Here is a 121896-nt window from a genome sequence, read left to right as displayed (position 1 = left end):
TTGAAGGGTCCGGGGGCGGCCTGTTGGGGTGGGGGCCTCTGTAGTGGCCTGGCCTGCGACTGGGGCCCACTGAGCGGCGGGCCAGACTCTGTTCCCTGGCTTCCTTTCTTACGCGCCGGCTCCTGTAGCCCTGCGCCATTTGGCGTTGGGGCCGGCGCGGGGAAGGCCACTGTGCATGCACTAGTTGGCGCCGGCCCAACTGCGCATGTGCGGACTCCGCGGTGCTGGGATCAGCAGCTGGAGCGGGGTGGGCCGCTCCAGCATCGTGCTAGCCACCTGTGGGCCGCAGAATAGGGGTCTACGCCGGAGTAAAACACTCCCGTTTTTACGCCGGTATCGGCACTTAGCTGCCCGATGGGAGAATCCCGCCCTATGTTTCTAATTACATTGAAGGCAGAGAATATGCTTTCTTCTGGTCAGCAAACTTCTAGAGCCCCCGAGGAAAGGACTAACTGAACAATACGAAGGATGATTTTATTTTCACAACTTATATTTCTTTAGCTCTTGCATCCTGTTACACAATAGCTTGTAATTTCTATCAGCAGCAATTAGTTATACAATTTCAGTCATTTCAACAATTAGTTAATAAACAGTCAATATCCAGAAAATGAGACACGGGATTACGGCAGATCATTTCAAAACATTTATTTGACTGGTCGTTGTACAATCCAATATTTTTTTTTAAAATAAACACGGGAATGATCCAGTTCCACAGTCTTTGACTATTAATCACAACTTATGTATCAAAAGGTCAACATTTTGGCAAAAATATTTTGTATTCTGAAATAACAAGGCAAGTATTAAAGTACTCAGTGGTTTCTGAAAACAAACTGCATTTTAGTTAGGTAGATATTAAACTATTTTAAGATTAAAAAATGCTACAGCTCATCATGCTGAAAAACATTGTACTCTCTGGTAGAAATGTAACCATCTCCATCATGATCATTTTTTCGGAGTATATCCTCGAGGACACGATCTTTGTAACTAGGATCTTGCTTCCTAGAATCTTTCTTAAACTCCTCCTGTAAATATATCTTCAGCTGAAATGAATAAAGGAGAGTCCATTTCAAATCTGCTTTGAAGTAAAGAAATGATAGGTCTTCTAAAAACATGACTAAAAATAAATAAATCATGTGATCAAATTTTCAATGAAGTAACAGAGAAGGTTCAGGGGCCAAGCGTAGAGCAAAATTAATGCATATCAGATTAAATGAGGTTGTCTTCTGGTAGAGTGGGTAACATCCCTGCCTCTCCAGACAAGTCCTGCGCCAAGTCTTAACAGCCAAGGAAGGTGCATTCCTAATTTGGTCAAATAGATTTAAGTATCAATCTGCAAATCTTTCCAACACACACCAATGGCAGGCGATAAAAGCAGGACAGATTTATTGTAAGTTCTCTACCATCACTATCTATAGCTTCAGAGTACAACACATGTAAAAGTGCTTGTTAGCAGAGCAATTTGGACTTCCTGAGTGAACTATAACACACACACATACACATACATCAGTGTGAATATGAAATTGGCTAAAGGACAGAAGAGAGATTAATGGTGTATTTCAGACTAGAGAGGATGTACACATATCCCATGAACGAATAAAAGAAATAGATTGGTAAAATAAGCAGATGAAATTTAATGCAGAGCAGTGTAAAGTGAAAACATTTTTGTAGGAAGACGGAGGGCACTTAATGACAATTTTAAAGGGAGTGCAGCAAACGAGGAAGCTGGGGTCTAAATATACACACACCAATCTTTGACGGTGGCATGACAAGGGGAAAGCTGTTAAAATGAAAAATAATATGAATCCTTGACTTCATTAAGCGAGAGTACAAAAGTTAGGAAGTTATGCTCAAACTTTATAACCCTGGCTAGTCTTCAGCTCAAGTAGTGAGATCAATTCTGGGCACCACACTATTCGGAAGAATGCCAAGGCCTTGGAGAGGGTGCAGAAACGTTTTACTAGATTGGCTGCAGGGCACAGACTTGACAAGGTGATTGGCAAAAGAACCAGAGGAAGCATTTTTTGTTTTAAAAGTCGTTGTGGTTTGAAAAGCATTGCTGTAAAGTTGTTGGAAGCAGATTCAATAACACACTAAACTGAAGGGAAGTGGATAAATACATGAACGGAAAGCATTTACTTTTTATTTTTTTTTAAAAGGGAAAGCATTTACAGGGCTATGGGAAGAGAGGATGGGGTGGGACTAATTAAGTAGCTTTATCAAAGAGCTGGAGAAGGCACCGCAGGCTGAAAGGATTTTAGTTGAAATTGTTTACGTGCATCAAAGAGATAATGTCAGTGCTTGAAATGGAACATTATCCACTTTTGGCTTGCAGTAGCCCGGTAGCACAAGTGGATAGCACTGTGGCTTCACAGCACCAGGGTACCAGATTTGATTTCCGGCTGGGTCACTGTCTGTGCGGAGTCTACACGTTCTCCCCGTGTCTGCGTGGGTTTCCTCCGGGTGCTCCGGTTTCCTCCCACAGTCCAAAAACGTGCAGGTTAGGTGGATTGGCCATGCTAAATTGCCCTTAGTGACCAAAAAGGTTAAGAGGAGTTATTGGGTTACGGGGATAGGGTGGAAGTGAGGGCTTAAGTGGGTTGGTGCAGACTCGATGAATGGCCTCCTTCTGCACTGTATGTTCTATGTAGCAATGCAAAGCATTTGCCTACAGATAGACTTTCACATCAGCACCACCGTGATATAGTTTCTTACGTGCTTCAGTTCAAAAGTGGCAATGTTTTTCTTTCAAAAATTTTAACACACCATTTTTCCTAAGAAGAATATACTTCAAATCATTTTAGGTTTGACATAACTAATCCTTCCAAAAAAATGTATATTTGCATACCTCATCACGGGAAAGTTTACTATCACTGTCCAAATCAATGAGCTTGAAAGATTCCACACTCCGAGGTCCTCGTCTCACTGTATAGAGTTCAATTTCGAAAATCAGGGTTGAATTGGGCGGTATGTTTTCTGCGTAAAGAACCAAACATTATTTCTCTTTAATGCAAAGGTTTACATCTGGCCTTCATTTCCCCAAGAGTATTAACATTTCTACTGTTTCTTCCTTATCCAAATAGATAGGGCACTTGATACCATTTCTCCTTGACAATTAAAGGCATGTGCTAATTCACTGACAAGAGCCACATGCCTAATGCTTTTCGATTTCTTGAATTGTTGTTGTATAAAGTAACCTAACAGACAAAAGGCAATCCTGACCTATTGAGGAAACCATATGCTACTTAGGAATGGCATACAAATTTGTGGGCCAGTCCTCAGCTGTAACCAATTGTGGATTATCATTCCCATATTAAAGACAGACATTCAAATCATGATGCTCAGCTAGTAATTAAAGTTTTAACAACGTTCTTTAACGTAACAAGACTAAAAAGATGTTTCCTGATTCAAACAGGAGTGTGCCTTTTAATTCCTCACCACAGTCATGTCCCATAACATCAGTTAATCCTCAGTCCAAAGATGTGCAGGTTAGGTGGATTGGCCACGCAAATTTGCCCACGCAAATTTGCCCCTCAGTGTCCAAAAGGATAGGTCGGGTTACTTGTATAGCGACACCCAGTGCTCCTTCCCACTCCATCAACTCCTTGTATATCTCCAAAACCCTCCCCTCTCCAACCCCTGTTTTTGACATCACCTTATCCTGTAGTCCCTTCAGGGGAGGCGAGGAAAGCTTGGAACTTGCCTCCATATAAAATCCCGCACCTGAAGGTACCAAAACCCGTTCCCACCCGGCAGCTCGAACTCCTCCTCCAGTGCCTCCAAGGTCGGAAAGCCCTCCTGGACGAATAGGTCCCCAAATCTCTCAATCCCTGCCCGCTGCCATCTCTTAAAGCCCCCATCATGCCCCCTGGGTTAAACCGGTGGTTGTCACAGATCGGTGATCACACTGACGCCCCCTCCAGTCCCATGTGCTGCCTCCATTGCCCCCACACCTTAGGGCTGCCACCACCACAGGGCTTGTAGAGTACCGAACCGGCGAGAACGGTAGAGGCGCCGTTAGTAAAGCCTCCAAACTCGTACCTTTGCATGATGCTGCTTCTACTCACTCCCAAAGCGACCCCTCCCCCACTGCCCACTTCCTGACCATCGATATGTTGGCCGCCCAATTATCATTAATGAAGCTCGGAGGGCCAAGCCCCCGTTCTCCGTGACCCCATTCCTGGAGTGCCTTCTTTACTCTCGGGGTTTTGTCTGCCCATACAAATCCCGATATTGCCTCGTTCATTTTCCTGAAAAAAGCATGGGACAAAAATCGGTAGACATTGAAAAAAAGAGCAGTCTCGGAAGGACCGTCATCTCCACCATATGGACCCGCCCCGCCAGCGGGAGCATGTCCCATCTGCGGAAGTCCCTTTTCATTTGATCGACCGCTTTGCCCAGATTTAACTTGTGAAGCTGCCCCAATCCTTAGCCACTTGAATCCCCAGATATCTAAAACTCCTCATAACCACTTTAAAAAGGTAACTCCTTCAGTCTCCTTTCCTGCCCCCGTGCCCTGGATCATGAACATCTCTCTCTTTTCCATATTAACTTGTAGCCTGAAAATCGCCCAAATTCTCCTAGTACCTCCATGATTTCGGCCATCCCCACACCGGGTCTGTGACAGAGCAGCAGCAAATCGTCCACATAGAGAGATACTCCGTGCTCTATCTAACTAACTACCCCCCCATCCCCCATCCCCTGCCAGGCATTTGATGATCTAAGGGCCATCGGTAAGGGCTCTATGGCCAGGGAAAACAGTAATGGGGAGAGCGGGCATCCCTGCCTTGTCCCCCTACAGAGACCGAAGTATTCTGACTCCGGACTCAGTTGGTTCTTACACTTGCCACCGGTGCCTGATATAACAGCCGGACCCAATCCACAAATCTCAGCCGGAATCCAAACCTGCCTAAAATATCCCAAAGTACTTCCACTCCACCCGGTCAAAAACCTTCTCCGCGTCCATGGCTACTACCACCTCAACCTCGTGCTCCTCCGCTGGCATCATTATAACATTAAGAAGCTGTCTAATATTGGACATCTGGGGCGAAATTCACCGACCCCACGCAGGGTCGGAGAATCGGCTGGCGGCGGTGTTATTCCCGCTCCCGCCGGGTTTTGAATTTTCCGAGCGGCCAAAAACCGGCGTAGTGCAAATCCCGCCGGCAGCCTCTGAGAACAGCTGGCGCTGGCGGGAAGTCATTTCATTTTTACTGTCAACAAATCTCCGGCCCGGATGGGCCGAAGTCCCGCCGACGTGGCCATGGGTCACGTCGGCGAAAATCACAGTAGGTTTATAACGGCGTCAACCATTAATGATGGTTGACGCTGTTCAGTTACCTACATCGAGTGTGGGGGGGGGGGAGGAGGAGAGTACCGCCGTTTGTGTGGGGGGGGGGGGGGGGGGGGGAGGGGAGAGAGTACCGGCGTTTGTGTGGGGGGGGGGGGGGGGGAAGAGTACCCGCCGTTTGTGGGGTGGTGGGGGGGGAGAGAGTACCGGCGTTTGTGGGGTGGTGGTGGTGGGGGGAGAGTACCGGCGTTTGTGGGGTGGTGGGGGGGGGGGGAGAGAGTACCGGCGTTTGTGGGGTGGTGGGGGGGGGGGGGGGGGGGGGGGGGGGGAAGAGTACCGGCGTTTGTGGGGTGGTGGGGGAAGAGAGTACCGGCGTTTGTGGGGTGGTGTGGGGGGGGAGGAGAGAGAGAGAGAGTACCGGCGTTTGTGGGGTGGTGGTGGGGGGAGAGTACCGGCGTTTGTGGAGTGGTGGTGGTGGTGGGGGGGGGCGGTAGTAGGGGTGGGGGGGGGGGGGGAGGGGGGTGGGGTAGGGGGCAGAGGCGTGCGGGGGGGGGGGCGATGGTGCGTTGGCCCCGGGCATCCATTGGATGGGGGCATCAGCAGATCTTCCTCAAGGCTCCCCTTCCTCCCAGCTGCCTTGTCTTTGTTTGAGAGAGAAATGAAATGAAATGAAATGAAAATCGCTTATTGTCACGAGTAGGCTTCAATGAAGTTACTGTGAAAAGCCCCTAGTCGCCACATTCCGGCGCGTGTCCGAAGCCAGCAATTTAGCCTTGTGAGCTAAACGAGAGAGAGAGAGAGAGAGAGAGAGAGAGAGGAGTATATTCCTGCCTAAACCCAGGAATATTGCCTGGTTAGAATGCAGAGGGAAATGCTGGGATTCCGGGGTGGGAGATGTTGGGGCAGCAGGGTAGCATGGTGGTTAGCATAAATGCTTCACAGCTCCAGGGTCCCAGGTTTGATTCCCGGCTGGGTCACTGTCTGTGTGGAGTCTGCACGTCCTCCCCCTGTGTGCGTGGGTTTCCTCCGGGTGCTCCGGTTTCCTCCCACAGTCCAAAGATGTGCGGGTTAGGTGGATTGGCCATGCTAAATTGCCCGTAGTGTCCTAATAAAAGTAAGGCTAAGGGGGGGGGTTGTTGGGTTACGGGTATAGGGTGGATACGTGGGTTTGAGTAGGGTGATCATGGCTCGGCACAACATTGAGGGCCGAAGGGCCTGTTCTGTGCTGTACTGTTCTATGTTCTATGTGTCTGGATTTGTCTATTTCAGCTTTAGCCTCTGCGATTTCAGGTCAGTTTCACAACAACAGGAAAAACACGCAGAGAGAGAGGGAAAAACTTTTGGCAAAGTTTCTGGGTTCTGCCTTTATAATTCACAGCGCAGAAAGGGTTCTGCGCTGTGAATTATCAAGGCACCTTTTCTAATCCTGGGGAGAAACAACCTTTTGAAGAGTCTGAGGAAATAGCAAGAATTCAGGATTAATTCTGCCTCTCCACCCCCTGGGTCCTCTTTCTCTCCTCCTCCCACTTTCTCCTCCCTCCCCCTTTCTCCTCTCTCTCTCTCTCACATGCTCCTTCTCCTTGCCCTTTGTTCCAGAGCTATTTGATCCCCCTGTGCACTGGCACAGATTTACAGTGCGGTTTAGGTTTTTGTTTACCCCAGGTGTGGGGGCGGGGAAAAGAGGGATGGATGAGGTTAGATGGAGGATGATTTGGGAGGGGGGGGTGGGGGTGGTTCAATGCAGTGCCCCTGAGGAATGCCGAACCCCACACCCACCCCTACCCCCCTCCCCCCCACCCACCCCTACCCTCCCTCCCCCCCACCCCTACCCCTACCCCCCCTCCACCCCCCACCCTACCCTCCCTCCCCCCCACCCCTCCCCCCTCCCCCCCACCCCTACCCCCCTCCCCACCCACCCTACCCCCCCCCCCCCCTCCCCCCACCCCTACCCTCCCTCCCCCCCACCCTACCCCCCTCCCCCCACCCCACCCCCTCCCCACCCACCCATACCCCCCGCCCCCCCACCCCTACCCCCCTCCCCACCCACCCCTACCCCCCTCCCCACCCACCCCTACCCCCCTCCCCACCCACCCCTACCCCCCCTCCCCACCCCCCCTACCCCCCCTCCCACCCACCCTCCCCCCCTCCCACCCACCCCTCCCCCCCCCTCCCCCACCCACCCCCTACCCCCCTCCCACCCCCCCTCCCCCCCCTCCCCACCCACCCCTACCCCCCCTCCCCACCCACCCCTCCCCCCCCTCCCCACCCACCCCTCCCCACCCACCCCACCCACCCCTCCCCTCTCCCCACCCCCCCTCCCCACATACCCCTCCCCCCCCCCTCCCCACCCACCCCTCCCCCCCCTCCCCAACCCCCCTCACCCCACAAACGCCGGTACTCTCTCTCTATCTCTCCCTTCCCCCCCCCCAACGCCGGTACTCTCTCCCTTCCCCCCCCCCAAACGCCGTACTCTCTCCCCCCCCCACCCCCCCCAAACGCCGGTACTCTTACTCTCTCCCCCCCCCCAAACCACCCCCCCCAAACGCCGGTACTCTCTCCCCCCCCCCACCACCCCCAAACGCCGGTACTCTCGCCCCCCCCGCCACCCCACAACACCGGTACTCTCTCCCCCCCGCCCCCAAACGCCGGTACTCTCTCCCCCCCCCACCACCCCACAAACGCCGGTACTCTCTCCCCCCCGCCCCCAAACGCCGGTACTCTCTCCCCCCCCCACCACCCCCCCACAAACGCCGGTACTCTCTCCCCCCCCACCACCCCACAAACGCCGGTACTCTCTCCCCCCCCCCGGCCCCCAAACGCCGGTACTCTCTCCCCCCCCCCACCACCCCACAAACGGCGGTACTCTTCCCCCCCCCCCCCCCCCACCACCCCACAAACGGCGGTACTCTCCCCCCCCACTCCCCCACACACACACGCCGGTACTCTCCCTCCCCCCCCCACACAAACGCCGGGACGCGCCACTTCCGCAGCGGGTGAAACTGACGCGTATAGCGTCAGTCCGCTGCTGGCCCTTTCGGAAATGGAGATTTAGGGCCTAAAAGCAGGCCGCGACGTCGGAGTCACCGGCGCCGCTTTTGCCCGCCGGAAATGGGCGTCACGTAGGTCCGCGGTGAAATTCGCCCCAGGTGCCTGCCTTTCACAAACCCCGCCTGATCCTCCCCGATAACCTTCAGGACACAATCCTCTATTCGAGTGGCCAAAATCTTTGCCAGCAATTTAGCATCTACATTAAAAAGGGAAATTGGCCTGTACGATCCACAGCTCTCCGGGTCCTTGTCTCACTTCAGAATGAGAGAAATTGATGCCTGTGACAGTGTTGGGGGAAGCACTTCCAGCTCCTTGGACTTATTAAAAGCCTTAAGCAGCCCTAGCAACCCGGAAAACGTTTTATAAAATTCCACTGGGAATCCGTCAGGTCCCGGGACCTGACCCGATTGCATCGCCCCCAATCGTCTATACCCTCCCCGATCCAGCATCCTGCTAGCTTTCTCCCCATATTCTTATATTGCCCCTTTTACCCTCCTCAGCTGTCCCTCCGCCTTACATGTGGAACCATCATAGAATTTACAGTGCAGAAGGAGGCCATTCGGCCCATAGAGTCTGCACCAGCTCTTTGAAAGAGCACACCCCACCCCATCCCCACAACCCAGTCACCCCACCCAACACTAAGGGCTGTGGGAGGAAACCGGAGCACCCGGAGGAAACCACGCACATATGGGGAGAACGTGCAGACTCCACACAGTGACCCAAGCCGCAAATCGAACCTGGGACCCTGGAGCTGTGAAGCAATTGTGCTAACCATCATGCTACCATGCTGCCCTAAGGAAAGGAGCCCAAATTCCATTTGGAGTCTCTAACGGTCCTTCAGGAGCTCCTCATCCGGAGATTCTGAATATCTCCTGTCCAACTGTAAGATTTCTCCAACTAACCTGTTCAGCTCCGTCCATTCGGTCTTCTCGCTATGGGCCCCGAATCAAAATATAACCGCTTTGCCTCCCACACCACCCCAGCCACTGTCTCTCCCATGTCGTTGTTCTTTATATACCCCCGAATGGCCTCTCTCACAGATCTCGTCATCCACTAACAACCCTGCATCTAAACTGCACTGCGGGCGCTGGGACTTTCCTGTGCTTACCTGTAGGTCAATCCAATGTGGCGCGTCGTCTGACACCACAATTGCTGAGTACTCAGTGTCCTCCACCCCTGCTAACAGGTGTTTTATCCCAGTTCAAAAAAAATCTATCCTGGAGTATACCTTGTGCACATGGGGGTAGAAGGAATAGTCCTTTCTCTTTGGCTTCCTGAATCTCCACGGATCAACCCCTCCATGCGTTCCGTAAACCCCCTTAGTTCTTTCGCCATTGCTGATACCTTCCCTGGCCGAGAACTCGACCGGTCCATTCTTGGATCCAGAACCGTGTTGAAGTCACCCCCCATAACCAACCGGTGCGAGTCAAGCTCCGGGATCTTTCCCAGCACCTTCCTGACAAACGCAACATCATCCCAGTTGGGGGCATATATATTTACCAACACCACAGCCATTCCCTCCAGTTTCCCGCGAACCATAATAAATCTGTCTCCCGGGTCTGCCTCTATCTTCCCCAGCTCAAATGCCACCCTTTTGTTAATCAGGACGGCCACATCCCTTGTTTTAAAGTCCAGTTCCGAATGGAATACCTGTCCGACCCATCCCTTCTTCAGTCTAACCTGGTCTCCCAGCTTCAAGTGCGTCTCCGGTAACATGGCCACGTCCGCTTTTAGCTGTCTCAAGTGTGAGAACACACGGTTCCTTTTGATCAGCCCATTTAGTCCACGAACATTCCACATAACCAGTCTGGTTGCCGGGGGGAGGGGCTCTTGCTTCTCTCTCCTATCGATTAGCCATGACCTTTCCTAGGCTAGCCCCTAGCCCATGTCCTGCACCTCACCTAGCCCGCCCCTCGGCAGCCACCGCCATCTGGTCTCCATCTCCGACCTCCTGAAGTCCCTTAGTCGTCAGCAGACCCCCCCCCTTCCTTTTGGAAAATTGCCTACTCTAGACTCATCCTTCCAATCGCGGGTATTATACTTACATTGATAAGCTCTATTATCACAAAAGTTCTATTACAAAAGCATTCTTATCCGTCATCTTGTTTTTATTATTATTAGTGCTTACTACTTTGACAATGCTGAGGTTTATTTGCTGCCCAAGTTACTGAAGCACTGATGTACTTGCCTTTTGACCCATACAACTTGTGATCATTCATTTATTATAGTCAAAAATCTATTACTTTTTATTAACATTAGTAAAGTTAGTAAACCTGGGACCAATTTTGAGTGTACGTACCGTGTAGAAATAAATGCATGCGTTCTACTCTAGCAACACCAGATGTTCATCTTTCTCAGCATGCATAATTGCTCAAAGGTATTAATGGATTATGTGGATGGACAAGCATCTCCTGAGGAACTGCACAAAATTTTAAACAGTTGAAAAAGTGAGGCATCACCAATTAGTCAAGTCAATACAGATGTTTAAGTATGCAATACATGTAAAAAAGTAGCAATAATGTTAGGTTTGTGCATAATCAGATCTATGTCTAAAACATTCCAAACATTTGTTTAATAAATAATGGGATAAAAATGCAGGAAATGCCATGCTGCCATTTGTTCAAAGATAATCTGAAAATTTATAAAATAATGTTCATGCTTTTGGCCAAAATCTTCCAGACTGTTAAGTAGCATGCATTAAATCACTGCTGCTTCACAGATGAAGTTTATAGAGCACAGCATGTATGTTAGTGACCATGTCAAACCGGGAGAACTTGTATTACATTAACGAGGTGCCAAAAAAAAGTAAACAGGAAAACTTGTTAAATTGCAGTTAGATATTACCTTTGCCAATGACTCCATATCCGAGAGAAGGTGGTATTATTAACTTCCTTTTTTCTCCTTCACACATGCCAGTCATACCAATGTCTAATCCTTTTATCACTTGCCCAACACCAAGTATAAACCACTTAGGGTGGCCTTCATTGTCTGTACGACTGTAAGAATAAATACAAAATGTTTTATTCAATTAGCTAGCTTATAATTTTTTCAATAAATCAAAACACAAAATTATAATATTTTAAGAAAGCTGTTTTCCAGAGAAGCTGGACCACCTAATCAAAATATAAAGTAAAAGAACAACAATTTTCCCCCCAACACAGAATCCAAATATAACACCCTTAGGGCATAAAGCAAGCTGAAAATGTATTCAAGACATCCGTTCATTTTAATTTGTTATGTTGAAATGCAATTTAGAAATTAATATACATTGGAGACACTGCTGTCCCTAAATCCATAAACTACATTAAAGGGTCAATAAACTAAGTTACATGATCCCTGACTACAGTCATGTCTCATAACTTTATTCAATCTTCCTTTCCAACCCAGTATCCTGATTGTGCAGAGAAAGCCCATTTTGGATTTGCTTTCCTACAAATCTAAGATATTGTGAAGATTTATTTCTGTTTAGTTCATGATAGTTATCAGGAGGTCAATAATCCACGAGCAGCTTGTGCACATCCTTAATTTGCAGTATGCCAGCAAATCAGTATTTGGCTTTCATGTTGAAGATTCTACAGGGCCTTGTAAAGGATGGACATATTCCAGAGGATGTAGGGATTTGCCCCACCTATGTTGTTTCATACAGTGACCCAAAGAACATCATGCAATCTTGACCCATTGAGGAAACCATATGCTACTTAGAAATGACATAGGTTTGGGGGCCAATGCTCAGTTGAATCACAGAATAATACAGTAGAGTAGAGGCCCTTTGGCCCATCGAGTCTACACTGACACATAAAAGACCCTGACCTGTCCACCTAATCCCTCTCGCCAGCACTTGGCCCATAGTCTTGAATCTTATGGAGTGTCAAGTATTAATCCAGGTACTTTTTAAAGGATAGGAGGCATCCCACCTCTACCACCCTCCCACACAGTGCATTCCAGACCGTCACCACTCTCTGGGTAGAAACGTTTTTCCTCAAATCCCTCCTAAACCTTCCACCCCTCACTTTGAACTTGTGTCCACTCTTAACAGACCCTTCAACTCGGGGAAACAGCTGCTCCCTATCCATCCTGTCCATGCCCCTCATAAACCTGTACACCTCAATCAGGTCACCCCTCTGTCTTCTCTGCGCCAGAGAAAACAACCCAGGCCTATCCAACCTTTCTTTATAACTTAAATGTTCCATCCTAGCCAACTTTCTGGTGAATCCTCTCTACATCCCCTCCAGTGCAATTACATCCTTCCTATTATGTGGCGGGCAGAATTGCACATAATACTCCAGCTGTGGTCTCACTAAAGTTCTATACAGCTCATCATGACTCCCTGCTTTTGTAATCTGTGCCTCGATTGATAAAAACGAGGGTCCCATATGCCTTTTTCACCACTGCCCTTCTGTCTTCAGAGATCTATGGACAAATATGCCAAGGTCCTTTTATTCTTCAGAACTTCCCAGTGCCAGACCTTTCATAGTATACTTCCTTGTCAAATTACTCCTTCGAAAGTATATATCATACTTTTCAGGGTTAAATTCCATCTGCCACTATCCGCCCATTTGACCATCCTGTTTATCTTCCTGTAACCCAAGGCACTCAACCAATTGTGACCAGTTTGGACTACCATTCCCATATTAAAGTTAGAGGTACAAATCTTGCCACATCTCAATCTTAAATAGAACTATGACTTCAAAACAAGTAGATATTTAATTATAATTTATACTGATCTTGCCTCTGGTAACTGCATCAAATTGAGAGTACATCTGATTCTTAAACTCTGTTGCTGGTATGATGAGAAATGTCTCCATTCAGAGCAAAAAAAAACTTTATCTGAATCCAAGCATCACTATAAGGAATTCAGAAACCATTCCCAATTACTACACATGTTACACGGTACACATGACCTGGAAGCTTTTTCGGTTATGTTACTTCATGTTTCAATAATAATAAACTACAGAATTTTTCCATTTAGTTTCCAAAATTGAACATTGTTTTTCATATCAGGACTTGCCTGCATGCTGAAAGCTTCTTACGGTAACTGAACAATTCATGCCAATCTATTCAAAATGGTCAATCAGGAGACAACACAAAACGGAAATGCATCGGCATTCCTTTGTGAGTGAATTATAGAACTTTCAGAAAAATATTCAATACATTGTATAACACACATCAGAGACTGACATAATTTCATGTCTGGGTTATCATTGGTTTCAAATGAACAATATTGAAAAATAAACTTTTAAAGTTTAAAGCAAAGGAAAAAATGCACATAAAAATAATAAAGTAAACCAGAATAATAGGAGAAAGGGATGACAGTGATTACAGATTAAAATGTTCACATTTATCTTCAGTTTACTAACCCATTAACACAAGAACTAGGAGCAGGAGTAGGCCATCTGGCCGCTCGAGCCTGCCCCACCATTCAATGAGATCTTGGCTGATCTTTTGTGGACTCAACTCCACTTTCCGGCCCGAACACCATAACCCTAAATCCCTTTATTCTTCAAAAAACTATCTACCTTTACCTTAAAAAACATTTAATGAAGGAGCCTCAACTGCTTCACTGGGCAAGGAATTCCATAGATTCACAACCCTTTAGGTGAACAAGTTCCTCCTAACTCAGTCCTAAATCTACTTCCCCTTATTGTGAGGCTATGCCCCCTAGTTCTGCTTTCACCTGCCAGTGGAAATAACCTGCCCGCATCCATCCTATCTATTCCCTTCATAATTTTATATGTTTCTATAAGATCCCCCCTCATCCTTCTAAATTCCAACGAGTACAGTCCCAGTCTACTCAACCTCTCCTCGTAATCCAACCCCTTCAGCTCTGGGATTAACCTAATGAATCTCCTCTGCACACCCTCCAGTGCCAGTACGTCCTTTCTCAAGTAAGGAGACCAAAACTGAACACAATACTCCAGGTGTGGCCTCACTAACACCTTATACAATTGTAGCATAACCTCCCTAGTCTTAAACTCCATCCCTCTAGCAATGAAGAACAAAATTCAATTTGCCTTCTTAATCACCTGTTACACCTGTAAACCAACTTTCTGTGACTCATGCACGAGCACACCCAGGTCTCTCTGCACAGCAGCATGCTTTAATATTTTATCATTTAAGTAATAATTCCGTTTGCAGTTATTCCTACCAAAATGGATGACCTCACATTTGTCAACATTGTATTCCATCTGCCAGACCCTAGCCCATTTACTTAACCTATCCAAATCCCTCTGCAGACTTCCAGTATCCTCTGCACTTTTCGCTTTACCACTCATCTTAGTGTCATCTGCAAACTTGGACACATTCCCTTGGTCCCCAACTCCAAATCATCCATGTAAATTGTGAACAATTGTGGGCCCAACACGGATCCCTGAGGGACACCACTAGCTACTGATTGCCAACCAGAGAAACCCCCATTAATCCCCACTCTTTACTTTCTATTAATTAACCAATCCCCTATCCATGCTACTACTTTACCCTTAATGCCATGCATCTTTATCTTATGCAGCAACCTTTTGTGCGACATCTTGTCAAAGGCTTTCTGGAAATCCAGATATACCACATCCACTGGCTCCCCGTTATCTACTGCACTGGTAATGTCCTCAAAAAATTACACTAAATTAGTTAGGCATGACCTGCCCTTTATGAACCCATGCTTCGTCTGCCCAATGGGACAATTTCTATCCAGATGCCTCGCTATTTCTTCCTCGATGATAGATTCCAGCATCTTCCCGACTACCGAAGTTAAGCTCATTGGCCTAAAATTACCCGCTCTCTGCCTACCTCCTTTTTTCAACAGTGGTGTCACGTTTGCTAATTTCCAATCCACCCCAGAATCTAGTGAATTTTGGTAAATTATCACTAGTGCATTTGCAATTTCCCTAGCCATCTCTTTCAGCACTCTGGGATGCATTCGATCAGAGCCAGGAAACTTGTCTACTTTAGCCCCATTAGCTTGCCCATCACTTCCTCCTTAGTGATAACAATCCTCTCAAGGTCCTCACCTGTCATAGCCTCATTTCTATCAGTCACTGGCATGTTATTTGTGTCTTCCACTGTGAAGACCGACCCAAAAGACCTGTTCAGTTCCTCAGCCATTTCCTCATCTCCCATTATTAAAACTCCCTTCTCATCCTCTAAAGGACCAATATTTACCTTAGCCACTCTTTTTTGTTTTATATATTTGTAGAAATGTTCACTGTCTGTTTTTATATTCTGAGCAAGTTTACTCTCATAATCTATCTTACTCTTCTTTATAGCTTTTTTAGTAGCTTTCTGTTGCACCCTAAAGATTTCCCAGTCCTCTAGTCTCCCACAAATCTTTGCCACTTTGTATGCTTTTTCCTTCAATTTGATACTCTCCCTTATTTCCTTAGATATCCACGGTCGATTTTCCCTCTTTCTTCTGTCCTTCCTTTTTGTTGGTATAAACTTTTGCTGAGCACTGTGAAAAATCGCTTGGAAGGTTCTCCACTGTTCCACCATAAAGTCTTAGCTCCCAGTCTACCTTAGCTAGTTCTTCTCTCATCCCATTGTAATCTCCTTTTGTTTAAGCACAAAACACTAGTATTTGATTTTACCTTCTCAACCTCCATCTGTATTTTAAATTCCATCATATTGTGATCGCTCCTTCCGAGAGGATCCCTATGAGATCATGAATCAATCCTGTCTCATTACACAGGACAAGATCTAGGACCGCTTGTTCCCTCGTAAATTCCATTACATACTGTTCTAGGAAACTATCGCGGGTACATTCTATAAACTCCTCCTCAAGGTTGCCTTGACCGACCTGGTTAAACCAATTGACATGTAGATTAAAATCCCCCATGATAACTGCTGTACCATTTCCACATGCATCGGTTATTTCTTTGTTTATTGCCTGCCCCACCATAACGTTACTATTTGGTGGCCGATAGACTACTCCTATCAGTGACTTTTTCACCTTACTTTTTCTGATTTCCCCCCAAATGGATTCAACTTTATCCTCCATAGCACCGATGTCATCCCTTACTATTGCCCAATTGTCATCCTTAAATAACAGAGCTACACTACCTCCTTTACCATCCACTCTGTCCTTCCGAATAGTTTGATACCCTCGGATATTTAACTCCCAGTCGTGACCATCCTTTAACCATGTTTCAGTAATGACCACTAAATCATAGTCATTCACGATGATTTGCGCCATCAACTCATTTATTTTATTCCGAATACTACAAGCATTCAGGTAAAATACACTTATGTTGATTTTTTTTACCTCTGTTTTGAATCTTAACATCTCCAGTTTTATTCCTTTTAGTATTACTGGGCCTATTCACTGAGCTCCCCTCAGTCACTGTACCTTGTACTGTCGCCTATTTTGATTTTTGACTCTGGCTTCTCTGCCTTACACTTTCCCCCTTACTTCCTTTTGCTTCTGTCCCTGTTTTACTACCTTCCAACTTCCTGCATCGGTTCCCACAACCCTGCCACATTAGTTTAAACCCTCCCCAACAGCTCTAGCAAACACATCGGTTCCAGTCCTGCCCATGAATATTATAAAAATAAAGCTATTGATGTTTAGTTTCGTTACCGAGATGAAATACTAACTTGTATTATGCTCAGTATCAAAAATGTCAGCTGAAAAATACAGGTCAGCTGAGGACGGCCAAATTTCCCTCAACTTGAAAGTAGATTATAGGTTAAAAGAAACTACCATCACAGCTAAAATTTGAATCACACTGACAAAATAGGCTAGAGCTATGCAAGAACATGAAATTGACTGCGCTTGAGCAGTTTAATTTTGTTTTCCAAAGGATAGCTTACGGAAATATTCTTAAAACACAAAAATACACTATTATAATATTTGGCAGATTAGCAACTTCATTTAAGATTTTTCACGCAGCAGCCTTTCTCCAACTGAGAAAATACAGTCAAGTGGCGCAGATCTGTATCTCTCTGATACAGTATTTTTATTAAACATTTTTCGATAAATACAGAATAACACAAGAAAAATAAACCACAACACCACCCCCGCAACAGCTGATGGTGACTAGCTCTTAAAAGTGTAGAATGAACGGCTGCCATATTTTGTAGAACCCCTCAATTGCACCCTTATGGTGTACTTAATTTTTCTCAAGGTGAATAAACTCCATAAGTTCCCTAGCCATAGAGGCATTGGGTGGAGAAACTGACTTCCACGCCAACAGAAATATTCTCTCTGATTAATAAAGAGAAGAATTTTGTTTTCCTCTAGGAGGGGTAACTCCTTACAAAGAGGTTACTGCATCGTTTTTGTCCGCAAGCGAGTTGAGATTATTTGAAGTACTGGTCTGTTCAAAGATAGCTTCATTACTTAGTACAAGGAAGCAAAATCTAGAATGTTAAATATACTCATTACTCCCAAGGAGAGAAAAATATATCTGGCATACTGGGGACCAAAGCATTAATTTGAAATCAAATGGGACCAAGTGATTTATTTGAAAGGTGAAACAACAGTTTTAGATTTAAAAATTCAGATTCAAAACCAAGATATTCTGCATCAACATACTCAAAATCTGCCAGTTATCTTTGAACTAAATGCACACATTTACTGGGAAAGCTCAGAGGTACATGCAGCGCAAGTACATTAAAACACAGACAACCAACAGCAGAGAATGGAGGCCTTCGGTAGACTTGCAGTAAATTTTGACAAATAACAGCTAATTTGAGCAAATTAATCAGATCTGTTGTAGAATAAAAAACATTAAAATACTAGAAATGCCCTTCAAATGCACGAGTGTCTGTAAAAACAGAAGGCAGGTTAACCTTTAAGGAACATCCCCTTTTCTTCAAAACTGAACACTTTAAGCAACCCCTTCAATAAGAATAAACAAAAAGGAGGGCAAGAAAATAGACAACTACTGCAACCAGATAGAAAGCTATTGGAGTTGAATGCCCTTGTTAATTCACGTAAACGTTGTCCTGAATTTTACAGCAAACATCGTCAGCATTCACATTGGATTTGTTTATTGTCACGTGTATCAAGGTACAGTGAAAAGTATTTTTCTGCATACAGTTCAGATAGATAATTCCGTACATGCAACTTTTGACATCTGCACATGCAGAAATCTAAAAGCCACTGTCAGTAATTCCCTGTTTCTCGAAATTGTGTTGTTTCCATGCCCCACAGATGAAAGTGGTTTAAGATCTCTTAAATTGATGTGAACTTCAATTTACGCAGCACTAGTTTCGCTGGAAAAACACAAAAACAATGCCTTGTTGAATGAGATAACTGGGCAGACCAAGTTCAGAATTACTGAACAACCTCTCCAAGTCTGAAAAATTAAATGTTACACTTCTGAAATGTCAAATTTCTCCTTTAAAATTTTATAGGTTTTGAATATAATATTTCAATTTTATGATATTTCAGTTTCATAATCCCATGTGGATGTCCTAATCGTTTTGCACTCTGTAAAATGATTAAAATAAAGTGAAGATTAATCAGTGCATTTTACTCCCTGCGTTGCTATCTGTAACAATTCTCGAATGTGGTTAGCCTGCTTGATGAAATCACAACTGTTGGATACCAGGAAGGGCGATTTTGAACTCTGGTTAGCTGTCAGCATAAAGGCAATGTGGGCCCAAATTCTCATGAGGGTCAGAAATTTTTGCTGGCGAGATTTCATTCTCCAATTTTCCATGCCCCTTGCCAGTGGCAATGAGATTCCTGCCCTTTCTTTCTTAAATGTTGTAAAATGTAAATATAATTAAAGATCTTCCAAAAAGATGTCTTCCTCTCACTAAATATTCACACATAGCCTCCCGCAAGATGCCCTCCCTCTCACTAAATATTCACTCATATCCTGTTGATGTGATGTCACAGCGGCAAGGTCTACAACAGGTTTTTAAAAGCTTGAACTGAATCAGGCAAGGGGAATCCGCGGGGTGGGAAGAGAAAATGAGTGAGAGAGAGAGAGAGAGAGAGAGAGAGGAGTGATATGCCAGGGTAGTGATCCAGCGGTCACACAATCCTTCTGTGTCTATGTATGTGCCTTGATCTCTGTGGCTCTCAGGTCCCACCTTGCCAGAATGCCAATGGAAACCATGCTGGTATTCTCACTGAAATCATCAGAAGATTCTGTCCCCAGGTGTCACTATCAAAATAGCATCAGGCACAGTAAAAACCATGTCAGCAGGATCGCGAGATCTGTTTCAAAAAATCTTTTCATTCGCCTCATTTCATCAAATACACAAGTGAAATCCAACAGTAACAAGTACATTACCAATCCCCCAAAGAGCGTCCCCTCCGATATACAAACCCCAACCAAAAGTAAAAAAACAAAAAAAAATTAACAGTCACCCTGTAAACAATGTGCTCAACACCACCACTAACCCCCTCCCTCTAATGTTCAATGGCAATCAATTCTTGAAAGTGCATGATAAACAATCCCCATGAATTGTAGAAACCTACCATCCTCCCACTCAACTCCAACTTCACCTTCTCGTGAGTCACAAATTCCAGCAGGTACCCCCGCCACACTGAGGCACAGGCTGGAGAAGATGACCGCCCCAATAGGACCCGCCTTCGGGCAATCAGCAAGGTGAAGCACAAAATGTCTGGCCCCCCCACTCACCTACAGCCTGGGCCGGTCCGACACCCCAAAAATGGCCTCTTGGGGCCCTGGCTCTAAGCTCATATGTACTATCACCGAGATGATCTTACAAACCTCCCTCCAATACTTGGCCAACTTCAGGCAGGACCAGAACAAGTGAACATGGTTTGGAGGGCTCCTCCCACAGCACTCACATACATCCTCCAGCCCCTCAAAGAGTTGGCTCATCCTCGCCCTCGTGAGGTGCGCCCTATACACGACCTTCAGCTCTATAAGCCCCAACCTCGTGCATGAGGTTGAGGCGTTCACCTTCTGGAGCACCTCACACAGACCGTCTTCCATAACCTCCCCTAACCCCTTCTCCCATTTGGTTTTGACCCCCTCCAAGAATACCCCGTCCTCCCCCAAAATCCCCCCGTAGATCGCCGACACCCCCTTCTCAATTCCCCCTGCCGTCAATACCTTTTCTAACAACCGGGGAGCTGGTGCTTTTGGGAAGCTCTAAACCTCCTTCTGAGCAAAGTCCCAGAGCTGTCAGTTTCTAAACCCTTCCCCCTGGCCCAGTCCATATTTCTCCCCCAACACCTCAAGCCTCGCAAAACGACCTCCCAGGAACAGGTCTTCTCTCCCTACCCCCTCCAAACCTTCAGCACTGCCACTACCACCAGATTCCCAGAGTATTTACCCAGGGCCATTGGGAACAGGGCTGTTGCCAACGCCCTCAGTCCAGACACCCTGCACAGACTCTCCTCTATTCTCACACATTGGGATATCCCCCCCCCCCCAACCCAATTCCGCACCGTTTCGGCATTTGCCGCCCAATAATAGTATAATAAATTTGGGAGGCCCAACCCCTCCCTGCCTGCTGCCCTCTCTGCAGAACTACCTTCCTAACCCTAGTTACCTCTCCCCTCCCTCCCCCCTCACCGCCAACCCCCCCCCCCCCCCCCCAATAAAACAAGGTGATCAACTTATCCATCTCCTTGAACAACACCTTCGGCAAAAAGACCAAGATCATTAGATCTTTTAAGGGTAGCTTTCTTTGAGGTTAATGGCAAGTACAGTTACTTTGCTACAGCCTGCAAAATCTGGACCATTAACCTAGTGAGGCCATACAAATCCATTAGTTTTCAGCCTCCTTCAGTCTTGAAAGGATTTATATTTGTATTGCTGTATGTTAGAAATAAGGTATAGATTCAAGCGGGTTCAATTTAGTGTTTTACGTAGGAGAGTGTACAACTCTAGTTGGATTCATGTTAGAGAAAGGTGTTTGCATGTATGGGGTTTTTGGTTTCAGTTCAAACTGTTTCTCTATTGCGTTGAGAGTATACAAGCTTAGAGAAAGAATGAGGCTTTGCTGAGCAACAAGGGGCACCTTGAAGGGAAAAAGACTTTTAAAGTTTGTTTTCAACTGAACCTATAGGCAGTAAAAGCTATAAAAGGTAGAGTGAACAGCTCTCAGCTCTGCTAGAAGCAGGCAAGCGCCAGGGGAGCCACAGGGACAGTTAGTTCTAGAAACTAGAAAATGAACAGAAGTTTCAAGTTAAAAGAACAAAGAAGAACTGGAATTGGAACACGGTACTGTTTACTGAAGTTAAAGGCTGACATGGAAAGGCAGACTGCGCGAGATTGGCTAGACAAAAGTCAGAGATCAGATGCAATCATATGGTTTGGTGTCCCAGTTTCCAGCCTTTGGAAACAATAGTAATCCATTGGGGACTAAGAAACTGAGTTTTTGTACAGTGGTTTGGATGGAAGTGCCAATTCAAGGCAAGGGAATACCGAAAGTACAGTTAGAAAACCTGGAGGCAGATCCATGCTAAAACAGCAGAGAGAAAGCCTTGTTGAGAGGATAGTTGGAAAAGACCAATACAGCACAGGAACAGGTCCTTCGGCCCGCCAAACCTATACCAGTCATGATACCAACCTTTGCCAAAACATTCAACACTTCCTTGTGCCGTATTCCTCTATACCTTGTGCCGTATCCTTCTATACCCATCCTATCGTTTTGTAAAGATGCCTTTTATAGAACAGTACAGCACAGAACAGGTCCCTCGGCCCTCAATGTTGTGCCGAGCAATGATCACCCTACTCAAACCCACGTATCCACCATATACCTGTAACCCAACAACCCCCCCCTTTAACCTTACTTTTTAGGACACTATAGGCAATTTAGCATGGTTAATCCACATCTTTGGACTGTGGGAGGAAACCGGAGCACCCGGAGGAAACCCACGCACACACGGGGACAATGTGCAGACTCCGCACAGACAGTGACCCAGCCGGGAATCGAACCTGGGACCCTGGAGCTGTGAAGCATTTATGCTAACCACCATGCTACTGTGCTGCTCACAATTTTGAATGCCATAAATGTATCTGCTTGCACAACCTCCCCTGGCAACGTGCTACAGACACTCACCACCCTCTTGTGTGAAAAACCTGCCTTGCACATCTCCTCAAGATTTTTCCCCATACCTGCAGTAAATCTGGGACCCGTCTTTTGCTAGGTAACCATCATAATGTGCATTAAGCGCATCTCCGCGTTTGCTCTTCGCAGGACAGTTTTCTGGCTTGTACAGAACTTCGATCTTGACTTCTTCCGCGCAAATACAAATAAAGACGACCGTGGAAACCAGCGAGTAGAACAGCAAAGCACTACGTCGGTACATATTGGATATACGGTTGGTTAACGAACAGCAATAACCGTCAACAGGCTGCTCGAGCTCCGCTGCCACGTCGCAGCGGGCTACGTAACCCCGACAACCACGTAACCCTTTCTTGCCATTGGTTACTCCATCTGTCAATCGGCGCCCGCTCCGCCAACCCCCACCCCACCCCATTCACGCTCTTCGGGTTGACAGGCGCTTCTGCGGCTGCGTCTTCTGATCGACGTTTCCAGAGGCCGCGCGCCTCGCCGTTGTTGCGGATCGACGCTTCCGGTGCCGAGGGTGCGAGGTCAAAGGTCCACGAAGGTTGTTGCCTGGCTGCCGGGATGGTGCCGAGCGAGGGATTTGTATCCGAGGCTGGGGCCACGGGCGAACCGAGGCCCGCGCAGCAATGAAAGCGAGAGCGCGGGCTGGGCTGGACTGGACTGGGCCACTCGGGGTTTGGTGCGGCCGCGGCCTGAATGTGAAGGCGAGCTGATGCAGAAGTGACGCCGAATCGAAAGATGTGAAAATGGAAGGGATCCTGTACAAATGGACCAATTACCTGACGGGTGAGCCAGGCAGGGTTGGGTTTGAAGGTATCCGTCTCCGCTGTGGTGGTAATGATACCTAGTCAATAAATTATGGTCCAAAGCAAAATACTGCGGGTGCTGGAAATCTGAACGAACGGGAAATACTGGATACACTCAGCAGGTCTGACAGCGTCTGTGGTGAGAGGAAGTTAATGTTTAAAGGTGATGAACTTGAATCAGAACTGGGAAAAGTTAGGGATGTCGTACCCTCAAGATGGACAAAAAGGTTGTTGCTGGTTCTGGGTGAGTGTGCTTTACACTCAATTGGCTCTGTTTATTACTTAGCTCTAGAGTCGCCAGGTATAGTTATGATACCGCCACAAGATTCAAGTTCAAGTTCAGACCAATGACTCAATACACCAGTTAGTAAGTTCAATACAAGACACGTTTATTATAACACAGTTATTTACTACTCATGCATAACACTAAAAGACTAGGCTATTCCTACCACTAACAGGCCAATACTTACCTGGAATAAGGGAACTGCCGGATCAGGAAACAATGGCCTCTTGCTTTGTCCTGGATCCGCAGGCTTCCAGTTGGTGTGGACTAAAGGGGTCAGGAGTGTCTACTCTCGTAGCGTGCGTTGTATGACACTTACGTGATGGCGGCTGCTGACCAGGCCTCTCCTTCTCAAGGTCTTCTGCTGCAAAGGTGTTCTGCTGGGAGGGCCGGCTGGTCAAGAAGAAAGAATCAGTCCTGGGACCTGACTTTTATAGGTCCCAGGGGCTTCACACCCTTCTGGGCGGACCCTCCCTAAACCTGCAATCGATTGGGTCTCTTCCCAATCGATTGATTTGAATTTCCCCAATAACGGGGCTGTTCCTCGATCACTGGGCGGTTCTTTCCACCTTATTTGTGTCCTTTGTTTCAGACTCCACTGGCGCCAGGATGTCTGACCTTCTATAGAATGTTTCAATCTCTTCTAATTGTTGTGTCCATTGTGCCTGGGAATCGCTCACTTAATATGCGCAGCTCGTTAGTTACAATTTTGTCTGGTTTCTTTAGCAGCTAGAATACACGGGGGATTCTGCAAACTGCTTGTCTCTTTGCAACTGTCCATTTTTCCCTGTAACCTTTGCGTTCTTCCATTTTGTGTGAGGAAGTGGCCAACCCAGGTGGCTCCAAGGTCTATAATAGTGTGGAAGACGGAAAAGTTTAAATCACAAATAAGTGCGAGTGTAAAGGTAATAGTGAAAGTAAAGAAACAAAAGGTGCGTCCAGAGGAATTAAGAATAGTAGGATGATCAACAGCTCCCTCCTTAATGCAAAAACGAGAAAACAAACAAAATTTAACCCAATCCCTACATAGAAAATGGAAACAAATAGGAGCAGATATTATGACCTGAAGTTGTTAAACTTAGGGTTGAGTTGCGAGGACTGTGAAATGCCTCATTGAAAGATTAGTTCTTGTTCCACGATCTTTTGTTGAAGATGAATACATCAGCAGGCCAAGGATAGAAGAGATCAGCATGAGAGCATGTGGAGAACTAAAATGACAGGTGATGGAGGCGCTCTGCAAAGCAGTAAATCTAACCATATTTGGTCTCCAAAGAAGAACTGATTGCATTTTAAGCAGCGACTGTCATAATTGAAAGAAGTGTGTAGGGGACTTTTGATGGAGATGAAAGCAGAAGTGCGGGCAATTGGATAGACAAGGCCGAGGGCAGTGTTAACCAATGTAGATGGGGAGGGTGTGCAGGTGATCCTTGGCTGCAGAAAAATGAAAATATATCAGAATTTATCGATTTTGCTTCCAATTTCCACCCCACTCTCACCTTCACATGGTCCATCTCCAACACTTTTCTTCTTTTATTTCTCTCTCCTTTTCTGGTGCGAGACTGACCACCAATACTTATGACAAGCCCTCTGACTCCCACAGCTACCTCGACTACAGTTCCTCACACTCTGCTTACTGGAAGGAGACCATCCCATTTTCACAGTTCCCCTGACTCTGCTGCATTTGTTTTGATGATGCTCCCTTACCAAATGGCACTTCTGGCAAGTCTTGCTTTTTCCTGAGCCGAGGTTCCTTTCACACTGTGGTTGATCGGGCACTCAACTATGTCCAAGCCATCTCCCACATCTCAAAACGTAAACTCTGTTTCTCTCTCCACAGATGCTGCCAGACTTGCTGAGATTTTTCAAAACTTCCTGTTTTAATTTCAGAAATCCAGAATTCACAGCATTTTGCTACTAAGAACCAGGTTATTTTAGACCTGGTAATGAGATAGTAAAGGATCCTCTTGACAAAAGTGACCATAACATGATAGAATTTCACATGCAATTTGAGAGTGAGAAATGTGGGCCCATAACTAATATCTTAAACTTAAAAATAAAGGCAATTATAAGGGTATGAAGACAGAATTGGCAAAATTGGACTGGGTAAATAGGTAAAAAGATAGAGAAACAAGGGCAGACGTTTACATAGAGCATAGAACATTACAGTGCAGTACAGGTCCTTCGGCCCTCGATGTTGCGCCGACCTGTGAAACCCCTCTAAAGTCCCTCTACACTATTCCCTTATAGTCCATATGCCTATCCAATGACCATTTGAATGTGTTTAGTGTTGGCGAGTCCGCTACTGTTGCAGGCAGGGCATTCCACGCCCTTACTACTCTCTGAGTAAAGAATCTACCTCTTACATCTGTCCTATATCTATCTCCCCTCAATTTAAAGCTATGTCCCCTCGTGCTGGACATCACCATCCGAGGAAAAAGGCTCTCAATGTCCACCCTATCTAATCCTCTGATCATCTTGTATGCCTCAATTAAGTCACCTCTTAACCTCCTTCTCTCTTATGAAAACAGCCTCAAGTCCCTCAGCCTTTCCTCGTAAGATCTTCATTCCATACCAGGCAACATCCTTGTAAATCTCCTCTGTACCCTTTCCAATACTTCCACATCCTTCCTATAATGCGGCGACAAGAACTGCACACAATACTCCAAATGCAGCCGCACCAGAGTTTTGTACAACTGCAACATGACCTCACGGCTCCGAAACTCAATTCCTCTACCAATAAAAGCTAACAAACCGTACGCCTTCTTAACAACCCTCTCAACCTGGGTGGCAACTTTCAGGGATCTATGGACATGGACACCAAGATCTCTCTGCTCATCCACACTACCAAGAATCTTACCATTAGACCAGTACTCTGTCTTCCTGTTATTCCTTCCAAAATGAATCACCTCTCACTTTTCTGCATTAAAATCCATTTGCCACATGTCAGCCCAGCTCTGCAGCTTATCTATGTCCCTCTGTAACTTGTAACATCCTTCTGCACTGTCCACAGCTCCACTGACTTTAGTGTCATCTGCACATTTACTCACTCATCCTTCTACGCCCTCCTCCAGGTCATTTATAAAAATGACAAACAGCAGCGGCCCCAAAACAGATCCTTGTGGTACACCACTAGTAACTGGACACCAATCTGAACATTTCCCTTCAACCACCACCCTTTGCCTTCTATTAGCTAGCCAATTTCTGATCCAAACTGCTAAATCACCCTGAATCCCATGCCTCTGTATTTTTTGCAATAGTCTACCGTGGGGAACCTTATGAAACGCTTTACTGAAATCCATATACACCAGGATGATTAAGGAGATATTTCACAATTCTCAACAAAGATATATTCCTTTTGAGGAAGAAATATTGTACCAGAAGGGTGCACATTCCATGACTAGCCAAGGAAGTTAAGGGTGGTAATGAATTGAAAGCAATGGCATACAATTCTGCGAATATTGATGCAAAGAAGTAGGTCAGAGGATTGGGCAAGTTTGAAACCAGCAAAGGATACCTTAAAAAAAAAAGAAAGAAATTGGATTTGGGGTCTCATACAGTGCACTTCTAAAGCATGATAACAGTATGAAAAATAAAGACTAAAAGGCTTTTATTTTGTTTTATTATTTTATTATTTTACTCTTTATTTTCATAAATTCCATCTTAACCAAAGAAGAGTCAGCTGCTGTACAGATATAGGCTGCAGAAGTTGAAATTATTATAAATGGGGGGCACGGTGGTTAGCACTGTTGCTTCACAGCACTAGACCTGGGTTCGATTCCTGGCTTGGTGACTGTGCGGAGTCTGCACATTCTCCCCGTGTCTCCGTGTGTTTCCCCCAGGTGCACTGGTTTCCTCCCACAAGTCCCGAAAATGTGCTTGTTGGGTGAATTGGACATTCTGAATTCTCTCTCCGTGTCCCCGAACAGGTGCCGGAGTGTGGTGACTATGGGATTTTCACAGTGACTTCATTGCAGTGTTAATGTAAGCCTACATATGACACTAATAAAGATTATTATTATATCCACTGCAGCTTAAGTTGTTTCAAATAGATGAGCCTTTCTTTCAGAAACAGCTCTTGGATTTTGTAGAGCCACATAATATGCTGCTCCGTAATAAAGCTCTTCTGCTCCATCCCATAAATTAATTCCTTTCTAATGCTCATCCACCATTTTCATCATCTTCATTATCACTCTTGTTCTGTTTATTCTTTTCATAACCATGTCACGTATTTTGCTATCAGTGAGGAAGGAGGTGAACTAGAGCACCGTTGTCAATATTCAGACAATCCTCAACCGCTTCTTCATCCAATAACTTGGCTTCAGCACATGACACAATCCTTTGCATATGCCAATGAATCTTTAACTTTTTTTTCAGACACACGAAAACCATTAAAATAAGGTGCAATTTCACCGTCGCCATTTAAAAACACGATAAATGGCCACAAGTTGTGCCATCCATTTATCAAAATATCTTTGGGTACTTTGGCCTATGCCTTCCCTGCAAAACAGAGTGCATCTTTTGCATTGAATTATTTTGGAACACCTTAAATCCAAAGTCTCTGCTGCGTGCAGTGAGCATTTGTGCATGAATTCAGCCTTGTATTTAAATGCCTTTTTCCATAGGCTGGCAAGTGACCAATAAACTCCAAACAAATTGTCCCTCATGATGTGTTCAGCATTGGGATATGCAGCACGATTATCACAAAATAACATAATGTTACAGTCCCGGCAAGAACCACAGACTGACAATGAGCCCGGGCTTTAGGGCCAAAATGGTTATCGTACCAATCAAGATAAATTAGTCATCCGTAAGCCCTTATTGGACTTGTAAATATCAGGAAAATCCTTGACCCCCCCTTGAAAGAGCTAGAATTCTGACTTTTACCAATAACAAGCAATTTATATTTGTAGGTACTTGCTGCATTTGAACATCCCAGTACAGTAAGCCGTTCGTTCCTTCGAATCCTGTGGTGCTATCTCATCCGCAGTTACATTGGTATTCTTGGGAACATCTCTCTAATGTAAAGGTCTCATCAGCATTGTACATGATCTGCTCTGTTGTGAGACCTTCCAATATTATTGTGGAAAATTCATCCTATTATGCCATTGCAGCCTCATGGGCACCTGAAGCCTTTTGGCCGCATACCTTTAGCAGATGTACACCATAGCGTTTTTGAGCATTTGTTACACCATCTTGATGAGAATTTACATGAAATTGTTAAACCTAGCTTTTCATGGACCACTTTCACTTGGCCATGGTAATGAAGTGATCAATTGGAGTTTTCTAGCGCTGATGCTGCCGGATTCACTCTAGTAACACATTGTCTACATTGACGGTCTTGATTGATGGAGTTTTTTCTATTATCCATTAACTAAGACAAACAAATAAAGGAGGAGGTATTGGGTACTTAAAAAACATTATGGTAGCCAAGTCCCCAGGGCCTGATGGGATATACCCCAGAATACTGAACGAGGCTAGGGAGGAAATTGCCGGGGTTTTGAGAGAAATCTTTATATCCTCACTGGCTACATGGAGGGCCCAGAGGATTGGAGAATAACCGAAGTTGTTCCTTTGTTTGAGAAGGGTAGCAAGGATAATCCAGGTAATTACAGGCTGGTGAGCTTTGCGTCAGTGGTAGGGAAATTATTGGGGAGGATTCTTCGAGACAGGATTTACTCCCACTTGGAAATCAGTGGGCGTATCAGCGAGAAGCAACATGGTTTTGTGAAGGGGAGGTCGTGTCTCATTAACTTGATTACGTTTTTCGAGGAAGTGACAAAGATCATGACGAGGGCAGGGCAGTGGAAATTGTCTACATGGACTTCAGTCAGGCCTTTGACAAGGTCCCTCATGGCAGACTGGTACAGAAGGTGAAGTCGCTTGGGACCAGAGGTGAGCTGGCAAAAATGGATACAAACTAGCTCGGTCATAGAAGACAGAGGGTAGCAATTGAAGAATGTGTTTCTGAATGGAGGGCTGTGACTAGTGGCTTTCCTCAGCATCTGTGCTGGGGCCCTTGCTGTTTGTAATATATGAAAATGAATTGGAAGAAAAGGGTAACTGATTTGGTTAGTAAGTTTGCAGACGACTCAAAGGTTGGTGGAATTCGGATAGCGATGAGGGCTGTCAGAGGAGACAGCAGGATATAGATCGGTTGGAGACTTAGGCGGAAAGATGGCAGATGGAATTTAATCCGGACAAATGTGAGCTAATGTATTTTGAAGGTCTAATACAGATGGAAAATATACAGTAAATGGCAGAAACCTTAGTAGTATTGATAGTCCGTGGGATCTGGATCTGCAGGTACAGGTCACTGAAAGTGGCAACGCAAGTGGAGAAGGTAGTCAAGAAGGTATGCGGCATGCTTGCCGTCATTGGCTGGGACATTGAGTTTTAAAATTTGGCAAGTCATGCTGCAGCTTTATAGAACCTTAGTTAGGCCACGCTTGGAATATATATATATCTGGCTGCCACACTATGAACAGATTACTGTACTGGGATGTTCAAATGCAGCACAATAGCACAGTGGTTAGCACAGTTGGTTCACAGCTCCAGGTCCCAGGTTCGATTCCCGGCTTGGGTCACTGTTTGTGCGGAGTCGCCTCGTTCTCCCCCTGTGTGCGTGGGCTTCCTCCGGGTGTTCCGGTTTCTTCCTGCAGTCCAAAAATGTGCAGGTTAGGTGGATTGGCCATGCTAAATTACCCTTAGTGTCCAAACAGGTTGGGTGGGGTTACGGGGATAGGGTGGAGGTGTGGGCTTGGGTAGGGTGCTCTTTCCAAGGGCCGGTGTAGACACGATAGGCTGAATGGCCTCCTTCTGCACTATAAATTCTATGATTCTGTGGAAGATATGGAGAGAGTACAGAAAAGATTTACCAGAATGTTGCCTGGTATGGAGGATATTAGCTATAAGGAGAGGTTGGAGAAACCTGGTTTGTTCTCACTGTCACGGCGGAGGTTGAGGGGAAACCTGATAGAAGTCTACAAGGTTAAGAGGGGCATGGACAGAATGAAGCTTTTTCCCAGGATGGAAGAATCAATTACTGAGGGGCATAGGTTTAATGTGTGAGGGGCAAGGTTTTAAGGAGATGTACGAGGCAAGTTTTTTTACACAGAGGGTGGTGGAAACCTGGAACCCACTGCCCGGGGAGGTAATGGAAGCAGATACGATAGTGACTTTTAAGGGGCGTCTTGACAAATACATGAATAAAGGGATATGGTATCTGGAAGTGCAGGGGGTTTAGTTCAGACAGGGAGTATGTTCGGTGCAGGCTTGGAGGGCTGAAGGTCCTTCTCCTGTGCTGTAAAATTCTTTCTTCTTTGTTCACCCTTTTCTCCCCAATTAGTAACTTCACTTTCAGCTTAATTCTCAGCGATAAATGTTTCCTCTTGGTGCTCCTGCCAGACACGGGACTTCCTGCTGGCCTTTTTGACATGAAACTAAGGATAATATAGGTTCGAACTTTAGAACTACAGAGAGACAATTATGATCTGCACATCTAGGTAATTGGTGCAGCAATCAGTGGTGCCACCAAATATAGTGAGAGCTTGACCAAGTAATCTGCACACCAATTTCAAATTGCTACATATGGCACCATCATTGAGTGTAGCTACTTTTTGGGATGCCAGATAAGGGGTCCGGTCCCTGTATAAAAAGGAAAAGAATAGCTAAAGTGAGCATTAGTCCCTCAGATGATGAGACAGGAGAATTAATAATGGGATACAGGAAATTGCGAAGGATTTGAGCAAGTATGTATCCATCTTATTGTTGAAGACACAAAATGCATCCCAAGAACAATAGAAAATCAAGAGGCAAAGGGAGGGTGGGATTTAAGACAATCACTATACTAGAGAAAAAGTAATGGAATACTAATAGGACTTGATTTTCACAAGACCTGTGGACCTGATGGCTGGCATCCTAGGGTCTTAATGAAGTGGCTGCCAGGATAGTGGATGTATTGGTTGTAATTTTCAAAAATTCCCTAGATTCTGGAAAGATCCCAGCAGATTGGAAAACTGCAAATGTAACACCTCTGTTCAACAAACAAGGGAGACAGAAAGCAAGAATCTATAGGCAGTTAACAAAAAGTCTGTCATTGGGGAAAATGCTGGAATCCAATATTAAAGAGGTAGTAGTGGGCAGTTAGAAAATCATAATAAAATCAAACAGAGTCAACATGGTTTTGTGAAAGAAATCATGTTTCACAAATGTATTAGTGTACTTTGAGATATACTAAATAGGGTGAATCAAGGGGAACCAAGAGATATTGTGTATCTGGATTTTGAAAAGGGCAGTAAGGTGCCACATTAAAGGTTACCGCACAAGATGAGAACTATAATGTTGGGGCTGATACGTAAGCATGGATAGAGGACAGGTTAACTAGCGGGAAACAAAATCTAGGGATAAATGATTCATTTTCAAGATGGCAAACTTAACATAACCTTTATTTCTGTCACAAGTAGGCTTACATTAATACTGCGATGAAGTTATTGTGAAAATCCCCTCGTCGCCACACTCCGCGCCTGTTCGGGTACACTGAGGGAGAATTCAGAATGTCTAATTCACCTAACAAGCATGTCTTTCAGGACTTGTGGGAGGAAACCGGAGCACCCGGAGGAAACTCACACAGACACAGGGAGAACGTGCAGACTCCGCACACACGGTGACCCAAGTCGGGAATCGAACCCGGGTTCCTGGCGCTGTGAAGCAACAGTGCTCACCACTGTGCTACCGTGTGGCCACAGGGAGGATCAGTGCTGGGGCCTGAGCTATTTACGGTCTGTATTAATTACTTAAATGAAGGGACTGGTTGCATTGTAGCCAAATTTGCTAACCATATGAAGATAGATAGGAGGATACTAAGAATCTGCAAAAGAATATAGTTAGGTTAAGTGGGTGGACAAGAATTTAGCAGGTGGAGTATAATGTACAAAAATGTGAGGTTTCCTCTTTGGCAGTAAGAATAGAAAATCTAAATATTTGAATAGGAAGAGGCTGCAGAATGCTGCGGCACAGAGGGACCTGTGTGTACTAGCACATGAAATGTCAACATGCCGGCCCAGAATGTGATTAGGGAGGCAAACGGAATGTTGGCCTTTCTTGCAAAGAGGATGGAGTATAAAAGTAGGAAAGTCTTGCTACAACTGCAAAGGCATTGAGGAGGCTGCACTAGAAGTGCTGTCTCGTTTTGGTCTCCTTACTTGCATTAGAAGCAGTTCAGAACTTGAATTAGAAGCAGTTCAGAACAAGTTTACTTGGTTGATTCCTAAGATGAGGGGTTGGCCTTAGGAGAAGAGGTTGAGCAGGTTAATCTATACTCCTAGAAGTTTAGAAGAATAAATTATGATCTTGTTGAAACATATAAAATTCTGAGGGGGTTTTACGGTAGGTTGATGCTGAGATAATGTTTCCCTCATGGGGGAATTGTGAACTAGGGGACACAGTTTTAAAATAAGTGCTCTCTCATTTAAGATGGAGATAAGGAGGATTTTCTTCTCTGAGGCTGAATTCTCCTCTCCAGCAAGGCTGAGTTAGCCAGATTTTTGATCTACAAAGGAATCAAGGGTTATGGAGGGGCAGGCAAGTAAGTAGGCCACAATCAGATCAGTCATGATTTTATTGAATGGCAGAGCCGGCTCAACGGGCTGAATGGTCTACGACTCCTAATATATCATAGAATTTCCAGTGCAGAAGGAGGCATTCAGCCCATCGAGTCTGCACCGGCACTTGGAAAGAGCACCCCACCCAAGCCCACACCACCCCTTCCCTGTAACCCAGCAACCCCACCTACCCTTTTCTGGACACTTAAGGGCAATTTAGCATGACCAAGCCACCTCACCCGCACATGTTTGGATTGGGAGAGGAAACCGGAGTACCCGGTGGAAACCCGCACAGACACGGGGAGAACATGCAGACTTCGCACAGACAGTATCCCAAGCTGGAATCGAACCTGGGACCCTGGAGCTGTGAAGCAACTGTGTTAACCACTGTGCTACCATGCTGCCCCTTCATATAAGAATATGTTCCTATATATACCTCGCTGACCAGATTAACTGCTCCGTTACCTCTGTTTCTATTACCTTGATGTGTACAAATTGACAGCTTACATTTCATGTTTTAAAACAAACAATTGTTACATTTCAAAAGTAGTTCATAGGCTGTGAAGCACTTTAGGACCTGCCGAGGATGTGAAAGTTGCTATATAATGGAAATACATTTTTCTTTAACACAGTTTTTGAATTCATATTTACTTTTATCAAATGGAGAGTGGAATTTTAAATTTAAAAATATTTTTTCCTTAGCTGCATATTCCTAAGCAATCTTGAGCAAGATAATGGTCAGGGATGCTACTACTAAACCACTGACAATGGTATACTTGAGGTACCAACAGTTGAGTTTTTCTCATTATTTTCCAAACTAGACCACATTAGCTTCAGCCAATGTGACCTCTGAACTTGCTTTCACTGAAAGTATTTTTTTTAAATGTTCTAAGCAAGGTGAGGTATATTTGTCCTGGGAACTCAGTACTTTTCTATTTCAGATTGTAGAGCTGTTATCAGATACTTTCGGGTCTGGAGCGTAACACAGCCAGTTCCAAATTGATGTTTATTTTCCAAAACGATATTTAGCTTGATTTGAATTGAAATGTACATGTGTAGCGTTTCCATTTTGGAGTTTAGAGTTGTGTTTCCATTTTGGAGTTTGGAGTTGTGTGCGTAGGAACTGGGTTCGACCTGACCTACAACTGGCAAAATACTTTTAATTCACCTTTCCCTAGATTTGAGCCAGGTTCCAGAACGTTTTGCTAACCTTTTGCAGCATCTAATCTGTGCTTCTCTACGCAAGGAGAAACTCCGTGACTCTTAATATTTAAGATTTTCTATTACTTTTAACGTACAGAATTGGGATCAAAATAGTCATTTTGGCCAGACCAAAATTAATTGGGTAGGATCAGTTCCAAAGGCAGTAAAAGTTAACTAGTTTCTGTCCTGGGAACTTTAAAGCTTCAAAACATAAGGATTTCCAATTGCTATTTCTCTCTCCTAGGTTGGCAGCCTCGTTGGTTCATACTGGATAATGGCATACTTTCCTATTATGATTCTCAGGATGATGTTAACAAAGGCAGCAAAGGAAGTATCAAAATGGCTGTATGTGAAATTAAAGGTAAAGAATAACCTATTTCCTAAGTCAAAAGATCATCAGTGAAATTAGTTTATCGTATGCATTTTTTTCCATGATCTGTGTGACATAATGCTACTGTGGGATCTTCATTTTAGAGTTCTTTAAATTTTGCGTTTTAGAATTTTGGGTGGACTGTCCTAAGCACCAGTTTCATTCACACATACTAGAGGTTCATCCAGAGGATCAAATGTTGATAATTTATCAGATAGCATGTAGATTGTTGTAGATTGCTAACTTTTTTTATGGAAATCAGAGTACCAATAGTAGTTTATAAATACACATATCCAAAAATGTTTATTGCACTTGACATACCACAAGAGCATTTCATAAGTTATTTTTATTTAAAATCAGTGCATCCAACAGACAGCACACGAATGGAGCTGATTATTCCTGGAGAGCAGCATTTCTATGTGAAATCAGTTAATGCTGCTGAAAGGCAGAGATGGTTGGTGGCACTAGGAAGTTCAAAAGCATGTCTGACAGACACCAGGACTAAAAAGGAAAAAGGTAACATTAACTGCAAATAGACGTGTAACACAAATAAAGGCAACTATAAGCCCTCTGTGTAACTTGTTTTCCTGATAATTGATGTTTTCTGGTCATCCTCGCACTATTTCTTATACCCATTTTAGTGAATGTAACTAGATCTTGAAGCCATTAAGAGATGATCATATGAAAATGTCCAAAGTAAACAAGTAATTGACAGCGCCCTCTAACCTCATGCTGATTAGGAAAATAACAGTAAATATAACAATTATAACCCTTTAGATATATGTTGAAAAACATTAGTTGCACTTTTAAGTTACTGATGTTTATTTTGTAAATTACACTAAGTTGCAAAAAAACCTAACTGACGGTACTGCAGTGACTTTCCTGATCAGTCTATTCTAATCGTATATTTGCTCTTGCTGAACAAACTGATACTGACCTTGTTTTTGTAATTGTGGCAAATTAATCCTTCTGCTCATCTGTAAATTGTGTATTTTTATTTGAATTCTTTAGAAATCAGTGAAACCAATGACTCTCTCAAAACTAAGATGTCAGAACTTCGATTGTACTGCGACTTATTGATGCAGCAAGTTCAGACAATACAAGAGTCTGTCAAACAAGACCAGCCAAGTTTCTCATCCTCTGCCGAGGTATGATGTATCAGAAGATATACGGATAGGTAGTTTAGATTTGGTAGATATGAAATTAAATGTCCAACTCTCTGGGATATCCAGTGGACTGTTGGGCCATAATTAGAAGCTCCTGAAGTCAAACTCTTCTAGTTTTATAGTCAGTCCATCTGATTGTCTTTCGTTTTTTGCTTTGTGTAGATCATTCTCCCAGGTCATAGAAATACATAAGAATTCAATATAAATGGGTCATAAGCCCCAAGAAGTTCACATTGGTGCTCATCATCCATCTGACCAAAAAGGTCTATTTACATTTGGGAACTTGTACCAATATTCCTATATCCACCAATTAATTATAATCTTGAATGTTTGTGCCCTGACTACCATCTCTGGAAATGAATTCAATAGCTTCACTATTTCTATGAATATTATAAAAAAGAGTAGATGCTCTCTTCTATTTTTCTGTTTTCTTCATTATCGGGTTAAGGTAAGTGTTTGTCTATATTTCTGCTAGAACTTTATGAATTAATGAACAGTTGCCAGCTCAATCTCTAAAGTAAACAAAGCTGAGTTATTCAAATAATACGAGTCCGGTGAAGTGCTGCTCCATATTACATAACTTATTTAAAAACATTTTGTATGGAATCTATAAATTATGTAAAGCTTTTGGGTTCTTCTAGTTTAGTATTTTGCAGTCTACATTTAAAGTATATTGTAAAATCTGTATATTTAAATACCATTTTTGTTTGTTTTATAGAACATGAATGAAGCCTCATCCTTGCTCAGTGCCACTTGCAATACCTTCATTACAACTCTTGATGAGTGTATGAAAATAGCCAATGCCAAGTTTAAGCCTGAAATGTTCCAACTTTCTCACACTGATCCACTTGTCTCTCCTGTATCACCAACACCTGTTCAGATGGTTCGGGTATGATACTGTTGAAAAAAGTACATTAAGTAATGCTTTTGCAATTTGTCTACTGCTATTTCTTGTCAAACTTTGTCTTTTTCATGATTTGCTCTTGATATGAATTAAGCTATGATGCAAGCCTAATTTAAATGATTTTCAAAATGGTAACTTCCTTTTCGATATTGCAGATGAAACGATCCATTAGTCATCCTGGCACCATTCTTTATGATGGGTAAGGGAAAAGAATTACATTATCAGTTATAGATACAAATTATATTTGGGTATTGGTAATTGTGATCATTTGGTCAACATGGTAGCACAGTAGTTGGCACTGTTGCTTCACAGCGCCTAAGTTCGATTCCCGCTTGGGGTCACTGTCTGTGCGGAGTCTGTATGCCCTCCCCGTGTCTGTGTGGGTTTCTGCCAGTGCTCCAGTTTCCTCCCCACAAGTCCTGAAAGACGTGCTCGTTAGGTGAATTGGACATTCTGAATTCTCCCTCAGTGTACCCGAACAGGCACTGGCGTGTGGTGACTGGGGGATTTTCACAGTAACATTATTGCAGTATTAATGTCAGCCTACTTGTGACAATAATAAAGATTATTATTATTATTATTATTATGATGATGAGACCTTTTTAATATAGCATTTTCTAGCCCAGCATTTCTGACGGTACTGTCACTGGCCCAATATAAATATTATTGTTGTAAAATGTGCTGGTAATCAACATTTGCAGTAATGATAAAAGTTCTTAATTCTTCAGCATAACTACACCCCTACATACACCTGGTTATTGCCAGCACAAAACTGGTTGCAATTCATTTGAATGCAAGCAAGGAAGGAACAGGATATCAACACTGTAATGATGTTCAACATCTTAATTTTTAGCTACTAAACATTTTTATCTTATTGTAGTTATGGGTTTGGACCATATATTATTCTGGTTGCCATTGCAGCACGATTCAGTACTTTGTAGTTTGAAGTTGGATGATTACATTCCTGAACAATTTTTGTGTTGAAATTAAATGTTGTTTTCAGCAGGAAACTGAACACTAATCACCAAAAGGAAGCAATTATTGTGACACCACATGGCGAAGAACACAGAATATGGGAGTATTCAGGTGCTGAATCATACAGAGATAGTGCTCTTGAACATGCAGAAAGTAAGCAAACAAATAGATCCCTTCTTTGAGAAATCTTAGATGTAGTTTTTTTTTAATAATCTGTTGGTAAAGCATGTCCTTTTTATATTTCCAATCAAACATCAATTACTTGTTTAGAAATGTCTCTGACATTGATGCATTATCAATCCTCTCTGCAGTTTTGACACAGTTGATAATGCCAGCTTCTACCAACGCCATTCCTCCATTATCTAGCTCTAGGTGAAACTGCCTTGGTTGGTTCCACTCTCCAAATGTCAATAGAGTGTATCGAACAATGGCATTATTTTCTCAGCAATGCACCATCATGCCCTTGTCAATTCTATTCATGTGCTGCCACTTGCTGACATCCCCCGCAGGTGCGATGTCAGCTTCCACATGCATGCTGATAGCATTCTGCTTTACTGCTACACTGCTTCTAATATTTAGAAATCTATCCAACAACAAAGACATCAAGACCTGTGGGGGTAGAGCAGGAAAGTAGCATGAGGTAGAAGGTCAGACATGATCTAGGTGAATGGCAAAGCAGGCTTGAGGGGCCAAATGGCTGAATCATCCTATTTCTATGTTCCTATATAAGGACCCATGTTTTGACAAACCTATTGCTAGGTCATTGTTGCAGTGTCATGACAGAAGTTTACATTCACTTTAAATTGAATAGAAGCAGAACTATTTTGCTTGCAGGGCAATAGGTGAAGTGAACATTTGCGGTGCATTGGGGCGGCTTTAAAAAATGTTGCCTGGATCATCAATTCGCTGAGTTGATGGCGGGGCAAGTGAATCAGAGAATGCCCATCAACGATGTGATGTGGAACCCCCCCCCCCCGCCTGCCTTTTTATTCAAAGCCCTATACCAAACTGGGCCACAGATGTAAGTTCTAAATTAGGGCAAGGTGAATTTTGATGGAATTCTATAGGAGCTTGCAAGGGTTGATTCGAGTAGCTTGTTTGAGGGCAAAGGGCCCTCCGGCAAGTGGAAGGCCTTTAAAAGTGAAATAGCTAGAGTTCAGGGTCTATATGTTCCGGTTAGGGTAAGGGCAAGGCTGGCAGGAGTGGGGACCCCGGGCTGACAAAATAAATTGAGGTTGTGGCTCGGAAAAAGGGGGCATGGCTCAAGGACAAGCAGTTGGAATCGAGGGATTCCTGGAGGTGTACAGGGGATACAGGAATATATTCAAGAAGGAAATTAGGAGGGAGAATTGGGGGCATGAGGAAGCTTTGGCTGAGAGGATTATGGTGAATCCACTATAGAGAGACTAGGAACCCTCAAGGACCAAAGTGGACCTGTGTGGAACCGCATGAAATGGGCAAAATTCTCAATGAATATTTCTCTGTGCTTACTCTGGAGAAAGACAAGAAGACTTGGAAACTTGGGACGGTTATGGCGATATATTGGGGACAGTTCACATTACAGTAGAGGGTGATGGACGTATTAAAATGTATTGTAGCCATCTGGGATGGCCACTTGTAAAGGACCCGGGAAATATGGCCACCTGCAAGGGACCATGGGAAATATGGTCAACACAGGACTCGTGCTCAGAGCTTATGTATATTGGCAACTCAGATAACTAGACGCTATCGAAATCCCCAGCTACTTTGCATTCTAATGGCCCATTTCCCCAGAACAAAAGACCTGTACTCAGGTAACAGATACAGAAACAAACTCATTGGCACCACTCCCTTTGCTCAGGGAGCCCAAAAAGCCATGGTCAATGACCGCTCAGGACATGCCCCGCCATCAAGGCACCCGCCCCTTTATTGGCCAAAATCGAAGGCAGTAATCAAAGCCTGCTGAATTATTGGGTCCAATGCTAAGGATTGCCCAAAAGAGCGCAAAACTCCAGAAGGATAAAGAGACACACTGCCATGTGTTCAGTCTCTCTTGGCCCGGGTGCTCGGTCTCTCTTGGCCCTGACCTACGCCTAAAACTACGACCAGAAGACAAGTTCAAGACCAACGATTGCTACCAGACAGATGAGCCCAGCAGAAACTAAGTCACTTCTCCAGACCCAGCCACGCAAGATCCGAACAAAGGCCTTGTTCCTCTGCATAAAACCGGGTGCCTGAAGGTAAGTACAGATTGTTGTAGTGTTAGGTGTAATTTAGCTTGTAGTGTTTTATGTTGCATGTCGAAGTAATTCTTGTGTGTAAATAAACTATAATTGAACTTGAACTAACTGGTTGTTTGGTCTTTGATCGATATCCAGTAAAACCTTGTGGTGGTATAATTTGATACCTGGTGACTCTGAAAAGCAATATCATCATTAATGGGACTCGACCTAGAAGTGATTTTGGCACTCCGAGAAAACCCACAAAACTTTGCATTAGAAACCCAGTTGAGAAAAGTGAAAGAAACCACAAGTGTAAGGCCCTTATCGATCAAATCTCCAAGATTCGGAAGTGTGTATTAACTTGCATGCGTACTAACGGATATAAGATAAACCCGTTAGATTTTGTTGCGTAAAACTATCGGGAGTATTGTGAACCGGAAAATAGCCTGGCCATACCTGCTGTTCGAATCGCCGCCTTATTCCCCCTATCCCAAATTAATGGTAGGAAAAGAGATAATAGAAGCAATGGCAGCAAAGGCAATGGAACACCTAATTAACCCGCAGGAACCCGAGGTCGCAGCGACCAGTAGAGCAGAGCAGTGCCCCATATGGGAACAGGAATTGAGAAAGTATTTGAAGGGGAAAGATACCAAGATACACAGCGTGCAATTTTTGTACGAGAAGAGACGGAACAGCAGGTAGAACAGCTAAACAAACAATGCGCAGATTTGAAGGAAGCTTTACGAGCGCTCCATAGTTCCACAACGGAACAAAGACAGATTACACCAAATGTAGGCAACAAATAGCAACGTTACAGTCACTGCTTTCAGTGCAAAACGGTTTCAGAGATACCTTTGGACCGAATTTAGATCAGGAGAATGGCCCCAGTTGGCAAGAACTAAATTAAACCGCCCATAGATCTGTGGAGGACACAGAAAATCAGAATAGAGGCCCCCCCCCAGGCCCGGAAAAGAAAAGCACCCACACCACCGACTGCACAGGCAGCACACACCCCCATGAATCCAGTCACCACACAGCGCACGTCACAGGATCGCGACGAGCCCGATTGCGTTTACACCACCCCACTAACCATCACCCAAGTGAGAGATGTCTGCGCCAAAATTGAACCATTTGATCCCACAGCAGACCCGCATAATTTCTTTGAGAGAATACGACAGCAAACAGGTATGTACGGTCTGGACGAACGTAGGAAGTTAAGCTTATAGTAATGAGCCTTGACCAGTTTGTTAGCTCAACTTTACCAGAACCCCAGAATGTAGGAGGAGGAAGTCGCCAGGAGATGAAGGCAGCTATTTTAGACCCGATTGGATACAGCAGAGAAGATCCCGTATAAGGTTTAAACCGGTGTAGACAAAAGAAGGGAGAGCATCCGCACCTGCATACGCAGGTCGCCTTTGGATCCATTTTAAAGTGATATTTGAGGAATTGAACCGCACAAACGTAGATAAAGACAACACAACTAAATGGGCTTGTACTTTAGTCTCCCACGCCACAGAAACAGGCCTGTGTAAATTACGACCCCGCAGATGCCACACATAATGAAGTTTGGGTTTTAAATAGACTCTCCAGAGCTTGGGAACAATCCCTACATAGAAAGGCAGATCAGAAGGCAGAAGCGAATATGAATCCAGTCAGGACTACTCAGGACCCAGCATGGGTAAATGAGGGCAGAATTGAAGGTCAGCACCCCAGAGCACAGGCACCACAAGATTGCTATAATTGTGGACAAAAGGGACATAACGCCCACGAATGCAACACCCCCCTGAACCAGCAACGGAACCGACAATCGAATGCCCCACCTAGGAACAATGTTAGGCTCATACATAGCATTAGTCATTTCGGAGACATGGCTAGAGCAGGGACAGGAATGGTTGTTGCAGGTTCCGGGGTTTAGATATTTCAGTAAGCTCAGGGAAGGTGGTAAAAGAGGGGGAGGGGTGGCATTGTTAGTCAAGGACAGTATCACGGTGGCAGAAAGGACATTTGATGAGGACTCCTCTACTGAGGTGGTATGGGCTGAGGTTAGAAACAGGAAAGGAGAGGTCACCCTGTTGGGAGTTTTCTATAGGCCTCCGAAAAGTTCCAGCGATGTAGAAAAGATTGCAAAGATGATTCTGGATAGAAGCGAAAGTAACAGGGTAGTTATGGTAGTTGTTATGGGGGACTTTGACTTTCCAACTATTGACTGGAAACGCTATAGATCGAGTACTTTAGATGAGTCCGTTTTTGTCCAATGTGTGCAGGAGGGTTTCCTGACACTCTTATGTAGATAGGCCAATGAGAGGCGAGGCCATATTGGATTTGGTACTGGGTAATGAACCAGGACAGGTGCTAGATTTGGAGGTAGGTGAGCACTTTGGTGACAGTGACCACAATTCAGTTACGTTTACTTTAGCGATGGAAAGGGCTAGGTATATACCGCAGGCACGAGTTATAGCTGGGGGAAAGGCAATTATGATGCAATGAGGCAAGACTTAGGATGCAGAGGATGGGGAAGGAAACTGCAGGGGATGGGCACAATTGAAATGTGGAGCTCGTTCAAGGAACAGCTACTGTGTGTCCTTGATAAGTATGTACCTGTCGGGCAGGGAGGAAGTGGTCGAGCGAGGGAACCGTGGTTTACTAAAGTAGTTGAATCACTTGTCACGAGGAAGAAGGAGGCTTATGTAAAGATGAGACGTGAAGGTTCAGTTAGGGCCTCGAGAGTTACATGTTAACTGGGAAGGATCTAAAGAGAGAGCTAAGAAGAGCCAGGAGGGGACATGAGAAGTAGGATCAAGGATAACCCTAAAGCTTTCTATAGGTATGTCAGGAATAAAAGAATTACTAGGGTAAGAGTAGGGCCAGTCAAGGACAGTAGTGGGAAGTTGTGCGTGGAGTCCGAGGAGATAGGAGAGGTGCTAAATGAATATTTTTCGTCAGTATTCACGCAGGAAAAAAACAATGTTGTCGAGGAGAATACTGAGATACAGGCTACTAGACTAGTAGGGCTTGAGGTTCATAAGGAGGAGGTGTTAGCAATTCTGGGAAGTGTGAAAATAGATAAGTCCCCTGGGCCAGATGGGATTTATCCCAGGATTCTCTGGGAAGCCAGGAAGGAGATTGCTGAGCCTTTGGCTTTGATCTTTATGTCATCATTGTCTACAGGAATAGTACCAGAAGACTGGAGGATAGCAAATGTTGTCCCCTTGTTCAAGAAGGGGAGTAGAGACAACCCTGGTAACTATAAACAAGTGAGCCTTACTTCTGTTGTGGGCAAAGTCTTGGAAAGGTTTATAAGAGATACAATTTATAATCATCTAGAAAGGAATAATTTGATTAGAGATAGTCAACATGGTTTTGTGAAGGGTAGGTTGTGCTTCACAAACCTTATTGAGTTCTTTGAGAAAGTGACCAAACAGGTGGACGAGGGTAAAGCAGTTGATGTGGTGTATCTGGATTTCAGTAAAGCGTTTGATAAGGTTTCCCACGGTAGGCTATTGCAGAAACTACGGAGGCATGGGATTCGGGGTGATTTAGCAGATTGGGTCAGAAATTGGCTTGCTGTAAGAAGACAGAGGGGGTGGTTGATGGGAAATGTTCAGCCTGGAGTTCAGTTACTAGTGGTGTACCACAAGGATCTGTTTTGGGGCCACTGCTGTTTGTCATTTTTATAAATGACCTGGAGGAGGGCGTAAAAGGATGGGTGAGTAAATTTGCAGATGACACTAAAGTCGGTGGAGTTGTGGACAGTGCGGAAGGATGTTGCAGGTTACAGAGGGACATAGATAAGCTGCAGAGCTGGGCTGAGAGGTGGCAAATGGAGTTTAATGCAGAAAAGTGTGAGGTGATTCATTTTGGAAGGAATAACAGGAAGACAGAGTACTGGGCTAATGGTAAGATTCTTGGTAGTGTGGATGAGCAGAGAGATCTCGGTGTCCATGTACATAGATCCCTGAAAGTTGCCACCCAGGTTGATAGGGTTGTTAAGAAGGCGTACGGTGTGTTAGCTTTTATTGACAGAGGGATTGAGTTTCGGAGCCATGAGGTCATGTTGCAGTTGTACAAAACTCTGGTGCGGCCGCATTTGGAGTATTGCGTGCAGTTCTTGTCGCCGCATTATAGGAAGGATGTGGAAATATTGGAAAGGGTACAGAGGAGATTAACAAGGATGTTGCCTGGTATGGAGGGAAGATCTTATGAGGAAAGGCTGAGGAACTTGTGGCTGTTTTCGTTAGAGAGAAGAAGGTTAAGTGGTGACTTAATTGAGGCATACAAGATGATCAGAGGATTAGATAGAGTGGACAGTGAGAGCCTTTTTCCCCGGATGGTGATGGCTAGCACGAGGGGGCATAGCTTTAAATTGAGTGGAGATAGATATAGGACAGATGTCAGAGGTACGTTCTTTACTCCGAGAGTAGTCATGCCCTGCCTGCAACAGTAGCGGACTCGCCAACATTAAGGGCATTTAAATGGTCATTGGATATACATGGATGATAAGGGAATAGTGTAGATGGGCTTTAGAGTGGTTTCACAGGTCGGTGCAACATCGAGGGCCGAAGGGCCTGTACTGTGCTGTAATGTTCTATGTTCTATAGCACAGATTGACGGTGTTCAGACTCCCCAACTTGGGTCTGTGACACGCTCTGGGACAAATCAGGCAGACCAGTAGTCACAGGCACAATCCGGGGACATCCAGTAGAGTTCCTTTGGGACACAGGAGGGTCCCGCACCACTTTAAACTCCTCCACAATGTTTCAGCGCGACAAAAGGCCCAGCACAGACACCATCAATCTGAGTCGATTTACAGGACATGTACAGCAGGGATACATTACGGCCCCTGTAGATATTCAAATCGGCAACATAAACACCAAGCACCCCGTTGTTTTAGTGGACTTGCCCCAAACAGCAGAGCACATTTTAGGAATCGACTTCATGAGCTCACACAACCTTTCCTTTGACCCTGTGAATAAGTGTGTATGGAAAATGGCCAGAACAGCAAGAGCCCCTGCCACGCTCACAGTAAGAGACTACAAACATAGAATCTGCTCAGTAGGTGACTATTGGTTTGATCCGCAAGCCATTAGCACAGATAAGACGATTAGAGAGGTCCTAAGAAAACACAAAGCATCCTTCGCCCAGCACAAGCACAGTTGTGTACAAAATCCAGGAACAGTCACAATTACAGGTCCCGATCACAAGCCCCAGAAGCAATACGGTTTCCCACAGCAAGCCGAGGGTGAGATTGCAAAAGTTATCAATAGTTTACTAGATCAGCCTCCCCGAACAGGCGCCGGAATGTGGCGACTAGGGGCTTTTCACAGTATTTAATTGAAGCCTACTCGTGACAATAAACGATTTAAATTTTTTTTTCAATTCAGCCCGTAGCCTCAACAAACAATGTCCCAATTTGGCCCGTAAAGAAACCCGACGGTTCATGGAGATTAACCATTGACTACCGAAAGCTCAACAAGGTCACGCCATTAGCAGCCCCCACTGTTGCCACGAGTCCCAAAACCATGCTCAAGCAGGGGTACAAGCAAAGTCCATTACAGTGCTTGACATTAGCAATGGCTTCTGCTCCATCGCCTTAGATAAGGCCTGTCAATACAAGTTCGCGCTCACATTTCAAGGGCAGCAGTATACATGGACATGCCTCCCGCAAGGTTGCCACAACTCCCCCTCCATTTTTCACGGACAATTGGCCAATGAACTTTCCAAATTTTCCCGCCCCCGAATGCCTTATTCAGTATGTGGACGACTTACTCCTACAGACAGACACAAAGGAAGAGCATGTTAAGCTTCTTTCAGAATTGCCAAGTCCCTTGCAATCAATTGGATGCAAGGTTAACCCGAAAAAAGCCCAGATCCTAAAAGAAAAAGTCCTTTACTAACACACCGTTATCGCCCATGGGAAGAGAGAGATCGAACACAAATGAATTGTCAAGAGTCGATAGTTAAATTGCCCCTGCCCCACAATGTCACTGCACTCCGGTCATTCTTAGGATTAGTTGGATATTGTAGGAACCATAGACTTGGTTTTGCCACAAAAGCAGGCCCACTCTCAGAGCTCCTAAAAAAGAATGCCCCATGGGAATGGCTTCCTCAGCACACAGACGCCATAGATGAATTATAATGCACCCGAGGCACAGCCCACGCTTTGCAAGTTCCAGACCCACACTCTCCCTATGCCATAGAAGTAGCGACCACCAACCGAACCCTATCAGCAGTACTCCTACAGGAAAGACATGACCGATTAGGACCTGTTGCCTATTCCTCACGAATTTTGGATCTCATAGAGCAAGGATTTTCAGCCTGCGAATGGCACTTGCAGTCTTTTGGGCTGTGCGGTATTTTGCATATATCACAGGCCTTAACCCTGTAACGATTTTAACTGAGCAAACCCCAACACAGCTATTGTTAGATGATAGGTTAAAGGACGGTTCAGTCAGCCAGATCAGAGCAGCTCACTGGACACTGTTGTTACAAGGAAAGGACATCACGGTTAAATGGACAAAGACCCACACATTTTTAGCGGACAACCTGCAGTATGAAGGAACCCCACATGAGTGCCAGATCATTGCAGCCAAACACCACACAGGACCCTTTATTCCAAAATCACTACCTACACGAGCAGGCATCAGAACACAGAATCCCCCGACCACGGATAACTCTTAAAAAATTTATGTAGCTGGTTCCTCCATCATTGACAATGGAAAAAGAATAACAGGATGCGGTATTTATGTGGAATATGAGCAGGGACGCGCATTAGAGGAAATATCTTTAAAATTGCCAGGCCACTTAGGATCACAAGCAGCCGAATTAGCAGCAACAGCATATGCAGTGCAACACTCAGATTCTTTCCCGACTACCGCAGATATATATTCGGACAGTTTATATGACTGCAATAGTTTGACAGAATTCCCTCCCCTGTGGGAATCTAGAGGAATCCTATCCGCTGATGGTAAACCCCTACCCTCAGCCCCATTATTGCAGCATATTCTTGAGACAGCAAAGGACCGCACATATGACATAATCAAAGTCCGAAGCCATCGTCGTTCCTCCCCACCCAGTAACGTAAAGGCAGATGCCTTAGCCAAGTCAGGATCACAACACGGTCACTTTTGGAAACCCCCCCGAGAGTGAACCGATACACGCAGTTCAGGTTTCACAGACCAATATTGAAGATTTTAACCCAGGCCCAAAAGGCAGACGACACTCTTAAGCAAGTTTTAGACGGAAACTACCCAGCTTCCTATGACAAATTCAATGACTCACTAACGGTACAGGACAATATAATTCTAAAGAATGGAATTGATGTGGTCCCCACCCAGGACAGAAACCAGATAATTTGCCAGTTCATGACATGGACATCAGGGGATAGAAACTACCATTGCCCACTTAAGACCTTTGTGCTGGTGGCCCGATTTAAAAGCAGACGTCACGCATTATGTTGAGAATTATTTAATCAGGGCAGCACGGTGGCCTAGTGGTTAGCACAGCTGCCTCACGGCGCTCAGGTCCTAGGTTCGATCCCGGCTCTGGGTCACTGTCCGTGTGGAGTTTGCACATTCTCCCCGTGTCTGCGTGGGTTTCGCCCCCACAACCCTAAAATGTGCAGAGTAGGTGGATTGGCTACACTAAATTACCCCTTAATTGGAAAAAATAATTGGGTAATCTAAATTTAAAAAAAAAAGAATTGTTTAATCTGCGCACAGAATAATCCTGAAAGTTACTCCAGGAAAGGACAATTAAGACACACCTAACCTGTTAATGGCCCACGGACGAATTTGCAGCTCAATTACATTGGTCACCCCCCCCCCCCCCCCCCACCCTCCCAATCCTGCAGAAATGGTTTTAAATATGTGTTGGTATTAATTGACACCATCACAAAATGGGTGAAAGCATTTCCCTCCAGGACAAACACAGTTTATCACCCCAATCCAGCGGTATTGTGGAACGTATGAATCGGACCCTAAAAGTGAATATTAGGAAAATGGTGCAACAGCATAACACCACATGGGACACAGTTCTCCCATTCACACTTATGTTTATTAGAAACACAGTATCACGTTCCACAGGATTCACCCCCCCACACCCTCATGACAGAACGACCCATGAAAGGAGCTGAATATTTATTAGGACTTGATTTGGCCAGCCCCACAGTCACCGCCCTCACCCACGAAAAAGCAGTCCAACAAGTCACAGAATATATTAAAGCAGCACAGCTCGCTGCAGCTGTCCGACAAGGCGCTAAGAAAATGCAGAGTGAGGCCTGCTTTGATAAAACAGTCCACCCAGTAGAGTATACAGTCGGTCAGCAAGTGATGGTTTCCCTGTATAATCCCAGTTCGTTCCTCACCCCTAAATTTGCAGGACCCTACTCCATTTCGGATAAAGTGAGCCACTCTGTGTACAAAATAACATATCCCAATGGAAAAACAGGTTGGTTCCATATCGACCAGCTTAAAGTTTATGGACTCCAATATAGCCACTCCCACCATGTTCCCCTGGCAAAGGCAGATGATTCCGCCCCGCCCATCGACAACTTAGACCAGACACCCCCCCCCAAGCCAGGACAGCACATCCATGCCCACAGACCCGACCTTGTCTCTGCCCACAGGTATGCCTTTCTACCTTGAGCTTGATTTGGACGACAGCGACAGACCCTGGAACCATGACCAGGACATGTTTGGCCCCCTGTACCCCTTTTGACTGCCAGAGCTACTGCCACCGCCCGACAATGGAATTTTGCCCGTTGCAGCTACCGTCCCTTATGACAAATAAACCCGCCCATTGGCACCGCGATAACTCTTGTCGATTTGTAAGGAATGACGATTCTGATCCCACGACGGCCCATGCGGCCACGGCACAGGAACGACAGACACGGGTATGGCAACCGGGAGATGGTGATGACTCAGAGTCTGACTCCTGTTACAAAGAACAAAGAAAAATTACAGCACAGAAACAGGTCCTTCGGCCCTTCAAGCCTGCGCCGATCCAGATCCTTTATCTAAAGCTGTCACCTGTTTTCTAAGGATCTGTATCCCTCTGCTCCCTGCCCATTCATCTATCTGTTTAGATACATCTTAAATGACGCTATTGTGCCCGCCTCTACCACCTCCGCTGGCAATGCGTTCCAGGCACCCATGCATAAAGAACTTTCCACGCATATCTCCCCTAAACATTTCCCCTCTCACCTTGAACTTGTGACCCCTAGTAATTGAGTCCCCCACTCTGGGGGAAAATGCTTCTTGCTATCCACCCTGTCTATACCTCTCATGATTTTGTAGACCCCAATGAGGTTACCCCCTCAACCTCCGTCTTTCTAATGAAAATAATCCTAATCTACTCAACCTCTCTTCATAGCTAGCACCCTCCATACCAGGCAACATCCTGGTGAACCTCCTCTGCACCTTCTTCAAAGCATCCACATCCTTTTGGTAATGTGGCAACCAGAACTGTACACAGTATTCCAAATGAGGCCGAACCAAAGTCTTATACAACTGTAACATGAGCTGCCAACTCTTGTACTCAATACCCCTTCCGATGAAGGAAAGCATGCCATATGCCTTCTTGACCACTCTATCGACCTGCGCAGCCACCTTCAGGGTACAATGGACCTGAACACCCAGATCTCTCTGTACATCAATTTTCCCCAGGGCTTTTTCATTTACCGTATAGTTCGCTCTTGAATTGGATCTTCCAAAATACATCACCTCGCATTTGTCCGGATTGAACTCCATCTGCCATTTCTCCGCCCAACTCTCCAATCTATCTATAGTCTGCTATATTCTCTGACAGTCCCCTTAACTATCTGCTACTCAATCTTAGTGTCATCTGCAAACTTGCTAATCAGACCACCTATACATAAGAACATAAGAACTAGGAGCAGGAGTAGGCCATCTGGCCCCTCGAGCCTGCTCCGCCACTCAATTAGATCATGGCTGATCTTTTGTGGACTCAGCTCCACTTTCCGGCCCGAACACCATAACCCTTAATCCCTTTATTCTTCAAAAAACTATCTATCTTTACCTTAAAAACATGTAATGAAAGAGCCTCAACTGCTTCACTGGGCAAGGAATTCCATAGATTCACAACCCTTTGGGTGAAGAAGTTCCTCCTAAACTCAGTCCTAAATCTACTTCCCCTTATTTTGAGGCTATGTCCCCTAGTTCCGCTGTCACCCGCCAGTGGAAAAATCCTGCCCGCATCTATCTATCTATTCCCTTCATAATTTTAAATGTTTCTATAAGATCCCCCCTCATCCTTCTAAATTCCAACGAGTACAGTCCCAGTCTACTCAACCTCTCCTCATAATCCAACCCTTTCAGCTCTGGGATTAACCTAGTGAATCTCCTCTGCACACCCTCCAGCGCCAGTACGTCCTTTCTCAAGTAAGGAGACCAAAACTGAACACAATACTCCAGGTGTGGCCGCACTAACACCTTATACAATTGCAACATAACCTCCCTAGTCTTAAACTCCATCCCTCTAGCAATGAAGGACAAAATTCCATTTGCCTTCTTAATCACCTGTTGCACTTGTAAACCAACCTTCTGTGACTCATGCACTAGCACACCCAAGTCTCTCTGAACAGCGGCATGATTTAATATTTTATCGTTTAAATAATAATCCCGTTTGCTGTTATTCCTACCAAAATGGATAACCTCACATGGATACCTTCCTGCAGATCATTTATGTATATCACAAACAACAGTGATCCCAGCACAGATCCCTGTGGAACACCACTGGTCACAGTTCTCCATTTTGAGAAACCATCTTCCACTTCTACTCTGTCTCCTGTTGCCCAGCCAGTTCTTTATCCATCTAGCTAGTACACCCTGGACCCCATGAGACTTCACTTTCTCCATCAGCCTACCATGGGGAACCTTATCAAATGCCTTACTGAAGTCCATGTACATGACATCTACAGCCCTTCCCTCATCAATCAACTTTGTCACTTCCTCAAAGAATTCTAATAAGTTGGTAAGACATGGCCTTCCCTGCACAAAACCATGTTGCCTATCACTGATAAGTCTATTTTCTTACAAATGGGAATAGATCCTATCCCTCAGTATCTTCTCCAGCAGCTTCCCTACCACTGACGTCAGGCTCACCGGTCTATAATTACCTGGATTATCCCTGCTACCCTTCTTAAACAAGGGGACAACATTAGCAATTTTCCAGTCCTCCGGTACCTCACCAGTGTTCAAGGATGCTGAAAAGATATCTGTTAAGGCCCCAGCTATTTCTTCTCTCACTTCCCTAAGTAACCTGGGATAGATCCCATTCGGACCTGGGGACTTGTCCACCTTAATGCCTTTTAGAATACCCAACACATCCTCCCTCCTTATGCTGACTTGACCTGGAGTAATCAAACATCTATCCCTAACCTCAACATCCGTCATGTCTCCTTGGTGAATACCAATACAAAGTTCTCGTTAAGAATCTCACCCATTTTTTCTGACTCCCCGCATAACTTTCTTCCTTTGTCCTTGAGTGGGCCAATCCTTTCTCTAGTTATCCTGTTGCTCCTTATATTTGAATAAAAGGCTTTGGGATTTTCCTTAACCCTGTTTGCTAAAGATATTTCAGGACTCCTTTTAGCCCTCCAAAGCTTCGTCTGTCTTCAGTCGCCTAGACCTTATGTATGCTTCCTTTTTCCTCTTAGCTAGTCTCACAATTTCACCTGTCATCCATGGTTCCCTAATCTTGCCATTTCTGTCCCTCATTTTCACAGGGATATGTCTGTCCTGCACCCTAATCAACCTCTCTTTAAAAGCCTCCCACATATCAAATGTGGATTTACCTTCAAACAGCTGCTCCCAATCCACATTCCCCAGCTCCTGCTGAATTTTGGTATAGTTGTCCTTCCCCCAATTTAGCACTCTTCCTTTAGGACCACTCTCGTCTTTGTCCACGAGTATTCTAAAACTTACAGAATTGTGATCACTATTCCCAAAGTAATCCCTGACTGAAACTTCGACCACCTGGCCGTCTCATTCCCCAACACCAGGTCCAGTATTGCCCCAATGCGAGTTGGACTATTTACATACTGCTCTAGATAAACCCTCCTGGATGCTCCTTACAAATTCTGCTCCATCTAGACCTCTGACACGAAGTGTATCCCAGTCAATGTTGGGAAAATTAAAATCTATCACCACCACATTGTTGCTCCTACATCTTTCCATAATCTGTTTACATATTTGTACCTCTATCTCACGCTCGCTGTTGGGAGGTCTGTAGTACAGTCCCAACATTGTTACCGCACCCTTCCTATTTCTGAGCTCTGACCATGTCGCTCCACTGCTCGAATCCTCCATAGTGCCCTCCTTCAGCACTACTGTGATATCCTCTCTGACCAGTCATGCAACTCCTCCACCCCTTTTACCTCCCTCTCTATCCCGCCTGAAGCATCAATATCCTGGGATATTTAATTGCTAACCATGCCCTTCCCTCAACCAAGTCTCAGTAATAGCAATAACATCATACTCCCAGGTACTAATCCAAGCCCTAGGTTCATCTGCCTTACCTACTACACTTCTTACATTAAAACAAATGCACCTCAGACCACCAGTTCCTTTACGTTCATCATCTGCTCCCTGCCTACTCTTCCCCTTAGTCACGCAGATTTCATGATCTAGTTCCTGGCGGGCTTCAGTTACTACCTCCCTTACTGTCCACTAACCTCCTCATTTGGTTCCCATCCCCCTGCCACATTAGTTTAACCCTCCCCAACAGCGTTAGCAAAAGCACCCTCAAGGACATTAGTTCCAGTCCGGCCCAGGTGTAGACCGTCCAATTTGTAGTAGTCCCACCTCCCCCAGAACCGGTCCCAATGTCCCAGAAATCTGAACCCCTCCCTCCTACACCATCTCAGGTCCCAGGTTCGATTCCCGGCTGGGTCACTGTCTGTGTGGAGTCTGCACGTCCTCCCCTTGTGTGCGTGGGTTTCCTCCGGGTGCTCCGGTTTCCTCCCACAGTCCAAAGATGTGCAGGTTAGGTGGATTGGCCATGCTAAATTGCCCGTAGTGTCCTAATAAAAGTGAGGTTAAGGGGGGGGTTGTTGGGTTACGGGTATGTGGTGGATACGTGGGTTTGAGTGGGGTGATCATGGCTCGGCACGACATTGAGGGCCGAAGGGCCTGTTCTGTGCTGTACTGTTCTATGTTCTATCTCTCAAGCCACTCATTCATCCTGCCCATTCTTTCATTTCTACTCTGACTACCATGTGGCTCTGGTAACAATTCTGAGATTACTACCTCTGAGGTCCGACTTTTTAACTTGGCTCCTAATTCCCTCAATTCTGCTTGTAGGACCTCATCCCGTTTTTTACCTATATCGTTGGTGCCTATATGCACCACGACAACTGGCTGTTCACCTTCCCCCTTCAGAATGTTCTGCAGCCGATCTGAGACATCCCTGACCCGTGCATCTGGCAGGCAACATACTATTCGGGAGTCTCGTTTTCGACCACAGACCGCCTATTTACTCCCCTTGCAATTGAGTTCCCTATAACTATAGCCCTTCCACTCTTTTTCCTGCCCTTCTATACAGCAGAGCCAGCCACGGTGTCATGAACCTGGCTATTGCTGCCTTCCCCTGGTGAGCCATCTCCCCCAACAGTATCCAAAACGGTGTACCTGTTTTGGAGGGAGATGACCGCAGGGGACACTTGCACTGCCTTCCTGCTTTTTCTCTGCCTTTTGGTCACTCATTCCCTTTCTCCCTCACTTGACAACAGCTCCTCCACAAACCACCTTCTGGATACAGTGACCGCAATGCACTGATGCAAATTTTCCCCGCAACAGCCAATCAGCGGCTCCACTCTGCTGCCCTCTGACAGCCTTTGTACCCCACACAACACCGGCCCCGGACATGACCATACAATATGAGACCCCTAGCCCGGACACCACACCTCACATGAAAATAAAACTGATACCCCCACATGGTGAGAAAACATTGTAAAATGGTATTCCCTTTCCTGTACAGTAGAAGGTCTTTTGGTAATAGCAATACTCTGCAGTGTCGTTCAGACACTTAGACTCTGCAAATGGCGAAGGAGAGCCTCCCACTTCCCGATATACACACTCTGAGCCCCTTTCCTTGGAATCCAACAAACTCCACAAACCTTATAAACCTTTTTCACTGACAAAATAAAAAGATTGTACTTCTTCTATGACTGTAATACATTAAGTAGAGATGTGATGCTGCTGTTTATTTCTTAATTTTTGTATTGTACATAAGTTCCTTTTTGATATTTGTCAGCAGCATGAAAGTAGTTTAGGTAATGATAGTTAGAGGTTCCCTTGTGTAAATAAGTTAAATGTGCAATGATTAAATGTTTTATAGTGACCCATTAGAGTTTATGAATTTATGATGTGTTGATGAAATTAGGTAAATGCTCCAAAAACATAGGACAGAGAAGAGTAGAACTTGTCCTTGACCAAGGGTAACCGGCACACCAAGGAAGGCTGAGGATCAACAGTGTGATCCACCACACTTCGTGTTCAGGATCAAAAGGACTGGATGTAGCCATCTGGGATGGCCACTTATAAAGGATCCTGGGAAATATGGCCACCTGCAAAGGACCATGGGAAATATGGTCAACTCAGGACTCTGACACTCAGAGCTTATGTATATTGGCAACTCAGATAACTAGATGCTATCGAAACCCCCAGCTACTTTGCATTCTAATGACCCATTTCCCCAGAACAAAAGACCTGCACTCAGGTAACAGATACAGAAACAAACTCATCGGCGCCACTCCCTTTTCTCAGGGAGCCCAAAAAGCCAAGGTCAATGACCGCTCAGGACATGCCCCGCTATCAAGCAACCCGCCCGTTTATTGGCCAAAATTGAAGGCAGTAATCGAAGCCTGCGGAATTATTGAGTCCAAAGCTAAGGATTGCCCAAAAGAGCACGAAACCCCAGAAGGATAAAGAGAGACACTGCCATATGTTCAGTCTCTCTTGGGCCCGGTGCTCGGTCTCTCTTGGCCCTGACCTATGCCTAAAACCAAGTGTAGCATCACGACCAGAAGGCAAGTTCAAGACCAACGATTGCTACCAGATGGATGAGCCCAGCAGAAACGAAGTCACTTCTCCAGACCCAGCCACACAAGATCCGAACAAAGGCCTTGTTCCTCTGCATAATGCCGGGTGCCTGAAGTTAAGTACAGGTTGTTGTAGTGTTAGGTGTAATTTAGCTTGTGGTGTTTTATGTTGCATGCCAAAGTAATTCTTGTGTGTAAATAAACTATCATTGAACTTGAACTAACTAACTGGTTGTTTGGTCTTTGGTCGATATCCAGTAAAACCTTGTGGTGGTATAATTTGATACCTGGCAACTCTGAAAAGCAATATCATCATTAATAACTGTCATATCCGTATCCAGTTAAAAAGAGCAACATTATTGGCATCTCCGGTGCCGATTGGCAACAGTATGAAGGTGGATAAATATCCAGGTATAACCAAGAAATCTGCGTGAGACTAGAGAAGAAATTGCGGAAGAGCTGTTTGAAATTTTTGCATCATTGTTAGCCAACAGTGAGGTACCAGAACACTGGAGGTTAGCAAATGTGCTCTGATTTAAGAAGGGCTGCAAAGCAAAACCTGGGAATTATAGACCGGTAAGCGTAACATCTGTGCAGAGGGTAATGGCGGAAGGATGCTTGTCGGACTGAGGCCTGTGATTAAGGGTTTGCTTCAAGGGTCAATGCTGACCCATTGCAGTTTGTTATCTTTATCAATGATTTAGATGCAAATGCACAGGGCATGATCAGTAAGTTTGCAGATGACACTAAAATAAGTGGCATTGTAGACAGTGAGAGGAAGTTATCAAATATTGCAGCAGGATCTTGATCAGCTGGGAAGTGAGCCCTGAAATGGCAAATGGAGTTCAAGACTGATAAGTATGAGGTGTTGCATTTTGGAAAGTAAAATCAAGGTCGGACTTTCACGGTGAATGGTAGATCCTTAGGGAGTATCGTGGAACAGAGGGATCTTGGGTTCAGGTGCACGGTTCTCTAAAGATGGAGTTACAGGTAGATAGGGCTGTGAAGAAGGCTTTTGGCAGACTGGCCTTCATAGGTCGGGGCATTAAGTATTGAAGTTGGGATGTTATGTTGCAGCTATACAGGAGTTGGTGAGGCCGCATCTGGAGTATTGTGTTCATTTTTGGTCGCCTTGCTAAAGGAAAGATGTTATTAAACTGGAGAGAGTGCAGAAGAGATTTACAAGGATGTTGCCAGGTCTCAAGGGACTGAGTTATAGGGACAGGCTAGGACTTTTTTATTTGGAATTTAGGAGACTGAGGGGTGATCTTATTGAGGTGTATAAGATCATGAGAGGCATGGATAGGGTGAATGCACTCGGTCTTTTTCCCAGGTTTGGGGAATCGAGAACTAGGGGGCATAGGTTTATAGAACAGTACAGCACAGAACAGGCCCTTCGGCCCTCGATGTTGTGCCGAGCAATGATCACCCTACTTAAACCCACGTAACCCGTATACCCGTAACCCAACAATCCCCCCATTAACCTTACACTACGGGCAATTTAGCATGGCCAATCCACCTAACCCGCACATCTTTGGACTGTGGGACAAAACCGGAGCACCCCGGAGGAAACCCACGCACACACGGGGAGGACGTGCAGACTCCACACAGACAGTGACCCAGCCGGGAATCGAACCTGGGACCCTGGAGCTGTGAAGCATTGATGCTAACCACCATGCTACCGTGAGGCCCCATGTTAGTGTAAGTTAAGAGGGGAAAGAATTAATGGGAACCCGAGGAGCAACTTTTTTACACAGAGGGTAGTACAGATGTGGAATGAGCTGCCGGTGAAAGTGGTTGAGGCAGGAACATTGACAACATTTGAAAGGCATTTTGACAGATACATGGATAGGAAAAGTCTTGAGGGATATGGGCCAAATGCAGACAAATGGGGTTAGCTTAATTAGGCTTTTTGGTTGGCATGGGACAGTTTGGGCCGAAGGGCTTGTCTCCCTGCCATAGATTCTATGATTCTATATATGGCAGTAAAAGCCGCCATTGGCATCGGCGACTTCAGCGCCACTTTTCCTGCCCGACATCAGAGAAAATATCACCTAATGTTTTCATATGCGGGGAAGAGCATAACTAGAGCCCAACAATGTAAGCTAACCACCAAGAATTCCAATAGCGAATTCAAAAGGAACATCTTTACCCAAACAGTGGCGAGAATGTGGAACTCACTACCACAGGGAGTGGTTGAAGTGAAGAGTATACATGCATTCAAGGGGAGGTTAGACAAGCATACGAGGGTGAAGGAAATAGAGGGTTACAATAGTCAATTTGGATGAGGGTAGATGGGAGGGCGCTTGATGGACATAAATGTTAGCATGGACTTGTCATTGCCAAATGTCTTGTTTTTGTGCTGTACATCCTATGTAATTCTATGTAAACCATGAACAAAATCGCATAAACATGAACACAGCAAATATTGCACAATTTTATAACTCTGCTTTTAGAGTATAATATTTGGAGCTGTTTTTCCTAAACTGGAAATTATTTGGTGATTTTGATAGATGTTTAATTTATTTAAGGATGGGACAGAGTAGAATGTAGCAGACTGTTTACAGTGATTGTGATGTCTAGAATGAGGAAATATAGGTATAAAAATTTAATGTAAAAAATTTAGTACAGAGAAAATGCAACAATTTTTGAAGATAATGAAACTGTGGAATGCAAGAGTGATTAAAGGAGAGACCAAGGGCGCAATTCTCCCAAAAAATGACGCGGTGTTGTTTTGGGCGCGTTTGGCAGTGCGATTTGTGCCGGGTGTTTGGGTGCCATCCAGAGCAGTATTCATCCACACTTGTTGATTTTTATTTGGAACTTGGAGATTCACACTGGTAAATCTCACACGGGGTTTCTTTTTGCAGTGGGGAACTTGCAGTGAGGAACTAAAGAAGCCAGCAAGACCTCCACCTCCGAGATCAGGGAACCCTTTTAAAAAGGGTGCCCAGATCTCAAAGTGAGGTTGAGGGCCCCCCTCCACCCATGGACATCGTGATCCCCCATAGGCATAGGCAACACCCCCAACTCTCGACCCCGGGGAGGCAACACCCCCATCGCTAAAGGGTTGTGTGACACTCTTTTTTTCCCCCCCACCCAACCCCCAGGTATGAGGTGACCCTGCCCCACACCGGTCCACCCTTGTGGGCATCAGGGCATTGCACCCTCCCAAGTGAGCATACCAAGCAATGGTGTCACCGAGGATAACTCAACCTTTAGGGGCGGCCCCCTTACATGCCCCCCACCCCCCCCCCCCCCCCCCCTCCTTTCAGCCATCAATCCTTCATACCCCTCCCTTCAAGCCCCTCTTTCATGGCCATGGCAGTGCCCCTTTGGCACCCGGGCACTTCCCCTGGCACTGCCAGGATTTCAGGTTGACACTGCCAGGTTGGCCTGCCGGAGCATTGTCAGGGCCCTGCCCTGTCCTGACCCAACCACCCGGGGAGCTCCAATGGCCTGCTAGCCCCCCCCCCCCGACCTGGCCATAACGCCTGGTCTCCATTTGTGGAGACTAGTATTAATTCACATCTGACTGAGGCCGCTGACTTCCCGGAGCCGGCAGAATGCAGCCTCAAATGAGCTGTGCATATTTAAATGATCAATTTAGATATGGTTATCTGTGCCATGCCCATCGAGGTCGTGATCCAGATCGCGCTGGGCATAGCGAGTCAGGTGCATCATGATCGGATCTGCACCCTGTGTGAAACCCATTAGCACTGCTGCCTCACAGCGCTATGGACCTAGGTTCAATTCTGGCCTCGGATGACTGTGTGGAGTTTCCTCCGAGTGCTCCTGTTTCCTCCCACAGTTCAACGATGTGCAGGTTAGGTGGATTGGCCATGATAAATTGCCTCTTAGTGTCCACAAGGTTAGGTCAGGTTATGGAGATAGGCTGGAGACGTGGACTTAAGTAGGGTGCTCTATCCAAGAGCTGGTGCAGACTCTATGGGTCGCACAGCCTCCTTCTGCACTGTAAATTCTAAGATGTGGAGATGCCGGCGTTGGACTGGGGTGAGCACAGTAAGAAGTCTTACAACACCAGGTTAAAGTCCAACAGGTTTGTTTCAAACACGAGCTTTCGGAGCACGGCTCCTTCTTCAGGTGAATGGAAAGGCTTGTTCCAGAAATGTTTATATAGACACAGGCATCTCTGACTGTGTCTATATAAACATTTCTGGAACAAGCCTTTCCATTCACCTGAAGAAGGAGCCGTGCTCCGAAAGCTCGTGTTTGAAACAAACCTGTTGGACTTTAACCTGGTGTTGTAAGACTTCTTACTGTGTAAATTCTAAGATTAAGGCAAAGGTAAAGTCGCCATAGTACCAGATGACCATCGGCTGTTTTCCCTTTTGAGCACAGTAAGAAGTCTAACAGGTTTGTTTCAAATCACTAGCTTTCAGAGCACTGCTCCTTCCTCAGATCAATCCCTTTTGAGGGGAGAGCTGACTGGTGGTGGTTTAACTTGAGGATCACCATATCAGGATGGGCAATGTTTAGAAGGCGGGCCTTCATGAATAACTTCAGGAATTGAACCCGTGCTGCTGGCCTTGTTCTGCATCACAAACTAGCTGTCTAGCCCCACTGAGCTACACCGGCCCATAAAATGTAGGCAAATATCTAATAGTATAGATGCAATTAGGTATACTGTACTTAAAGCGTGCTGCGGTGGATTTAATTGCACCTGTGATTAATATTCTGAGTTATTGATCATGCAGGCAGGACTTTCACTGAAACACTGTGAGGAAACTGACTTGGCCCATCTATGCTTTGCAGTAAGTGCATTTTCTTGGCTCTGTGCAAGGTAAAAATAAACTTTTTTAAAATTTAGAGTAGCCAATTACTTTTCTTTTCCAATTAAGGAGCAATTTAGCGTGGCCAATCCACCTAACCAGCACATGTTTAGGTTGTGGGGGTGAAACCCACGCAGCCATGGGGAGAATGTGCAAACTCCCCAGGGACGGGATTCGAACCTGGGTCCTCAGCACCGCAGTCCCAGTGCTAACCACTGTGCCACATGCCGCCCTAAAGTGGAGAATTTAACATCTGTTTACTCTCTTTCATCTGAAGCAAGATATTGGAAGAAAGTATCTATGGAGGTAAAATGTATCCACTGAACTAAGATTATAAACTTTTATCTTTCAACCATTTACAGAGACTGCTCAGATTTCTTGCAGTTCCTCACCGACTGCAAATGGTGAATTACCTCCAATGACCATTCCAGAAGAAAATATTGGGAACTCAAGAAATACATTATCTGAGACAGAGAGTCCTCTTGTTGCACTTTCAAGTTGAAAACATGTGAATTAAAATGGATTAAAAAGATGATCACTCCGCTGATATTGCCATGTCGTTACTGCTGGCATTTAGGTATTCCAACAAGGTGAAATGGATCTGAAATTTCCCAGTAAATGACTTTCTCTGCACTTTACTACATAAAATCAGAAAACTTGAGAAGCTTACCTAATCTGATTTCTATTATATATTTTCAGCAAATTACAACTGTATTTTCTACACTATATTGTGGAATGTGTTGTTTATTGAAGGTCTGGTCTAGAACCTCTCCATACATAGCAAGGTGTCATTAAAAGTTGGTCACAACAGTGAAACTTGATTGGGAAAATAAGGATATAGCACGTGACAGAACACACAGCAGTGCTAGGTATGTGCTTTTCTAACTGTTGCCAGGACAGGTTTGATACCGTGAATTGAATCCTTGGGGTGGTACATGTCCATTGTTTGCATCTATCTATCTATCCAGGGGGTATGTGCATTCTGGAGGAATTGCTGTTGATCTTTGTTTCGACCTTTTATTTAATTTTGTTGTTTGTACATTTTGAATGGAATCTTTGTTACGTACATCAGTGCTGTACACTGTCTTAGGATGAGGTTTGGATTTTGCTTCATCTTTTCTAGTAGCAGCCAATTAGTACTGGTTATACCAGAACTCAAATACTTGTAGAAACAGCTTCTTGAACACAACATGGTTAAAACTAATGTGTTCTGCACTATTATAAAATCTTTTGTAAAAGAGACACGAGTAAATTCTTCCCGATTCAAAGTGTATGCAATTTAGCGGAGATGGTAAACGTAGTGTGTTTTACATCCACTAAAACAAAATAAAAGACTTTGAAACCCAGAAACAAAATGTTACTAGCAACAATATAGATGTAGTCTTTATATGATCATCTCCAACTGAGGTAAATGGTAGAGCTTTACTTTGAAATTGAGGTATCTGAGATAGAAGGTAAAGTGTTATTTTCCAGTGATCAAAAGGAGTTGTAGTTCATAATTATTTTCCTTCTTACTGTTTTCCTTCCCTTAACCAGTTGTTTTCTGCTTATTTGCAGAGATTTATCTGGTTGTGCGATTCAGAGCTTTCAAAGTTCTTGCATTTCTTTATCTGTTGCGTCTTTTTTAAGCGGAGAGGACTTAGATATTTCAGAAGAGTAAAATGTAGCTCTCTCCAAAATGTTGTCTAGACTAAGTGCATTTCAATTAGAGAAAAATGTAGTTAAAAAAAATATTTTAGAACGGCAATTCATTTATCAATCAGCCCCCAAAAAATTTCAGTTCAAGAAACCTCTTCTATCTGTTACTTCAGTTGCTTTATCTGTGCCAATCAGTTTTGTTTAACTGTATAGTTTATTCTGCTGATCTGTCACTTCCAATATTAAAAATGCCATTACAAAAGTGGGGGAGAAATTTCTTATTTTAGCAAACAAACGAAACAAATTGTGGACATATTCTCTGTTCTTCTGCATATTAAACTAAAATTCAGATTAATACCACTCCAGTCTTTTGAGATCACATCTTTCCTCCTTGTCATACTTTTAAGTTATCAAAATATTTTAAGCTGTGATGTGCGTACTTTATCTAATGATTGACAACTATTTTGGATAAGAAATCTGAGCAATATGTAAAAATTCAATTTCAGGCATATTAGCACTATCTGAGAGTAATATATCCTTGATGTCATAACTCCTTGTGCAAAGTATAGCACTTTAATTTCCAAAACCCTGTAGCAAAGTCCAGAAGTTGCCTAATCTTGGTTCATTAACCAACCCCAGCTTTTAAAGGTCAAGAAAGTATTAAACAAGTAAAAATATTTGCATTTACATACAGTAAATAATGGAGTTGATAGAACCAATTGGTTAGATGTAGATGAAAATTGTTAACCATGTCATCATTTTGTGCTGTGTATGTTTTTACATAAATATTAAATGCTGTGAATATTAAGAGTTTGCATGCAAAGTTCTATTGTTAAAGGAACAGAATTTTATATCATGTAGTATCTTTGAAAATACATCTGTTTGGGTATTTATGCTTAAAATACATGATTTTGCAGCTTGGTCAATAATTTAGTGATTTTATCCAGTGAAAAATTGAGTCTCATGTCAAGATCTCTGGTTTGTGTTGAAGTTAATTGGTCTCCTGCTGAAGCAATGATCAGGGTGGTACAATTGAGCTTAGTATTCTGTGTTGCAGAAGGGAAAAGTAATCAGTATTTCAATTACCAACTGCAATCAACCTTGCATCTCATTTTGTTAGCGCACATATATAGATGAGGGGGAAGATGGAATCAAGCTCAAGTCTGATATCTCTCCCTCCCGCTGCCCAACCCAATTTTTGTTTTCCACACCTCATGATCAGATAGTCTGTCAACATTGTTTTGGCTCACATGTAAATAATGACCAACTGGGCAAGATATTTGATTGAACCCCAAAGCTTGTCATCAGGAAGGGAGGGAAAAAAGTAGACGAGAAAGAAAGCTTCCCATTTATTTGTGTATTAAAAGATGTAACACTAAGTTCTATTAGTGACATTTTCCATGATTAATATTTAGAATTGTAGCAAAATTACCACACTTTTTGAATCTTGATGCTTTTCAATAATATAGTTTTAACAGTTTAAAGTTCAGAACATTAGATTTGGATATTTAAAAGATGAACTTCAAAAGGAAAGATTTGTGTAGTGCACTATAGACTAGGCATTTTGAAGTATTATAATCCTAATTAATGAGTAATGCTGAGCCATTAAGATCTCAACACGATTGATTTATAATGTTAACATGTACAATGTTAATTTTGCTTTCAGTGAATGTAAAATTGCTTTCAGGAAATGGAGAATCATTTTGCCATGTCAGTGTGTCAATTAGGATGTGCTGGTTCAGCATGCGACACGGATTTTATTGCTCTCTGCTATTTTTTTAATGACATTTCTTCATATAAACAAATTAAAGTTTTCTGAAAATACTGTTGATCAAGCTTCAAATTTCATTTGCATTGAGAAAATAAAGAGGGAAAACTCATCCCCTCAGAGGGGAATACGCAATCAAAGTTGTTGCTCTGCTGAATGATGTGGAGATGCTGGCATGGACTGGGGTAAGCACAGTAAGAAGTCTTACAACACCAGGTTAAAGTCCAACAGGTTTGTTTCAAACACTAGCTTTTGGAGCACTGCTTCTTCACTGCTCCTGAGGAAGGAGCAGTGCTCCGAAAGCTAGCGATTTGAAACAAACCTGTTGGACTTTAACCTGGTGTTGTAAGACTTCTTACTGTGCTCTGCTGAATAGAGGTGATTGAATATTACAAAATGTTATACTGTAATATATTCACATACCTGCTGTTTTGACAATCAATTATGCTAATTGTGATGAACTAGCAGATTAGATGTTTTATATGCTAACAGAACTTGAAGAGAATAATTAGTAATAAGGATAGTGACATTAAATGCTATTCTCATGAATATTTTAATTAAATGTGAGCTCTGGATGTTTATTTAAAGCTAGGTGACTTATGTAGGGGAGTGTAATGTTAGTATACTGATTTGCTAGTCATCTTTTCAGTCACATTGGTAATCCCAGTGGTGAGGTATATATAATCGGAATAAATATTTGCAATTATCATTAACTATTGAGCTTTTTTGTAACCGTATAAAGTAATTTAGTAATGTTGATAGCAAGTATTTGTTACAACAAATGATTACTTTTATCAAGGAGAACATACCTTTTGGTCTAACTTTGAGGTTTAGAATCAACTTTGATTCAGCATAATACCAATGATACCAGTTCATTCCTTTGAAACAAAATTCCTCAAGCACATTTATGAACTTGGCCACAAAATTAGCAACTTCTCAGATTCAATCTAAGAATCAGGGCGGCACGGTAGCATTGTGGTTAGCACAATTATTTCACAGCTCCAGAGTCCCAGGTTTGATTCTCGGCTTGGCTCGATGTCTGTGCTTTCTCCCTGTGTCTGCATAGGTTTCCTCCGTGTGCTCCGGTTTCCTCCCACAATCCAAAGATGTGCAGGTTAGGTGGATTGGCCATGCTAAATTGCCCTTAGTGTCCAAAAAAAAAGATTAGATGGGGTTACAGGGCCCAAAAATAGTTAGATGGGGTTACAGGGTTACGGGGATAGGGTAGAGGAGTGGGATTGGTTAGGGTGCCCTTTCGAAGGGCCGGTGCAGACTTGATGGGCCACATGGCCTCCTTCTGCACTGTAAATTCTATATGATAATCCTATGAAACTACAGAACAAAATATTGAATTCTGGATTACTGAACAAGCAAGTCCTAGTAGAACAGTTCTGTCAGTAAAGCGTAAATAGCCACTTAAGGAATGTCTCCAATATAGTCACAGCTATATAAGTGAGAATATTTGCCGAGATAAATTTTCTGCTCAAGCCAACTATGTATACCATCCAAAATAAATCCTCATATTTTCTATGTATGTAAACTAAATTAGTCACAAATGACATATATTGACATATATTTACCAGTAACTTCTTCAATTGACATTTAATTTGTAGTTATTTTTAAGCAGTTTTGGAAATTGTCCTTTTGAGCATTTACTTACCAGTGCCAAATTCCATCTGAACACTTTGCTCAGCCAAATTTGACCCTTCATTTTTGATGTGAGCCATTCCAGACTCTATTCAAGTTTTGCATTTAAAATAAACCATGCGTATAGTATTTGAATGCACTGTAAAATCGATCATAAGTGAATTTACATTCCTTTAGCCCCCATGCTGACATAAAAGATGGAGTACTGAGGATATATTGTGTGGTAAGATGACCCTGCTCTTCAACTCAACACTGAAATTTTGAGATTTAGGAAGTCAGTATATTCATTATAGCAATGACATCTAGAAAATAAAAGATTGAAATGTGAAAGCATTTTGGTGTCTCTAAATTATTTCCTGAATTTGAGAAAATACTGAATAGTTATGTTTTAAGATTGGTAGAAATATTTAAGTATTACTCTTGAATGATTTCAGCAAAACAGGAATGTATTAATCAAGGCAACCAAAAATCTATTAATCCTTTGTTACAAGAAGGCATCTGAATATCTTGCAACAGAATGCAAAATGACTTGGAAATACTTTTTAAACTGAGAAATGATATCATGTTGAATAATTTAAACACTGCAGCTCTATTCATTGACCAACTGAGACCTCGGTCAATTAGCCAATGCTTTTAACTTTCACAAGTATTCAAAAAACTAACAGATGTGATTGCCAGAAGATGAGGGGCTGGATTCTCCGCTGCACTGTCAATGCACCCGCGCCCGGGGATTTCCCGACAGTGTGGGGCTGCCCACAATGGGAAAACCTATTGGCCGGCTGGCGAGTCGGTAAAACTGGTGTGGAGGGACGGAGAATCCCGCCCGAAATATCTACTGCAGCTTTTTATGTTTGGATATATGATGCATTGTTCAATTGTGATTAACATTTTTTGTACTTCCAATTTCTTTCTAAATAAAATCAAGCAAGTTTTTTGTTTAACCAATTCAACCAAAAATTACATTCAGGTGTATTAACTAGTTTTTTTTAATAACTAAAGAAAATATAATTGGATTATATGTATAGACACTGAAGGGAATATTTTAACTTAAGATTCTTTGTATACTTTATTGAAAGTTTTAATTGTCCGTAACACTGAAAACATGATCTGTATTGTAAGAATAAAAACTTGTGCTATTGCTACTTCGTCTAATGTTTCTTACCTTGCTCCTTAACTGAATTTTAATTGATCAAACAAAATGGGAAAAGATTCCTGAGACTGCAGAGCTGGTAGACTTGTGCACAATGAGCAAGTCAGTGATGGACCTAATTTTGAGTATGAAAGTCGTAAATGTAGGGATTTCACAAATATTGCTACTCTTAAAATTGAAGCTTAGTGGTTTAATAACAAGAGGTTTAATGATGTCCTAACTCTCTAAATTGAACAGCACAGCAAAGATGATTGTCAGCACCAATACTCAACATCTGACTCCCATCTGTGTTCCAAAGAAATGTTTGGTGGTGATGCCTTCATCTCAAAAGCTCAGGCCTAAATAGTTATGTTTATTTTATTGCTGTGCTCTGAGAGCCAAATACATCAGGATTACATAGAAATAATAACAACATGCTGTCCTCCCTGATGTGATCACTTGGGTGTGCACAGATTATTTATTCCAAAACAAACATATGAAGAAGAAATGATTGCCCAAAAGCATTCTGATCCTATAGTCCTGTGCTTACCGAGGTAGCAAATGCTTGTGGAAACGAAAAGTGTTTTACTTATGAAGAACTTTCTCAGAAACCTGATGTGTGATGGGAGAGAAAATGACCAAGTGATTTAAATTTATTTTGATGTGTTGAACTATATTTTTAAATAAATATCATCCAGCTGACTGAGACTGCTCCTCTGGTTCCATTCTCATCCATCTAACTGTAGCCAGAGTATCAATTGCCACGCTTTACATAAGAACTAGGAGCAGGAGTAGGCCATCTGGCCCCTCGAGCCTGCTCCGCCATTCAATTAGATCATGGCTGATCTTTTGTGGACTCAGCTCCACTTTCCGGCCCGAACACCATAACCCTTAATCCCTTTATTCTTCAAAAAACTATCTATCTTTACCTTACAAACATGTAATGAAGGAGCCTCAACTGCTTCACTGGGCAAGGAATTCCATAGATTCACAACCCTTTGGGTGAAGAAGTTCCTCCTAAACTCAGTCCTAAATCTACTTCCCCTTATTTTGAGGCTATGCCCCCTAGTTCTGCTGTCACCCGCCAGTGGAAACAACCTGCCCGCATCTATCCTGTCTATTCCCTTCATAATTTTAAATGTTTCTATAAGATCCCCCCTCATCCTTCTAAATTCCAACGAGTACAGTCCCAGTCTACTCAACCTCTCCTCATAATCCAACCCCTTCAGCTCTGGGATTAACCTAGTGAATCTCCTCTGCACACCCTCCAGCGCCAGTACGTCCTTTCTCAAGTAAGGAGACCAAAACTGAAACCAATACTCCAGGTGTGGCCGCACTAACACCTTATACAATTGCAACATAACCTCCCTAGTCTTAAACTCCATCCCTCTAGCAATGAAGGACAAAATTCCATTTGCCTTCTTAATCACCTGTTGCACTTGTAAACCAACCTTCTGTGACTCATGCACTAGCACACCCAAGTTACCGGTTACTCCAGCACAGCTACCTCTGTTGCAGCCCTAAGATCCATTCTTGGCTTCCTCTGCGTCTCATGTACATGGTGCTCCTTGGCAATTTCATCTGAAAACACAGCATGAGTTTTCACACATATGCTAACAGCTTCCAGCTCTACTTTGCCACCACCTCTCTCAATTTGATTGCAACAAATCAGCAAATGTTCCTCCAATTTAATATTGGGCAGACTAAAGCCACCGGGCTGGATTCTCCGTTCTGGGGACTAAGTCCCCATGCCAGCGTGAAACTGACTAAAACCCTGTGCTCTAGCTAGCGATTCCATACCTCTCCCTGGTAACTTTGAGGCCGAAGCAGATTGTTTCCAGCCTTGGAGTCACATTTGACCACATATCCGTACCATCAATAAGACTGTTATTTTCAGTTCTGTGACATTGCCTGATTTCACCTCTGCCTCAATTCATCTGCTTTTAAAACCCTCATCTCTATCTTTGTTACCACGACAATTGACTAATGAACTCCTGGCCTCCATCCCACATGCTACCCTCCATAAATTTTCTTGGCTGCCTGTGTGCTTACTTGCATCAACTCCTGTTCACTTAAAACCCCTGTGCTCTCAGATGTACTCCCAGTTCAGAAATCCCCACCATCCCTCCCCGATCCCCATTTTTGTAAGTCTCCTCCATTGCAATCGTCCAAGGTATTGATTCTCCTAATACGGGCCTTTTGAAATCCTCGATTTTTTAACTGCCCATCATTGGTGGTCACCCTTAGCTCAGGAATTATTTCCCTAAATGGTGCTGTCTCCTTACCTCATTTTGTTTCTTTAAGATGTTCAATTTAGAGAGTTAGGACATCATTTAAGATGTGAAGTTCCTTGGATTATTTCAGTGTGCCACAGGTGCAAATTAAATACACTTTTGACAATTCCGAGTTTTCAATTGTCTTTTCTGTGGCAGTCAACTCCCAGTCCGGTTTGCACAGTCCCGGACTTTGGAGTTGGGGATGCTGTACTTAGTTCCATCGCCACTTTCAGATTCAGAAAGCAGCAAGCCTTTCTTTATGTGAACAATTCATGCAATGTGTCACATTAATATTGGTGACTCTAGCTGTGCTGTACTCAGAGATATCTTTTTAAAAATATTTTTTTAATTCTCCTTTTTCACATTTTCTCCCAAATTTACACCCAACAATAAACAATGTAATGTCAATCCCCATATCAATAACAACGATCCCATCCTCCCACCAAACTCCCAAACATTAGCCTGCATATTAACATAAACAAATGACAAAGAGGAATCAGGAATCACCCATAGTCACCATTAACACATACAGTCCCCCTCCCCTCAACCCTCCCAGCCCCCAACCCTCCTAATGTTCGATGTGATCCAATTCTCAAAAGTGCATAATGAATAACGCCCATGAATTGTAGAATCCCTCCATCCTTCCCCTCAGTTCAAATTTGACCTTTTCAAGCGTTAAGAATTCCAGCAGGTCCCCCCGCCATGCCAGGGCACAGGGTGGAGAGGTTGATCTCCACCCTTTGGGCGATTATTGTGGCGAAGGCTACAACATCTGCCTCCGCACCTGTTTCCATCCCCGGCTGATCCGACATCCCGAATATAGCCTCCTGAGGGCCCGGGTCCAGTTTCACGTGCACCACTTTAGAGATGACCCTAAAACACTTCCTTCCAGTAATCCTCCAGCTTTGGACAGGAGCAAAACATAAGAACGTGGTTTGCGGGGGGCCCCGACCCCGCAACGTTCACACACATCTACCCCCTCACAGAGCCTGCTCATCCTCGCCCTTGTAAGGTGCGCTCTATACACCACCTTCAGCTGTATCAGCCCCAACCTCGCACACTGGGTGGAGGCGTTCACCCTCCGGAGCACCTTACACCAGAACCCCCCCTCCACCCCATCTCCCAACTCTTCCTCCCACTTTGCCTTGATCCCTTCTAGCGGCACCTTCTCTTCCAAAGTAGCCCCGCAAACCGCCGATACTACCCCCTTCTCCAGTCCCCCTGTCATCAGCACCTCCTCCAGCAATGTGGAAGCTGGCTCCACTGGGAAGCTCTATATCTCCTTTCTGGCAAAGTTTCAAAACTGAATGTATCTAAATATTTCCCCCTGCTCCAGCCCATACTTCACTCCCAACTCCTTCAATCACGCAAAGCAATCCCCAAGAATCAAATCTTTTAGTGTCCTAATGTCTCCCCCCCCCCCCCCAGCTCCGAAAATTTCCATCTCACTTCCCTGGCTCAAATCTATGGTTCCTCAGAATCGGCATTTCCCTTGACCCTGCCCCCAACCCGAAGTGCTGTCGAAACTGCCTCCAAATTCTCAACAAAGCTATTGCTACCGCACTCCCTGAGTAACTCACTGGGGAAGTCGGGAGCGGTTCTGTCGCTTGTGCCTTCAATCCCGACCCCCTACCCAAACTCTCCTCCATTCTGACCTTTTGGGAGTCAACCCCTCTGACCCAGCTCCGTACCTTCTCTACATTCGCCGCTCAGTAATAATACATCAGGTTCGGAAGACCCAAACCCCCTGGCTGCCTTCCTCTGTAGTAGCACCTTTTTAATTCTGGCCACCTTCCTTCCCCATATGAACTAGGTGATCATCCGTTCAATCCCTCTAAAAAATGCCTTTGGGAGGAAAATCGGCAGGCATTGAAAAATAAACAGGAATCGCGGCAACACATTCATTTTAATCGCCTGTACCCGACCCGCCAGTGACAGAGGGAGACCATCCCACCTTGCCAGATCAGCTTTCACCCTCCCCACCAAACTAGAAATGTTGTACCGACGGAGCCCCCCCCCCCCCCCCCCCCCCCCCCCCCGCGCGCAATCTCGAGCAACCTGCACCCCCAGGTATCTAAAATGAGTCCCTGCCGTACGGAATAGCAACAACCCCATCCTTTCCCCCACCCCTGTCCGAGACACCACAAAATATTCACCCTTGTCTCGATTTAATTTGTAGCCTGAGAAAGACCCAAACACCCGAAGCCAGCTCCAGTATTCTCTCTATTCACACACTTGGTTCCGACACGTATAATAACAAGTCATCGGTATGTAAGGTCACCCTATGCTCTACACCCCCACCGCACTATCCTTTTCCATGCCCCAAACTTCTTAATGCGATGGCCAACGGCTCAATCGTGAGTGCAAAGAGCAGGAGGGGACATAGGATATCCCTGCTGAGTTCCACGATGGAGAGGGAAGTATTCTGAGCTGATATTATTTGTGTGGACACTGACCCTGGGCTCCTTATATAATTGCTTTACCCAGTCCACAAATCTGGGTCCAATTCCAAACCGCTCTCGAACTGCCATCAAGCACCCCCTTTCTACCCGGTCAAACGCTTTCTCGGCATTCAATGCCAAAACAACCTCTGTTTCCTTCCCCTTTGCCGGTACTATAACCAAGTTCAATACCCTCCTAATGTTCGAAAAGAGCTGCCTCCCTCTCACAAACCCGTCTGATCTTCACCTATCACCTTCGGGAGGCACTCCTCCAGCCTAGCTGCCAGTACCTTCGCCAATATCTTTGCGTCCACGTTTAAAAGTGATATGGGCCTATACGACCCACACTCCGTCGGATCCTTATCTTAAGTAACAGGGAAATCGATGCCTGCCGCAATGTTTGTGGTAACATCCCCTTCCCTATCGCCTCCTCAAACATTCCCACCATCAGCAGTCCCACCTTATTTTTGATTTATTAGTAATATTCCACTGGAAACCCATCTGTCCTGCCACCTTCCCCGACTGCATCCTCCCAATCACATCTTTTATCTCCTGCTCCACTATCGCCCCCTCTAATGTGGCCCTGTCCCCCTCCCCTCACCTCAGTACTCCAGCCCATCTAGAAATTCCTGCATCTCCCAGCCTACCCCAGGTGGCTCTGACCTGTACAACTTCTCATAGAATTCCTTAAAGACCTTGTTAATCTGATGCGGTATTTATGGCAACAGATAATTACTGCTCTCGGCGGCTCATTGACTTTGGGTTTTGGTCTTAACGACCGATGAGGTCGGTCGAGTTCATACGGGGAAGAGTCTTCACCCCCCCCCCCCCATCAACTCCGCCAGCCTCTTAGCAAAGTACTCAGTTGGCCTTGAGCCCTCTGCCCCTTCAGGCAAGCCCACAATTCTCAGATTTTGTCGCCTCGAGCTTTGCTCGGAGTCCTCTGTTAACCTCCACCACCCTCTGTAGATCGTCTCCCAGCGAGACGAGCTGGTCACTGTACTGCGTCATGGCCTCCTCCACTTCCTGCATCTTTTCACCCTGTTGCCTCACCTCGGCCGATGTCTTTGCCACATCCGTTCTCATCGGGGCAATTGCCTCTTCCACCAATGATCTCAGTGCGACCGCTGTCTCCTTCCTCTACGCCTCGCAAACTGCTTCTCTAGCTCCACATCAATCACCTTTTCACTGTAAGTAGTGCGGCCCCACCACGCGGTCCGGCATCTACCATCTTGTCAGCGCTTTTACTGGTCCTCTTCTTTGGCTGCCAACCCACGTTTCCTCCCTTCACAGCTGTTTTTGGCATCCCTTAACCACGTATTATTTTTCTCCTTTCTTCAATCTCGAGATAAATAAAATAAATAATAAAATAAATAAACAAAATAAAAAATTAATTTAAAGAAAAATTATAATAAAAATAATTTTAAAAAAAAATCTTTTAAAAATATTTTTATTAGGGTATTTGAAAATTTTTATAAGAATATGATTAACAATGACATCAACATGGTATAATAAACATTTCCACCCCCATCCCAATCTTCACACACCCCAACCATAAAAAACAATCCGGCCATCTCCCCCCCCGCCACGCCCCCTCCCCCCCTTGGAATACTGCAGCTGCTGACATTTTAATTTTCCCCGAGAAAGTCGACGAATGGCTGCCACCTCCTCGTGAACCCGACCATTGACCCTCTTCGGGTGAACTTTATGTTCTAGAGACTGAGAAACCCAGCCATGTCACGAACCCAGGGCTCTACACTCGGGGGGGCTTCGGGTCCCGCCACATTAACACGATCTGTCTCCGGGCTACCAGGGAGGCAAAGGCCAAGACATCAGCCCCTGAACTCCCGGATCTTCCGAAACTCCAAAGATCGCTACCTCCGGACTCGGCACCACCCATGTTTTTAGCACCGTGGGCATTGCCTTAGCAAAATCCTGCCAAAACATGTGGACATGATTTACTGGGCTTTCCACGCACCTCACACACCTATCCTCTACCCCAAAAAACTCACTCATCCTAGCAGCAGTCATGTGTGCCTGGTTGACTACCTTAAATTGTATCAGGCTGAGCCTGTCACATGATGAGGAGGTACTAACCCTGCTTAGGGCATCTGCCCATAGATCCGCCTCTATCTCTCCTAGCTCGTCCTCCCACTTGCCCTTAAGCTCCTCCACCGGGGTTTCCTCCACCTCCGAAAACTCCTGGTAAATATCTGAAACCTTCCCCTCTCCCACCCAGGTACTGGAAACTACTCTATCCTTCATCCCTCATGGCGGCAGCAGCGGAAAGGCTGGAACCTGTTTTCTCAGGAAGTCTCACACCTGCAAATACCTAAACCCGTTCCCTGCTGGCAATTCAAATTTATCCTCCAAGGCTTTCTAGCTGGGAAAGCTCCCATCTATAAATAGATCCCCCATCCTTCTAATTCCTGCCCTGTGCCATTTCCGGAACCCGCCATCTAGCCTACCCGGTAACGATGATAATTATAAATCAGGGTCCAAACCAATGCTCCCTCCACTCTCTTATATCTCCTCCATTGCCCCCAGTTTCTCAGAGCCGCTACCACCACCGGACTTGTGGAGTATCGGGCCGGCGAGAACAGAAGAAGTGCCGTTATCAGTGCTCTAAAACTGGTGTCTTTACATGACGCCGACTCCATCCGCTCTCTTGCCAACCCCTCCCCCACTACCCACTTCCTGATCATGGCTATATTAGCCACCCAGTAGTAATTGTAGATGTTTGGCAGCGCCAACCCACCCTCCCCCCGACTGCGCTCCCGCAACACTTTGTTCACTCGTGGAGTTTTACTCGCCCATACAAAGCCCAAAATAATCTTATTCACCCGCTGGAAAAAGGCCTTTGGGATGAAGATGGGGAGGCTCTGAAACACAAACAGAAATCTGGGGAGGACCGTCATTTTCTCGGTCTGTACCCTCCTCGCCAGTGATAGCGGGAGCATATCCCATCTCTTAAAGTCCCCTTCCATTTGTTCCACCAGCCGGGATAGATTTTAACCTGTGCAGTGCCTCCCATTCCCGGGCCACCTGGATTCCCAGATACTAAAAGCTCTTCCGACCATTCTAAGCGGCAGCTCTCCCAATCTCTTCTCCTGACCTCTTGCCTGGATCGCGACCATCTCGCTTTTCCCATGTTCAATTTATACCCTGAAAGATTGCCAAATTCCCCCAGGAGTCGCATTGCTTCCCACATCCCCTCTAATGGGTCTGAAATATACCAGAGCAGGTCATCTTCATAAAGCGGGACCCGGTGCTCACCCCCCCCCCCCCCCCCCCCCAAGGAACCAGCCCTTCCAAGTTCCTAGAGGCTCTTAACGCCATGGCCAATGGTTCTATGGCCAGAGCAAACAGTAACGGGGAAAGGGGGCACCCTTGCCTCGTCCCTCGATGTAGTTTAAAGTACCCCGACCTCTGCCGGTTCGTATGCACACTCGCTACTGGTGCCTGATAGAGCAACTGTACCCAGTCAATAAAGCCCTCACCAAACCCAAACCTTCCCAGTGCCTCTCACAGGTAATTCCACTCCACCCAATCAAAAGTCTTCTCCGCATCCATCGCTACTCCACCTCCACCTCCCCTCCTTCTGAGGGCATCATAATAACATTCAAAAGCCTTCGAACATTGGCCTTGAGTTTCCTGCCCTTTACAAATCCCGTCTGGTATTCCCCTATCACCCCCGGGACACAGTCCTCTATCCTTGTGCCAGTATCTTAGCCAGCAGTTTGACGTCCACAATCAGTAGAGAAATTGGCCTGTATTACCCGCATTGCTCCAGATCCTTCTCCCGTTTCAGGACCAATGAAATCGAGGCCGGCAACATGTTGGGAGGAGGACTCCCTTCTCTCTTGCTTCGTTAAATGTCCTCACCAGCAGTGGTCTCAATATCTCTGAAAACTTCTTATAGAATTCCACTGGGTAGCCGTCAGGCCCCGGGGCCTTGCCCGACTGCATGCCCTCCAGCCCCTTGGTTATTTCCTCAATCTCAATTGGGGCTCCCAGCCCTTCCACCAGATCCTCATCTACCCTCGGAAACCTTAACTGCTCCAAAAACGGCCTCATCCCCTCCACCCCAGCCGGGGGTTCCGGCTCATATAATTTACTATAGAAGTCCTTAAACATCTTGTTCAACCCTGCTGGGTCCAGGACAGTATTCCCGCCTCTACTCTACTTTACCTATCTCTCTGGCCGCCTCCCTTTTCCTGAGCTTGTGCGCTAACATTCTGCTTGCCTTTTCCCCGTACTCATAAATCACCCACTTGTCTTCCTCAACTGTTCCACCACTTTTCCTGTGGCCAACAGCCCAAACCCCGCCTGTAACCTCCGCCGCACCCTCAGTAGCCCCGCGTCCGGGGCCTCCGAGTATCTCCTGTCCACCTGGAGTATCTCCTCCACTAACCTATCCCTCTCAGCCCGTTCCACCTTTTCTCTGTGGGCCCATATCGAGATTAATTCCCCTCTGACCACTGCCTCCAGAGCTTCCTACACCGTCGCTGTAGAGACCTCCCCCGTATCATTTGTTTCCAGGTAGTTCTGGATGGACTTGTTAACCCGCCCACAGACCGCCTCGTCCGCTAGCAACCCCACATCCAGTCTCCACAGCGGGCGTTGCCCTCTCTCCACACTAATCCGTAGATCCACAAAGCGGGGCATGATCCGACACTGCGATTGCTGAGTACTCAGTATCCACCACCTCCGATATTAGCGCCCTGCTCAGAATAAAAAAGTAGATGCGAGAGTGTGCCTTGTGGACATGTGAGAGAAAGGAAAACTCCTTCGCCCTTGGCCGTGCAAACCTCCATGGGTCTACTCCCCCTATTTGTTCCATCAACCCCTTCATTTCTTTTGCTGCAGCTGGCCTCCTCCCTGTCCTGGATATTGACCGGTCAAATTCTGGATCAATGACTGTGTTAAAGTCTCCTCCCACGATCAAGTTATATGACTCTGGAATCTTACCTAAATCCACCTCATAAATTCCCAGCACAACAAATCGCCGCCACAGTACTCCTCCAAGGCTTCAGTGCCTTTTATTCATCTCTAGCCTCTTTAATAAAAGTCCATATTTCATCTGGTGTTTTGAAGTAGAAGTCCCGTTCCTCATGTGTGACCCACAGACGGGCTGGATACAGCATCCCAAACTTCACCTCCTTATTAAAGAGGGCTGTTTTTGCCCGATTAAACCCAGCTCGCCTCTTGGCCAGATCCGCGCCCAGGTCCTGATTCTCCCACTTGCTGCTCCATTCTTTCTTGGCCACTGCAGAATGTGTTCCTTGTCCAGGAATTGGTGAAAGCGTGCCACCATCGTCCTCAGCGGCCCGTTCTCTCGGGGCTTCTTCGCAAGGGCTCTGTGCGCTCTATCCACTTCCAGGGGCCGAGGGAACGCCCCAGCCCCATCAAGTTCTCCAACATGTCCGCTACCTAAGTCCTCGCACCCGATCCCTCCCTGCTTCATGGAGACTGCCAATTCTAGGATTCTGCCTCCTGGACCTGTTCTCCAGATCTTCCAGCTTCTCCTGCATTATGTTCTGGCGGTCGTTCATCATCTCCACCTTGGTCTCCAGCACGGTTATATGCTCATGCTCGGACACCTTTTTCTCCAACAACTGAGTTTCTCTCCTGTGGGTCTCTTGATTCTGCGCAAGTTGATCAATCAAAGCCTTATTCGGGCCCAGTGTGTCCTTCAGCTTGGCGAAGCAATCTTCAAAAAACTCCACCAGCTGCTCCGTCGCCACTATGCCATCTCCCCGCGGCCCTTGCTCTCCTCCATGCTTTCTCGCGTTGCCAGCTCTGCTTGTGTCTCCCTTATAGGACTTTGTCTTCTCACACGGCCACTTCTGGTCCAATTCTCCATGCACTGGAGGGGGATTTCTCTTCACTGTCTCACTCTTCACTGATTTATCCCATAAAATCCGGAAAAAAACGGGAGAAAAGGTCCAAAAGTACGTCACAGGCAGGAGCTATCAAATCTGCGACCTACTCCTCCATGGCCGCCACCGAAGTCCAACTTTTTTAAGATAACATTTTTTTTTCAAAAATCAAAGTTCAAACCATCCCTTATCCTGGGACTGGACTTCAAACATCCCAAACATTAATTTTCAGCCACCGGTGTGCGCTGCTCCCCCTCTACATCTGTGCTGGATTTAGGCCTCGCCTCAGGCCACGCTCCTCCCCCGCCACTTGCTTTGGGCTCGATGCCCCTGCTCCTCTGGTCACGGGGCTCCCCACTGGCTCCAAACCTGCCCGACCCGACGCCCGTCCCTCAGGCCCCAACGGCCGAAGAAATCGCAACCAGCGAAACCCTCGGAAAACACCGAAAGAGAGACCGGCGGGAGTCTCTCTCCAGCGCGTCCGCTCCGCTTGCGCGTGCCACCGGAAGCACTCAGAGATACCTTGATAACCTGGAAAAACATCAGGATGCCGATAAGGTGCTCCAGGGCGCATTTTATGGTTGAATAAGCCTGGTTATCTGTTCCACGTCTCATGCTGCATCATGCATGAGTGAAGGAGACAGCCCTGGTCACTAATTCACTAATCTGATACCTAGCTTTGAGCCTTATGAGCTCCATGGATTAGCAGGGAGAAATGTTTAGATACATGCAGGTTCGAGATTTTGCGAGAAAGGAGATTCAGAACTTCCCGGAGGAGCCGGCCTCACATTGCTGGAGGAGGTGCTGAAGACAGGGGGACTGGAGAAGGGGGTAGTGTCAGCGGTTTACGGAGCTATCTTGGAAGAGGAGAAGGCACCGCTGGATGGGATCAAAGCAAAGTGGGAGAAAGAGTTGGGAGAGGATATGGAGGAGGGGTTCTGGTGTGAGGTGCTCCGGTGAGTGAATGCCTCCATCTCGTGCGCGAGGTTGGGACTGATACAGCTGAAGGTGGTATACAGAGCACACCTCACGAGGGCGAGGATGAGCCGATTCGTTGAAGGAGTAGAAGATGTGTGTGAACGTTGCGGGTGGGGCTCTGCTAACCATGTTCATATGTTTTGGTCCTGTCCAAAGCTAGAGTATTATTGGAAGGAGGTGTTTAGGATAATTTCTAAAGTTGTGCCCATGATACTGGACACATTCGGGGTGTCGGACCAGCCAGGGTTGGAAACGGGTGTGGAGGCAGATGTTGTAGCCTTCACCTCGTTGATCGCCCGAAGGCAGATCCTGTTGGGATGGAGAGCAGCCTCTCTACCCTGTGCCCTGGCATGGCGGGGGGGGGGACCTGTTGGAATTCTTGACTCTTGAGAAGGTTAAGTTTGAACTGAGGGGAAGGATGGAGGGGTTCTACAATTCATGGGCATTATTCATTATGCACTTTCAAGAACTGGATAACATCGAACATTAGTGGGGTTGGGGGCTGGGAGGGTTGGGGGGGGGAGGGGAGCCGATGGGTGTTAATGGTGACCGTGGGTGATTCCTGATTCCTTTTTGTCAGTTGTCTATGTGAACATGTGGGATCGTTGTTATCGATTTGGGAATGGACATATTTGTTACTGATTATTGTTTATTACTGATTATTGTTTATTGTTGGTGGGTGTAAATTTGGGAGAAAATGTGAAAAAGGAGAATAAGTAAATATTTTTTAAAAAGAGCTCCATGGATTGATTATCACAGTGAGTGAGTTTGTGTTCCCCAATTATGTGCCATTGCATAATGGCTACACACCAATAGAATAGAAACTATTTCTATATGTAAAATAGAAGGGGTTGAAGTGACATAAACTGCCTCAGAGGACAAGGGCAGAAGTGAGTGTCATCACCTGCAACTTGCCTTACTGTGGTGAATTATAATCCTAGTAATTCACACTGTTGTATTATATGTATTGTGTCCTTGTGTGCTCTGTATACGAACCGTTGTGCGGCTCTGCCCATAGGGGGAGATGAGGAGTTTGTACTGGGCTCCACCGTTGGCTCTGCCCATGGCCCCGCCCATGGCTCCTCCCACTAACCGGAAGTATACAGCTCTGCAGTCGTGAGCCTGCTGCCAGTTCATCTTGTCGCAGGCAGGCTCAGTTGTAAGACTATTAAAACCACTGTTCACTTCCAATCAAGTGTCTTGTGAATTCATGGTCTCATCACTTACAAGTCACACACCATTCTGACTTGGATTTAGTTGCACCTTCATTGTTGGGCCAAAATCATGGAACTGCCCAACTAATAGCAGTAAGGGGGTACTTATATGGATTACAGTGGTTAATGAAGGCTGACCACTATCTTCAATGATCAGGGATGTGCAATATGTGCTGCCCTTGGCCATCAATCAACAGAATTGGATAGCTGTTTGTCTTAGTTTTCTGTTTCTATTGGAAGAAAATTAACTACGTGAGGGGAGAGGATTAGTGACTCCTATCCCGCAGTGAGATACTGACTGACTAATCTGGCACAGATCACCGTATATTATTGAGAAGGATCCAGGTGGTTTAAAGCAGTCATTTTGAAACCTAGGCCCCCGACCCGAGGGCGGGTATTGTGAGAGTCGCAGGACCATGCGTCCCGGCATTCCCTGATCGCAGGGCCATGCGTCAGCATTCCCGATCGTGGGAAGAATGCCGAACGGCCGTTCCTCACATGCATGCCCCCTCAGCAGTGCGCAGGTCTGGAGCCCAGTGAGGCAGACCGCTTCCTCCTGACGCCAGTTCGCTGACCCATTAGCAGATTTTTTTTTTAAATCGCTCAAGTCTTCCTGCCTGGAGTGGCAGCAAAGAGCAGGTTACACGCCCCGTATGCTGACGTTAGATGTTGTGGCCGTGAGATTCCTCCATTTTGTAGCTGCCAGCAGTGCTGGTGTGAACTCCAGGGCCTCTGGTGAACAACCCATGAAGAAGCTGAAAACAGGAACAAAGCAGCATCGACATGAGGTATAGGTTATTAATTGTCCAACTGCAAACCAGGATTCAACATTCATGTGTGTTATATGCAGTCAATAAAACACTGGCAGACTTCCGGTGGCAGTTATGCAGCAATAAGCCACACATGTGGGAGCTCCCGTTTTAAAGAGATTTTTCGGCTCTTTTGAGAGCCCAAAACGGAAATTTTTCGACGTCTCCCGATGGGGGAAGGTGTGCTGAACGACTTTCCCTGCAGTCCATGACTCGAACTCGGAGTGGAAAGGTGGAAAAAACAGCAGCAGCTCCTCAGAAAAAACGGGGGAAGGGATCCAAGATGGCCACCGACAAAGCTCCAGGGGAGTGGAGACTCTGGGCCCAGAAACAACAAACTGATCTCCTGCGCTGCTTTAAAGAATTCAAGGATGAAGTACTGAGCTCTCTGCAGGAAACAAACAGAAGGCTGTCAGAGATTCAGTCCACCCAGGGTGCTGCCATCAAGAAGTTGCAGACGCAGGCCATTGAACGAGAGGAGGAGGCCGTGGTCCTCGTGAGTAAGGTGGAGGGGCACGAAGCACTCCACAAGAAGTGGCAGGAACGCTTCGAGGAGCTGGATCACCGCATGAGGCGGAAAAACCTGCGGATCTTGGGCCTTGCGGAGGGGCTGGAGGGATCGGACCTGACAGCCTATGTGGCTGTAATGCTGGGTTCGCTAGTGGGGGCCGGGTCTCTCCATCTGCCCTTTGAGCTGGAGGGAGCACACAGAGTACTGGCCAGGAGGCCTAAGGAGAATGAACCCCCGCGTGCGGTGCTGGTGAGGTTCCACCGGTTCAGTGATCGGGAGTGTGTGCTGCGCTGGGCCAAGAAGGTGAAGAGCAGCAATTGGGAGAATGGGGTAGTGCGGATCTACCAGGACTGGAGTGCGGAGGTGGCTAAGCGGCGGTCCGGATTTAATCGGACGAAAGAGGTGCTTTATAGAAAAAAGATAAAGTTCGGAATGTTGCCGCCCGCGCGCCTGTGGGTAACTTATTCGGACCGGGACCATTATTTCGATTCCCCGGAGGAGGCGTGGGCCTTCGTGCGGACGGAGAAACTGGACTTGAACTAGGGGTTGGGGGTTGCGAGGTCGGCTGTAAGATATTAGTGCTGGATTCGGCTGTTGCTGTGTTCTCTTTTTCTTCTGTTTTTTTCTTCTTGTTTTAGTACTTTTGCAATTTTGATATGGTTATTTACGGGGGGGTTGTTCTGCTATGTTTTTGTTTTTGTGCTTGGGGCATTGTTTGGGCTGTGTATCTTGCGGGGAGGGTCGGGGGGGTATGTTGTATTCTATGTCGGAGTGGGGGTATGGAGGGGGGCTGATATTTGGGAGCTGCGTCAGAAGGGTGTGGTGGGGCAGTGCAAAAGCGCGGGCTTTCCTCTGGTTTCCCGTGCTGCGGGGCTGGGGGGTGGAGATGGTGACGGGGGAGGCGGGGCCTTAACTGGTTCTTCCCCGCGCTGGAGTGGTGCCAGGAGGGGGGATAGATTGGGGGATGATCCCACTTCGGGAGGGGTCGGGCTATTGGCGGGAGTTTCCGGGGTCAGCAGAAGTTAGCTGACCCACGGAAGTACAATGGAGGACGGTTCGCGGCTGGGAGGGTTCCTAGCCTGGGGGGGAAGGGAGGGGGGGAAAGGGGAATACCGGGTTGCTGCTGGTAGGGTCAAGAAGGAGCTGGTGGGGGCTGGGGGGACAGAGGTGAGGGGTTGTCGCTATGGGGACGGGGTCGAGCAGGGGACGCTGGCCTGGGGCGGGCAGTCGACGGGCTATGGCTAGCCGACGGGGGAGGGGGGCGGGACGCCCTCTGATCCGGTTGGTCACCTGGAATGTGAGAGGGTTGAATGGGCCGGTGAAGCGGTCAAGGGTACTGGCTCACCTGAAGGGGCTAAAGGCGGATGTGGCAATGCTTCAGGAGACCCACCTGAGGGTGGCGGACCAGGTCCGCCTGAGGAAGGGATGGGTGGGGCAGGTTTTCCACTCGGGGTTGGATGTGAGGAACCGGGGAGTGGCGATTCTGGTGGGGAAAAATGTGTTGTTTGAGGCATCGGAGGTGGTGGCGGATAAGGGGGGTAGGTATGTGATGGTTAGGGGCAGGCTACAAGGAGAGAAGGTGGTACTGGCTAGTGTGTATGCCCCAAATTGGGACGATGCGGGCTTTATGAGGCGTATGTTGGGACGGATCCTGGATCTGGAGGCGGGAGGTCTGATCATAGGGGGGGACTTTAATACGGTGTTGGATCCTTCACTGGATCGGTCCAGCTCTAGGACGGGTAGGAGGCCGGCGGCGGCCAAGGTACTGAGAAGGTTTATGGATCAGATGGGTGGAGTGGATCCATGGAGGTTTGTGAGGCCGAGGGCACGTGAGTACTCTTTCTTCTCCCACGTACATAGGGTCTACTCTTGGATAGATTTCTTCGTGGTGAGTAGGGGACTGATTCCGAGAGTGGAGGAGGCCGAGTTTTCGGCCATTGCAATTTCCAACCACGCTCCGCATTGGATAGAGTTGGAAATGGGGGAGGTGCGAGACCAACGTCCGTTGTGGCGGTTGGATGTGGGGTTGTTGGCGGAGGAGGAGGTGTGTAGGAGGGTCCGGGCAAGTATTGAGGGGTACCTTGAGGTGAATGATACGGGGGAGGTTCAGGTGGGGATGGTCTGGGAAGCCCTGAAGGCAGTAATTCGTGGGGAGCTGATATCCATCCGGGCACACAGGGAGAGGAGCGAGAGGAGTGAGAGGGATAGACTGGTGGGAAAGATGCTGGAGGTGGACAGGAGGTATGCAGAGGCACCAGAGGAGGGACTGTTGGGGGAGAGGCGCAGCCTGCAGGCTAAATTTGATTTGCTGACCACCAGAAAGGCTGAGGCACAGTGGAGGAAGGCACAAGGGGCAGTGTACGAACATGGTGAAAAGGCGAGTAGGATGCTGGCTCATCAGCTCCGTAAGCGGGATGCGGCTAAGGAGATTGCTGGAGTGAGAGACAAGAGTGGGAATGTGGTGCGGAAGGGGGTAGAGGTGAATGAGGTCTTCAAGGACTTTTATGGGGAACTGTACCAGTCGGAGCCAACGGGGGAGAGGAGGGGAATGGAGAGGTTCCTTGACAGGCTTTCTTTCCCAAAGGTGCAGGAGGAGAAGGTGGAGGGGCTGGGTGCGCCGATTGAGCTGGAGGAGCTAGTTAAGGGGATCGGGCAGATGCAGTCAGGGAAGGCACCGGGGCCGGATGGGTTCCCGGTGGAATTTTATAAAAAGTTCGTGGACCTAGTGGGCCCCTTGCTGGTGCGGACACTCAATGAAGCGTGGGAAGGGGGGACTTTGCCCCCGACGATGTCACGGGCGCTGATCTCGTTAATTTTAAAGAAGGACAAGGACCCCCAGCAGTGTGGTTCATACAGGCCCATATCTCTCCTCAACGTGGATGCTAAGGTGCTGGCAAAAATCCTGGCCACCAGGATAGAGGACTGTGTGCCAGGGGTTGTGCATGAGGACCAGACAGGTTTTGTGAAGGGAAGGCAGCTGAACACGAATGTGCGGAGATTGCTGAATGTCATTATGATGCCGGCGATTGAGGGGGAGGCAGAGATAGTGGTGGCGCTGGATGCGGAGAAGGCCTTCGATAGAGTGGAGTGGGGGTACCTATGGGAGGTGTTGGGGAGGTTTGGATTTGGTGAAGGGTTCATTAGATGGCTGCTATATGAGGCCCCGATGGCGTGCGTGGCCACGAATAGGAGGAGGTCGGAGTACTTCCGGCTTTACCGAGGGACCAGGCAGGGTTGCCCCTTGTCCCCCTTGTTGTTTGCACTGGCAATCGAGCCGCTGGCGATGGCATTGAGAGATTCAGAGAGGTGGAGAGGCTTGGTGCGAGGTGGAGAGGAACATAGGGTGTCGTTGTATGCCGACGACCTGTTACTGTATGTGGCGGACCCGGTGGGAGGGATGCCGGGAGTGATGGAGTTACTAGCCGAGTTTGGGACCTTCTCAGGTTATAAATTAAACTTAGGCAAGAGCGAGGTGTTTGTGGTGCACCCTGGAGACCAGGAGGAAGGAATTGGTAGGCTCCCGCTTAGGCGGGCAGGGGAGAGCTTTAGGTACCTGGGGGTGCAAGTGGCCAGGGACTGGGGGACTCTCCACAAGCATAACTTTACCAGACTGGTAGATCAGATGGAGGAGGAGTTCAGGAGGTGGGACATGCTGCCATTGTCGTTGGCGGGGAGGGTGCAGTCCGTCAAAATGACAGTGCTTCCGAGGTTCTTGTTCCTTTTTCAGTGCCTGCCCATATTTATCCCCAGGGCCTTCTTTAGGAGAGTGACTAGCAGTATTCTGAGCTTTGTGTGGGCACATGGGACTCCGAGAGTGAGGAGGGTATTCCTGGAGCGAGGAAGGGATAGAGGCGGGCTGGCGCTGCCCAACCTTCTGGGGTACTATTGGGCAGCCAATGTGTCAATGGTGCGTAAATGGGTGATGGAGGGGGGAGGGGCGGCGTGGAAAAGAATGGAGATGGCGTCATGTAGAGGTACAAGCCTGGGTGCCATGGTAACGGCACCGTTGCCGCTCTCCCCCAAGAGGTATACCACGAGCCCGGTGGTGGCGGCGACCCTAAGAATCTGGGGACAGTGGAGACGGCATCGGGGGGAAACAGGGGGCTCGATGGAGGCTCCACTGGGTGGCAACCATCGGTTCATCCCGGGGAACACGGATGGGGGATTCAGGGGATGGCAAAGGGCGGGCATCAGCAAATTGAGGGACCTGTTTATTGGCGGGAGGTTTGCGGGCCTGGGGGAACTGGAAGATAAATTTGGCCTTCCCCAGGGGAACATGTTCAGATACCTGCAGGTAAAGGCGTTTGCTAGGCGACAGGTAGAGGGATTCCCTTTGCTGCCCTCGCAGGGGACGATGGACAGAGTGCTTTCGGGGGTGTGGGTAGGAGAGGGGAAGGTGTCTGACATCTATAAGGTAATGCAGGAGGTGGAGGAGTCGTCAGTGGAGGAGCTGAAGGCTAAATGGGAGGAGGAACTCGGGGAGCAGATAGAGGATGGGACTTGGGCGGAGGCCTTGGAGAGAGTCAACTCCTCCTCCTCATGTGCGAGGCTTAGTCTCATCCAATTTAAGGTGCTGCACCGGGCCCATATGTCCGGGACTAGGATGAGTAGGTTCTTCGGGTGTGAGGACAGGTGCACCAGATGTTCGGGAAGTCCTGCGAACCACGCCCATATGTTCTGGGCATGCCCAGCACTGGAAGAATTCTGGAAGGGGGTGGCGGGGACGGTGTCGAGGGTGGTTGGATCCAGGGTCAAACCAGGGTGGGGACTCACGATTTTTGGGGTTGGGGTGGAGCCGGGAGTGCAGGAGGCGAAAGAGGCCGGTGTCCTGGCCTTTGCGTCCCTAGTAGCCCGTCGAAGGATTCTGTTACAATGGAAGGATGCAAGGCCCCCAAGCGTGGAGACCTGGATCAGTGACATGGCGGGATTTATAAAATTGGAAAAGGTCAAATTTGCCCTGAGAGGATCAATACAAGGGTTCTATAAACGATGGCAGCCTTTTCTGGACTTCCTGGCTCAGAGATAGGTAACTGGGTCAATAGCAGCAGCAACCCGGGGGGGGGGGTGCATTATTGTAGTGTTTATTCTGTAACTTTATAGTGTGTTAATTTGCGTTGTTGTTAAAATGCTGGGTTGTTCATGGGGATGGGGCGAATGCATATGATTGTTAATATTATTGTTATTTTTGGTATTTTACTAAGGTGCGTTATTGTTGTATAAAATCAAAATTTCTCAAAAAAAATTATTTAAAAAAAAAAAAATAAATAAAAAAATAAATAAAAAAATAAAACACTGGCAAAAGAAAGTTTAAAAATGTCAAAGACATTTGAAGACATGAAGGCATGGTGAGTTTGAAGTCAAACCTCTTTATTTTGTTCAATGGATGTAGTGAGATCTTAAATCATCAGCTGAAGTTATAGTCAGAAATGTAACATTGAATAACAAAGCAATAAGATTGTGAGGACCAAGCAGGCTCATCTGCAAATTAATGGTAAGTGAAAATGGTGGGTCGCGAAGTTCAGGCGGTGTGGGTTGCGAAAGTCGGCAGATATCGATCGCGAAGGTTGGCTGGTTGGTAAAAATGGGACCGAGGCAAAAACGTTTGAAAAACACTGGTTTCAAGCAGTGGTCACAACCTGACTTTCTTGAAGGAGGTTAGCTGGTCAAGTTGTACTTTGACCAGAGACGAGTACAATAAATGAGGGAAACCTGCAGCTATTTATTATTGAATAAATAAAATGAAAATCGCTTATTGTCACGAGTAGGCTTCAAATGAAGTTACTGTGAAAAGCCCCTAGTCACCACATTCCGGCGCCTGGCCTGGGAGGCTGTTATGGGAATCAAACCGTGCTGCTGGCCTGCATAGTCTGCTTTCAAAGCCAGCAATTTAGCCCAGTGAGCTAAACAGCCCCTTTTAATAAATAGGCTTGCTGGATCAGTTGATCTGTTCCTGTCCACAACTTTCTTTTATTACTATGATAATTTGAGATGCCAGTTATGGGAACAAGATTCCATGTTACCAGAGTACCTTATATCCTATACTGTCAGGATCAGTGCGTGTTGAGTTAAGACCTGAATACGAATTGAAATTATGGGACTCGCTAGCCCTGTACTTTACAAACAAGTGCAAAGTATAAGCATCTCTACATAGGAGGATGACAAAATGCCTAAAATAATCACTCAAAAAAATCTATGTAAGCAAAATCCTGATAACAATAACCATGCTCATTCTTGTCTATGAAATTATGTGTAGCGCAGTAACTTCTCAGAAATAGGACTGTCCTGGGATCAAAATTAATAAATGTATAGATTTAAATTTGAAACACTCATGACTACTGCAGCAAATGATTTACTTCCATGTAATTTAAATTCAGTAAGGCTATTTTGTAGAGACTGAAGCATTTAGGATAAGAACATTGGAACAGGTGTAGGATATTCAGCCCCTCAATTTTTTCTCCCATTCAATAAGATTGTGACTGTTGTGTATCTCAATTCAATTTTCCCACTTGGTGCTGTATACCTTCACTGAAAACAAATTAGGGAGACAAATAATAGAGGGTAGCTATGACAGAAAACAGGCAGACATTATAGACTTGTCGAATGAGCATGTTATTGGTAAATTAACTTCAATATAGATACGTGGGAGGTGGGAAGAATAAGGAGATCATGTGCTGATTGGAAAATAAGTGTCTAAATATGGTAGAGGGGCATTGTGAAATGGGATATAGGTACAAAAATCATTAAATTGCTGATGCAGATTTGTGACATAATCAGAAACCACAGATAAGTTATGTCAAACTTGTGTAGAACCTTGGTTGGACCACACATAGTGTACTGTGAAAAGTCCTGTTCGTCATATAATTAAAATGGGCAGCGCGGTAGCCTTGTGGATAGCACAATCGCTTCACAGCTCCAGGGTCCCAGGTTCGATTCCGGCTTGGGTCACTGTCTGCACATCCTCCCCGTGTGTGCGTGGGTTTCCTCCGGGTGCTCCGGTTTCCTCCCACAGTCCAAAGATGTGCGGGTTAGGTGCATTGGCCATGATAAATTGCCCTTAGTGTCCAAAATTGCCCCTAGTGTTGGGTGGGGTTACTGGGTAATGGGGATAGGGTGGAGGTGTTGACCTTGGATAGGGGGTAGGGTGCTCTTTCCAAGAGCCGGTGCAGACTCGATGGGCCGAATGGCCTCCTTCTGCACTGTAAATTCTATGTAAAAAAAGGATATATGGGCACTGGAGAAGTCGAAAGAAAGATTTATTAAGATGATACTAGAACGGAGGTGTTTTATTTATTAGTAAGGATTCAAGAGGCTGGGGCTCTTTTCTCCAGGAAAGATAAAACTGAGGAGTAATCCTATATGGTGTTTAAGATTATGAAAGTGTTTGATAGGAGAGACAGAGATAGACAGTTTTCACGGATGCAAGACAAGGGGCCATGTAAGGTAATCACTAATGTAATGGGGAATTCAGGTATAACTTCTTCACCTCAAAGAATGGTTGCAATGTGGAAAAGTCCACAAGAAGCAAAGTGAAATAGCATAGGTGTATTTAAGGGACAGTTAGATGAATACATGAGAGAAAGGCATAGAAGGTTACATTGATGGGGTTAAATTGAGGGGGAGGGAAGCAGGCTTGTTTGGAGTGTTGAACACCTGCATGGACCTGTTTGGCTGCATTGACTGTTTCATGTGTGATTAAGATTATGCACTGAGTTATGTAATTAAGTAACAAAAATGTATCAATCTCAGTTCGGAGATTTTCAATTGATCTAGCATCAACAGCCCTGAGAGGGAGAGTTCTACATTTCCATTATCCTTTGTGTGAAGAAGTGGAAAGGGAGAAATTATTTCTTTCTACCCTGTCAAATCCTTTAATCATATTAAACTCTTCAATCAGATCACCCTTTAATCTTCTGTACTCAAAGGAATATAAGCCTATTCTATGTATCTTGTCTTCATAATTGAATCTCCTTCGGTCCATGTATCATTCACGATGAAGCTACAAAAAAACCATTCTAAGTCCCTATGCTTGGTGTTAGAAAAGCAAAGGTGGTTTTAAGGGATTTATATTGGTAAACATTAGAAATAAGGTAATTTTAAATGGGTTTAATTTAATGTTATGGAAGGGTAAAACCTATAGGTAAGAGTCATGCTGGACAAAGGTGTTTTCATGCGGGAGTTAGTTTCAATTCCAACTGTGTTTCAATTCTGCTTAGAGGGGGTTACAGCTAGAAGAATAAATATAAGTAAGGGTTGCTTAGCAACAGGGAGCCTTTTAAGATAGGAAAGTCTTTTGATCTTAGTTTGGCTGAATTTGTTTGCAGTTGGAGACATTACACTAGGGATTGAACATCTCTCAGCTCTGGCAGAAGAAAGACTGGGCAGGACAAGAGGCAGACTTCCCAAAGAACCAGATAACCAGGGAATTGGGACGTACAAAATGTCTGAAGAATACGGAGGCTAAGAGAACAGAGACCAAGGTATTGTTCAGGAGAATTCAAGAGGAAAAGTAAACAAAGTGTTCTGAGTTCAAGAGATAGTTGCAGTAACCAAATTTAAAGTTGGAAAGCAGACTTCATAGTTAAATCAAAAGTTGATTCCATCTTAATAGAGTCTGTGAATCGATAGTTAAATCAATTGTGAAGCGCTCGTACAACAGTCAAGACAAATAAATCCTAATTGGGAGGTGGTAAAACCTGGATGAGTTGTTAAAAATGGAGCAGAAGCTTTGATTAAGAGAGCAATTTGGTAAACCTAGAGTGGGTTTTGATGTGTAAATCGCTGATTGAAAGCATTGTCGTGAAAGAAGATTTTAAAGCTTGCATTTAGGATGTGGAGTTTGGAGACTCTCATGTGACAATCATCCGGGGAGATATTGAGGAGAAATCCACAGACATTCACTTGAGGTTCAGAGTGGAGAGTGTATTTAACCAAAGCCATCTTGTGTGTTTAAAGGAGCGTTGTGTTACTTAGACTGTTGCAGCTTAAGATATACTTTATAATCTGTGTTAATCTTAAAATCTGTGTGTATGATAATCCAAATTTTTATGCTTCGTAGATGTATTTTTTCTTGCCTCCATGTTTTAAAAAAATATATGTTATGGTCTTTTGAACCGGGCTGGTTCCATTCTGGGTTCTTCCCGCCCAGTTATAACATCAACTGGGATCATAATAGTGGACTAAGGTGTGCTGCCCACAATTAAATGCAGTATTGCAGAAATGTTCTAATCTGAGTTTTATGCAACTGTGGCATAACTTTCATCTCTTGTATCTTAGACTTCTGTGTTAAAGACATTCCATCAGCTTTTTAAATTATTTTGTGCAACTGTCCATTAGTGTTTAGTAATTTTGGTATGTGGACCCTGAAATGTTTTTTTCCACACTTCCGAAATTCTTACCATTTAGAAAATGCTCATCTATCTTTTTTATGTCCAAAGTGGGTGACTTCACATTTCCCCACATCAAACATCTGCCATAATGTATCAATCTCCCTGTTTACGCTATTTATTATGCCACCTAATTTAGTATCATCAGCCAAAATGGAAATACTGCTCTCTAGCTAAAATATTGATAATTATATAGAAAAGCCAAGGCCCCAATATAATTTCCTGGGAAACTCCATTAGTCACAAACTGCCAATTTGAGTACCTTACTCCGTCTCCTAAGTCCTAAATAATATGCTACTATTTAGCATAATAGGTTAATAGGTTGCTTGCAATTCCATATGTTTTCATTTTATTTCTAATAGTCGCTTGTTGGAACCTATTGATTGCCTTCCGGAAGCCCATATAAACAACCCTCACAACTCTCTGATCTACAACCTCCTTAAACAAAGGGCCTGACATTGGGCAGGCCCAGAGGGTGGGGGTTTTGATGTAAAGGCCAGAGGGATGCAGACTTTGCGGGGGTGGGAGGAAACATCTGACATTGACAGTGAGCCCTTGAAGGAGGCACACCCTCCCCTGTTCCCATCCCAAGGCCCGAGAAAGGTGACCTGCTGGGATTCCCCAGGTCCTGAATTTCTCTCACTAGCCTCAAAAGGTCGGGTGGGAAGTGGCCGCTTAAGGGCCTCACCTGTTCCCACATACAATTGTGGACAGGTCAGGGGCGGGAAGGCTACATGGGGAATTTTACATACCCCTCCCATTCCCCGTTCTACCACCCCCCACCCCCACCCCGGACCATGAAATTTTGTCCAAATGTATGTTTTATCTTCTAGATTTCTGTGAACTGAATTTTTTCATGAATGTTTAAAATTCGGATAGAGGTGCGTGGTTTCTGAACTATTTTGAATGCTTTGTGTTGCTGTGTTATGCTTTTAGTTGATTGAACACAAGAAAAAAGAAAGGAAATTTTTATAGGTGCTGAAGCATGCTTTATTTCACAATCAGAAATACAATTTTACTTTTCTAATTCTCAAGGAGGTTTCTAATTTTCAAGGAGGCTCAATAAAATGAAATAAACACTACTAATTTCTCTAAATTTACTGCACAGGGCATTAAAATGTCAGAGCACAAAGGTTTTTGTTTCAATGTTGTTAATTTCTGATATTTATGCCCTTAAAACAGATAACATGAAATAAAATTCTACATTTATCACACAAAGTCAGTGCACCCCAGGGTAAATCTGAACCTCCTTGAGTTAGCACTATTTCCACATTAGGAGTACTTGGAACAGTTTGTCGAAATGAGGGTATGGCCAGGTTGATGTATTTTTCATTCAAACTATCCAAGTCGTTACAATGTTGGAAACAGTGCACATTAAAGATGGCAATACAAAGTCATGGCGCTTGTACTTTGTATTCATAGTTGACCATCTTGTCTGCATTAAACAGTGATATGACATAGTCAGTTCATTGGCTAAAGTCTTGTGATGTTATTTGCAGGAGGGTATATGTAAATAGCACCACAGACGTAGCCTGCTAATTCCACAAACTTGTATTGCACGTATCTAGGTACTGTGCATAGTTTCGTCTCTTAGGTGTAGGTTGTCTTCAGCAGGGAGCCTCTCTACCTGCTGAGGTATTCTTAGACATCAACATTGTGTTGAGGTGCAAATTTTAGTTCCCAGTTGAACAAGGTAGTCGTCCTATTCAAACTTTCCCCTGCCAACTATCAGTTTCAAATGTTCCGTTAAAAATTTCATAAAACACAACTTGGTACAAAACTTCCATAACCGTTTAGTTCGGCTATATACAGTATGTACATGTCACAGAAAATGGTTAAAAATTCCTAAATCCATGTGCAATAATCCCATAATGCACAATCTACCATTTGTTTGGATATTGTCTAGTCTGGTATAAATTCACAATGTCAAATTAGGTAAAAAAATATTAAAAATAATATATACAAGTCAGAAATTCAAGTTCATAACAGTTAAGGTATCGATTTTGGAGTTTAATTTATAACTTGTCAGCAGGTTCAGATCTTTATGCTGATCTAATTTTAATATTTACAGTGGCAGAATCCGATCCAAATTCATTTGTGAGTCTGAGAGTGTAGCGTCCTGCATCATTTTCTTTGACACCTGTGATAATGAGTGTTGTTAGATCATCAGTTGTTTCAATGTGGAATCTGCCACCGTCCTCGTCATCAGAAAGAGGTTTTCCCCCGCGTGACCATTTTACTTCAGGCATAGGATCACCAGAGAACGCACAGGCAACTGTTAGGACTTTGCCTTTCTCAATAGTGATATCTGATGGTAAAGCTTCAATTTTCGGAGAAGATCCTGTAAAAAGACATATAGTAAACAGATTAGTTTTTCTTTTCAGCATGTTGGTACAATTGGAGGCAATTAATTTTTATACTTTGGTCATGACTTAATATCACCTTTAGCAGTACCAGTTATCATTCTGCCAGTACTTGCTTCCAGTTGACTCAGACTAGAATGTTCCATAAAAGAGCTGGAGCTCATTGATAGTTTTGATTCTTTGAAAGATGACATGCTACTCGATGACATGCTGGCAAATTTAACTTCGGTCATGCTGCTGCTGGCCTCTTGTTTGGTCATTTGCATTGCCTTGGAAGAAAAGTGTTCCTGTGCCTTAGCAGAGAAATGTTCCTGCATGCCAGCAGAAGCACTAGTGTCCAGACGTACCATTTTGGAAGGTTCTTCAGTTAGAACTGTGGAGCATAACAAACAGTTGTGATGCATAAATAGCCTCATTTTTAACATATCGGAAAGGTAAAATCATTAAATGAAGATCATAACCAGGGTCCTATTAGAGTGTGTGATACATTATTTGCTAATAGATCAATTAAAGCATTGAAACATCTGCATCTAGTTTATATTGTAAAAATGTAGATTAATGTTCAAATGATTCAATTAATTGCCAGACTTTTTTTTCTACACTGAAGAAACTCAGGTCCGGGGTCAATAAAAGGTCAATGAGCGGGATTTTCCACACACCCGCGGCGTGTTTTACGGCAGCGGAGACAGCCTCCCATTGGCTGGTGGCAGGATCAGAAGATCTCGCCGCTGTCAAGGGACTCTCCTATTCTATGCAACCTCCGCAGCTGAGGGGGTTTACTGTTGGCGGAACAGACCGGAAGATCCCGCCAGTGAGAATGGCTGAAAAATTCCGGCCAATGTAAACCAGGTTACAGAAAATGCAAAGATCATAATAATCAGTGCAATAATTAAGGCAATAGCATACCTAGAACAATTAAAGATGCTGTTGCAGAACATTGTCCATGGAAGTTCTTTGCTGTTACTGTATATTTTCCACTGTCAGAAAGTGCTGCATTCAGAATTTCTAGGGTGTACTTGTTTTTCAACCGACTCACTCTCAAGTTCCTTGAAATTGCAATCTGAAATATGAAAAGTTCCCTTTCATCATAAGCCCAAATAACATTTTCTAAAATAATTTGATTTGGAGAACCACATAAATGAATAGCAACCGTAAATTAATAAAGTACTTACAGGGTGATTGTCTTTCATCCATTCAACCTCTGGAGAAGGATCCCCTGATATTTCACAAGTAAATATCACATTTTGTCTTTCATTAACATTTTGGGACTTGGGCTGTGCAGTGAATACCGGAGCATTTGATTGTTTTTTCTGAACTGTTAAATCAAATTGACATTTGACTCTTCCATGCTCAGTTTTTGCTTCACAGGTAATCGTGCCTGCATCTCTGAAGCTGATTTTCTTGATGGTTAAAGTGTGGTCATTTCCAGATACACCAAATCGATAATCTTCTGAATTGATTAGCTCCACGCCATTTGAGACCCATTTCACATCAGAAGCATTAGGTATGCTCGCCTTAAGTATGGCTTTCTGGCCATCTACAGCTGTCATTTGTACCCGTGTGGATGTAATTTCAGTGGATGATGTTTTAAGTTCTTTTTTCACAATTTGTTCCTGAATTACCTCTGTTTTTCCATATGATTTAGCAGCTTTTTTCTGAACTTCTGCTTTTGATTCAGTTATTTTGGCCACTTTAGCGACAATGCTTTTGAATACTTGACCAACTAAGGAAAAAGTGGTTTTGGAAATACCTCCTTCACCAGTGATTTCACAAGTATATTCTCCTTCATCAGTTGCATTAATTCCGTGGATACTGAGGTTGTAGACACCATTAGCAGCATATTCCAATTTGTAGTGACTGTTTTCCCTTACTTTACGTCCATCTTTGAACCAAGTCAATTCTTTCACATTCAGAACTGTGCTCTCAACTGCGCATGTGAGTTTTACTGTACCATCTTCAGCAACTTCAGCCTTCAATTCTCGTAAAACCTTAGGTGGAGCACTTGCAGGGATCTCTACTCTTTCTGCTGAAGGTGTTCTGAGAGTTGGAGGTGACTTAACCCTTGGAAGAGAAGTGGCGAGTTCTGGTGATTTGGCTCTCTTAGGAGTCCTTATTATCTCTGAAGACTTTGCATGAGGTTCGGGGGTCTTTGCCGTCAATGATGCTACAATACCTGATTCTTTTGCTCCTGCTTTTCGGATCGTCAGAGTAAACTGTGCCTCTTGTTTTCCTTCAGAGTTTTCTACTACCACCATATAGCTTCCTTCATCTGAAAATTGAACTGATGAAATTGTGAAGGTAGATTTATACTGCGTTGTCATAATAAATAAGCGTTTGGAGGATGCAATTCTTCTCCCAGCATGCATCCACGTCACAGTGGGTGTTGGTTCACCGTCAATGCCACAGGAAAATCTAACAGATTCTCCCTCTACCACTGTGACTGACTGTGGTTTTGTTACTATTTTAGCTGCAAGAGTTTTCTTGGAGGCATAAAATGATTTTTCTTTTGAAGCATACATTTGCGAACTGATTGATTCCTTTTCTGATTCTTCTATTTTAGTTTCTTTCATCTCTCTGATCTCTTCAATTTCTGTTGCTGCTTTGAATGAAGAGTGTTGATAAAAATCAGTCCTTGTCAGTTCAGGTACAAGTATTTTTGGTTGCTGCTCATCTTTACGGCGAGATAGATAGGTAAAATAATCACCTCCCGTAATATCTAGTGTTGCATAGTCAGAAGCCTCTCCTCTGTAATTAGAACTAACAGCACGATAGGTTCCACTATCTTCAGCTTGGCAATCTCGAATTTCTAATGTTAGGACACCATTCATGTCAGTAAAGTGGTACTTGTCACTCTCTTGAATTTCTCTACCATTGTGGTACCAACTGATTTCAGCTCTTGGCTTGGACAGAACATTTAGAGTAAATCTAGTACTATGACCACAGGGGATGCGGTGAGAACGCATTCTCAATGTTATACGTGGACAATGGTCAAGACTGAAAGGCTGTTGAGTAATAACTTCATACTTTCCTTCGGAAGTCTTCTGAGTCTTTAGAGCAGTTTTCATTGTCTCATATCGTGAAAAAATGTCAAACCTAGCAGTCCTTTCAAAACGTGAAAGTGAGCTCTCTCGAGATACTGGACTTGGTGAACGTGGACGTGTTCTTTCTGGTGTGGGTGATCGTCTTTCGCCTTCGCTTTCGAATTCTGGACGGCGTGGTCGAGATCTGATTAGTTCGGATACAGGTCGCATCAATTCAATGTAGGTTGGGGAAAGCGATCTTCTTCGCCTAAGAAGCCTTGAGACAGGTGGAGATTCTTTGCGGACATATTTCTTAACTTCAATGCTTTGCTCCTCTTCTTCAGATTTTGTCACTAAAATCTCTCTTTCCCGTCTACTTTTGATCCGTGCTTTTTCCTCATGTTCCATATGCTCAAGTTCTTTTTGGTAGGCGGCCAATCTCTGGACTGTAGCAATTGGTTGAAGCAGCTCTTCATCGTCTCTGTCTTCCATTAATCTTCGCCTTTCTTTTGGTGGTTTATAAATAGCTTTGTCATGACGCTGCCGGAGGTCAATAAAACTTGGGCCAGCTTCATATTTGGAAGGGATGTGATATCTTTGGTATTTGGTATATGTTTCCTCCTCTTTTGCTGTAGCTAACTGTCTCTGCTGAAGAGCTGATAACTCAAAACGTGGCGGGCTGCGGCTTGGAGGTGAAGCAGAAAATCCTAATTCAAGTTCCTCCTCAAGACGTAATCTTTCTTCCTCTATTCTCTTCATTGAAAGGTACTCATCAACAGGGCGGAGTAATCCATCGTCTGATAAATCACAAAGTGATCTCCTTCTTGGTCTGTAATATATTTCATACTCAGGAGATGGTGTGCGTCTTCGAGCTGGTCTAACTGTTTCAAGATCATCTTGTGATAATTTTGGTATACGCCATTTTGGCTTATACTGATCAGTAAAGCGTGGCAGAGGCATGACATAAAACTGCTCCCACCTGGAGAGACGGATTCGTTTTGGTCGTTTTGTTACAATTCTCTCTATGGGTGCTGGCATTTCATATTGGTCTCTCAGTTTCCTGTACCATTTCATGTCAGATAATGGCACAAATTGTTTGATGTCTTGATTCTCTTCAATTGCACTTGCTGCATGCACACGAGGTTCTGGAATATCGTAAGGCATACGAAGTCTCTTTTCTTCCTTTTGTTTTTCTACCTTTGAAATTTCATATTCACCTTTTACGTTCTTAGTGCTGATAGCTGGTTTGTACATTATTGCAGCTTCTCGCAGAGCTTCCTTTGCTACGGCTGTCAGTGGAACAGCTTCAACATTTGCAAGAATTTCTGCCATTCTCATTGTTTTGTTAATTTGCTTCTCAGCATATTGCTGCCGTTCCTCCTCACTCTCATACCGACGCTTGACATAGGTCATGCGTTCAACTTTTAGATAGGCCTGGCAGCTCGCAGATCCTGCACTGTTGGTAGCAGTAAGTCTGTAAATGCCAGAGTCTTCTGGCAAAGTATCTCTGACATGCAAAACATAGTAATCTAAACCTTCATGGATAATTTCAATATTTGGAACTAATGCCAAAGCCTGTCCATCTTTCTCCCATTTCAGTGTAGGAGGTGGTATGCCAGACACCCTACATTCAAAACGAATGCTTTTGCCTTCCATGCACTCTGCATTAGCCAACAAACGCTTAAACATGGGTCTCAAAGTAGTATCTGCTGCAGGTGGGTGAGGTAATACTGTTAATTTGGCTTTGCAGCTGTCCTCACCATATTTATTGCGAGCTAGTACTGTGTATTCAGCATCATCATCATTTGTTAGGCTGTGGATGATCAGCTGATAAAGGCCTTTATCAGAAATAAAAGTATATTTTTTGTCATCTTCGCCAGGTTTGATCTTCTGTCCTGATTTCAACCAAGTTACTCGTGGGTCAGGGTGAACTGTTATAGTAACACCAAATCTGACATCTTCTCCAATATATGCAGAACGTTTGTACAAAGGTAATGTAAACTCTGGTGGCCTCTCAAGGAGTCTCATGGCATCCACCTTACGTTTTACTTTCTTCACAGTACGTGCCATATAAAATTCACGAATTTCTCTAACACCGCTCACAAAAAGCTCTGCGTAGGAGCTATCTTCACCATATTCATTTACTACTTTGCATCTGTAGGTACCATCATCTGTCTTGCTTATGTCTTTAACATACATTGTTGCCAAGCCATTTTGGTAGGTAATTTCATATTTGCCATTGCATTCCAGTTGTCTGACACCAAAGTACCACATGACTTCGGTAGATTGATCATAATTTTCTATCCTGCAGGTATACCTAACATGGCCACCTTCTTCAGCAGAAGCATGCATAATTTGTCCAGTAAGTGGACCAATTTCAATTGGACCTATCTTAACCTTAGCAACTGTAACTCCCCTCTGAGCTCGAACAGCTCCACCGGAAGAAATTCGAGCAACAGAAACAACAACATTTAATTCTTTCTTAACTAGAGTCTGATAGTATCTTCTGTGTCTCAAAGTCTTAATCACTTTGGTGCTCATTTTTTCTGTCTTCTGTTTCAACCATGGATGTTCAAGAGCATCAGCAGCTGTCATCCGAGCCTTCCTTTCTTTGACCAACAGACGATCGATAAAATCTAGAGCTTCAGTGGTGACATCTTTGAAAGCTTCATCGTCAAAGTTGTATTCTGCTCTAATAATGTTTTCAATAATCTGTTGGTTTGTTTCAGCGATAAATGGATTTAGACCACTAAGAAGTATATAGACAAGCACACCTAAAGACCACATGTCAGTCGCTGCACTGACTATATCATGTTGATGGAGTTCAGGTGCTGCATACTCTGCAGCAGTGAATTGGACTCTAATATTGTCACCAGGTCTGAGCTGTCTGGCCTGTCCAAGTTCAACAATTTTAAGAACAGAGCTCTTTCGTGTGGCGTAGATTATATTCTCTGGTCTGATATCAAAATGGCCTACATTCTGACTGTGTAGAAACTCAAGTGCTTCACAGATCTGGCGGGTGTAGATGATAATTTCTCTTTCATTCAGTTCGAAGGAGGTTGTATTAATGCGTTCAAAGATATCAAGGCCGGAAATGAACTCAAAGACCATGACCAGTTCTTCAAGACTCTCAAATGATTCATGTAGCCAAAGGATATTCTTGTGTCTTGCAATATTGAGAATTTCAATCTCTTTCTTCACCAGTACCTGATCTGCACCCTTTATTTTAACAAACTTCGCCATGTATGTTTTCTTACTGATATTTTTAATACACCGATGAACAATACTAAACTGTCCACGTCCCAGTTCTTCAGCAATTGTGTATTGACTATGAAGTTCTTTAATGGTAGAATGGGTAGCTTTGCATTTTGTAATCTCTATTGATTCATCAACCTCTTCATCATAGTTCATAACTCTTGTCTTATCTTCTTTAGTGACTATAGGATCGGTTGGCTCTGATGGCAGGCTCTGGCCAAATTTGTTCTCCGCAATCACACGGAACTGGTAGCTGGTCTTGCCGAAAAGATTCACAACAGTGTAATGAGTATCACGTGACTGTGCAACACGAATCCACATCTCTGCAGTTGTTGCACATTTTTCAATAACATAGTTAATGACTCTGCTTCCACCATCATTAGCTGGAGGATTCCATGTTAATACAACAGAATCGCGTGTAATGTCACTGACTTGAATTCCTCTTGGTGTATCAGGCACATCAACTACATCCAGTTCAACTGTTTGTTGATCTATGCCAAATCGGTTCTTGGCACATACAACATAGAAACCAGCATCTTGTCTGTCAACTCCATTAGGGAACACAAGAGATGTAAATGATCTTGTCACTATTACTTGGTAGTGACCATTATTGTCAATGAGGTCTTGGCCCTTCTGCCACGTGATTACTGGATCAGGTCTGCCACTAAAAGGAATTTTAATGCTTATTATTTCACCACGGAGAGCGTGAACTGCACCCATGCCTTCCAGATGTTTGGGCAGATTAATCTTGGCAGGAACTGGAAACAAAAAAAATATTTAAAATAAATATAAGTATTGAAAGGCAGTAAGTTAATGTAAAACAGTGAATTTAACAGGGGTGAAGTTGGTCTTGGGAGAAAATGAAAAATGGGCAATAGTGAATCAGCAGTCTGTTGTTCACTCTATTCGGTTTGTTTTTTTCAGGACGTCAATGAAAAAGTACATTGATCTAAAAAAAATTGGGTGGATTTGCAAAATGGGCTGCTGATTCACCCATTTCACATTACTCCTGAGAGCAATTACATCCCAAATGTATATAGAAATATACCCGCTCATTATTATACAGCATGTTTAAGTAAATGCTATATGATACACACCGTCAACATCCAAAGAGACCGTTGATGAAATGGAGCCTCCTTGATTGACTGCTCGGACCTGATAAACAGAGGCATCTTCTCCCGTGACACCAGTAATCACCAATTGGTGGTATCCGCCTTTAAATTCCTGGATCTTCACTTTTTCACCATCGGGCTCAATTTCCTTTCCTTGTTTAAACCATTTCACAACAGGTTTAGGGTGGCCAGTAATCTTGCAAACAAAAGTGGCGTTACCCTTATATTTCACACTCAAGTTGCGTATTTCTTCTTTGAACTGTGGAGCTTTGATGGGTACATCACACATCGGAACAACAGGGTCAGATAATTCACTCCAGTCACTCTCACCACCAAGGTTTTCACATTTGACACGGAACTCATACTCCAAGCCCTCAATAAGGCCTGTCACAGAATAAACTGTTTCATGTATTTCATTGGTTGTTGCAGCAATCCATTTATTCTGTTTCTTCTCTCGTTTTTCAAGATAATAATTTCTAATCTTTGCACCACCATCACTGGCAGGTGGTTTCCATGAAACCACACATGAGTTCTTTGTGACCGCAGCTACAACAGGTTTGGCTGGTATCCCAGGTTTCTCTACAAGGAGGAAAAAAAGTACACATTATAATTCAACATATAACAAGATAGTGGCGAGGTAACAATTACATTTATGTAGATACTTACCAAATGGACTCTTGATTATGACAATAGAGGAAACTTCTAATGGCTCACTGACACCAAATTGATTTTGAGCAGAAACACGGAAATAGTAGCCAGCACTGTCAATGAGATTCACAATTCTGCAAGACGTGCTAGCAATAGAGGATGATACCAGATGCCACTTTTCACCTTCCTTGGCTTCACGTTTTTCTACAATGTAATTGGTGATCAATGCACCTCCGTCATCAAGTGGTGGTTTCCAACTGATTACTGCAGAATTCTTCAGCAAAGCGTCAATTACTATTGGTCCTTCAGGCATGGCTGGTTTATCTATACACAAATGTAGATAGTATTAGATGTACTATTTAAGTGAAATTATCTAGCAGTTACTACAATTAAACTAACCATAGATTACCTTGGATTTCCACATTGCATGTTGTTTCAATTGTTCCAAATGTATTGCTCAGCTGCACCTTATATTTCCCCGCATGGTTCCTCCGTTGGATATTTCTCACTACTAGATGAGTGTAGTGCTCTGTGTTTTCTATTGAAACATTATCTGAATCTGTCAAAGGTTTCTTTCCATGGAACCAGCGAATAGCAGGCACAGGACGCCCAATGTATACAACATGGATGCGAAGACTGGTACCAACACCTACGAGGTATTGCTCTTTTAATGGGTATGCAGGGTGGAATTGTGGAGTAGCCTCAAGCAATACGTTACCACTGATCTCGGTTTCTCCAGCATCATTAGTAGCCTTGCATGTATACACACCTTCATCTTCCTGATCTTCTGTTGCAATGGTAATTGAATGATTACGTCCATCTGAACTCATTTTGTACTTGCGACTTTGGTGCAATTCTTTTCCAAAATGATACCACCTAATTTCAGGAAGTGGTCTACCAATAATCTGGCAGGCCAGTGTGGCTGGTTCGCCTAGCTTAGCAATAACTTCAGCGATCTCTTGCTTAACACATGGTTCTTCTCCAGCTGTTGATAAGATAAAAGAAGCAGGAGTAATTTCTAACAACACATAAAACAGATTAATTTAAATGAAAATACAAAATAAAAATACATACAAGTTAATTTTGTCTTGATTGCCACTATGGTTCTACGGGGTCTGCTGACACCGGTCTCATTTTCTGCAAAGACTCTAAATTCATATTCTGTGGCCTCCAGAAGACCTCCCTGCAGGAACTGTCTGTCCTTTATTCGTTCTTTGTTACATTTCTTCCAGGCACTATCACCAGACTGACGATATTCAACCCAGTAACCAATAATCTCCTTGCCACCATCACATTCAGGACGGTCCCACTCTATAGTGATGCTATCCTTCATGACAGAAGTAATCTCAATCTCTCCAGGTTGGCTTGGTTTATCTGTTAAATAAAATTTTTTATAGAATTATATTAACTTTTAATGTAATGAAATTGATAATGAGGCACCTCATTAAGATACAGCAGTTGGACTGCAGATGAAATCTTATTTTAAAGTTGCAATTCATACAGTGGATTTATAAGATACAATAAACATACCAAAAGGATCCTTGCATAGGACAACCTCAGATGGTGGGCTTGGATCACTAAGACCTATGTCATTCTGTGCCAGAATACGGAATTGATACTCAGCATCCGGAATAAGTCCTGCAATGGTATACATTGTTGTGGTAATATGAGTCTTGTTTTGTCGCACCCATTTATCTGTAGTAGACTCTTTGCGTTCAATAAAGTAGCCAGTGACACGTGATCCACCATCGTCCCTTGGTCTTGACCAGCACAGGCTGACAGAACTTTTGGTTATATCCAGTATTTCTGGTGGGTTGCTTGGAGGCTCTGGAGGATCTGGAATGACAGTAATGAATTACCTATAGTATGTGAAAAATTAATTAATTAAATTCAAAGGGTAAGGTAATGTAGTCACTTAAGACTACAATGAACCTTGTCTACTTACTTAGTGGTGTCTTTGGTATCACAGGCTCTTCTGATTTTAGAGACTTGCTAATGCCAAATTGATTTTCACTAGAAACACGGAAGTGGTATTCTACACTTTCCTTGAGGCCTTTAACAACAATGGAACACTCCCTTACTCTGGAATCAACAGTGAACCAGGCAGTTTTGGGTACTTCACGTCTCTCAACGATATACCCAATGATATCAGATCCACCATCATCAGCAGCTGGTCTCCAACATACTCTGACAGAGCGAGCTTGAATATCATCAAATTCAAGTGGTCCTTGTGGAGGATCGGGATGTCCAATCACTTTTACCTTGATGTACACTGCCTTTTTGCCACATTTATTTTCTAGAATCAAGTCATAAGTGCCGGAATCATCTCTGTCTGCTTCCTTTATCACAAGTTCAGTGTGGGTCTCAGAAGTTGCAATCATTGCACGCATGCTAATATCACGACCGTCCTTTGTCCATTTACAGATGGGAATAGGTTTGCCTTTTATGGGCACTGTTAGTTTGATCACTCCTCCTTGTCTTACAATCAGACCCTCAAGGTATTGTTGGTCAAGTTCATAATCAGGATATTCTGAAAAGAAAAGAAATTCAACTTTAATTTTAAAAAATCAAATCAGATATTGGTGACAAATGCTTTTACCTATATCATAAAACAAGTGCGAAAAAAAATGTGACAGCTCCGATTTCAAACTTGGGCGAATTCATGCATGATTTGCGCAGTACTTCATTCGTGCATGACTATCTATAAATGTACTGGCCCCTCTCTACTTTAATAATTGAGGGTTCAACCACTGATGGATAAGAAATGACATACAGAAACTTTTTTACTAATAACTAATGAGGATCATTGAAGTTCGCAATGCCTTTATCTAGCCATTTCAGCAATTTTGTGCCCTGATTTTATAATGCAGAAATAAAAATCTTATTGGAGCAGGTGCATCATAGGCGAGAGGTTCCTTTTCAGATTATGTTGGATGGCTGACAACTGTGAATGTGCACTGTACAATGCAACGGACTTGGTTGTTAATTAATGCATCGTAACCGAGCCTAAAATTGGGCATAGCCTAACATTAGACATCACATGACACAAAATGTAACAATTTCAGCATTTCTCACCTAGCATTTCAGTGACTTTAACAGTTCCTGGCACATCAGCAGGCTCACCAGGACCACCAGCATTAACTGCGATAACGTGGAACCTGTATTCAGCTCCCTGTGGCATGTGTGTCAGTGTGTATTCACATATTTTTGTTGGAGTAGTATTGCACTTCGTCCATTCATACTGGTCAACCTTCTGCATCTCTATAAGGTAGCCTGTGACCTTAGAACCTCCCTCCTCTTCTGGTGGACTCCAAGCAACGGATACAGATGTTCTTGTCGTGTCTGTAACTCTTGGGTTCTGGGGTTTGCCAGGTGGTTCTACAGGACAAACAAATTAAGCATTTTTAGTGCAATTTATATAATTACATAAAGTTAAACGAGGTATTGAGTGATTTTAAGTTGTCAGTAACTGCGACGATTAAAAAGTTGATTTGATTCGTGGATTCTGTTAACTAACTTAAGTTTGCAGTGGGAAGCTGCATTTAGCCACATCACTCTTCAGCTTGGGAGTGAAAATCGGTCCGGGTTCCCCTTCTTGATTGCTTGTTAAGGACGCATTGAAGATCTTATCAGTCAAATAGCTTGCAGCACTCACTATCGAAGCACACATACACATTATAACTAATTGGGTAGAGCACTGGAAAGTGACCAGTTAGCTTTGAAACTGTAGCTTGGCAATGAGGCACAGGCCGGGATATTCCTTCAGGATGGATTCTACCAGAGGAGGGTCACGAAGTACCTCTATCTGTCATCAGGACCATTGCTGTTTATCTAAGCTGGGTGGGCTCCTGGTATAATTCCTGCAGAGTGATTGGATTGGATTGGATTGGATTTGTTTATTGTCACGTGTACTGAGGTAGAGTGAAAAGTATTTTTCTGAGAGCAGCTCAACAGATCATTAAGTATATGGGAAGAAAAGGGAAAATAAAATAAAATGCATAATAGGGCACACAAGGTACACAATGTAACTACATAAGCACTGGCATCGGATGAAGCATACGGGGTGTAGTGTTAATGAGGTCAGTCCATAAGAGGGTCATTTAGGAGTCTGGTAACAGCAGGGAAGAAGCTGTTTTTGAGTCTGTTTGTGCGTGTTCTCAGACTTCTGTACCTCCTGTCCGATGGAAGAATTGGAAGAGTGAGTAAGCTAGGTGGGAGGGGTCTTTGATTATGCTGCCTGCTTTCCCCAGGCAGCGGGAGGTGTAAATGGAGTCAATGGATGGGAGGCAGGTTCGTGTGATGGACTGGGCTGTGTTCATGACTCTCTGAAGTTCCTTGCGGTCCTGGGCCAAGCAGTTGCCATACCAGGCTGTGATGCAGCCAGATAGGATGCTTTCTATGGTGCATCTGTAAAAGTTGGTAAGGGTTAATGTGGGCATGCCAAATTTCCTTAGTTTCCTGAGGAAGTACAGACGCTTTTGAGCTTTCTTGGTGATAGCGTTGACGTGGGTGGACCAGGACAGATTTTGGAGATGTACACCCCTCAGAATTTGAAACTGCTAACCATCTCCACCTCGGCCCCGTTGATGCTGACAGGGGTGTGTACAGTACTTTGCTTCCTGAAGTCAATGACTCGCTCTTTAGTTTTGCTGGCATTGAGGGAGAGATTGTTGAGGGAATCTGACACTACCATTGAAGAAAATGCAGCATTGCTACACAGCACACCCACTGTAGCACAACAAATGGAGAGATCCCACTTAACAGGGAAGGGAATCCATAGATACAGTAAAGGAGTAAAGAAAACTTTGTCTAATATTATTTTAGATCAATGAATTGAGGCCTACCGATTTAATTTTCTGAAGAGAGAGATGCCCATTACTTGGCTCTCTCTCTTCAAAAGGGACTTCCACTACTATCATACAGTCTACTGCTGACCCATTTTTGGTGATTCCTAAGGCTGGTAGTAGTGTAAAAGGACAGGGAAATGTGCCCCACTCTCATTAACGTGTGGTGGGAGAATGAATGGACGATCAGCTGCTTTCCCAACCTGAGTGGAGGAAAATCAAAAGTATCATTATAGCATTGGAAATGTGGCTGCAGGCTTCCCTGCCCAATTTCCTTTGATTGAATACCATGCCTGATGGTACTGCAACAGTAAATCCTGTACAATGCCTTCAGAAGAAAGCAGAATGTCAATAGAAGAAAGCAAAGAACAGAAAGGAAAAATATCAATCAGGATGTAATAACTGAAAGGTATAGTTTACAGGGTTAATTTTAAATTTGTTCTGATTTTAGATGCATTTTGTCCTAATGTATTTTGCATATTGTTAACTGATACATTAATGTGTAATTAATAGTGCAAATTTCTATTGTTGCTGCACTTATATGCTGGTTGGTAATGGTCTCACTTTTTACTTCTCTCAAACCAGTGTAAACAGCTAGGTTTTTCATTTAATGCTATTATTGCAGTTGCTACTCACTCAATTAGATTTAGAAAGGTGCCCTCTTTCCCAACAGCATGAATGTGCATTCTATGGTGCTTACTACAATTTAAGTAATTATTCATAAGCAAAGTCAGGAGTGAGAAATAAAGTGGACAGGTTCTCCCTCTAGTACATTAACATAGCATTATACAAACTTTTCTCCATTAACTTGCTTAGTAAATTATTTCAAACATTTAAAGCACTTTGATTTAAGAAGTCAACTTACACATGTAAGAAATCAACTTACATATAACCACTATACTTTGATAATTTTAATAATGGGAAATCAAAGCTATAATAATATAATTCAATGACACAGTATATGAAATAAAATGTGCTTTAGAATTTCACAAAATTTGGAATTATGAATGAATCATAAGTCGCAACACAGTGCCATTTGTGTTCTTTCATTCTTGGTAAAGATGGACAATTTCCATAAGTTTTATTAATTAGATTAATATTTTTCATACAAAACAGAAGACAATAAATTGAATTTGTGGGAATAATCTGTTGGTTAAACTTTGACATTTTATCACATTACCTATCGGGTCCATGGCAACTACAGATTTGGAAGGTCTACTTGACTTGCTGGAACCTCTTGCATTCACGGCTGTTACACGATGTTCATATTCTAATCCTTCTATAAGACCAGTGGAACGATATCTTGTCATAGTCACAAGTACTTTGTTGGCTCTCACCCATCGGTCAGATTTTAGTTCTTTTCGTTCAATGATGTACCCATTAATTGGTGAACCTCCATCTTCAATTGGTGGTTCCCAAGTAATTGTCATACCATCACGCGAGGCATCAAATACATGAGGAGTACCAGGTGGCGCAGGCAGATCTGTTGGGGAAAAGGGATGAATGCACTTTATTTTGTATAAAATAATTCAGTGATTCACAGGAACAGATTTTAAAAATTAATATTTAGAAGTATAATTGAGTATCAATGGTTCTGATTTTGACGAATTCCATTGGTTCTCCGGTGCTGGAAATAAGGAAGGTGGAGGCTCATGTGAAGCATAAATGCTGGCAGTTCTGCTGAACGGTTTATATCTATACTATCGACTGTTACAATTTATGAGGTTCATAAAATTGTGAGGAATTTTCTGTGACTCCCCACAATGTTCCTAGGCAGCGGGAGGCAGCCCACCATTGGCCGGTGTGAATGGGATTCCACCATTGCCCATCCCCGTCCCCTCCCCCGGGGCTGGGAAACTTGTGGCGAGTGTTTACCATCAGACCTTGCTGGCGAGAACGGCCAGAAGATCTTCCCCATGTATTTAAAAGGTAAAATGAGTGACCTGTCCTGATGTCTGCCTGATAAGAAGCCACTGCAGTTTGACTGTGAGGGAGAGAGCAGCTAGAAGACAAATGTTTCTACAGTTCACTGCACTGGAATGAGGAAGCTGTGCACAAAGACCAAATTTGGGACTTGTTAAAATGAGGGTAGAAGATTTGCATTGTATTGGTAATCTTTATTAGTGTCATAGGTAGGCTTACATTAACACAGCAATGAAGTTACTGTGAAAATCCCCTAGCCACCACACTCCGGTGACTATTCGGGTACACTGAGGGAAATTCAGAATGTTCAATTCACCTAACAAGCACGTCTTTCAGGACTTATGGGTGGAAACCGGAGCACCCGGAGGAAACCCACGCAATCACGGGGAGAATGTGCAAACTCAGCACAGAGTGACTCAAGCCGGGAATTGAAAGCAACAGTGCTAACCCGGGTTCCATCCCGGCCCTGGATCACTGTTCATGTGGAGTTTTCTCATTCTCCCCGCGTCTGTGTCGGTCTCACCCCCACAACCCAAAGATGTGCAGGGTAGGTGGAATGCCAGGCTGGTATGCCCCTTAATTGGAAAAAAAAAATCAATTGGGTACTTAAAATTTATTTCAAAAAAGATTTGCCTAGCTTGCATTATCGGAAGTATCTCCAGTAATATTCTCAGCGTGTAGGACAGTTCTGGGGTTAGATGTTACCAGGCTGCGAAAAGGAAAACGAATAGCATTAAAGACTCAGGAGCTGAGAATCATTTTGGACTGATCCTGGGAGAATTCAGAGACAGTGTAACATATATACCAGTGAAGTGTGTTTTTACAGTTGTGCTAAAAGCAAGAAGGTATTTATGTTCTGTGGTTTAGAGAACAGATTTCCATTAAAAACAGTGCCTTTCATCTTTTGTTACACAAACATCCTGAAATCTTGTTGTGTCATCCTTTCAGCTAACTGGAAGTTCAAATTTCATTCTAGAAGTTATATCTCAATTGCAACATTCTCGTGCATTCTCACAGGATGCACTCATTGGAAGAACTCATTGCCAGCTGAGATATACCATCCCTGACCCATTTTTTAAAACCCTGTTCACTTGAACAGGGAGACAACTAAAGCCATATGGTGGAGGCCTAGCTGAGATTGGTTTAGCACAGAACAGTGAAAGAAGTGAGCGGGTGGGTAAGTGGAGCTGAGTCCAAAAAATGATCAGACATTATCTTATTGAATGGCAGAGCAGGTTCGATGGGCCAGATGGCCCACTCCTCATTCTTAAGTTCTTATGTAACATGAGAACTTTTTGATCTTCCAAACAACACCACGTGGAGCTCTTACTAAGCAAAATTGCATGCCATTTTGGTGTAGGTTTTAAACCATTTCTCAATGGGTCAACATTAGACACATGGTTTGAGGCTTTAAACATGGTGGAAAGTCTAGTGAACTTCGCTGTGATTGTATTCAGTTCCTAATAAACTAAAGAGTTATGTAAAATGTTTCCTTCTGGTTTAACCTGAGATGGGAAACAATAACTTAAATTTCCATACCACCTACAAGGTAGAAAAACAGTCTAAAGTTGACTTACTGGTGGCGACAAGAAACTGAATGGCAAACAAGGAATTGGATGGAAACTTTGGCCAAAGAGATAGATTTTGAAAGAATTTTCAAAAGACTAGAGAGGGAATTTCAAGGGCAGAACAGATGCATTGTGACTACAGGCTTTATCATAGATGGAATTTTCTAATCTATGAGCTTTTAGGCAGTATTGTGCCCTGGCTGCCATTAGAGCAACAGCATGAAACAGTGGACAGAAACACTGACTCAGAGCCTCTGTGGAGTGGCAATCACCATTGCCACGCTTTTTGACTTACCCAAGTCTGGAGCTGCATATTTCTTGTACAGACATCCAACCCAGGCCTGATGAGAAATATGCAGCACAGAAGCTCTTGCGTCTTTCTCTGCAAAGCAGGAGCAGTAGGAGAAGTGAAGTGGTGCCCCATTTTTATAGCAGTAGTTGTTGGAAACCATGTATGTTTGAAGGTCTGATCCACACTTAGGAGAGAAGATAAGCTTGTGGTGGTGGGTGGTTGGCATTTGGTGGTCCGTTATGTGGCCAGAGGTTAGAACAAAGAACAATACAGCACTGGAACAGGCCGTTTGGCCCTCCATGCCTGTACCGGTCATGATACCACACTTGGCCAAAACCCTAAAGAACAAAGAACAATACAGCAGGGTTGGGGAGTATTTGGGGGGGATTCAGGAGCAATCTGATTGGGGATAGTCACAGGGTGCGACTAGTGGGAAGATGGAGAGGTGTGGGGTGGACACCAGTTGGGGTAGTGGGGAGGGTGCTGGGGATGTGGGTGGGTAGTTGGGGAAGTAGTTGGAGTGTGGATGGTAGTTGAGAAGTTGGGCAGTTAATCTGGGGGGCTGCGGGGTGGAGGGAAAAGGGTAGTCAGCGGTTGGGGGGATGCAGTAGGGGTTCAGGTCAAGGAGTCAGTAGTATCCAGGAATTAGAAGTAGTTTTAATGCTTTTATTTTTTCCAATTTAACTAATCTAATAAGTGAGTCAGAATCATCCAATTTAAATCAGAATATTGGATCGTTCCCACTGTAAGATAATTACCCATCGGAAATTGCAAGATCACAAAATGGAAATATTTTAAGATTGAAATTGCATCTCTCTTGATAAATTTGGGAGATTTAGCATGACCAAACATTTGCCTAATTACTGACTCTAATCATTATTGCATTATCATAATTTCTGCAATTGTAGTCCATTATAATTACCACAATCAGTAGCCTGCAAAATCATAGGATGATTTTTACACAAAACAATCTACAATGTAATATCATGATATGTTTAAATACCAGTAAAATATTTTAGTATGGCACTTACTGATGGCACTCTTGCATTCCACAATGCTAGACTGTAAAAATGATCCAATACCAAAGCGGTTTGTGGCAGCCACACGGAAGACATATTCAGTGCCTTCATTTAATTTGGTAAACTTGAATGTATTCCTAGTAACAGATTCAGACACTGGAAGCCAGCCTGGGCGATGAGCATCACGTTGCTCCACCACGTAACCACTGATAGCAGCACCACCCTCTTTCTCTGGGGTATCCCAACTGATGGTGACAGCGGTGGCATCAATTTCATCAATGCGAATTGAGCCTGCAGGTGGTCCTGGTTTATCTGAAAATAAATTAGTACAATTATCTAACACTTGAAAAATGATAAAAGCAACACAGACAGTACACTGGTGTACATGAGTTATCCAAGAGTTGAAAAATAATTATAGCTCCATAGACAGTACACTGGTATAGATGTATTTTTGTTTTAGTTTGCGAGAAACACTTACCAAGAATGATCACTTTGATGTATTCAGTAGCAGATCCAGCAACATTTTTTAGCTCAAGCATGTAGTCACCAGTATCATCTATGGTGGTTTCACGTATGGTAAGCTGAGATACCTTGGCTAGTCTTTCTATTTTGGTTCGATCGTTTTCTTTTATTTTTGTTCCGTCAAAATACCATGAAATAGCAGGAGGTGGACGGCCACTAATTGGGATAGATAGTTCAATAGGTCTGCCAGCATGTACAGTGATGGTCTTTTGAGGTATGCCTGCCAAATCAATCTTTGGTATTACTGTTAGAAAAGAAGTAGAAGGAGGCAATTTTAGTAAATCATTATTCCGTTCATAATGCATGATTTTATATTAGTGCAAGTGCAGTTATCACACTACTATGTGGAGTGGAGATAATAGTGGTGGTAAATATCACTGGAATTGTAGTAATATAGGCCCAGGCAAATTATCTGGGAACAGAGATTCAAATTCCATCATGGTAGCTGGTGAAAAATTTGAATTCAATTAATATATCTGAAAACAATTGAAAGCTGGTCTCAGTAATGATGATCATGAAACTATAATTGATTGTTTTAAAAACCCATCTGGTTTACTTATGTCCTTTAGGGAAGCAAATCTGTCATGCCTACCTGGAAAGACCTACATGTGACGCCAGACCCGCAGCAAAGTGGTTGACTGTTTGAAATGGTCTCGGAAGCCACTCAATTTGAGGGCAATTACAGATGGGCAGCAAATGCTGGCCTGGCCAGTGATGTCACATTGCATGAAAGAATAAAATAAATATCAAAATTAATTTTAAACTTTAACATACCTCTCTGATCTTGTACAGTGACAGCCGTTACAATTTCTCTTGGTTCACTGACACCTTTTTCATTCTGGGCTCTAACTCTGAACAGGTACTGCTCAGACTCATTTAGAGAGATTATAGTGTGTTCGAAGACTGTATGTTTTACAGTTGCAACTTTCATCCACCTTTCTGTACCAGCCTTGCATGCTTCAATAACATAACCAGTCAGTCTGCAGCCTCCATCATGTAGTGGTTTTTCCCAGGCGAGTATAACTGTAGATTTTGTGACATCAACTACATCCAATTTCTGTGGAACCATTGGAACTTCTGAGACGAGGACTGCATCAGCTGTTTCACATGGCTCACCAATGCCATACATATTCTCGGGCAAGACTCTGAAGTAATACATTGTTCCCTCAGTAAGTCCAGTTATTCTATAAATTGTCTTGCTGCATTTAACTGTCACTGTCTTGAATGCTCTCATAGCAGCTTCACGTCTCTCGATTATGTAATTTTTGACTGGTGCTCCTCCATCAATTGTTGGAATATCCCATGTGATAATCACAGAATCCCTTGTGACTTCTTTCACATTGATAGCACCAGGTGGGCCAGGTGTATCTGAGAATATAACAAATATTTTAGTTTTTAGACTTTAAAATCTGCAAGGTGACAACAGGAACAAAAAGAATAACATTGTTTTTCCACATACCGTATACTTTCACAACTACAGTTGCTGACTTTTTGCCCGAGGGATTTTCAGCTTCAATGGTGTACTTTCCAGCATCATAGCGATTCACCTTGTCAACTACCAGAAGCGTATAAGAATCTGTTGTATCAATAATACCACGATGGCGAAGATCAACATCAGCTTTACTCCAGGTTAACATTGGAGCAGGTCTACCTGCCACTGAGACCATTAAGCGGAGTGAGGCACCAGCTCGAACAGTTACAATCTTTTTGAGATCATCTGCAAGCTCGAGGTCAGGCATTTCTAAAAAAATAAAATGCACAAGTGTAAAAGAGATTTTTTTTAAAAAAGTGTTCTTCCAATGATGAAATCTTCAGGAAGTTATCAACAATGAAAATGTTACTAATTAAATTTCTCAGGATTATAATGATTCAGTTGCGTTTTATTTATAATTCAATGTTAATATATTTTTAGTACCAGATATGCACACTTTATTCCAACATTAGATATCCTATCACAAAAGGTGTAAAGAATTGCAGAACTATACGAATTGGCTGTGTAATGCTACTTACCTATTCTTTCTACTGCTTCAATTTCAGCACATGACTCACTGAATTCACTCATTCCATTAATATTGACAGAAGCAACTCTGAAATAGTACTTCTTGTTAGTTGTAAGACTTGTAATGGTATATTCGGTATTTCTTAAGTTGGCTTTAGTATGTGCTCTGTACCACTGTTCCATGCCTTCCTCTTTCATTTCAAGAACATAGCCAAGAAGATCAGAACCACCATCATACATGGATTTTGTCCATGCTAGGCTAATGCTGTGTTTGGTTGTATCCACAACTCTTGGTGCTGAAGGTGCCGTGGGTGTATCTGTCATTTAATTTAAATAGATAAAGCTCGTAAGTATTTGTATAAATTTTCAATTATCAGAATTTTAAAAATATTAATTAAAAATCTGATGCTTACATGTTGGTTCCTTGCATAGGATAAAACTTGATGATTCACTGGGCTCACTGCTACCCGCTGCATTTACTGCTGTAACGCGGAACTGGTACTCACAACTCTCCATTAGATTGGTAATTTTAAGTCTGGTATCATAAATAGTAAAGTCTTTGTTGACTCGAGTCCAACGCACGCTTCGTTTTTCACGTTTGTCCACAAGATAGTTACTAATTTCAGCTCCGCCATCGGTTTCTGGTTTCAACCACTGGATGATGATGTGCTCTTTTCCAATTGCAACAACCTCTGGTTCACCAGGTGGTGATGGAATTACTGTTTACAATAAATTGAAGTACATTAGATTTCAGAATTATCTTTGTTATTGCATTACTAAAATGAATAATAATACTTGGCAAATAGAAAAGAATTTTAGCACATATTACTCACTGAATGAGTTTCTCGCTATGGCTGGTTCAGACTCCCGTGGCACACCAGGTCCATACTTGTTAACGGCTCTTACTCTAAAAATATACTCATTGTTCTTTATAAGTCTTGTAACAACAGTGGAAAGAGTCTGGCACTCAGCTTCAACGATTACCCAGTTAAGTCTGCTAGTCTCACGCCTCTCCACAATATAGTGTGTAATCTCTGCTCCGCCATCTTCCTTTGGCATATTCCATGACAAAGTGCATTTCTCTTCTGTTAATCTGCTGATGGTAAGTGGACCATCACATGGTCCGGGTGAATCTAAACAGAATTTGAAGCATAATGTTAAAACACAAGATAAACTGAAAATAACTTTGTATTTGAAGTACATTTCAAAAAGTATTTATTGTATTTTGTAACAGGAAACTTACCCAGCACTTTAACATTTACAGATACAGTCTTAGTTCCACTTGGATTTTTCACTGTTAGTGTATATCTTCCAGTGTCATTTCTGTCACAGAACTTGATAATGGCAACAGCACGCTTGTTAGTATACTGCAGAGAGATCTTTTCACAAAGTTCCAGTTCTTTGTCTCCCTTCGCCCAATAGACCTTAGGGTCAGGTTTTCCACCAATAAAAGCATCAAGTACCAGGTCTGATCCAGCCCTTATAGTAATCAGGTCTCCAAGTAGCCTGCTGTCTAGTTCAGCCTTGGGTGGTACTATAAATACAAATGAAATGTAAGTATCCATTAAAAGGAACTTTTGTTTCATAAGTAAATTTAAATTATTATAAGTTTATGGTGTATTTCTAATTTTGGCATACCATATTCATCTTTACAAGTGACAGGTCCTGTAGATTCTGATGGTATGCTAAGTACTCCACTTGCATTCTTGGCTAAAACACGGAATTCATAGACTTCTGAGTCACTAAGTCCCGAAATGGTGTAGAAGGTATCCAAGATGGAGGTGTAGTTGCACTTTAGCCAGCGACCATCTCCAGTTTCGTTATAAGGTTTACGTTCCACAATGTATCCAACAATCTTACTTCCACCATCATACATTGGTACAGTCCATTTTATTGAAACTGAAGACCTATCAACATCTGTTACTTCTGGTTGACCTGGAGGATCTTTATAAATCCAAGCAAAAATAAACTTCAATTTCAATTTGGAACAATTTGTAACTATAGAGAAGTATAATTTCAAAAACATTTAACCTTTTTTCTTACACTTATATATGTACTTACCAACAGGATTCTGAGCCATTACTAGCCGAGAAGCTTCACTAGCTTTACTCAAGCCAGCAGTATTCATTGCATAAACTCTAAACTGATATTCCAAGCCTTCCACTAGAGTAGATATTTTGTAATGGCAATCAATACATGGTATTTTGTTTTCTTTCACCCAGAGAATGCTGTTACGTTCTTTCTTTTCAATCCAATACCCTGTAACTTTGCTGCCACCATCATGATATGGCTCTTCCCATCGAATAGCCATAGCAGTGGCAGATACAAAATATACTTCTGGCCTGGTTGGTGAGCTTGGTGGAACTATATTATAAACAAAAAAAAAACAAAATTAGCATGTTTTTTTCAGATCTCATTCTTTATGTGTATGTTTGGACATAAGCATTATAAAATAATAGATTGATTTTCTCACTCACCAAATGGATGTTCAGCAACCACAGTTGCTGATTCCACTGGTTTGCTGACACCAAATCTGTTCTCTGAACATACTCGGAAGCTGTATTCCATATACTTTGTCAAGTGAGTAACTTTAATCTGAGTACGTTTTACACTGGAATTGATGAGCTGCCAGGCAGTAGTACCAGATTCGCGCTTTTCTACAATGTAGTTGGTAATTTCAGTGCCACCATCATCTTCGGGCTCTGTCCATGACAATACACATGACTCTGCTGAAACAGATGAGATGTCTACAGGACCAGTAACTGGGCCCGGTCGACCAATAACATTAACAGTTACTGTAAAGGTCTTGACTCCTGCTGTGTTTTCAAGTGTTAAATAATATTTGCCAGAGTCCCCTCTCATCGTGTCCTTCACACTCAGTGTGGTTCTCTCTTTTGTGGTTTTGATACGAACTCTCTCAGTTTCCTTAAGTCTCATCTCCTCAAGTTTCCACATTACCTTAGGAGCTGGACGTCCACTAATAGGCACATCTATAGTAAAGGCACTTCCTGTTTTGCAGGTGATCATTTGATTGGTGATTCCAGATAGATCTGCTTTAGGCTCTATCTGTGGTTCTTTAATAATTACAGATGAAAATGCCTCCCTTGGTTCACTGTAGCCAGCATCATTCTTCGCTCTGACACGGAATTCATACTCTGAGTTTTCAACAAGCCCACCAACTGTAAGACTAAGGCATTTGGTTTGACCATCTTCAATCCAGTGATCTGAACCTTTTTGCTTCATCTCCACTAGATAACCAGTAATATGACTGCCACCATCGTGCTCTGGTTTCAACCAAGCCAAAACAGCAGAGGTTTTGCCTGTGTCAACAATATCTAATCTCTTAGGTGGTGCTGGCTCCTCAGTGGCTACTACAGGCTCTGTCATTTCGCATGGTTCACCAAGACCAAATTCATTTTTTGCCATCACACGGAAGAAGTACGGCACTCCTTCTGAAAGTTCTTGTGCTCTGAATATTTGCCGAGTGCACTTTCCATGGATTTCTTGCCAGCTACGCCTGCTGGCTTCACGCTTCTCCACAACATAATGATGAACTTGAGAACCTCCATCATGAATGGGGGCATCCCACATTAATGTGATAGAACCTCTCGTAACATCTTTGAAGGTAATTGGTCCTGGTGGACCAGGAGTGTCCTGTACCTTAACAGTGAATGTAATAGATTTGCTGCCGCTGTTGTTTTCCAGAGTAAGAGTATATTTTCCAGCATCATACCTATTGCAGTTCTCCACTATTAATACACTGCTTATGTCTGTTGTATTAATATGAACATGCAGCCCAATTGTAGAATCTACTTTTTTCCAAGTGGCAATAGGGACTGGTCTGCCTTGGAAGGCAACATGTAGCTGAATTGTGCTACCAGCTTTAACGATATGTATTTGTTTGAAACTGGCATCAATATCAATTTCAGGTGAAGTTAGTCTATCTGAAGCTTGGACTGAAGCAGAAAGTTCACAGCTATCTCCTTTGCCTGCACCATTAACAGCACACACACGGAATTTATATTCTTCACCAGGTTCTAAGTCAGTCACTGTGTATTTAGTATTGACACATGCCTCTATGTTGGCCTTACGCCAATCTTCAAGGCCAACCTTGCACATTTCGATGATATAACCAATAATTTCCATGCCGCCATCAAAGACAGGCCGTGACCATTCCAAACTTACGGATGTCTTTGTTGTGTCTGTGACTCTGACAACCGTAGGAGCACCTGGTGGGTTAACTGGTTCTCGACATTTAATAAGTCTGGAAATACCACTTGGGGGACCGACTCCAGCATTATTTTCAGCCATGACACGGAATTCATATTCATTCCCTTCTGTGAGATTAGCTACTTTGAATCTGGTTTCAGTAATGGATCTTTTGCTAGAAACCTTGACCCATCGCATACTCTTCTTCTCACGCCGTTCAAGGATGTAGTGGTTAATTTCATTTCCTCCATCTGATATTGGCCTTGACCAAGTAAGTGTGATAGATTGTCCTGAAACATTGGTTGATTCTGGAATACCAGGTTCATCGGGTACAGCTATGAAACAAAAAATGTTATCTAATTAGGACTTGTTTGACAAGTTAGAACCAGTAAAAGTTTGACAAAAATGTGGGGCAAACTCTTAACAACTATAAATGATAAACTGTGAAACACACGTACTGTATGGTGTCTGTGCAATAACTGGCACTGAATCTATTGGTCTGCCAATGCCAAATTTGTTGATAGCTGAGACACGGAACTGGTACTCATTCCCCTTAATCAGTTTGGTGACAGTGTATGAGCAAGCTTCACATGTATCACTGATCAATGCCCATGAAAGTCGACTGGTCTCCCGTTTCTCAATTGCATAATGACTAATAACAGCACAGCCATCATTATCGGGGGGAATCCACCACAATGTAAGTTTCTCGCCTGTAATGTTGCTAAATCGAATAGGTCCAATTGGTGGTCCTGGGGTATCTAAATAAAATCAAAAGAGTTAGGGACATGTAAGTGTTCTAACAGGAACCAAAATAATCATACTATTAAGAATAGTAAACAGACAATGTAAAATTTAAAGTAGGTTGGTAAGTTGCCAATTTCCTCTAAATACCTTGAACTCTGACATGAATATCAGCTGTCTTGGTGCCTGAAGCATTCTTGGCTTCCACAGTGTATATACCGCGATGATCTCGATTGCTGTCTCTAACAAAGACAGAACTAGATCCAATAACATTTGTGATATCAATCATCAATTTCTTGTCAATTTCTTTTCCATCTTTATACCAGGTCACCTGTGGCAGGGGACGGCCTTTAATATGGACCTTGAGCCGAATACTGTCACCAGCTTTTACAGTCACCCCTTCGAAGTTTTCAGCACCAAATTCGATTGATGGTGGAACTAAAAGAAAATGTGTTGATTAATTACTAAGTTAAAACTTCAAAGACATAACAATGACTTACAATGCCATATATAACGAATGTCCCAGGGGGGTTGTTTGCGTGCGCTGTTGGGGAGGTTTAAACTAATATGCCAGGGGGAGGAGAACCTATGTAAGGAGGCAGAGAAAGAGGGAGCAAGGACAAAAACAAAAGGTAGAAAAGGGAACAAGAAAAGTGATAGGCAGAGAAACCAAGGGCAAAATTCAAATAGGGCAAAAGAGAAAAATATTGGGAGAAAGACAAACTCAAAGGCTCTGTGCCTTAATGCTCGGAACATTGGCAATAAAGTGGATGAATAGATGGTACGATATAATCAAGATTATGGAGACATGGCTGCAGGGTGCCCAGGGATGGGAATTAATGTCCCAGGGTATTCAGTATTTCGGAAGGACAGGCATAAAAGAAAAGGTGGTGGCGTAGCACTGCTGGTTAAAGAGGAAATTAACACAATAGTGAGAAAGGATATTGGGCGCGATTCTCCCAGAGAGGGAGAAATCGTAAGGCTGGCGTCAAATCCGGGCGGGTTTGACGCCAGCCTCCCCCTCCCCGACCGGGAACCGATTCTGGTCCCCGGTCGGGGCTAGCATGCCGCCGCCGTAAACTCCGGCATCGCGGGCTTAACGAATTTCGTTAAGCCCACTTGCCAGAGTTTGCGCCGGCTGATGCGTCACATGACGTCAGCCGCGCATGCGCGGATTGAAAGACTCAAACCCGCGCATGCGCGGATGATGTCATTGCGCATTTGCGCGAAACCCGCGCATGCGTGGGCCGGGATGCCCCTCAGCCGCCCCGCGAAGTGATACAGCGGGGCGGCGGAAGGACAAAGAGTGCGCGGGTATCGGACCCACTGCCCGCGATCGGTGGGCACCGATCGCGGGCCCATGGCACCCTTGGCACGGCCGTGGTACTGCCGTGCCAATCGGTGCCATGGTTTTAAAAATCGGCACTTTACGGCCGTTTTTACGAACGGCCAGACCAGGTGTGTTTGCCGTTCGTAAAAACAGCCGTAAAGGGCTTGGAACTCGGCCCATCGGCCAGCTGAGAATCGCTGCTGGCCGTAAAAAAACGGCGGCAGCGATTCGTATCGGGAGTCGGGCGTGGGGGGGGGGGGAGAATAGCGGGAGGGCGTCAGACTAGCGTGGCCGTAAAATTTTACGAACCCCGCTATTCTCCGCTCCGTCGTGAGTGCGGAGAATTGCGCCCAAAAGCTCTGACAATGTGGAGTCTGTATCAGTAGCGTTGAGAAATACCAAGGGGCAAAAAACACGAGTGGGTATCATATATCAACCCCCAAACTGCAGTGGTGATGTTGAGAATGGTATTAAACACGAATTAGGGATGCATGTACTAAGGGAATATCAGTGATCATGGGTGATTTTAATCTGCACAGAGATTCGGCAAATCAAATTAGCCACAATGCCGTAGAGGAGGAATTCCTGGAGTGTGTATGGCATGGTATTCTTGACCAATATATGGAGGAACCAACTAGAGAGCAGGCCACCTTAGACTGGGTACGGAATCTTAATAAAGAAAACTATGAAGATATTTAGAATTTTTTATCAAGGTGGAGACTAAAGTAGTTGATTCAGAGACTAGGGTGCTGAATCTTAATAAAGGAAACTATGAACGTATGAGGCGTGAGTTGGCCTTGATAGATTGGGGAGAGTTACTTAAACGGATGACAGTGGATAGGCAATGGCAAACATTCAAGGAACGCATGGGGGAACTGCAGCAACTGTTCATTCCTGTCTGGCACAAAAGCAAAATGGGTAAGAGGGCCAATTCATGGCTTACAAAGGAAATTAGAAATAGTAACCGATCCAAGGAAAAAGCATACAGATTGGCCAAGAAAAATAATAGGTCTGAGGATTGGGAACAGTTTAGAATTCAGCAAAGAAGGACCAAGAGATTGATTAAGAGGGGGAAAGTACAGGACAAAAGGAAGCTTGCAGGGAACATAAAGACTGACACTAAGAGTTTCTATCGCTATGTGAAGAGAAAGAGATTGATAAAGACAAATGTAAGCCCCCTACAGACAGAAACAGGGGAATGTATCATAAGGGACAAAGAAATGGCTGAGCAATTGAATACATACTTTGGTTCTGTGTTCACAAAAGAGGACACAAATCAGATACCAGAAATTTTGGAGAATGAAAGGTTTAGTGAGAGGGAAGAACTGAGGAAGATCAATATTAGTAGAGAAATGGTGCTGGGAAAATTGAAGGGATTGAAGGCGGATAAATCCCCAGGGCCTGATAATCTGCATCCCAGAGTGCTTAAGGAGGTGGCTCTGAAAATAGTGGATGCATTGGTGGTTATATTCGGGATTCTATAGACTCTGGAACAGTCACTGCAGATTGGAGGGTATTCAAAAAGGGAGGTAGAGAGAAAGCAGGGAATTGTAGACCAGTAAGCCTAACATCGGTAGTGGGGAAAGTTCATGAATCCATGATCAAGTACTATATACAAGAACATTAGAAAGCAGTGGCAGGATCAGTCAGAGTTAGCATGGATTTATGAAAGGGAAATCGTGCTTGACAAATCTGTTGGAATTCTTTGAAGATGTAACTGGTACAGTTTACAAGGAAGAGCCTGTTGATGTGGTATATTTGGACTTTCAGAAGGCATTTGACAAAGTCCCGCATAAGAGATTATTGTGCAAGATTAAAGCACGTGGGATGGGGGCGATGTATTTAGGTGGATAGAAAACTGGTTGGCAGAGAGGAAACAAAGAGTAGGAATTAATGAGTCCTTTTCAAATTGGCAGGCAGTCACTAGTGGGGTACCACAGGGATCGGTGCTGGGACCCCAGCAATTCACAATATATATTAATGATTTGGATGAGGGAACAAAATGTAACATCACAAAGTTTGCAGATGATACCAAGTTAGGTGAGAGGGTGAACTGTGACGTGGATGCAGAGATCCTTTGTTATTATTTTAGGGGGTAGTTTGTGCGTTGACCCACGCGGTTGTTTTAGAACTGTCAATATGTTAAATTGTGAAAATTACAAATGCTTCAATAAAATATTTTCAAAATAAAGAAAGTGGATGCAGAGATCCTACAGCATGATCAGGTTGGGCGAGTGGGCAAATCAATCGCAGATGCAGTATAATTTGGATAAGTGTGAGGTTATTCACTTTGGAATAGAAAGGTAGATTTCTACCTGAATAGTTGTAACTTGGGAGAGGAGAGTGTGCAGCGGGACCTGGGTGTCCTTGTGCACCAGTTGCTGAAGATAATCATGCAGGTGCAGCAGGCGGTAAAGAAGGCTAATGGTATGTTGGCCTTCATTGTGAGAGGTTTTAAGTACAGGAGCAGTGATGTGTTGTTGCAATTATACCGGGCCTTGGTGAGGCCACACCTAGAATATTGTGTGCAGTTTTGGTCTCCTTCTCTGAGGAAAGATGTTCTTGCTCTTGAGGGAATGCAGCGAAGGTTTACCACACTGATTCCAGGGATGGCGGGACTGTCATATGAGGAGAGATTGACTAGGTTAGGATTATTCTTGCTGGAGTTCAGAAGAATGAGGGGGGATCTCATAGAGACTTATAAAATTCTAACAGGACTAGACAAGGTAGATGTTCCCGATGGTGGATGCGTCTAGAACCAGGAGTCACAGTCTGAGGATTCAGGGTAAACCATTTTTGACAGACATGAGGATACATTTCTTTACCTAAAGAGCAGTGAGCCTGTGGAATTCAATATCACAGGAAGTAGTTAATGCTAAAACATTGAACATGTTCAAGAGGAGATAGATATAGCACTTTGGGCGAATGGGTTCAACGGTTATAGGGAGAAAGGACTAGGCTATTGAGTTGGATGTTCAGCCATGATTGTGATAAATGGCGGAGCAGGCTCGAAGGGTCAAAAGGCCTCCTCCCGCTCTATATTCTAAGTATGTATCTATGTATAACATAGTTAGCTTTTTTAGTACTTACTGCTTTCATCTCTTGTCATGATGTATCCTGACGATTGAGAAGGTGGACTGACTGTTCCAACTGCATTCCTAGCAATTATGCGGAATTCATAACGATCACCAGGGCTAAGACCTGATGCTGTATATTGGCATTCAGCAATATCAATAAAGTTGCACCGCAGCCAACGTCCACTTCCTTGTCGCTTTTCAACACTATAAGCCACAATCTTACTTCCACCATCACGTCGTGGTGGATCCCACTTAAGTGTTACAGTTTCTCTTGTCACATCAATATAATCTGGCATACCAGGTGGATCTGAATGAAGTATACAAACAGTCAATATTACCTTTTATGCTCTGATGCAAATAGAAGTTACAAAGATGACGTCAGTGTTATAATTTTCCGGAATAAATTACTTACCAACTGGTGAGACAGCCAAAGTGAATTTGCTTGTCTCACTAACGGGGCTCAATCCAACACTGTTTTCAGAATAAACTCGGAACTGGTAGTCCAGGCCCTCCAGAAGTCCTGAAATTCTGTATTCTCTGCCAGAAATTGACAATGTATTTACTTTTTGCCATAAGATGCTGTTTCGTTCTTTCTTCTCAACATGAT

General features: G+C 44.2%; 3 protein-coding genes across 6 annotated transcripts in view; 1 reads left to right on the top strand and 2 right to left on the bottom strand.

Annotated features, from left to right (window-relative positions):
* Positions 1–632: 632 nt before the first annotated feature.
* Positions 633–22671, bottom strand: fkbp7 (FKBP prolyl isomerase 7). The gene is made up of 4 exons (XM_038789297.1): positions 22378–22671; positions 11180–11331; positions 2846–2973; positions 633–1040 (listed from the first exon to the last, which is right to left on the bottom strand). The coding sequence occupies exons 1-4, from the start codon at positions 22569–22571 to the stop codon at positions 879–881; spliced, it is 636 nt and encodes a 211-aa protein (XP_038645225.1). The 5' UTR covers positions 22572–22671; the 3' UTR covers positions 633–878.
* A 104-nt stretch (positions 22672–22775) lies between these two features.
* Positions 22776–63153, top strand: plekha3 (pleckstrin homology domain containing, family A (phosphoinositide binding specific) member 3). Of its 4 annotated transcripts, XM_038789296.1 has the most exons (9): positions 23138–23383; positions 34469–34585; positions 34955–35110; positions 35606–35742; positions 36479–36649; positions 36820–36863; positions 37668–37792; positions 59617–59673; positions 60054–60182. In XM_038789296.1, the coding sequence occupies exons 1-8, from the start codon at positions 23293–23295 to the stop codon at positions 59640–59642; spliced, it is 867 nt and encodes a 288-aa protein (XP_038645224.1). In that variant the 5' UTR covers positions 23138–23292; the 3' UTR covers positions 59643–59673; positions 60054–60182. The 4 variants fall into 4 exon arrangements, with proteins under 4 accessions (XP_038645223.1, XP_038645222.1, XP_038645224.1 ...); XM_038789295.1 differs by lacking the exons at positions 23138–23383; positions 59617–59673 and adding an exon at positions 22776–23119 and having other exon boundaries at positions 60054–63153; XM_038789294.1 differs by lacking the exon at positions 59617–59673 and having other exon boundaries at positions 23137–23383; positions 37671–37792; positions 60054–63153.
* A 27180-nt stretch (positions 63154–90333) lies between these two features.
* The window catches only part of LOC119961858 (titin-like), a 408409-nt gene continuing 376846 nt past the window's right edge, over positions 90334–121896 (bottom strand). Inside the window, 27 exon segments of the mRNA XM_038789292.1 lie at positions 90334–91708; positions 91810–92103; positions 92637–92790; positions 92903–98763; positions 99103–99696; positions 99784–100089; positions 100175–100750; positions 100840–101139; positions 101296–101601; positions 101711–102295; positions 102841–103143; positions 105790–106092; positions 109424–109723; positions 109890–110177; positions 110708–111301; positions 111393–111674; positions 111944–112249; positions 112346–112651; positions 112766–113065; positions 113176–113466; positions 113571–113876; positions 113994–114296; positions 114410–116476; positions 116600–116899; positions 117033–117320; positions 121303–121596; positions 121702–121896. The exon segment at positions 121702–121896 is cut by the window's right edge and continues 1572 nt beyond it. Coding sequence (XP_038645220.1) covers positions 91410–91708; positions 91810–92103; positions 92637–92790; positions 92903–98763; positions 99103–99696; positions 99784–100089; positions 100175–100750; positions 100840–101139; positions 101296–101601; positions 101711–102295; positions 102841–103143; positions 105790–106092; positions 109424–109723; positions 109890–110177; positions 110708–111301; positions 111393–111674; positions 111944–112249; positions 112346–112651; positions 112766–113065; positions 113176–113466; positions 113571–113876; positions 113994–114296; positions 114410–116476; positions 116600–116899; positions 117033–117320; positions 121303–121596; positions 121702–121896 — 16301 coding nt within the window. The 3' untranslated portion in view covers positions 90334–91409.

This window comes from Scyliorhinus canicula, chromosome 2 (genome assembly GCF_902713615.1).
Source record: "Scyliorhinus canicula chromosome 2, sScyCan1.1, whole genome shotgun sequence".
Lineage (NCBI taxonomy): Eukaryota > Metazoa > Chordata > Chondrichthyes > Carcharhiniformes > Scyliorhinidae > Scyliorhinus > Scyliorhinus canicula.
This window is presented reverse-complemented; position numbering and strand designations above follow the sequence as displayed.

Coding starts and splice junctions, on each gene's coding strand:
- fkbp7 (XM_038789297.1), bottom strand. CDS start 22,571: ATGTACCGACGTAGTGCTTTGCTGTTCTACTCGCTGGTTTCCACGGTC. Junction 11,332..22,377: donor GGGTCCCAGATTTACTGCAG/GTATGGGGAAAA, acceptor TTATTCTTACAG/TCGTACAGACAATGAAGGCC. Junction 2,974..11,179: donor ATATGGAGTCATTGGCAAAG/GTAATATCTAAC, acceptor TTCTTTACGCAG/AAAACATACCGCCCAATTCA.
- plekha3 (XM_038789293.1), top strand. CDS start 23,293: ATGTTTAAAGGTGATGAACTTGAATCAGAACTGGGAAAAGTTAGGGAT. Junction 35,111..35,605: donor CAGGACTAAAAAGGAAAAAG/GTAACATTAACT, acceptor TGAATTCTTTAG/AAATCAGTGAAACCAATGAC. Junction 36,864..37,667: donor GGCACCATTCTTTATGATGG/GTAAGGGAAAAG, acceptor TGTTGTTTTCAG/CAGGAAACTGAACACTAATC.